Source organism: Chanos chanos, chromosome 5, assembly GCF_902362185.1.
Source record: "Chanos chanos chromosome 5, fChaCha1.1, whole genome shotgun sequence".
Taxonomy (NCBI): Eukaryota; Metazoa; Chordata; class Actinopteri; order Gonorynchiformes; family Chanidae; genus Chanos; species Chanos chanos.
Genome location: NC_044499.1, coordinates 48,990,100 through 49,113,314, shown reverse-complemented (window position 1 = coordinate 49,113,314; position 123,215 = coordinate 48,990,100). Strand labels below are relative to the sequence as shown.

General features: G+C 42.2%; 10 protein-coding genes across 12 annotated transcripts in view; 1 reads left to right on the top strand and 9 right to left on the bottom strand.

Annotated features, from left to right (window-relative positions):
- The window catches only part of skap1 (src kinase associated phosphoprotein 1), a 30,229-nt gene extending 15,853 nt beyond the window's left edge, over positions 1 to 14,376 (bottom strand). Inside the window, 3 exon segments of the mRNA XM_030775861.1 lie at positions 11,078 to 11,188; positions 13,183 to 13,320; positions 14,337 to 14,376. Coding sequence (XP_030631721.1) covers positions 11,078 to 11,188; positions 13,183 to 13,320; positions 14,337 to 14,376 — 289 coding nt within the window.
- Positions 14,377 to 22,069: 7,693 nt separating this feature from the next.
- Positions 22,070 to 23,161, bottom strand: hoxb1b (homeobox B1b). The gene is made up of 2 exons (XM_030775146.1): positions 22,561 to 23,161; positions 22,070 to 22,401 (listed from the first exon to the last, which is right to left on the bottom strand). The coding sequence occupies exons 1-2, from the start codon at positions 23,159 to 23,161 to the stop codon at positions 22,070 to 22,072; spliced, it is 933 nt and encodes a 310-aa protein (XP_030631006.1).
- A 13,541-nt stretch (positions 23,162 to 36,702) lies between these two features.
- On the bottom strand, positions 36,703 to 38,038 carry hoxb5b (homeobox B5b). Its single transcript, XM_030773822.1, has 2 exons — positions 37,447 to 38,038; positions 36,703 to 36,950 (listed from the first exon to the last, which is right to left on the bottom strand). Exons 1-2 carry the CDS (start codon positions 38,036 to 38,038, stop codon positions 36,703 to 36,705), a joined length of 840 nt encoding a protein of 279 aa, XP_030629682.1.
- A 1,503-nt stretch (positions 38,039 to 39,541) lies between these two features.
- On the bottom strand, positions 39,542 to 40,897 carry hoxb6b (homeobox B6b). The gene is made up of 2 exons (XM_030773775.1): positions 40,474 to 40,897; positions 39,542 to 39,795 (listed from the first exon to the last, which is right to left on the bottom strand). The coding sequence occupies exons 1-2, from the start codon at positions 40,895 to 40,897 to the stop codon at positions 39,542 to 39,544; spliced, it is 678 nt and encodes a 225-aa protein (XP_030629635.1).
- An 8,736-nt stretch (positions 40,898 to 49,633) lies between these two features.
- hoxb8b (homeobox B8b) lies at positions 49,634 to 50,735 on the bottom strand. Its single transcript, XM_030775144.1, has 2 exons — positions 50,309 to 50,735; positions 49,634 to 49,941 (listed from the first exon to the last, which is right to left on the bottom strand). The coding sequence occupies exons 1-2, from the start codon at positions 50,733 to 50,735 to the stop codon at positions 49,634 to 49,636; spliced, it is 735 nt and encodes a 244-aa protein (XP_030631004.1).
- A 3,005-nt stretch (positions 50,736 to 53,740) lies between these two features.
- Positions 53,741 to 62,188, bottom strand: ttll6 (tubulin tyrosine ligase-like family, member 6). Its single transcript, XM_030775143.1, has 13 exons — positions 62,094 to 62,188; positions 60,885 to 60,984; positions 60,392 to 60,522; positions 60,063 to 60,219; positions 59,736 to 59,879; positions 59,354 to 59,439; positions 58,675 to 58,900; positions 58,146 to 58,324; positions 57,373 to 57,561; positions 56,955 to 57,123; positions 56,183 to 56,425; positions 54,576 to 54,852; positions 53,741 to 53,991 (listed from the first exon to the last, which is right to left on the bottom strand). Exons 2-13 carry the CDS (start codon positions 60,903 to 60,905, stop codon positions 53,741 to 53,743), a joined length of 2,073 nt encoding a protein of 690 aa, XP_030631003.1. The 5' UTR covers positions 60,906 to 60,984; positions 62,094 to 62,188.
- A 6,112-nt stretch (positions 62,189 to 68,300) lies between these two features.
- On the bottom strand, positions 68,301 to 90,724 carry srcap (Snf2-related CREBBP activator protein). Its single transcript, XM_030775142.1, has 32 exons — positions 90,485 to 90,724; positions 89,369 to 89,626; positions 88,458 to 88,643; positions 88,103 to 88,243; positions 87,382 to 87,580; positions 86,778 to 86,947; positions 85,531 to 85,618; positions 85,225 to 85,314; positions 84,734 to 84,910; positions 84,215 to 84,477; positions 83,875 to 84,052; positions 82,841 to 82,977; positions 82,318 to 82,487; positions 81,574 to 81,766; positions 81,177 to 81,313; positions 80,754 to 80,940; positions 79,472 to 79,641; positions 79,097 to 79,254; positions 78,612 to 78,842; positions 78,302 to 78,466; positions 77,879 to 78,052; positions 76,659 to 76,973; positions 76,262 to 76,419; positions 75,702 to 76,012; positions 75,031 to 75,233; positions 74,475 to 74,644; positions 73,985 to 74,181; positions 73,522 to 73,636; positions 73,318 to 73,437; positions 72,924 to 73,112; positions 72,745 to 72,828; positions 68,301 to 72,588 (listed from the first exon to the last, which is right to left on the bottom strand). Exons 1-32 carry the CDS (start codon positions 90,680 to 90,682, stop codon positions 68,314 to 68,316), a joined length of 9,807 nt encoding a protein of 3,268 aa, XP_030631002.1. The 5' UTR covers positions 90,683 to 90,724; the 3' UTR covers positions 68,301 to 68,313.
- Positions 90,725 to 97,638: 6,914 nt separating this feature from the next.
- fbrs (fibrosin) lies at positions 97,639 to 107,647 on the bottom strand. Of its 2 annotated transcripts, none has more exons than XM_030774391.1 (18): positions 107,135 to 107,647; positions 106,574 to 106,735; positions 105,813 to 105,845; positions 105,485 to 105,514; positions 105,316 to 105,364; positions 104,356 to 104,710; positions 103,964 to 104,178; positions 103,468 to 103,748; positions 103,261 to 103,305; positions 102,839 to 102,934; positions 102,487 to 102,570; positions 102,281 to 102,319; positions 101,953 to 102,024; positions 101,620 to 101,782; positions 101,066 to 101,146; positions 100,663 to 100,746; positions 100,161 to 100,374; positions 97,639 to 99,937 (listed from the first exon to the last, which is right to left on the bottom strand). In XM_030774391.1, the coding sequence occupies exons 1-18, from the start codon at positions 107,435 to 107,437 to the stop codon at positions 98,401 to 98,403; spliced, it is 3,843 nt and encodes a 1,280-aa protein (XP_030630251.1). In that variant the 5' UTR covers positions 107,438 to 107,647; the 3' UTR covers positions 97,639 to 98,400. The 2 variants fall into 2 exon arrangements, with proteins under 2 accessions (XP_030630251.1, XP_030630252.1); XM_030774392.1 differs by having other exon boundaries at positions 103,964 to 104,172.
- A 3,131-nt stretch (positions 107,648 to 110,778) lies between these two features.
- chmp2a (charged multivesicular body protein 2A) lies at positions 110,779 to 113,071 on the top strand. The gene is made up of 6 exons (XM_030775309.1): positions 110,779 to 110,864; positions 111,720 to 111,887; positions 111,987 to 112,166; positions 112,317 to 112,447; positions 112,582 to 112,643; positions 112,840 to 113,071. Exons 2-6 carry the CDS (start codon positions 111,720 to 111,722, stop codon positions 112,959 to 112,961), a joined length of 663 nt encoding a protein of 220 aa, XP_030631169.1. The 5' UTR covers positions 110,779 to 110,864; the 3' UTR covers positions 112,962 to 113,071.
- A 1,800-nt stretch (positions 113,072 to 114,871) lies between these two features.
- On the bottom strand, positions 114,872 to 118,957 carry msl1b (MSL complex subunit 1b). 2 transcript variants are annotated; one of them, XM_030774063.1, is made up of 8 exons: positions 118,208 to 118,957; positions 117,775 to 117,971; positions 117,322 to 117,674; positions 117,112 to 117,176; positions 116,911 to 116,978; positions 116,565 to 116,692; positions 116,272 to 116,344; positions 114,872 to 116,083 (listed from the first exon to the last, which is right to left on the bottom strand). In XM_030774063.1, the coding sequence occupies exons 1-8, from the start codon at positions 118,880 to 118,882 to the stop codon at positions 115,993 to 115,995; spliced, it is 1,650 nt and encodes a 549-aa protein (XP_030629923.1). In that variant the 5' UTR covers positions 118,883 to 118,957; the 3' UTR covers positions 114,872 to 115,992. The 2 variants fall into 2 exon arrangements, with proteins under 2 accessions (XP_030629923.1, XP_030629924.1); XM_030774064.1 differs by having other exon boundaries at positions 117,373 to 117,674.
- Positions 118,958 to 123,215: the final 4,258 nt, after the last annotated feature.

The following is a 123,215-nucleotide window of genomic DNA, read 5'->3' as shown; positions in this document are numbered from 1 at the left end:
GCAGACTATGATTGGTGGGCGGAGGGCATCGAGTGTGCCACGCAAGGGGATGTTTATCAGTGCCACGGCGGCCAAGAGGCGGGGAGAAATACCACAGGAGGGGGTCTGCTGGGCACCAGAGCGGTGTGCGATGCCAGTCCAATCAGCACGCCGCACGAAGGCCGTGAGCCAAGGCGCAGGAATCGTATAGTATCAGTTCGCTTTGACCGGCCACGGCGAAAAAAAAAAGGATTACTCTTTACTGACAACTTTTGAATGTTTCAGTTGGACGAAACTTTTGACCAAACTGTTAAATTGTGGTCTCAAATACAGTGATATTAATGAGAAACAAGCAGATTTATAGAATATCCTTTGGCACCGTAACCGAACCGATACACGGCCAACGGTTCTGATTAAATGTGAAGCTAGTTTGCAGAGGCTCCGAGTTGCTACAGCTGTGCGCATCTGAGCCGTAAATTTGACGATTTTCTCTCCCCCTACTTATTATCACCCTCACAGCGTGGCGTTATGTGCTCAGCAGTTGATCCAGCAGTAAAAAGGTGATTGATTTCACTGTGGCCTGAGGGAGTTAATGTAGTCTCCCATTAAATTCCACTTTAGTTTGGATAAAAGTCCATCTGTAGGCTGGCATACAAGTGAATGAAAATGAAGGGAGGTACTGGGTGAGGAAGTGGTTCTATATCTGACTAATGCTTTACGTGGTAAATATGTTGCGGCATTGCTGAGGTCCCATGAAAACACTATTTTCTGCATGGGCTGTACAATCTTTGGAATCATAAGGTAAGGGACTAAGTCATCTTTAAATGCTGGCAATGTAAGGTACACCAGATGACACATTTGTACAGAGGATGTACGGTGAAAAAAAAAACCAAACAAACAACAAAAACAAGCATTTCGGTCTCCAAACACCTGGGCTGACAGTCAATTATGAAAACATTTGGTGAGTGTGGGTGTTTTTTTTGTTTGTTTTTTTTTTCTTTTGCCACAATTGTGTTGGTTGTAATATTAGTCCATTTATAGAAAGCATGAGCAGGTGCCAAACAGAAGCTTTCATGTGGAGAAAGGAATATGACAGTATACCGCATTGTGCCCTGACTGATTAGATTCATAACTGCCAACTAAAACACCAACGTACCCTTCAGTCTGTGTCATAGCGGAACATTTGCCTTCTATGTATTTCATTTGACTTAGAACAGACCGTACAAATAGACAACCTTAGACCACCGACATACAGTTGTGTCTAAAAATAAAACAGGTAGATGATATTATTGCTATCCATCAGCGCGCTGTCTTTTTTTCCCTTCCATTACAAACTGCTATTCATTATCCACCAGGAATTAATGGTAGATGACTTTCAAAGACAAATCCTGAAAGGCTTAAAAGATCAGTGGTAACTCTATCAGGACTGTGGCCTTTCCCCGTGTCTTTCAGCAGAGAAACTGCTGCATCTGATGGAGACATGGGTTCTGTGGCTGACCCCACAGTGAACCCTAGTGATGAGGTGAAGCAGAAGGCATGGGGGTCCCTGTGTGGAGGGGGGGGGGGGGGTGAGGGGGGAGGGCTGAGACAGGGGAGGAATGCTGATCAGAGGGAGATGGAGAGAGCAGGGGCTGCTATACTCTACTGCTCTGTACTTGATTAGGATAAAAGATCCACTCAAAGTGTCCTCTCTACCACACACCCCCCCCCCCATCCACCCACCCCTCCCACCCAAGCTTTGCACAAATACACTCACCCACATAGCCACACCAATACTCGATACTAAATTGATACATTTTTCCTTATTAAAGAAGGAGACGGTGGTCTCTGTGCACTCTTCCGTCATGGGAGATGTTTGGAAGGTTAAGAAGAGTGAAGGAATGAGAATGAGAGACCGGGGGGTGGGGGGGTGGGGGACAGGGGACAGGGAGAGAGATACGTAAATGAGAGGGTTGATGGAAAATTCAATTGTGAGAGAAATTTGATTTTAAGGAGGAAAAAGAAGAAGAAAAGCAAGAAGAAGAAGAAAGAGGAAAAAGAAGAAGAGGAGGAAGAGGAAAAAGAAGAAGAAGAAGAAGAAGAAGAGAATAAAAATACTGCCATGCCAAAATTATTTCTATATTGCTCCGTTCACCAACAGGTGATTATGCTGTTTGATGCAAACATAGGAATATCACGTCATATAAATGTATTATTACAGCCTCTAAATGCTGGGAAAGATGCATTAAAATGTTCTAAAATACGCTGTTGGTCAATACAGAAATCAAAACTGGCACCATGTCCGTATGTCTCTCGTTTAAGAACAGTCATGTAGACTCGGTCATTGTGTTTCTCTGTGTGGGAAACTGTTTGGTTTGCCATACCATAGGGCTCTCATGCAACACCAGCCTTAAAAACCACATTAGGAAGCCAGTTTATAGCGGGGATACTGAGTAGAGCCACAGAAAAGGATTCCCTCATAAAAAAAAAAAACACAAAACAGAGGCTGGAGACCAATAAATTTTGTCTCATGGAGATTATGAGACCTGTTCAAAGTTTAACGGCAAATACAATAATTCTGTAATACCACGGGAGACGTTGGCAGAGCACTGGCCCTCGAGTGTAAATATGACAAAAACAAGGATCGCGGCTGAAAAATAGATTGATTTGGGAGCAAAAATGTACCCTAAACATAAAAGATTGAATAAGGAGAAAATAGCGATGACAAAAATAATAATAATAAACCAGGTTACAGAGGCTTTTATGTTCTAAAACAGACTGTTATATATTTATGGGCCTATTTGTAGTCCATCGGAAATAAGGACAAAATTGTGTGTTGTACCATAACTGTGTAAATTTAGAGAAACCGTGAAAATAAACACAAAAGTAAAAACCACAAAAAAAAAAAGAAGTTTAAAAGTTTGAATTGAAACACTAATTCAAACTGCACAATCATACCTTACAGTGAAAAACATCTCTGAATTTATTTTGTCATGCCAAGTAAATTATATGACAACCACACACAGCATAAAATCTTAGTACAATGACTTGCTACACACAGTTGTGGGCTCTGAGAACTCAGCCATTCAGAATAACCACTCTGTGTGAATCCATGCAAAGGGGTTCTCTTTATAAACTCTAATAAAATCTTCCAATTAAGCAAAGTGTGGACAAGGAGAAGTCTCTGAATGAAGGAGATTTATAAACTAGTGTGGAGGACCGCAAAACCATAAGCACCCCTCTGTTCAGGCCTGTGAATATTCTAAGCTGTGTTCTACCGCGGCCATTTCGATCCATACCATGGAAACCGAATGACAACGTATAAACTGCCAGGCAAAAACGACCAAAACACGGGTGATCATGAGAGACAGATAATAAAATATAACATATTTTTAGACTCCTTAGACAGTGACGAGGATGATGATATGATATGATATGATATGATGTGATATATGATATGATAAGACAATAAGTCTGTTTACAAATCGGTAACGTGTCAATCTAATCATCTTGGTACAAACATAATGTAGTGTGGCTGAGCTCAGAAGAAACGCAACCGAAAAAAACGCTGTGCTTTCAAACGACAAACGCCCAGATAATTCTACAGAAATTACTACGTATTGAGAGTTAAAACAACCTATTTCTGAGGGTTGCTTAATCTATTTCTTAGGGCTTCCACCACATTTTCTTCCGATATTTTGCTACAGACGTCTCAAGCACGTCACTGTGGAGAGGAAAACGTTAGGCCGCTGAGATGACAGGTGTTGACATTAGCAATGTCTAGAGTAGCCTATATAACATGAGCTCGTAATAGACACTTTCTTCACCAAGCCCTCTTAATTTATGTTTTTGGTTACCTGTGAAACACATACACGTGTATGTTGTCGGAAGACAGTAAATCAAGACTCGCTTGATAAGCTCCGTACGTCAGACAAGTAGTGCGACCTAAGGCTGCAAAGTTTGACTTAAAGCCTATTAATTAACATTCCACATTTTTGACTGTCAAAAAAGGGATTTATGACCGCGTAGTGAACACTAGAAAAATGTTGGTTTGGGGCGGGTATAATTATGGGCTATAGCCCAGAGGTCTTAAATTACTGCAGTCCCCACCGTCTGTAGATGGTACACTGTCCCAAACACGTCAGCCACTAATGGTAATTTCTAACAGTGGTTTTGAAAAGAGACGCCATAGATTTTATACACAGGCAGAAGCCCACAAGGAGGCGTTGTGTTCTTATAGAAGTTGAAACCAACATGAATTCTAAATATGGACATAAATACAATACATATATACATACATATTGCTTTCGCAAAGAAACACATAAAGTATTTAAGTAATTAAAATTACGATTAGAATTCCATTTATCATAATTTCGTCTGCAAGTTAATACTTTTAGATCAACGATTTAACAAAACAGAAACATAATAATAATAATAATAATAATAAATGCTGCATATTATTATTGTTATTATTGTTATTATTATTATATGTAAATCGATCGGGGTTTTATTTTTCATATTTGACTGTCCTAGATCTCGTAATAAAGGGCAAACAATTATCACAAAAACACACAAACAATAAGTAAAACTCGGGCATCTTAAGTAAGACACGAGCATGCTTATAAACAGGCAACTTCCGAACCAACTCTGAAAACCTGACAAGAACAATAAAATAATCGGTTACGGTTAGAATGAGAAACTTCCGTTGAATTACAAAAAGGTTAAAGTCTTTTTAATTTGTACGGCGATAACTCTGCTGAGGATGTTTGGCTGACTGGGGGAGAGGAGTGTTCAAATAAAATATGTGAGCTATATAAGCTCCTGTAATGTATTTAGTGAAAGTCTTTCTTGCTACTTCTTGATGCCATCGAGACAGCCTTGAAAAGTTTCCTAGTATACTGAACTGTGAGTACCTGTGGAATCCCATCACTTTTTCTCTCATGGTTCATAGAATGGCAGCTGTTAGGATTGATCGTTATCATATTCCGCAATTCACTTTTTTTATCGTCCCGAGTAACTATATTTCCCATGTTAAGCACAAGTGAGATGTGTTTAATATTTATGGCTGTTTCTGAAACTTATATAAGGAATAGTGTTTACCTGAGATGGACAGAAAAACAAAATCAGTATCATTAACTAGCATAATCAACTCAAAGCTTGTTAGACTCTTAAATACAAAACTTCATGATTTTGTTATCTGTCGTGCTCTGTTTTACAGAGGTAGCTAATTCCGTTATCACTCGATGACTTGGCCTCACAAAAAACAAATCAATATGAGGCAACAAGTTACTTCCTGAATGTAAGTAGACGTCGAATATTTTGTGAAAGCGTAACAGCAGCCTACTTGTACAACATAATCTAAATCCAGTTATTTGGTCTCTATTCGTCAACTTACTAATTGTGTAGACTATCATTTTAACAAACAAAGCGACAACAGACAAACTTTTTTTGAGTTCTTTTCATGTGCCGCGCTGTTCCTCTTGTCTCTAGCCACATTCATCATAAACGGTCTTTGGCTTAATGCATATGTGGGTAATGTATATGTGCTTTGCAAAGGACTCTTAAATACCTCAGAGACTGTACTTTCACCTGTTACCATTTCTTAGTATTAAATTTGTTTAAGACGGACCCGAGTACAGACTGCACTAAAACAGGAACAACTAAATTTTTCTATGCAGTTTTGAAGCACTTTTAAAAAGTACTTTTTAAAAAAAAAAAAAAAAAAAAAAACTGTACTTAGTAATAGCTCCTGAATTAGACAATGTTTCTCACAGGAGACACAACTTTTAAAAGCTTAAATTTCACAGGCAAGAGCTTAAAAACAGACTGTGAGTGAACAAGCAAATACCTCAACTACAACACTGTGATGACCTGACCTGAACAAAGACAAACGAATTTCACAAACTACACCTGTTAAAAAAAGGTCTGGATACTTCCATTAAGTTGCATCCTACGATGACTGTCTTTTCACAGTTCATTACCAGCGGTACACTTTACTTCTTCTAATTAGTAAGCCACACGTCTGCTTCCTTCCCTGCTAACCAATAAAAAGCCCAAATTCCATCAGGCAGAGAATGCTGAACGCTACAGTTTAATGTGTACAGTATTCCTAACAAATCCAGTACAGCACGTCTGTACTAAACAAGAGCTAATCTGCATACAGTTAAAACTTAAAACCGAAATGCCTCCTGCATTTCCTTTGAGACCACAGACTGATACACCTACAGAGTGCTCATTCATTTCACTGTGAAAGCGCTGGGCCACCTGGACCACGCACTGAAACTTCATCAATCTCCAGAAATGGAATCCAGTGGAGAGAAAAATCAAATTCTCATTTGCAAGACGGCAAAGGGGGAGCGAGAAGTGGAGGTACCTGGGAAGGCTAACCTCCACATGAACCCATGGCATTGAACAGTTTTGTCATTTGTCTATAATATAGACGGTTCGAGAAAAAAAAAATGTAGTCATATTAAATGCGTATTTCCTATGCTTATTACTATATATTTTTTGAACATTACAAAAAGACTCTAAATATGGTAAATGAAAAAGTATAACATATGATATGCTTATTATACTAAAGTACAATAATACAATGAGAGGAGAGATGACTTCAAAGACTGAGCCCAGCATTGCTGTAAAAAGGTTTTAGATCATAGCACAGCACAGGATGGGGTTGAAAGAAAATTGTGTAGCATTGTACTTAAAATCTTAACACACTTAAAACCTGACACACCCACCACACTCTGCAGCAGGCAGTGTATGAGCGACTGAGAGAGAAAGAGTCTTTGAGATTAATGATGAAATTACAGGAAAAAGAGGAGGGAGTCCGTGAGAGAGAGAGGGAGAGAGAGAGAGGGAGAGAGACAGAGGTGCGGGGCTGGGGTGGAGGTGGGAGGTGGGGGGGGGGGGTCATCATCTGCTGCAGCACAGTAGCCTTCTGGGAGTTGTGTGAACTTTTGAACCCGGATGGCAGTGGCAGAAATGTGGAGAGGATACTTGAATCTAATAAACGTGTCCTTTTCAATTCATTAATGTGTGGTGGGAAAATAAAGGGAGGGAAAAAAGAGGAGGAGTGCAAAAAGACTATAGGAAAAAGATGGAGACACTTTAGCAGAGTCATCTAACGTGCCCGACGCATCCGACTGGTGACTGGCACCCCGGCCCTATTAAATGTACCCAAATATTCTCGAGGAAAATGAGTTGATGAATAAAGATGCAGCTATATACCGAGAACCAAGGACGGATAGGATATGAGATAAACACAACAAATACAACAAAATATCACAGCAATCGCAATCACGAACTTTTTTTTTCGTTAGGCTATTCCTGCCCTTAGAAACTTAATCTGAACCCAGCTGTTGCTATGGTGATAGAGGTCAATAATGCAGACGTAGTTACTCTAGACAGAGTTCAGATAGGTCACGGAATGACCAGCTCAGGACCCGAGGGTCAAAAGTTTATTAGAAGGAAGAAGCGACGTAGCCCTCTAAATAGCGGTAGCCTACTGGAGGAAGAAGGGCTAGGCCATCCGTTTGTTTTAGAAATTGATGTAAGGGCCTAATTTGGATTAGCAGTTACTTAACTGATCAAAAGTCCCAGTGCTTTGTAGATTGTAAGTATTAATGTATTCATATTTTTACAGGCAATTCTAATTGTGTAAGAGCATAGCTATGAGAATAACAATATAATAAAAGCAGTCAAAATGCACTGTATGGATCTCAGACATACAGAGAATATTACTGTTTTCGTAATATTGACTCGCCACAATATTTGGAAACCCCGAAGGAAAAAGAATACGAGTGAAGTCAGTGACAAAGACGTTTGCAACATCGAGTTGTTCCCTTTTATCCCACAGGAAGACTCTTAATTGGCAAACAAAAAAATTGCTTATTCATTGTGAAACCTCCTTTTGAACTCTCCAGAGATCAATTATATCAATCCATTTACCAACTACGATACCCCATTAATTTAGCGCCCACAAGCTCCCCGGTAAAAAAAATCTCATTTGCATCTCGATGACGTCATTTGTGAGCGAAGTACGGCTGAACTGACGCGACGTTCCTAAGAGCTAATTGGTTGCTTCTTTATTGTCTGTTGGCACTCGGTAGGGTCAGATAACAGAGATGTGAAAGCTGCTTTTGTTTCGAGACATTGATCAGCGAACGGACACAAAGAGGTCTAACCATGTGCGTGCTCCGATACTGCACAGCTACCATCGTACACATACTACTCTCGCCTTGTTACACTACACGGACACTCACCTACCCAAACGATACACTCTTCAAAAAAAGGAGGACTATTCTTTTTTGTTATCTGTAAAATAATTTCTCAGTTTGGTAAGATAACCTATTTTAAGGAAGAGAAAAAGAGGAATTCTCATTACGGTTCATTAAGACACCACAGAGTCCCTACTGTCACGTTATAATTTTTCCTCCACGTTTCCTAAACTTGACCTGACTAACTGCGAACTGACATAATCAGGAGCTCCGCCTACCCTCTGTTTACCAGGACTTCCTATCTGGGAGAAGCAGAGCTGGTACTGGGAGCTTGTCAACCAGACGAGGCCGCTGAGGGGCTGCAGGCACGCTCGGGCCAAACCCGCGGTCTGCAGGTGAAACTCCGTTCACATTACCATACAGACAGGCCCACTGACAATGGTGCGTCCATCTGTTCCTGTCAGCTAGAACAAATCTGGTGTCAAGCCAGTCTCTGGGGCTGGAAGGGGGGAGGAGGGGGTGGCCCTGTAAATGAAATAACACTAACTCCTCCCACCAGAGAGTTGACTGTCCTCCCTCTCCACCTCCTGGTTTGGATACAGCACAGATAGACATGTAGAGTCCGTTTCCACCCTCCCTCTCAACTAAGCAGTCTGTGATATCAGCAAGAGGTTGAAAGAAAAGGAATTGAACTAGATTTACCCTCAACTAAAATACGCCTGCTCGGAATGTAAGAACCACAGGAACCTATCAGCCTACTTATGCAGTAGTAATGTGTATGATTCTCTCTCTCTCTCTCTCTCTCTCTCTCTCTCTCTGCGCGCGTGTGTGTGTGTCCACATGAGTGTGTGCATGCCAGTTGAGCTTAAAAAAATAATCTATCAGGAATCAAAAAACAACGGTCACGCGCGCGCACATACACGCACACACACACACACAAACACACACACACACACATTTATTTCCCAGTGTGGGTTCTCAGTGTGGGGTAATTTTTTGGGGGAGGGGGGAGGGGAGGGAGAGTTGTATGTATCATTATTGCATTTGGGGGAAAATGAGAAAATAAACACTAAATCCATGTCTTGAATGACTGAACAGCAGCCACACATAAGGCATTTCAGAATCCATTTTCATAAATATATATATTTATATACAGATATATATACATATTCGTTTCTTATTGGTCACATTACACAAGCCACAGAAAAGTCTCCTGGAAGGGTTGGTAAAAGAGTTGATATGAGGTTCCAAAGTGGTGAACTCCGTATGAACCCTGAACTGCACTTGCCCTCTCTGGTCATTAGCTTTATCGAGAGAGAGAGAGCAACACATTTTCATTCAACTGAATCCTCACACGAGTCCTTCCCCATTGACACCAGCGAGGCTTTCTCCATAGACACATACATCAAAAAAAAAAGAAAAAAAAAAAAGAAAGAAAGAAAAAGAAAAAAAAAGTCCTCAGGAATGGTGATGAATCCATGCCACAAATGGACTAGATAAACACCCGGGGAGAGAGAGGGGGAACCTACCAGGACGCCAACGCTACGCTGTACAGTTTGGTCGTTAGAGAGAAAGAGAGAGCAAAGTGTGTTAAGAACTTCAAATTCAATTAAACCCCACTTCCCACTGCCAAGCAGCTGCGTTCATTAGAGACACGCCATCATCCTGTCCCCTCTTCCTCATTCTCCTGTTTTTAACCAGAAAACTGCTCGAGGGTTGTTTTTCTTCTGGAATGCGAGAGAAAGAAAGAAAACCAAGCAACAGAGAACTATGTATATATGTACATACTGTATGTATGTATGTATGTATGTATGTATGTATGTATGTATGTATGTATCTATCTATCTATCTATCTATCTATCTATCTATCTATCTATCTATCTATCTATCTATCTATCTATCTATCTGTTTAAATCTATGTCTATAGATGATTCTGTTTAGGTGTGTGTTTGTGCTCTCCTCATGTCTGCTGTGTTAAATGAGCGATTGTGAGAGAAAGGAGAGCAGATACTGGCCCTCAGTTACAGGCTAGAGTTTCAGGCCCAGCTGGTAGCAGAGGAATTGACCATAATCAGTCATTGTTGTTGCCTGAAGCAACAGATACATCATGGGCTCTGTGTACACCAGCTTCTCAAATACAGACCAGTCGATCCATTGAACTGGAGAGCGGATAAAACCGACACATATGGTCAGGTCATCTCTCTCTCACTCTCACTCACTCTCTCTCTCTCTCTCTCTCTCTCTCTCTCTCTCTCTCTCTCTCTCTCTCTCTCTCTCTTATAGTCTACACATGTTTAAACATACACACAAATTCTCTCTGATGCAGCAGAGAAAAGCACAGAGGGGCAATTATATATCCATGCTTTAATAGAAGTGATCTTAGTGCTGATTTCTGTAATGTGTTAAGTGGGGTTAGATGAGAATGGTGAAGGTGAAGGTTTTTTTGCGTGAAACTCGGGCAAGTTAATCACTCTAATAACACTGTGAGGAACAACACAGGCAAACACACCGTGACTCAACCTGTTTGTCGCACCACTAGAGAGAGCTCTTCCTGTAATCTGTGCTGACATCCAGACATGGATGACACCCACTAACCCACCAACCCTCACACCTTCTCTAATTCACACCCTCCTCTCCTCCTGTCGTAATACAATGCGGCACCAAACTCTGCTGTGGGAATCCACCAGGGGGCGATCTGTTACCAAACACCTCCAAAAACGCTGTGTCTACTTATTGTTTTTCCCAAACAATAATAACAACAGTCCAATGCACCTTCAAATGACCGAACCACAATGTGCTATTGCCCGTGTAAATCATACAATTACGTGCAAATGCCTTGAACATTCATAACAAATCATAATCACGCCAACACGATCACACACAAGAGAGGTGATTTTACTCACACTCCTGGGCGACATCCTCCTGGTAGTCGGACGCCACCGACATGTCGTCAGAGGGAGCAGAGCGGCCCAGGCTGGAGCTGTGGTTGTCGTCCGAACTGTCCTCATGTTGCGCTGAGTGGAGGAGATAAGGGAAAAGAATCAGACGCACGGTAAATTCATACGTCTGAGGGGGGATTAAACAATGACGCGCAAACCAAGAGGAAAAAAAATGTGAGTGGGAGTAACTGATTAGCAACAACTGACTGAACTACTTCTCTCTCCTATTAGAAAGAATTGATTTCAAAGAAACCATGCAGGCAAAAAAGCAGTGTAACAGCAGTCTAACAATAACTGATTCTACCTCATTATTTTAAATAGAAGTAAATAAACTAAGTAGGCTGGGAGAGTTGAAGAGTAAAAAAAAAAAGTGTACGGCCTACTCATCACATTATTATTCAAAAACGATTCATTTCCTCGTTTCCTTTCTGCTGTGAGCACAAACAGAAGATGTCTAAACACAACAAAAAAAAAAAAAACTGAGGGTGGTTTTTTTTTCCACCTTGCCTTGTCTGTGGGCAACACGATTTCCTGCTACTCTACAGTCAGATATTTCTATGTAATTTTCAGCGCGTGGGATGGAGTAGCGAGAAATGCATGGGAAAGACGGGCGGCCAACTGTGGACCGGGTAAACAAGTGTACTCCGAGTTTACACAACCTGCCGTTTAAAAAGGGGACTGTTTGACTTTCAGCACATATCAGTAATTTTAATTGTCGTTAAACAGTTAAGGATGGGGGGTTTTTTTTCACTTCTTAATAAAGTACCTGTAGATAAGGAAACACTTGACATTTGCCTTTATAAACAAATTTGACCTGCTACCTAGATAGGTAATATGGCCAATCTGTCAAAGGGACAGGGGAAGCAGATGATTTCCCTAAACACACTCTATGTCTCAATAGCCTCTTTCAAAGCCTGCAATGCCAACAGGGCTGCACGCCAAAGAGTCCCACTCCAAAAGAGTACAGGGAGAGATGAGGGGGTTGTTGCAGTGTATGAAATCAAATTACTCCACCTCACAGTGAATGTCTCACTTCAAAAAAAAAAGTCATGCTAATGGTACCAGAAGAAAAAAAGAGGTTATGCAACAAATGCCAACTTACATCTGTAAGGGAACACATGTGGATTTCTGCAAAAGAAGACAAAAAGTTCAATGGAATCAAATGGCTTAATGAAAGCACAGCAGATAAATTACCTTATAACAGTGCTTGAACAACACAATAACTAAAAAATAAATAAATAAATAAGCAAACATTCAATGGAAGTGTTTGTTTCTTTATCAAATGTTTCTGAAAGGTTTCCCTCTCGCTACGTTTGGTGTTAATGTCTCTTACCATCAGAAAATGAACCAAATCAGTGATGTTGAAACACTATGTGATTTACATAATGGTGAAAACTGTCATACTGTCATGGTATATATATATATATGTGTGTGTGTGTGTGTGTGTGCGTTTATTTTAATAGCCTGGTTAAGAAGGATTGCAGATTTCTACAGTGGAACTACGTTAGAACAATAGGAGCACGTTGCATCCATTGTGTAAGACAGCGTTTGAGATTCTCCATCACAGATCAGAAAACCACAACAGGAGGCAAAAGGGTGCAGCGCATGCATGCACCCGCATTTTGCACTTAAAGAAAGAAACCAAAGACAATGGCTCTAAAAAAAAAAAACACACAACTTCCTGTCTGTTAGGTTTCTTCAGTTTTCTTCTCTGGTGATGCTGCTGTGAATCACTTCTTCGAAGTAGTGCAATGGCCTCTATACTCTTTCCTTTTGATAGTGTTATTTGTTTTAATGGCTTTATGGGTTTCTTTTTTTTCCTCCGTGATAAAGTGAAAAGGTGAGCCACACGAGAAGTGGGTCCGATGAGAAATACTTTCAAGATTTTGTTGCCTTTAAAAAAAATATCAGGCACGTGCTTAACATTTCCAATTCTAAAACCTATGAAATTTTCTTTGAGTCTCAGCAAATGCGATGGCATGTTAGCAACCCCTGTGAGAACTGTGCTGTTTAAAAGAAAATGCCTTATCCAATAAGCACATTAATGGTGTGACTGAACTGTGTGACACAGTGAAGGGAGTGAGGCGCTGACAGACTTTACCTGTTGTGGACGACACGAAAGTTCCTCAGCAAGATATCCCTCGTTTCCTTAGCGTGTTCACCGAGGTCTTCATCCTGAAGGATACTCGACACGTACAGCTCACAGTCTGTGTGAAAATGAATGTCACTCAAGACAGACAGTAATGGCACATTACACTGGTAATCCAGCGTCACTCAACCTTCATTGACAGGACAGACAATAAAAGCCATAGAGTATTGCAAAATGAAAACTGAAAGCTTGATTTCACTGTAATGATTATTATCTCTAAACACAAATGCAAAAATGCTAAAAGTAATTTCTTGAGAGAGAAAAAAAAAAAAAGATTTTTGTGAACACCTTTATAATGGTCTATATGAATGTGAGCAGAGCATCAGTTAAAACTATACACACCAAAAGAAACACGTTCTGATCTGTTAACCAGAGGGAAATGTGACCCTCTTATCTGATTTTGTGTGCTTGCTCCCTGATTTTAATACTACATAATGTCTAGATGCATGCAAATACTTGTCAAAGGGCCTCTTGGTAGGGTCCTGCATATGCAAAAGGAGTAGACTTCATGGAACATGTTTGATGTTTCCTTTGTATCTAACCCAATCATACATTAATGAAACAACGGAATTCTTCATATGTGAACAATGGTTTTTTTTGTTGTTTTTTTAAGTACGTTGTTTGTTAGGACCATGACGGTAAAGCTAGCCTTACGACCGGTAAGGATGATTGTTCGCGATGTTCTGGGTACCCAGGAGGTCAAAACGACAGGTTCTCGATATATATCACAACGTTTAAAAGTCGATGAAAAAGAAGTTTAGGCGTAACGTAAGAGTCAGATTTCATCATCATCAGACATTTTGTATGTAAAACGCGATTAGGGTCAGCAGTTTTACTAGCAACAGCAGTTTTGCTTCAGTAACAAATCACACATTTCCTCACTACCTGGTGTTGACAGAACAACTTTTACTCAGACTAAACATTTTTATGTGAACAGTTGGTTTGAGTTTATCAGAGAGAAAAACAAACTACTTTTTTTTCTAAATCAAAATGTCTTAATGTTGAAAGTAGCAAATGACAGAACAACACAGACAGTGTGTGTTTGAAACTGCACTTGAAATAAAGTGGAAATACCTTCTAAAAGTCTGATTATGTCAGCAGGAATGGATCCCATAGCTCATAGAGTGTGAAAAGTGAGAGTCCTTTGGACAGTTTGGTTCCGTCTTTGAAAATTCAATTAGGAGAACTGAAGTTAAAACAATAAAACAATACTTTGCCTCCTCGAACCTTTCCTTTCTCTCACACAAGGCAAGAGCTCGCTGTTTCAGTCAACTGTGCTGAGCTAGCTACCCACGCACACACACAACACACATGACACACACACACACACACGGTGTCAGAGAGAGAGAGAGTGAGAGAGTGAGAGCAAAGCACCGTACCAGTGCAGTGAAACGGAAACTAGTTTGATTAAACAAATTTAAAGAGACATTTTCAGAAAGTGAATGGAGCTGAACCACAGACATCATAAAAAAAGGCATCAGAATTGGAATTGTTCTTTTATTTGTCTTCTTTAATATCCAAGTCTGGGTTTTTTTTCCTCTTCTAGAGACTATTCATCCTCATTCAGTCATATTCATCTGTAGTCTAACTATCCCCTTTAAACACAGACACGCACACACACACGCACACACACACATGTGTACACACATGCACGTACACACACACACACACACACATGCACGTACACACACACACAAACACGCGCACACACACACACGCATACACACACATACACACGCACACACACACACACATGCACATGCACACACACACACACACACACACATGCACACACACACACACACACACACACACACAGATAATGCCCTTTACCAAAAGTTCTTGCTTATGATTGATGGAGTGTTTTAAAAACACTAAGCTTGGGCTCCACGCTGCTTACTTGTCATCCTCTTATGGCGTAACATTTACAGCCAGCCCAGTTTAATGGGCTCATCAAAAAGAAAAAGCAACACAAACAACTTTGTCTTCCAGTTAGGCAAATGGCCTCATCAGGTTCAGAGCACCATCAATTAGCACATGTAAAAGGCAAAAGCTAACGGCTTCAGTGGCTGCTCCAGCACAGATTAAAGTCAGACCCTATCAAACAAGTTAGACCATTACGGGAACATCCAGTCTGACTGGGTCTTTAAATGGAAGGTAAAAATACATACATAAACACACACACACACATGCACGCACACGCGCACAAACACACACACACACACACACACACATATTGTACATATGTCAAGCTGATCACAGGATGTACAACATCTGCTTTGTTGAGGTGTGAATAAGGTTATAGAATTTTGGTTAAGATGTGTCACTCTTGGGGTGTGAATAGTGACCATGTCATCTTTTTTTTTTTTTTTTTTTTGATCCTGTTAATGAGATCATTCAGACACCTACCAGCAGAATTCTGAGCCCAAAAAATTGTGTACTTACAAAAAAAAAAAAAATGTCAGACCTATAAGAAAGTTTCCTTACATTTCAAAGCTGACCAAACTTTTTGTTATGCATTACCCAACAGCAAACCATGGTTAAATAATCATGCATAACATTTTGTTATATGTGTTTGTTTTCCATGTATTTTCTGTCAATGACCCCTTTTCATGGAATATATATATTTTCTCACTTAACTCTGGATTAATTTTTGGGTATGTCTCCACAAAGCAGATTTTTCAAAATCCAGATTTATCACCATCTTTGGCCAATTATTTGAAAGCATACCTAAGAAAAGAGCCTTTTTTTTTTTTCTTTTTTTTTTTACTGTACTGTAAAGCAAGACGTATCATTTAACGACCAGGCCTAAAACAGATCTGACTTCTCCTGACTTTTATTAAACTACACCTGAGACTCTTTATTTTTTTTTTCTCACCACGGTCAGTAGCAGAGAGTACAATGTTACTTTAAGAAAGCAGATGAAGGGTAAAAATTCCAGGGCAGGGCATGACCGTTTGACCCTTGCTTCACTGTCCCTCCAGCTACGGCCCCCGGTAAAGGTTAAAAAAAAAGGGGGGGGGGGGGATGAAACAGGCCTCCCTTCTCACTATGGGCACTGCCTCCTGCCTGCTGGGCACAGCCACATGAAAGTCCTGGCCATTGTAATCCACCCAGGATTACACCGCCCAACAATACAGGGCCGAAAGGACGACAAAGGCCCAGTATCAAACACAGGCCTGGGCTGATGAGGAAGAACCGGCTATGATCTCCTACTACCATCAGCACCTCTCATCTCCCCAAGAGATCTTTTACCATTCGCTCACACCATTCTTCCCCCCCTCTCCCTTATCTGGAGAGGCAGGCTTTTTTATCTCTGCATTCCTTTTCATTTGTGATTCACTTAGGGGAGGAGGGAAGGTTCTCTGATCTGATAGGGAGAAGAGGCCTCCTCCCCCCCCTCCTACCCCCCCCCCCCCCCTCCTCCTCCTCCTCCAACTCCCCTTCTTCAGAGCCACACACAAGCACACACTTACATCCCTGTCAACCCGAGGTCAGAGAGAAGTCACTTGGACCAAGTCAGGGCTGCAGAATGAAGGATTGCATAATCAGTTTTGGGTGATAATAATTTGCTCAAAAACTATCAGATATCAGTAACGTGTTCTGTTTATCTCATTAGTGATCTAATATTTAATCTAGAAACATTTGGGGTATTTTTTGTTTTTGTTTTTTAAACATGGGATTACACATTCAGAAGACCCTGATACTTTGAGCCTTAAGCTCCTATGTCTTCCCAATTCACCTCATTTCACACACCTTACAGACAACGTTCAGTGTTTGTTTGATTTGGTGCTAAGGAAGCTCGGAGTTAAACATTTCCCAAAGAAGAAGAAGCAGTTTGTTTTAGTTTGTTTGATTTACTAAGAGGTCAACACCGCCCAAACCTCAAACAGACAAGGAGAGGGAGATGGGAGAGAGCGTATAGGGTTGGGAGACAAAAAACCCACCTACACAATCAGTATTGAAATCAGTTCTGATTTTTCTTATCGATAAATCACACAATCAAAGTAACTGATTCAGCAGTCCAGACACCGCACTACCGGCTAAAAGCTGAACATGTAGTACGTTTTTCTTTTTTCCAGGGCACCAGGACTTCTGTCATGTTGTAAGTTTTATTAGCAGATCAGGTGGGTCAGTCAACACTTGATTGAGTGGTGTGCTGAGAGGAGATGAGAGCATGGAAGGAAAACTAAGGTCAATTGTAGCATTCTGACATTTCCTTGAACTGTGCGAAAGCCACAGTGACATATCTGCATTTACAAATGCACAGTCACGTCATCTATCCGTTCTGTTTAGCAGCTCGCCAGCGTAAGAATCATTCTCTGACACGAGAAACGTTACAACTGACCTGCGTTCATTTCTTTTCTTTTTTTTTTCTTTTTTTTTTTTTTTCTCTTTTAACCGCCCCGCCATGTCGGAACATTAAATGTCATCGAGAGAACAGGAGGTTGTTGATGTTTTAAAGTTGTCTGTAATTTTACATATCCTGGGACGCCCCTGATCCGCTCGCTCCAAATCTGAAGCACATGGTGGTTAAGGAAAAGAGGAGGCTTGGTTTTCATCTGCCTGGGCTTCAGTGAGACTTGGTGAGGTATTCGCCGTGTCATAAATTAGTCTGTGGAAGCAGAGAGTGAGGCAGACGCCCTCTCACTGTTAAAATGATCTATATCACGCCACATCTGCGACCATTTCCAATCCGAAGACAGTCTACATACTGTCTGTCTCTAAAATCCCTCTGAACAATTCAGCACACAAAATGCATTCTTGTCTAAAATATTCATCTTATCTGACATATGTCTTTTTTTTTCTTTTTTTGGAGAGGGGTAACGCACTGATCCAAGCCTCCAGAGCAGCCGCTGCCTCCGCTCTCTCTGGATTGGGGGGAAAAACCCATTTCTCTGCAACTGTGCTTCGTTCACTCAGATACCTGTGCAGCAGTCTTAACAGTTTCTCTCATCGTTTTCGTTTTTGTTTTCTTTTTTTATTTTCTTTTTACGCGCTCGTGCCAAAGCTAACCATCTATCTTCTATTAAGTGGCCTGCTGTCTAAGCTTAATACACTTCAAGGTCATGGAAGAAAGCCAGCCGATCTTATTAGGATGTTAACTATGGCCCCTCTTACCTTTTCCTCTCACACGCTAGTTACCTTACTAATAAGACGGCAAATTAATGGTTCTCTGGGAGGACGCGGGCGTGACTAGATCTTCCAGGCAGGTGGACGGTCCTATGGATCCGTGGCCAAAGGTTGACTGTGGTGACTGCATGAGGTTTGGCTTCCTGTTATTCCTATTTTCACTGAGAGGAAGCAGGGCCATCTCCATGTGGCCTCTCTGTCTTTACTGATGGCAGTGTGTCTGCGAAAGTCAAAAAGGACAGACCAAGTGCCCTGGGAAAACCCCTCTCTTTCAAGCCTTTGAACAGTGTATTCAATGCCCCTTTTGGTCCCTTTGAGAGCAGGTTCCCCTGCCGAGGGACAAGCCTCAGAGGGGACTTGAACAAGACCCAGGAAGTCAAGGCAGTCATTTGATTTGTAAAAGACCTTGTCAAAATCGCACCCAGCATGGGAGAGTGTGCGAACATACAACAACGTGTCTCAGATCTGCTGCAACATCTGTTAAAAAAAAAAAACAAAAAAGAAAAAGAAAAGAAAAAACAGGGAGGGATATTCATACTTGGAAATTTACAATCCTGCTTGTGTATTATTTACAAAGTATGGTTATACAGAGTAACTATGATATAACCTTCTTTTGTTGCCTCTCGTGTATGACAGAACTCGTATGACCTTTCCTGTCTCTCAGGGCCGCTGTGCTGGAATGTGCTATTCGTAATGACGGATGGGTTACCATGGAAGCTTCGCTTTGTTATTCACCTGGTAAAGGTTCACCATTATTCATTTATATACCTGGAAATCTGAGAGTCCATTTAAAATTACAGTTATACATTAATACAGTCCAAAGCTGTAGTATTCAAGAGATAAGAGATGATGATTTTGGTTTTTTTTCTGAAATATGGATTAATCTTCAAGAGACAAGGTGGTATGGTACCACAACTGAAGAAAAGTAAAACAGATTGTCTCCAGGGTATTAGCTCACTGACCTACGTGCTAAATAGCAGAGATGCCTTGTTTCACTCACTTACTTAAATATTCTTATGGTTAAAAGACATCTCTCATAAAACCCTGCGCTTGAAGAGACTCTTGATCAGGATTTTAGGAAGAAATCCCTGATCACCAGTTCTCAAATCATTCCCCTTACTGGAGTTATGTCTGCTCCTCTCTGCCTGTCTACCTCCCGCTGACCCTCCTCTGGCCCTCCAACATGCTCCAGTGTGAAGTTTTGCTACAGTTGACGGGTTGGTGAAAAATGTTCACCTTCAGGCTGGTAGATCATTAGTGTCTCTGTATGGCAGGTCCTGTGTCTGACTGCAGATGAGGAGCCGAGAGGAATGCGATCCGAACGGGGAGAGAAACACTCTGGAGACAAAATGACCAGTTGTGCTTTCCCCATCTCCACTATAACCACTACAGACACTGAAGAATACAGCCGACGAGGCTGAACAAAGAAGGCCGAACAAATCAGATGGCACCTATTCGTTCATTCATTCATTCGTTCGTTCGTTCATTCGTTCATTCGTGTTGCAGAACACTGTGTACTTTTTCAGGTTGGGAAGTGATCATTCGTTCTGATGACCAAAGAACGGAACTAACCTTAAAATCAGGCGTGCACTGCAACACCACGTTATGAACACTCAGGCAAATATTTTTTAACCTCTGGCCAGGGAAAATGGAAATATTGAATTGCTAAATATTGGTTCCCCAAATTTAGTTCATTCTGAAGGTACCTGTACACACAGGCTGCAGCCAAAAATGGAATATTCTTCTCATTTTTTTTTTTTTTTACATCAGAAATAGTTCATGAACTGAACATTACCTTAATGGTCTTCTGTACTTGGTGAAATAAGTAAATATATAAATGAAAATATTTGCTGGATTCTTGCACACATATCCATTCATCCATGAGTAGACAAGGAAAAGAAGATCACTTTTTTATTTTTTTGCACTGACCAGAAAAAAAAAACAAAAAAACCCCAATGAACACTAATATGTTTTCATTTCAGAAATCATCCATTTTCTGAAAAAAAAAAAAAAAAAAACCAACAAAAAAAAAGGGCTGCGCTGTATGGCAGACCCTTGGCAAGAGCGAGAGCCTTCTCACAGCCTGTCGGCCTGACCCGTGGCTCCAGAGAATTAATTTTAGGCTGAACTCTAGATGAACCAGGCCAAGTGAAGAGGGTGCTGACAGTGCAAGGCGGTCAGGGCAAGAACTGTGCAAACCCAACACCCTGTGTAAATATTGGAAGAGTCCATCAGATGATCAGGGAAATGAAATAGGGTTGTCAAGTTTCTGCAAACTTTTAAGAAGATGTGAGGCCTCCGGAGAGGTCTGAGATATTTGACTGAGATCTCCTCTCCTTCAGCGTGAATACATAATTGACCACAAATAAAAAAAAAAAAAGAAAAGACATCCTTCTCTCTGAATGAACATCTGTTCATACACACTATCACAGACACATCCCAGCAAAAAAACAGTGCTTCCAGTCAACATTACACAGAGGAATTTATTCTTACTGCTTCCCAATTGAAATAAATGGGTAAAAATAATGTCAAAATTGCTTTCTGCTCTTGGTTCAGCACCTGGTTCAACAGCACTATACTCCCCAGAGTAAAAAAAAAAAAAGAAAAAAGAAAAAAAAATTGGACAAGTATCCAAATGAATATGAATGATCTGGTTGGATTAAAATTTGCCTCAGACTAATGTGCAAGTTGAGAAAAAAAAAACATAGTGCTCTCGTGCCAAGTAGTGGTCGTAGTAAAGCCACAAATCTCATCTTGGAGTGTGAGTGTGAGTGGGGAGAGTGTTTACATGTTTAGAAAGCCTAGGGGCTCTGGGAGGTGAAAAGGTCAAAGGAAGCCACCCGGTGTGTACTGCAACATTCCTCATGTCAAACTATACAGGCTGCAGGAACACTGATTTAAATTAGCCTCATTGTATTGAACTGTTCCATTACAAAGGCCTTTATCTCTCCAACAACAATGTGTAGTAGGTTTTTTTTTCTCTCATTTAATGGAAATCAATAAATCGACACTTTCTATAATCTTTTTATATATTTTTTTGGGCAAAAAAAAAAAATCACTTGATTCAAAGCATACTTCCATTTCAGAAAAATAAACATTTTTATTCACGGAATACGTCACCACATAAACAAAACAGGCCATATTCTGATTCGCTGCTAACAGTACATGCACCCACAAAAGCCAATATCTAGGTCAGGTTAAAGATACCTCTGTAGTGCAAACAGTCTAACTCAAAATTGTGTAACGACTGTCAGTCTTGGAACTAGAATCAAAAATGCCCTGAAGCACATAATCAGTAGTGATAAAAAAAAAAGAAAAAAACAAGCAACTGCTTTCTGCTTTCCAGTACGACAACGGTCTCGAGCCAGGGTAACAGAGTTCCAGCGCAACAAAAATAGAATGTTTCTGCATTGTGCAACAAGTCATTTTAGCATGTATGCCCATTATTTTCGTTCCCTAAAGCAGCAAAGTGCATCCTCTTTGAATGTAACACAGGAAAAATGTTGTGTGTCTAATATTGTAGCATATAGAAAAGAAGAGAAATCGCACGCTTCACATTTGACGGGTAGGCTAATAATTTAGTAATCAAATAAGACTTCCTCTATGAAATAAGATGTCCTGCGTACAAGTTCACATTTCGCGAAAGCATTAAATACAGAATACGTTTTATGTCATCAGATGGACAGCAAAGCGCCCTTCGCAGGGGATGTACCAGGCGATGAGGAATTAGAGTTGTCTGTGTTTTGTTCAGTTTCTCTGTTAGGAACTCGTTCGATGATCTTTGCAGTTCCTTCCTTCTCACGTTTTTTCTGTTTCATACGACGATTCTGGAACCAAATTTTCACCTGTGTCTCATTCAGCTCGAGAGTAGCAGCTACCTCCACTCGTCGCGCCCTGGTGAGGTACTTATTGAAATGGAACTCCTTTTCAAGTTCGGTGAGCTGTTTTGTGGTAAAATTGGTGCGGATTATGCTTTGGCCATGAACTCCATACTCAGAGACTTTAACTGGAAAAAATGAGAATAAAGAAGACATTAGTTATCAGGATGTCAGCATCCGCAGTATTTGAGGAAAACACAAACGTTATTGTTTCGGCTACAGTATCCTATTTTAAAGAGTGTGAAATAGAAAACATTTAAATATACCGCATTCAGTTCTGAACCAACCTGTTTTAGGGGGGTTTCTTTTCACTTTCATCCAGTCGAAAGTTTTCCCTAATGGAGCTTGTTGGGGATTGCTCTTCGCATTACTGTCACTGTCGACTGAGGTGGCGTATTTGCTGTAAACGCTGTACCCTTGTTCTTGTTCATGCTCTCCATGCGGATGAGACTGATACTGGCCAACAGAAACTGGCCCTGACCTGCAGTTAGACTCGCTGTACGAGCCAAAGTTTGTTCCGACGTTTACAACCGTGGGGCCCGAAGGCTGCAGAAACATGGGGTCCTGTCTCTGGCTGAAAGCCTGTTGCTGTCCAAACTCAGGGCTTATTCGTGGTTGAGCGGCAAAGACCGGATTCCCATTAGTCACGAGATCCAGTTCAATGTGTGTTTGAAGATACGAATAGTTAGTAGCTTGACTGTATTGTAGCACAGCACCGGGGTTGTTCCCAACAGTCGCCCGTCCATCGGGACTGGAAGTATCACTTGAGGAAAAAGCACTGGGAGACACTGAAGAAATGTATTCTTGGTCCAAAGGAAGACATCTGCCCCCGGATCCGTACGTGTTCGTTCCGCAGTTATAAATTGTGTAATCTAGGTAGGAGTTCATTGTTGTAGCCTATTGTCCAAGCGCTACTGATGAAGGAGGATCAACCTAATTAAAAGAGTGGTGTCAATGCCCTACAACCTCTAGGTAGTTTGTCAAACTCAAAAACTCCTATCCGAGCTCATATCTCCTAAGTGATACACCATGTGACTCATTACGCACCAATAGTAAGCTACCTACAGCAGCACTCTGGGCGTTGCAAGTGTCAATCAAACGCTTGACATTTACATGACAAGCACATTAGTCGAACCCGTTTAGGCTCGGGTTGACGTCCAGTCACGATGATAACAACAGAGAACACATACGCACGGGTGTCCTTAACCTGGTAACACAGAACGAGCAATAGCACTATATAAGCAGGCCATTGCTCAAATTTTAATCTCCACTTTCAGTGTAATTAAATAAATCAGATGGGATATAGGCCTAAATTAACTTTGGGAAAGCACTGCCCAGCGGCAGTGAGGTTCTTAATGGCGTTACTTCGTTATGTCTTCATTACAATACGACCTACAAATTTAGTAATCTTAGACGAGTGTAATGGCAAATAGTGGCCTTCAATTCTTCCCATCTCTCTGATCTCCAGTGACATCAAAGAAAGGCTACGCTGGATCTACACGGTTCTACGTAAATTAACAGAGAAGGATTTTATTTAATAACAATCGATTCAACTAATATATCTTGAATAAGGCTTTTTAACAAAGGGTTATTATTTGAAATTGGAGAGATGGTCCTAGCTGAAAGGTCACTTTTGAATATATTTTGGCTATAATTAATTTTATATTTAAATTTTAAAATAGCTGAAATAAAAGTGAATAATCAACAGAAAACAGATGACACCAGTCCAAAAAAAAATGAGCAAAAAATATAAAACGATAAAAGATTTATAACAAACTACAAGCATTGCGATGTCATGAAAAAAAATAATTACGGGCATAAAATATGCTGAATCCCACATAAATAACTCAAAAGGTTTTTAAATACTATTACAGAAAAAGTTAATTTGCTACATTCCTGGATAAAGAAGTTCAGACTGTATAGCCTATGCTAGAATTTACTGTAGCCCATCATATTCCAACTGCATTTCAGAAATATTTAATATGTGTGTATTCATATGAAGTTGCTTATTAATGGAATGGAATATTGGATATGATTAGGAAAAAAATAGCTATTTATCACTTAATCCCTACAGACTGTGAGATTCGCGCCCCTAAAACTTTTTTAGAAATAAGATCAATTCTGAGCCAGGAAGTTTTCTTGAGCAGGGCGTTGTACTGCGAGTGTTTGTTCCGTTTTGAAACCACATGGTCTCGTATGCACACCCACTGTTGACTCCACATGGCTATTCGCGTCGCAAGACTCTTCAAGTGAGAAATGATTCTGCAGGCACACATGCGCCACGGAGGAAGGCATGCGATCCTCGCCACCGCCATCAGCAGAATCACAGCTTCGCTGAAGACCGCCGGCGGTAATATAATCGTCATCATTTTGATAGTGATAAACGTAAGATGATGCGTTGGCATATCTATGCGGATACCGTGAAGAATTAGAACAGTTTCTGTAAATAAGAGACATACTACCGAAGTCATTGTGAGGGCTGTTGATAGACTGAGATGGGTTACTGTGAATCTCGGCTATTGCCATACCCGTATTTACTGAATTTATAGAATTTGACGGTGGGGAGAAGGGTGGACTTCCAGCAAAACAACGCCCACGTGACGCCTCTTGAAACTTTTTGTGCTTTTTATATTTCATCCTTCGATTCTGAAACCAGATCTTGATTTGTCTCTCGCTGAGACGGAGCAGACTGGCCATCTCGACGCGGCGTGGCCTGCATAAGTACCGGTTAAAGTGGAACTCCTTTTCCAACTCGACCAGCTGTGCACGTGTGTACGCCTTACGTGCCCTTTTGGACACAGCCGAATTTGCAGCTCTTTTTCTGCTCATGTCACTCTCGCCTAGAGAAAGAAAACAGATCAATCTGTCACTTATTTAAACACGCACACGCGCACGCGCGCTCACACACACACACACACACACACACACACACACACACAAACATATAAATATACGCATAATGAATGTGACTTTATTGATCACCTTATGCTAAAATTACAAGGGAAAGTAGTCTATAGATTGTAAACTAACGGCTAGTACCACCCCTCATGTACTGAACTGGTCAATAACGTTGGCAATGTCAGACTAATTAGTGTTAGTGTAAGTAACTTCCTACAACTGCCTGTACATATAACTTGCCTTAATTAAAAGTAGCTTTGTTCATTTTGTCCAGGTTTTCTTATAAAGGAAGGAAATAAGATGCCTATAATAATGTTGGTAAATTGTAAGCTTCTTACCATTGGTTGAATTAAAACTGGGGCTGGTGCTTTTCTGTTTAGAATTTTTCTTCGACTCTGCCATCCAGGGGAAGATTATTTTGCTGACATTAATTCGAGGTGTAGAGATTGTACAAGCAACGCTACTGCTTGACGGGAAATCGATATATTTCTTGATCGAATACTGGGGGTGTTTGACGAGAAGACTTTGGCGTGGTTCACTTAGTGAACCGGTATGTTTATAGTCCCCCTTGGGCAAGCTCGTTTTCTTAGCCTGCGACTGGTTGCAGTTGCCATGGGGTTGCAGTGAACCGACGGGACTCTGATAACACTTTCCTGTGTCCTCTGGGAGCTGTGTATATAGCGCCGTGTCATTGTGTCCAGATCTACTTTCCCCTTGAAACGAATAAACCTGTGATGTTTTCTGCATTTTCCAGTCGGGTTTCATCGGCAAGGGAATCCTGATCGGGTCGGTCTGATGCTACGGAGGCATTGCGAATCACGTGACTGCCTTGTACCACAGGCTCCTCGCGGGTTTAGCTGAAAGGCCAGAGGAACACAGAGGGAGTGATGCGACGTAAATCCATCTTCGCAAATGAAAAGGCTCATGACATGAATGGTGTCTTTCTTGCAACCTAGCTACACACTTCAGTTAAAACTGGGCCACCGTCCAATAGACTTCATCCTTAAAGAAAATCTAGCCTAACACAACAGTAATAACGGCCCAACGGTAACTTTTCCACAAATAACTCGTGTGAAAAAAAATGTTGATCCCAAACTACCATCTTTCTCATTCAGTCCAAGTTATTCTCAGTATCACAAAGCTTTATTTACACTACACCTACTGACTTACTCACTTACTTTAAGATGTAGCCTATGCTTAAATTCAAAAACAGACGTTTGAAACGGGGCGGAATGGTATTTTCTCTCATTAATTTTCTGTTCTCCCTAGAATGAATAGGCTCTTTTGTTTCAAGAGACAAGCAGCTCAATAGATTGTGCAAGATATTTAAAAGGAAAGCAACATAGACAGAACGCCCTGTGACTCTTTCCCCAGAAGTCAAACTTAACTGGCCACGGAGGCGACAACAATATCGTGGTCATTTGGTTACTAACATTCAAAATATCTTTTTAAACACAGTTTATCATGTTACAAATGTTACAAACTAAATATGTTACTTTTTATATTTTAAAACGAATTGTGTGAGTTCAAATTCTAAATTTAAGGTGTTCCTTGAATAAAATGAGAATTGTTGTTATCGAGTTAAATTTATCGAGTTAAACTTGTGGCCATCAGCGGCGATGTCTAATGTCTTACTGCCATGCTTGGCTTTGCCACATCAGGGAAAATAATTTCTTCTGAAACACGACGAACCCAAATATCCTACCTGTTTTCAAAAACGCAAAGTATGACAATGCGTCATGAAATTACGTGTAAATGTACAGCTGTATAACTCTGGTCAATCTGGTTTACTTGCTTTATTTAAAAAAAACGACGAATAAAAACAAAAAGTAGCATTAAAACAGGAGAGTAACAGCTATGAATTACCCAAGCGCATTATCATTAGTTTGTTTTAGCTTAACTAAAAAAAGAACCCGTTCTACTGTAGAATTTCAATAATAAATTCACGGCTTAAAGACAACCAATGGAGAGAAACTGGGCGCAGTGGCTTCGTAAAAAGCCCGGAGCTTTGTGAACTCATCTTGAACTTTAACTTAATTCACAGTGATAAATCACGGAGACATCCTCCTCTCAGAAGCAAAGGGTCTGCTTCGCTGCAGCTTCGACATTCAAAAAATATATATACATATACACATAAGCCTATATATCTATAACAATCTATGAAGATAGGTAGATAGATAGATAGATAGATAGATAGATAGATAGATAGATAGATAGATAGATAGATAGATAGATAGACAGATAGACAGATAGATAGATAGATAGATAGATAGATAGATAGAAACTTACCATAAATAAGTCGCTGAGCTTGAAGCTTACTTGTAGATGACGTACCACAGAAGGTAATTGTCTAAAAAATGTAAAGAAAAAGAAAATCGAGTTAGATGTTAAATAACCAAACACTGATGGGCTTGTCCACATGATGTAATGGTCCTGCGTGCTCATTTTAATATGGGAAATGTTCGGTTTTTTTGTTGAGATTCTCCTCTTGCAATTGCTTACGAGAAAACTCTAACTATGTATGGTATTTTTCTACAAATACTACATGCAACAACGACTATCATAATCACCACGTTAAGTCGTTCAATTACAACCAACAGACCTTTCTTATACAATCTATGGATGCCTGCGTGCTACTGGTCTGCAACACGAATCTGAGTAGAAACAAGTTGGAAGCGAGGTCAGTGTAATATAGGTGTAATCCATACAAAATAACCTATTAGAAAGCAGACAAAAGATCCGAGGGAAAAGCTAATTTAACTGAGATGTCACAAGTGACTGAGTGAGCAGTCTAAAGTAATTGAGCTCTGAATCAGACACAATTTTTCGTGTTGTAAGAGTAAGGCGAATGCGGAATCGATATGGTTGAGCCAATAACGAAAACAATGCACATTCTACTCGACCTACGCACTCCTGAATGAGGAAATATCAAATAAGCTATTAAAGCCTTCAGTGTTTGGGATCCCATCGACACATAGGCTGAACGTTTATGGTCTTCTCAAAACCTCTGTAATGATGATTGCACTTAACATGCCCCAATGACCGCGAAGTTCCTAATTACATGCATATTATGATATTATTAAGGTAATATAAGACATTAAGACGGGGCGCTAACGGATTATTGAAATATTTAATTACGATTATGATAAGGCTAAGGGACTTTAGCTGGGTCAACAGAGAGGACCAGCTTTTCAAAACCTCATTTGACCTTAATGCGCAAAACGTCAAGGCCGACCACAGCTGCTACGTTCGAGATATTCAGTGCTCTGTAGTCCATATGGAAAATGATAAATGATTGGGTACGACAAATATAGTGTGTAACAAAAAAAAAACGGAGGCAGAACGAAATGTGTTTTTTCTTACGGTCTTTTTTGTAGTACTTCACTCCAGTTTTAATATTAAATGCCAAAAACTCACACAAATTCAAAGGAAAGAACTGAGTTTATGTTCATTTGAACAACGTAAATCACCTCTCATCAGATGTATAGGTACAACTCATTGTCCTTCCACTACAAGTTCTCTCTCTTTTTTCCTAATTAATCGGTTATGTGAACGTGAGACCATCTGTTATTGGGCTTGCCGTGCAATATCTTGTAATTATTGCAGCTGAGGATGAGAGAGAGCCGCTCTCTCGTGTTGCACTCCGATCAATCTCGCCTTGTTCTTAAGGCCTTTGATCTCTCAAGTTGATCTCTCAATACGTAGTCAAGTCCTTCGGCCATGCGCTCTTTGGGGAGGACAGTTAATTTTTAATTAGGGCAACCAGGGATGGTCATCTTCACACCAATTTCTGAGGAGTGTTTAAGATTCTTTGAGGTTACAGGACGCACATATATATATATATATAGAATTTATCATATAATCTCAGAGAATTCATTACATTAGATATTAATCTTCTGCTCCTGCTACTCATCTAAATAATGAGTAGCCAAATGCGACAGCTACTAATAATAGCAATGATATTATCAACTTCATTCAACTAACATGGAAAATTAAATGCTGACAAATAAGTCAGATTTTTCTTTAAATTATTTGGGCGACGCCCCACCTGGACTTGACCGGTCAACGCTAATTTGTGAATAAAACAAAAAAAAAATACATACTGAGTCATGCATAAGTAGCAGGCTATTTCGTGCATTCGTATGAAGGCAGAGTGTATTCTTTAGCAGCTTGCGCGTGCTGTAAATCAAAACGACAGTCCTGTATTTCTGCGACATGGAAAACCCCCACTTCTCTATGAAACTATGATAAACATATAGCGATGTTAATAATGGGGGATGATTCATTTAGTCGCAAATAGTGGTCAGTAACCTACTTACAAAACGCCGAGATGCATGCGAAACTATAGTAAAAGGCTCCTCTTTCCCTCGCTCGTGGGCTACAATTAAGTCAGCTCTCTCTCTCTGTCTCTCTCTCTCTCTCTCTCTCCCAGAGCCAGAACCGCAGATTTTCCAATCAGGCTCGAGCAAGCAGAGTCAATGGACATCACGACTGATGTACACGCATAGACCACTGCACAGACCTCACGTGGCGTGAAAGAAAGGCGACAAGTCTGCTCATCATGCTTTGGCCTTCGTCTTTACATGAATCTGTCGGTAGCTCGTTAGCAAACACAAACGTTTTGATGCGGAGAAAGGACAATAGACGCAGAACGCACAACAAAAGGTTCCCTTAACTGTGAGGAAAGTGACGGTGTTTACTCGCTAATTCGACGGTGTGTAAGCCTCTAAGTCTGCATTTTTGAGGAATGCAAAGGAAGGCGCTAAAATAATGTAGATCTTGGTCAAATTAGTACAGCGTTCAACAAGACGGTTGTCGCGATTTTTTTTCTTAGACTGATTCCATAATAAATACAACGCTAGCTGTATATACAAAGCGCTGAAAACGTGACCTTTGTTTGAACTCTGTGCTGCTGTGCGATCTATCTGTCACTGCAATCTGACTCCTTCTATTTGCTCTCATTGTGAATCTACAAGCAAAGCAAAATAAGAAAAAAACGGAATTCAATTAATTTTCCCAATCAAAGCTATTATTGAAATGTATAGGCTATCTTACACGAGAGTGTGAAATTAGAGTACAGTTTAAAACATGCACACGTGTCAATATTTACTATACTGGTGGAGGAAGAATAGAATAACATATGTCATGACCTTTCCCCAGTATAACTCACAACTTCAGCATTTATAAACATAACAAAATATTACCTTTCTGATCCCGTCACGTGTCTGATGACGGAATCCTTCTCGGGAATGTAGCATGACTTGAAGGCAGAGGAGAAATAAAAAAGAGAATCTTGTCTTCTTTTTTTTCTTCCGGGTCCCCCCAAATCAGTGTCCCTCTGAGGCACACTTGCTGCTGTACAACAGTAGATGAGAAAGTACTGATCAGGTACAAACCCCTAATAAAGACAGAATTTTTTTCTTAAGAACAGTGGTTCCTGATGGCTTTCGTTACTCATGCCCAACAGCGACCTTTGGCAAAAACAAAATAACCAGAGTACAGCATTACGCAAAGATATAAACCCGGCAGTGAATCTTGCAGAAAACAGAAATATAATAATTCTGTAAAACCAACCCATTAGACCATAGCGGAGTTATTAGATTCTCTCTAAGTATTGTGAGATAGGGACTCTGACAGTACCAGTGGCTGTAGGACGTAAAGGTAAACGTCACAGGTTTTTGTTATGAATAACTAACAGATTCCGGCGTCTCCTCCTGCGGCCTGAGCAAACTTTGTCTGAACAATTCATCCATTTGTCTCACGCCTTAGCACGTATGTTTGGTAATTACACAGAAATCATGAAAATGTTTACCAGGATAAATCCCCGAGTACATACTGCAGTCTCTACCACCAACGCGACAATCTGGTCGCCCGTTGCGCGGCTGAGAGAAACTTCTTTGCCATGTGTTTAATCTAAGAGAACCTCAAGGTCATCATTAGCTGATGGTCTGAATCGTGTTCAGATAAAGGACTCTTGGATGGGACTAGGAGCAAAACAATGGAGATCATTTGGATTCAGTCCATGATCCACATTCACTGGAGACGACGGCTAGTTCAACTTTAATAGCTAACGGGTAAATAAATATGTAAACAAAATAAGTATAAAATAGTATTTTTACTTATTTTAAGAATAGAGTTTGCGAGGAATACGCAAAGACTTTTAGTTGATCTCGGGGTACTTTTGACTGGCTGACAGCTCAATGTCAGAAAGCAGGCCACGCGGTCCACAGGAACATAACACTACATGACAGATTTGACTCCATTATTATATTCTATTACATTATCAACACTGTATCCTTCCTATATCATACATCCTTTGAGACATGTTGGCTAGAAAACAAACATGAAAACAACCCAAATAACTGCAAAACTACTCTGGTGCTTTCCCTAACTTAACTTTTTCTCTTTTTTTTTTTTTTTTTTTTTGTTTTGAGTTTCGTTTTGAGTCATATAAAATGATCTAAAGGAAAATCTGACAGCATGCTGTCCACAACGATCTAACAAGTTGTGCTACCGCTGTTAGTTATGTCTGAAACATAAGTGTACACACACGTACACCCACACACACACACACACACACACACAAAGATAGAGAGAGGGAGAGAGAGAGAGAGACACTCGCGCAAGAAAGGATTTGTTTGTATGTCTCTGAATATAAACCACTCCAAACGATAAGGCTATATTATAAAATTGCAAATGATACAATTCCAAAGCCCCTGTAGGACCAATATATCAATTATTAATTGTCACACAAGCCAAAATGTAACGTGCCTGAAATAAAACCCAAAATCATAAGCAATGCATACCACAACTGACATCTTCAGTCTCCATGTGTAGCGACGCGTTTACATCAACTACATATTCCCCAAGAAGCGAATTTGCGACTAAAAATTCATCCACACAAATTCGGATCTACAGGGTACATATAGAAGACAGATGGCATCTTCACTTGAGTTGAATTTGTTACTACGTCAGTCTACTTTGATTTTAACCAAAAATTGCACTGTGTTACCCTGGTGTTACTCGTACATTAGGAACTAGGTCATCACTATGTGACCGCAGTTTCACAGATTTTAACTAAAGCCTGTCTCCGGAGACTATATTATCATTCAGATAAACTAGCAATACATGTCATGTGCTTTTTTCTTTTCTTCTATTATTCCCCAAATCTTTTTATGATTTAAAGCCCACATCTGTGGACTCTTAGAAATCATCGTAGGTAGCTTTAAACTTTCCCCAGACTACATGGAGGAAATTACATAAGCAATGTTATGACATCATCTTTCTTTATCAACGACTTTGAAACCAAACTTTCTTTTATTTTCTTCTATTCACTTTGATCCACTATTTTAACACTCGAATTAGCTCCAAGACAATTCAGTTTCTTACATCATCATTACATCATCTTATCCAAAATTTGAAAGCTGTCAACGTCATCGACTACGCAAAGCAGTTTCTGCATGCTATAGCTTCATACTGCTTTCATTCGCTTGAACTTACATAGCTCATAAGGTTCTACCATAAAACCCTACAGCCCACCGGGTCCTCCATGTCCGTGGACCCTCAGTAGAACTCGGGGCTCGCTCGGTAGTGGATCGACTTCCTGTCTGTATACGTTTTTATTTCATCCTAAGTATTCGTGTAAGAGGTCTCATTTAAATGGAGAGTTTACCTCAGTATTGTGTTGGTGTTAAGATAGCTCGCGACTGCCACGAACAGACAGGAGTTTATGTAAAAATTCAACAATAAATACATTAATTAAATGGTGCTCATCGGAAACTATGATTCAACGTTGAATAAATTAGGTCACATTATTATAATACTGTCCATATCACAAATGCGTGAAAGCAGAAAATGCTTGTAAATGTGGAGTAGGTCATTTTACGTTTTTTTTTGCATTCAATTAACTATCCAGCTAACGAGGTTTTCTCGCCCAGTGCAGACTTGTTCCATTACGAATTGCCAAGCAACGGCCGACATAACAAGCCACCTCGTTCGATGACCTTAGGATGAACTCGAGCCCCCTCTGCAGAACGTGACCCATCGTCGTTTTGTTCTCAGAAGAATAGTCAAATTTATTCGCCCAGGCCTTGCACAAAGAAATGTAAGGTGTTGCCTAGACCTATATGCATGTGTGTCTTTGCCTACCAGAATTCTCAGGCAGAGCTCATAAAGCTAAGGTTATTAGCTTATACCAGTCCTTATTTAAAAGGAGCACATGGACATCGTAGCCCCGGCAGCAGGGTCCGGGCAGAGAAACCTACACCTGGAAACGCCCCAAAATGTACTATTTTCTTGTCAGTGAACTTGTAGCAGGAGTTTTCCATTACATGACAAAAACAAGTTATTTGAAAGGTTTCTCTTTATTGTTGAAGAAATACCGAACTGGGAGTGAATACCTCGAGCAGGCCTACACATCGAATGGCAACTCGGTGTAAAGCGAGCCCTGCTGGCGATGCAGTAGTGTTGCATCATTCAGTATTACGAACCATCAGAAGTTCACCTGCATATGCACTAAACCCCCCCCGATATCAATGTGGATGAGTTCCTGAAGATCACAGTGAAAAATATACACGCATATTATTTCTGAAAGTGGCAATCCCCAGAAAATTTCAGATGCGCCACACTGGAAATACGAGCATATTTTGACTATCCGTATGCGGTAAGAGCACAAGAGATATTACAATAGGCAGATCCTGATGTTTGAGACTATGTGAGAGAGACTGCACAATTAAGAATTCATGTATTCAAATCAAAATGTAGGACGTTATCATTTTTGCATTGTAATATCTCGAAAGCGATTACCACAGATGCTGTTTACTGGGATTTTCAACAGCTTGAATAATTTTGTTCAGTCCAAACTATGATAATTGTTAATCAGAGCTCATGAAAAATTCGTTAAGGCTGGCGACGGAATTAGATATAGCATTAATTTGTTTGGAAATTTGAATGTTTCTGGTAGACATGAAAATTGTGTCTCTAAAGTTTTATGCCATCGAATAAAAAACAACGTTCTGTGAACATATTCGGCTTAATTGCACGGGTCGCAACTCTGTGGCGCGCTGCCTTGGCTGCATGCGCTCTGGAGGCGTGCTCGCCACACTCGTCTCCTGACCTCGCGGTGATCTCTTCCCTATGAATAATTGATGAGAAATGTGCACAGATTACCCCTATCAATATGCAAAACGCATTACGCTGGTTACAAAAGCACTTCAATAGTTATGAATTGTGGGACTGATTCTACCGTGTGCAAGGACTGCCTAACTTGATTTTGCTGTGGGACCACGCGAGTTAATATTTTTTTCGTCAGGAAACAAACCCGCCACAAAAACACTGTGCACCCAGCTCGGCAAGTGAATAAACAGAATGAATTTGGAAGAGCATAGTTTACGCCCAAGCTACTTCCTTTCAAATAATTACTGGGTTTATATGCAACATATTTCAATAAGCCCAGCTGTTATATAGCTGTTTTATGAGAATATGCTTTCCTCTTCGTATTTGATATGCTGACTTAAACACTCGCAAGCACACCCAACCACGCGCTCAGATACACACGCGCGCGCGCACGCACACACACACACAGAGCTAATATTTATATATGTTCTTGGTGAGCACAAGAGAAGTACTTGCATTTTTTTCACTACTGTTGTTTTTGTTGTCACTTGCCCTTAAATATGAAACTTAGTTACGTAAACAGATAAAATGAAGCGAACAGTTTACGTTCTTTATGGTAAAACGTGACTGTCGCTGTGGTTTGCATTCAGGGCGATCAGCTGAACTCCACCTGCATGCCTGCAATAATCTCGGAGAAATCACTATCTAATTTAAGACACTGGACAAGGCCCAACATTTGTTAGCTCGGTAAATTCAGCTGCGTAGGCTACTGCGCTGCAATATTTCATTAGCTTGCATCGCTGAACCACGTGTAGGCCTACCTATAAGAATTTGGGGGGAAATTAAACAAACTTACTTGCAGATGCTGTCTCTTCACAGTTGCAAATCCGCCTTAAATTTTAAGAAAATATTTGAGGCCAGGATCCAAGAGCTCGTATATTGACTGTGCTGGGCAGGGTGCAGAAATGGACCACACGCTTTAAGTACAACCTTTAGAATCTCGCTGAAGCAGTTAAACCGTCAGTTACATACAAGAATGTGAATTATGTTGCACATTGTCAACTCCCCAAAACCATAAAACTAACTTTATGGACCCCACGTGACTTTTTAGACCATCTGAGTGGTATATGTCTATGTTATAGACTGGACCTCGAGAAGGAAAAACTCACCCTGCGTTCATGATATAGATATGTCGGACATATTTAAATGTATGTCCATAAGCTATACTCAAAGATCTGTAATTCAGCCGATTTTTAAAATGACCGCTACAAGGTAAGTTTTCATATTCGTCGTTTACTTCTAACAAAAACGCTTGGTTAATTCCCGCTGGAGAAACGATCCTTCATGAATTTTGCTTCATATTTAATTTCTCGCCAAGTACCACGACTGTCTTCATAAGACTCGCATGCTCTCCGCAGCTTCTCGTTGGGCGAAATGTTTGAGATCTATTTGAAAGTCAGCAAAATTACATAAGTATCCAGTGTATTTTGGTAATATGTACACTTACGATGACAGATTTGCTTGAAAATTGCTTATTATAAGTTGAAGTTAGTTCTATTCACAAAAGAATGTCCACGTTTCACAAGTTTTAGTTGCTTCTTAAGAACGTTGCTGCTTCAAGTTTTTGATACACAGCCTTCTAAGGCGGACTTCGAAAAAGGAAAAAGTTCAGATATTACAGGACTGATGCTTTATTTATTTATTTATTTTTTATTTTTTTCAAATTACTTTACCCTTTTCAGGTGAATACACAAATACAAAAACCTAGCAAAAATGACTCACAGCATAGCAATATTAATTTGTTCTCCATCTTAAACACAGACAGTTCACCATTCACGTTGGGTACTAACAAAATTCATATCGATCACATTGAGCATTTTTACATTCTTTATGGAACATTTTGCTGGCCAAAATCTATTTTTGTATTGCAACATAATCAAACAAATATAAGTGCAGCGAGAGAGGGTGTATTTTTTGTTAGCTTACAGCAAATCTTCTACACGAACTGAACAAGCCCGGCACAGAAGCATAAATATGGCAATAAAATGTAGAATGAAATACACACCAACGTTGCTGACAAAGCTAAGCAGAGAAGAATTTTGTTTCTGACGGTTAACTAGGTGGAGAAAGTACTTAATTTTCTCCCTGTAAAATATAGTTGAATACGTTTCATACCATATAGATCTCACACAGAACATGCTTACTTCCACGAATGTATAAATCTGACACATGACATCTACACTCAATTTATGGCAATAACAAATGCCACTTACGCATAATTGCCGAGAATACTCAGTGGATGACACCGCACGTGTAGCATCAGTACCACATATGAACTGAATTGCTGTCTACTGTTTTTTTTTTTTTTTACCAAGCCGAAAAACGGTGCAGCACCGTAACAGTAGTCTCAATAAGGGTCAGTTCTGAAAAGCACTCCCTGCTGTAGCGAGACTCATACTTTTGAGTTTATTGTCCTTCTTCCATTTCATCCTCCGATTCTGAAACCAGATCTTAATTTGCCTCTCCGAGAGGCAAAGCGCGTGGGCTATCTCTATTCTCCTCCTCCGGGTTAGATACCTATTGAAATGGAATTCTTTCTCCAGCTCTAGCGTCTGATAGCGGGTGTAGGCAGTTCGGGCCCGTTTACCGTCAGGTCCAGTCATATCTACACAGTATGAACAAAGTAAAGAGATGACAATTAACATATCGGAACAAGTAAATAAATACTATCAGGTCCAAGCGGACATCACACGCTTACTGTCTCTAAAACCAATTTCAGCTTTCCATTGTTATTACATTCCCGTCGTTAAATACTGTGAGCAACATAATATCGTTCGTGAATCACAAAATTTCGAATTAGACTCAACACAAAAGTCTTTTATCAACCGTGCTGGTTGTTTTTAAGAAATAGGTTAGCCTACGTTTCTTTCTCTCCGTCAAAAATAGGCTAATAGAGTTAAGACCAACTTAAGTGTTTTTATAACATCACTGTCCGCCTCTTAAGAAATGTATCCATTTCACTAACACATTCTCTTATCCAGTCTGTGAGTAAGCTACGCTTGAGTAATTTATGTCTATTTCGATTAATCGAATCGCTACAAAAACAATTCAAAACAATAAAAAGAACAATATATAAAACACAATAACGGGGACATTTATACCATGGCTAATGTGCAGTTTCCTCATCCATGGAAATATTTGTGGTGTTTGACCGTCGCTTGGTGTTGTAGTTGAGGTCGCAATAGATTCCTGTTTCTGCGCCCGTGGAGTAGGATTGTTGGTGTTGTGTGCGCCTTCTTCGGTCTCTGAAGAGACGTTAGTGTCGTCTGTTTCTGCAAAGTGTGTGCTATTGCTGCTGGTAAGGTTGTTGCTGTTTGCGAGTCTGTTGCTGCCCGCGTTTGTGCTCTGGTCAGATGGGGTAGAGGAGCCTTTCAGCTCCAGAGTTTCGTTGTTGGCACAAGACAGAGGATCTGAAGACGAGAGCGAACAGCTCGACTGCCTATACCGGGTGTCCGGGCCCGCGGTTTGGAAACCGCGGGAATTGTCTCCAACTGAACCGAAATGGGCATTGGTGTTTGAACGATTTACAGTCAGGTCCATTCCATTGTAGTTGTAGCCGAAAGAGCCAGAATGCATGCTGGCAGAGTCTCTGTAAGAACCGTTCATAGCGCCGTTAGTCCCATAATTTAGTAACTGATAGTCGGACCCATTTGGATAGCGCCCTGAGAACGAGTTTAGAAAATAAGAGCTCATTTGCCTATTTTTAAGGTCTCGATCTGTAGATCTTGGTTGCTATAATCCTGCGCCGGACAATTTATGATGTAATAATGAATTATATCAATGTACTGTACTTCGTTTTTGCCGTGTATGCGGCCAAATATGGGAGTGCGTTAGGGCATCACGTGCCTTTGTTGACCAGTCGTAAATTCTCTCTGATGACTTCAAGAGGTAATTTATGCTCTATGGTTACAAATGATGACGAAATGATGATTGTTAAGCCCAACTCAATGGTGCCTCCCCATCGCGCTCTGTACGCCGTGTTAGCTGAGGGCGTCACCTACTGGGAGCATTGATAAGTGCTCGTGAAAACGCCATATCTTATTCTATTTCTACAGTAGTTTTCCTGAAACCCAACTTATCAGCTCCGTACAAATAAAGAAAAGATTCTCTAAATAATATTCACGCAAACAATGCATCAATGATAGGCTATTCATTTTTATGATAATGGTTTTTCGTTAAAGCTATTTAATGACACAACCACAGCCAAGAAAAAAAGCTGCTTTTTTTTCTTTCTTTTTCTTTCTCTTTTTTTTTTTTTTTGGAGGAACGGGGTTAAAATCATGATGGACTGACCCCTTTATCCTTAAATCAGCTGCTGTATCGTAATATAACAGGATCCCACAGATTGTGGTGATACAACGTGCAATCTGTGTAATATTTACATCGTTCAGCAGGTCCAGTGCTTCTTCATTGTTTCCCATGTAGCTTAGAGTTGGACTCATGCCGCTCAACAGATACAAACAGGCCTACAGTTGCTATGGAGCCAATAACACTCTAATACCATATAATACAGAAACATATACACAGACTCTCTCTCTCTCTCTCTCTCGCTTTCTTTCTCTCTCTCTCTCTCTCACACACACACACACACGCACACACACACACAAAGGTATACAAAAAAACCTTACAACAGTTGTTAAGCATTCTCTTTTATTGACAAAATGTATTGACAAATACTATTGGATAGCTCACTGACATGTGCACATACACAAATGAGACAATCAGAATAAATTATCAGAAGACATTTTAATTCAAACACAGTGTTTCAAAATAAAGTCTCAACGCAGGATCCTCCTGACCGGGCAATAACCTGTGCCGTCAATTGGCCATGGCTACCCCTAAGTAGTTCCAGTTATAATATAATCATAATAAAGTTATAATCTGACCAAATGGATCTTAATTCGACTATTTATCTATTGACAGAACAACAAATACAATACCAAAAATACACAGTGGTAATTCAAACGACGTGTTCTTTTTAGACGTCTACCACTCTCTTGTCTTAGGCTGCATGGTTTTTTAAACCATAACAACACACGTTTTTCGTGTCTAACAAGTCTCTCCGAGGCTGATCATAAATTAGGCAGTATCCGTTGAGTCATTTCCCTCCCTTTCAAAATTAGTGTACAGCATGCATGCATATAAAAATGCAGGAAATCATTTGTTTGATTATTCTGGATGGTACGTCTTAAGTATTTAACCGATTTTTCCACTGTCTTCCTCTTCGCCGGCCTTTGTTGAGTTCATCATTTTGTTCTCCTTTTTCCACTTCATTCTTCGGTTCTGGAACCAAATTTTTATCTGTCGCTCTGTTAGACACAACGCGTGGGAAATCTCAATTCTGCGTCGTCTGGTCAGATAACGATTAAAATGGAACTCCTTTTCCAACTCGAGAGTCTGGAAACGAGTGTATGTTTGACGACCCCTGCGGCCAGTGGTCCCAGATACTCCTGTGAAACACGAGTAAAGAGACAAAAACGTTGGCATGCGACCAATAAAAAAACAAAACAATAATCATTTGCAAAGTACGTTAGGCCAATGTAACATTAAATTATTGTTTATCTTGTCAAAATCAATGTCTGTGATATTCCAGTTTAGAAATAGTAGCAGCAACAGAGTTACCGCTACTGACCACAGTAAGTAAATTTAGTTAAGCCCTGCATTGCTCGATGTAATGACTGAGATGCTTGACAGATTTTACGCTTTACAACGCCTTACTTGCGTTTATTTATTTGCACCGTTTTCTTGTGTTTCATAGGGAAACGATGCAGTGTACCCTCTATGTAATGTACAATAAGTACTCTGGTTCTATTTAACTGAGCAAAGGTAAACCAAACATCAAACCATGTGTTACATGACATTTGTGGAGGGAAGACATCTCCTGTCATTATTCATATATATATATATATATGTATATACATATTCAGTGTGTACTTTATAACTGCATAACTGTGGTTGGTCTGATGAGTTTGATATCAACTGACAGCCAGAGAAACGCTATCTCGGAGAAAAAGTCTCTTGACTGTAACAACGCACTGTTGATCGCAGTATCTGTCACAGTACACTGTGTAAAATCAGAACCCCCTAAGTGCGGTGTGTAAACATGCAGAATGTGTTGCTCAACTTACCGTTGCAGGAGTTCATCCTTTGCATCCACGGGTAAACTGGAGTGCACGATTTATTCTCTCTGTAAGAATATCCATCTGTATTCTGCTCGGTACAGTCCGTCTTGCACTGGTCTTGAGTTAAAACCAGCGGGTGATCCTCGAGCCCTCCAAGCGCACACGAGCGGTCAGCGTCTCTGTAAATATTGGTTGTGGTATAGTCGCAAGCAGCCGTGGTACCAGGACGGCCAAAGACACCACTGGTTTGCTGGTAATATGAGGGAGTATAAACCTTGTCCTGAACATTGGTACCTCCGTACGTAGCACTAGGATAGTGTCTTAATGGGTCTGTATATCCGGAAGAATATAACGGCAACTGACCCAAGAAAGACTCTTGTCCCCCGGCTAGAGACACGGGAAAAGTTGAGTTGACGAAATACGAACTCATTGGGTGGCCACTGTTATTGTCCGAGTGTTATGATTTGTCGTCTTTTATAGTCCAAGTCGTTTTGCCATTAGTTTATGTGAGATTTGGTTTTAGCCGGGAGGGAAAGGGGGGGGTGGCGAGGTGCCAATGTGAGGCCGAGGGGAGCTGCACCAGCTGATCAAAGACTGAACCAATCGCGAGCCTCTGTGGCAGCAGAACAACACGGAGGGGAGGGGGGGGGGGGTGATCCAAGGCAAGTCGAAGCGCCAGCACTTTGTCTCCGTTTTCCACCTTTCCACTGACAATTCAGATCATATGCACTTATACAGTAGTACTAAACGGCGCACTCAGCTTGTTCAAGTAACAGGCTACGCTAATGTTGGCAATTATGTGACACGAGACGGAAAAAAACGCATCAAGTAACAAATTTGATTTTAAAAGGTCTGAACAAATAGTTTCGTTATTCATTTTTTTAAACAATATCACCACTCATTGCATAAATACGAAATCCGAGTATATTTAAGCTCATCAGAAGAGATCTAGGCTATCTGAGATATATTACACGACTATAGGCTAACCTTCTCTTCGTCCTTGCGTTTTAAGTGTATACCTCGCACTCTCTCTTCTACGCTCAAAACGGTTCTGAAAGGTGATGGTGATTTTATAATTTAGCACTGCTAGGTTCATGACAAGCAGTATGCAGTTTTCGAGGCTAGGGGAAAACTTCACCTTTACAAGAAAATCACCTCTTTCGTGCGCACTTGCTAAAACCCAAACGCGCCTTCACACTCGGTCTCTTCCTCATCCAGCCCCGTGCTGACCCCAGTATGTACTCATACTGTTTGTACAGAAACTGTAGTTATGTCAAATGAACAAAAGAGTGAGCGCTTTCTCCTTTCACTATTCTCTCGTGTCCCTAGATATCCTACGATGTAGCCTAAGTGCTTGTCTAGTTTTCATGCGGAGCCCTTGAAAGAAAGGGATGTATGCAAATGCATGTGCGTTAAACGACCACTGTATTTATAGCAACTGCATTTTAATTTTTATTGTAATTCTATCGTTCAGTCAAACATTACTGACAAGTACTAACTTCTCTGGCTTTCTGTTTTGACGGAATTCTGGGTAGGCTTAAGGTGAATTCTGCATAAAATATTTATTTCTAAAGAAGGATATGAAGGATAGTTTTTGGCATTTGTCTATGTTTGTGTAGACTAGGTGGTAGTGGTAGTGATATTGTGAGTGAGTGTGGCTGGGGGGTGGGGTGGGGGCAGTGGTTAATTGCACAGTTCTTCTCCCCACGTAAGTGTATACAAAACTCTTTCACTGTGTCACTGCAAGGAAAAACACAGACTGTTCGCCGTATATTGAACACTACTCTGTAACGGTTGAAACGTACGGCTATAAAAGTGGGTTATAAAAAAATTATGGATTGTTTGTTTAAATGTTAGAATGAAAAAAAATTGCAGCATATGACGTAAACGAATATTCTGCAGAAATAAAGTGTTAGAGATGGAGGCCTTGAATATTGAGACAGTTGTTATGAAAGTTGTGGTATTAAAAGAATTAACACAGTCTGGTGTGCAATCTGACATTGCTTCATTTTACTTCGTTTTGTCAAAGGCTGTTTAGAAACCACGCTCTGAGATATCGCAAAACATCATTCACTGACCCCAAATACATGAAAGATAGACTGCGTAAATCCATTTCATTTTACCAGAATTTTTTTGTTATACACAGTGAAGTCGCCTTGGTGTTTAAGCCAAAATATGAATAATATCAAATTGATATAGAATAATCTACATCGAATTTCAGCAAAATGCCACCGCTGGTGGCAATTCGTCAGCACTCATTGATATTCCATTACCTCTGTCAGCAAGCAAAAAACAACAGCGCCATGTCCTTCAATTTAAACGCTGGAAAAAAATGCAAAAAAAAAAAAAAAAAAATCAATTACTTCCTGTTCACTGTATGTAACTGATATATATGCATGTATAATTATTTAAATGGTTTGATCATGTGTTCTGATCGTTTCAATACTCTGCCGTGTGGCCAAATATTTCGATGTATACCGTCAGTATTTATGTATGTTTGAATGTATGTGTGTATAAGTGTATATGTTTATTTATATTAATTATTTATTCATTCATTCATTCACTCTGAAGGACAAATTTACCTTCCATGTCACTGAACACCGGGTTTGCAAATTTGCCCTTCGCAGGATCATAAGAACACCGCATCGCAGCCTCCCTCCACCACCCCCCACCCCAATCCCTCTAAGAATGACGAGTTAGCGAAACACTATGACACCAAAGCGTTAGTCAAAGCAAGCAGAACAACAGAAATCCCATTGCAATGGTTTAGTTCATACATCAAGCAGTATCATGGGCTCGAACAACAAGCGTTTTATCCTCAGTATCCCCTTTCCAGCCACCCTGAATTCACCGCAGTGTCACAGAGATCATGTTCTTTTTAAATGGAAGTAGTTTACTGCGCTAAACGTTAAAGTTTCAGAAAACACATAGCCTACATATTAAACTACGCTCCTCTCCATTTAAAACATGGAAAAATGTAGCACAAGATTCTATTCCGTGTCACTAGATGGCTCTACTGAGCAAGTAATAGGAGTTACTTGAGGATGTGAAAATCGAGGTTTTAGATTGCTGCTCTAAACAATTCCAAATTGTTAATCTGGCCACCAGAACAACACAATCGTTTTACTTCACCGTATTGAAGTGAGTCATACCTGATTAAGACGGGAGCGCAATAAAGGGCTCTAGGAGCGTTATACACATTTTATTAAAGGCTATGATCCCTATATGTCTTAAATAAGCAAAAACCATACACCTAATTAGGGAACGCCTTCTCAGGCGAGAATAAAATGCCGTCGTCAACTTGACATGTAAAGGACATACGACGAGACAATGTATATACCTTAACCACCTTCACATCAATAAGGCTACAGGCCTCTTCCACGCAGCCACCTCGCATCACAAGAATTCGTCCGATCCAAGATGTATTGAAAAAAAAAATTAGGACGACCTGAGAAATACCCGAAATACTATTAACCCTTCCGAACATCATCTGAATAGTGCGGCCATTTTGTGACTGATAGCATACAGTAAAATCGACAGCTTTAATGTAAGCACTAAAGCGCCCACAGAATGAAGGAAGAGGGGGGCGGCAAACACATGTAAAGCTTGAAAATAGTTTTGCTCCCAGTTGATCCGAACAATGATTAGCTTTGGAAGCTCAAATCTTCATTGAGATTCGCGTTTTACATGCTTGAATTAAGAGTGGTAGGCTGAGTAAACACACAGGAGTAGGATGGTGAATATGACGGTCCTACCGTTCTTGATGATATCCGCCTGGCTGTGCTGTGCATTCCAAATGAATCAGTGGCTAGCTGGGCTGCCAGGTTTTCGTGTTCGTTGAAAAAAAAATAATTCGGCCAGTTCGTGACTTTTCCCCAAAATAACTTGATCTTCCTGTCAAATTTTGACTCATTCACTCCATACGGAGACGGAAACACCAGTTTGTCCATATTAGCATGCCCGGGGTGGTGCGCTTCATCCATCTTTTAAGAGCAGCGGATCCGGGAAAAAGACTGCAAATTGCTAATATTCACAAAAAAGAAAAAGTAGGCCTATATATATGAAGAAAGAGGTCTTACTGATTGCACCATGACCAAAAGAATGCCGCATTATAACCACTTGGGAAATCATAAAAAGTTCATGTTCACAGCGACGTGTTCACATGACTGCGCTCAGCCAATCAAAAAGCCGAGACACTCATAAAGTTCTATCACAAAGTTGTAAATTTTCATAAACAACCGGGAGTTTATTGCTTTGCTTCATGGGTGCTTTTGCAGCAGATAAGCTGTCGTCGCCATCTTTTTCGGAAAACCTGAAAGTCTTTTTCCAATATATTTGTTACCTGCCGCCGTTGAGAGTATAAAGTAAGAGAGATAGGAATTTTGAGCAGGTTAGGCCTATAATATCCCGGTAATTTGGTGAATGTAATTTGTACATTCAAAGACACCTAATAAGCAGCCTAAGCTATCCAGACAAAAGACCAAAAATTCGTTAGCTCTCCTTATTTTGGACAGCAGTTCATTGGCAACTTTCAGGCAGCCAGGAAAAGCAAACCCTCGATCTATAACAGCATTGTCGTTTTTGTCGTTTATTTAGTCTTTTCCAGTTATAATTACGCCTAAACATTTACAGTTTAATTCATGCCACGGAGCAGCACTCATCCAAAAAGCAAAACTTTGTGTTGAGAATGTGGAGGGTATTTATTGAATGACCGGATTCGCAAGGACTTAACATGAAAAAAAGGTCAAAAGGAAAGTGTCAGATTTTAAACAATTTGCCCGAGCAGTCCTGAGCAAAACCACGACAAAGACGAAACATTTCCGACGTTTATTGGGGCAATAAAGCAATATAACCCCACGCATCCGTGTTGCTATTCGGATCCACGGTTCCGTCATTGTGCACAACATCTGTGGACTGTGAGACTCACAGCTTAATCGTAATCTGTTCCTATTTTAGTTTAAAATGTAGAATGTAATAATATTGTACTGTTAATAAATAATTTTACTGTACAAGTTCTTGTTTCTCTATAGACTGTACTTCAATTCAGTGATGGGACTTCGTTGCGCCAACTGACAGGCATTCGATATCTGCGCTAAATGAAAATGTTTGTAAGTGAAATCACTTTAATTTGACTATTCATGAACATATGTACCAGTTCAAAAAGTTTTTTGTTTTGTTTAGTTTTGTCTTTTTGTGTGCGCAAAAAAAAACAGGGAGCCTTTTAAAAACTAGGTAATCCGGATAGGCTAAATAATCTGCTTAAATGTGTATGAGGTCTTTATTAAGGATGATAATGATACTTTCAAGCACAAGATGTTCCCTCATCTTACTTGAGCTTTTCTAGTCAAATTTTTAAGGAAATCCACAAGACCTGTAATGCACCGGAGTGTTTTTTTCGATACAGATTTCTTGTTATATCCGAACGATAATTGGTAATTGCATTAAGAGATGTTGTAACTGATTGGTGAGGGTATGTAATTTATGTTGAACGAAGAGAATTTAGTGTAAATTCAACGAAAATTTCACATGATCTCGGCTTACTGTGAGGCCCAGCCTGAATATTTTCTCCCAGACCTGTGCATCTTTACGTGGGGACACTGATTTGAGAGTTCACGTAGATTGGAGCTATGAGTCTCAGCTTCATACTGGTCTGTTAAATTATTTCGGTCTTTTACAGTGGTGTTAATACATATCAATATATTATACCTTTCTGCATATTTTAAAATCCGAAGATATTATTTAAAAAGCTAAATATATTATAGCTTTAGATAAGATATGCTTCGGCCAAATAACACTGACTTCAAAAAGCGATGTGCACACACAAAGCAACAGCAAGAAAAAAAGAAAAGGAAAAAAAGTAAAATGATATGATAAAAAAGGAAACGAACTTAACGAAGGAAAAGTTATATCTAACGTCATACAATGCATAGTGACCGTCTGTACCTGTCCGTTAGGTCTGTTCGATATTCTGACAGGGGTTCTGTCGCGAATCAGGTTGAGAAATCAATATTACAGGAAGATGTTTTCTTTATTAAAAAAAAATTAATTAAGCCTTCATCAAAAATAAAATGAAACAAAATAAATGAACAAGTATGAACACGTACATGAGGGAAATGCATAACCATGGAGTTTGAAGAGAAAATGGGGACTTGATACAATTTGTGAATAGAGACCACTGTCTTCCTTTGCATTGTGTCTGGCTGTATGTCTTTCTTTCCGTTCGTCTAGATACATTTCTATGACATGACTAAGTAATCGATTTTTGTTGCTGTTGTTTTTGTTCTTAGTTTAGTTTTCATATCGAACAAATTACAAAGTTGCATATTCTAACGTGCAAGTACCAGGCTGTCAGTGCCCCTTGCTCTTCTCTATCTAAATGCGCGTAAATGCTCTCCGTTGGCCGCCATGCAAAATAATCAAAATCAAAGAAAAACCAGATCAGCTAAATAAAATATCCCATGAAAACTGAATTCTTGTTTTACGTCTTAACATTGGAAACAGCCTGCATGCAGCTCCAACAGTCTAACAAATATTGAACAAATGCAAACTCCACAAGAACCATATTGCGTTTGGTTCAAACTGCGGTCTTACAAGTGCCTCATTCTAAATCTAATACACTGAGAAACTTAAACAAACGGAAGACCGGACGACAGTACATCGAATTCAGAAAATAAGTGAACACTATTTCATCTCGACATTAGGCTGCTAACAGTTTCAACTAAATTAGAAATGCTATATTAATACACTGGATCTGAATCTTCCCTTTTTGGATTTGTTTAGTCCTATTTTTCATGTAATTACATCAGTGCAAATAACGTCGTTGGGGGAAATCGAAGAAAGTCTAAATGGGGCCGGGTTACGTCAGTAGGGTTGAACTGGATGCTCGAGCGCGTTTGTTCTCACCTAAACACACAGGATGTGTAAGTTAGGAGGTGTAATGTGTGGCGCCGACTTTCACACTCCATGTTTTTAAAACCTGACAAATATTGAATCCACTGGCTTATGATTCATAATTCTTTATTGATTATTTGAGTTGAGCGGTTGACCTGTCTTCGGTTACACATGATATACCTCACAGAATGTGCCATTTTAAAAGACAGCTTCACTTATAATTGGAATTGTTCAAAACTGTGATTTGAAGACGGGTGCGTATTAATGTTGGAACAGTCAGTGATCATTACAATGGTAAAGTGGAAGACATCCTACTGAGTCAAGGGAAATCACTTGAGTGTAAGAAGGAATTCAGATCAATAAACAATTTACAAATTAGGCCAAAGTCATTCGCGTAGTCCAATTTGCAGCATGCGAGTTCAGCAAAAATAAATAAATAAATTCCAAAACTCCAAATCGTTTTCTTATTTCTTCGGCTGTAAACTTCTGCACCGCGGCTGTTATCATAACCTATTTAATATAGTATGTGACAACGCAAAATATGATATAGCCTAATGTGTGTTAGCACAGACCGATCTTAATCGGTTTTACAGTGAACGTCTTTAGTTCATTTGGTTTAAGAACGGTTGCCAGTTTTTGGGCCGACCCAGGCTTTAAAAACACTCAGTAATCAAATTTGGAAAACATTGTTTTGCCACGAAAATAGGTTAGAATCGTCACAAATGAAGAGAGGGCGGGAAAGGAACAAAAATAATCCATTTAACGACCAAAGTGAGCTACGTGTAGTGGAACTCCCATAATGAATCAGTGGTCATAATGAATCAGTGTGTTTTTTTCGGTAGATCCCAATTCTGGATTAAAACCTGGCCTAAAGCATTCCTAAAATCCTGGAATAAGATACACAATGTGAAATTCAGTTTGATTCAAAGGGCTAAAATGTTATGTTTCAAAGCTTCGTTCTTCGGCCCAAATGAACAATAACTGATTAAAGGAGTCACGTGCTTTCCTCAGCAGAGAGGACTCGAAAATGAAATCGTTGGAATAGGCTGAAAGACGTAACCATATTGGTTTGTTCGTCTCTTTGTAAATACGCTTGTCTGAACTCTGGTCCATGCTTGGTAGTTAAAATATTTAAATCTACAAGTTCAACGTTTTTTAAAGTCCCTTTCAGTGGAGCCAAAGGTAACATGGCTATTTCTCGCATACGCGTAAAGCGTTTAGTAAAACAGGACTGTTTTTGTCTGTTTTTACTGATGATTATTATTGTTGCTGTTTATGTTGGAAAATGAAGAATGAGAATCCGGGAAACGCCCACACACAAACGCCCTGGTCTTTATTTCCATACTAGTTTTTAAACCTCTGTCTTGCGTTCAAAATTACAGGCTAATTCATAAGCTAATTTTAGTCTGGCCTATATGCTCATATAGAGAGTTTTCCTCAGGTGCCGTTTATATAGGCGGTCAGCGGTCTGAGGACAATGTCTCAGAACTTACTTACACCGTATTAAAAGGGGATGCAGTTAAAAGACAACAAACAAAGACAAAGGATTCTCCTCTACAACTTTTATTGTACCTCACATCCTCTGCCACTTTCAGTTAAAGAAAGCAGAAACAATGCTTAGACAACGATCAAGTGCTTCTATTGTTTGAACAACACGTTTGAAAATGCATAGGATTAACAATTTAACACCAAATTTGTGCGTAAATGCATGCTCTCTTAGTAAAGCATTGCAAAAATTCATAATAGACACAATCACCCATAAAATAGGTAGTTTGGTTGTCAAGTTTTATGCCTAAACAAGTACTTTACCAGGTAGCCAAATGACAATATAAAGGTTTAAAAAAAAGTGCTTCTGTTTAGCTATAAACAGTAATACTCACTTCCGTCAGTTCTCTCCTAGGGTCAAATTAAACAGTTTATATAGGCTACATGGGGTTTAGACAGTGCTGAAAATGATTTACATTATTATAACTAACACAACACTATGCTTTGTATCTAAGAAATTAAATGAAGTGCCTTGTTCAAGTGTATGTTTATTTGAACAAACAAAGGAGCCAACCAACTTCACTGGAAAGTTGCTATTTACTTTTGATAGCTGTTCAAAAAGGATAAGGTTCCCCAACTCTGATATTATTGAATCTTTTCATTTTCTTTTTTTACAGACAGTAACTTCATATTGTTCCACGACATCAAATGCCTATTTTCGCTGTCTGTCTCTCTCTCTCTCTCTCTCTCTCTCTCTCTCTCTCTCTCTCTCTCTCTCTCTCTCAACAGTTTATTTTTTCTCAGAATCCTCTTCTTTTGACAGGTGCGTCTCTGTTCCCTGGACGCTTTCTCTTCTTTGTTTTTCGATCTCCTCTTGTTCCGCTTTGCTGCTAGGAAACTTGTCTTTATTATTCTCTTTCTTCCATTTCATACGCCTGTTCTGGAACCAAATCTTCACCTGTCTCTCAGTCAGATGGAGAGCGTGCGATATCTCGATTCGCCGCTTGCGGGTCAGGTAAGGGTTGAACAAGAACTCCTTCTCCAGCTCTAACGTCTGATAGCGGCTGTATGTCTGCCTGCCCCGCCTTCGCCCGGCAACTGTGAAACAAGATGCACAGCTTCAGAACAACACTCATGAAATGCCAGATATCCCATTAAAAGTTTTTTTGTCAGTTTCATCAGCGGAAGAGACCTTCTCTGAAACATGAAAAGCACTTCTATAACACATTGCGCCTGCAGGTTCACATTCTGCAGTCTGTCACACACAATTCCTTGAAGACGTTGTATACATGTTTATCCTTTTATGTGGATTACATGTCTGGGCAACTTAACTGCAAAAGTGGCCTACTTACTCATCTCATACATATTAAATAAAAGTGTCTATTGCGTTAGTGGGGTCATTTTGGTTATATTCGGTGTTTATGTATACTTATAAAAGATTTGTGTTTGGCAAGTTCATTCTCACCTTGAGGTCGCATCCAAGGGAAGAGTTGTGGCTGACATTGTTCCGTGCTCTCTGGGTCCTCGCTGATGATACAGTTTGCCTTTAAACCGTAGTCACCGAACTGTGCTAAATCCTGATCTTGGCTTCCGAAAATGGTTTGCCTCTGTAACGCTTCCTGTCCATAGAGGTTGCCCGCAGCCTCTCCGTGATATGTCACAGCGCACGGGTTTTGTTGGTAGGATGCGTGGGAGAGCGCTGAAGAGCCATTATGATAAAACTCGGATAGCTGAGTAGCGTGTTGGAAGGAAGATCCACTGTTATGACCATACAACACAGCTGGTCTGGTCCCAAAGTCCTGCGCATACCCAGCACATTCATAATAGCCAGGGCGCAAAGAGTCACTTCCTTTGAATTTACTAAAGAAAGAATTTATGAAATAGGAACTCATTTTCAGGTTTAAATATAGACTTCCCTTAAATATCTGTACCTTCAGGCGTTTACATGAACTGAATGTATTTTGCGTTGAGTCATGTATCTGTTATAAAAAATGTATGAGATTAGATGAGTTTGGCTGATCCGAAATTACGCACAAATTCCACAGACAGTTATTCCTGGAGGATTCTGTTGATGGTCTCCATGACTTTCCCGGCATAGTGGTTTTGGTGAGAGTCAAGGGATATACGTAGTTTTCCTCTTATCCTCTCCGGCATTTATTTTAGGTCCTGTTCAGAGTTAGGCGTCTATCGTTGATTCCATTTACCACTCGTTTCGGCATCTCCAAACTGACAAACCGCGGGCTTCTGGTAGGAGGCGTGTGAGAGAATGCTATGAAAAGAAAAGAGAGTGAGCGAGAGAGAGAGAGAGAGAGAGAGAGAGAGAGGGAGGGAGGGAGGGGTGAGACAGCGTCTAATCCAGCCGGGTATTGTGAATGAGAACAGCAATATAAGAACATGAACGTTCCATCCTTCTCTCCCCCCTCACTGTTTCTTAAAAGCTATTCGGTTAAAAGTCGGTTGAAGATCGCACGCCTTTCCCCGACACGTTCCATACCAAGAACAAAATACAGCACTCAGTACCTTCCTTCGGTTTTTAGATATGTGCCGTCAGCGCAAATTTAAAAACAAAGCAAACGTTTACTGAAATTTGGATTTATTGACACTTTGTACTTTGGACACCTTTTGAATCAGAATGCAAGTAGATTTATTGATGTGTACTCCTAAAGTTCAACGTGTCTTTGTAACGTATTTGTACCAATTGCGCATAGACAAACAGATGTAGCCAAGGCCCCCTGATTTTTTTTTAATATAAACACGTCTATATTTTTGTAACGAATTCAAAATACAAATGGACTGTTTAATTAGGTTAACTTACTTGCTGTCTAGCTACGGGTGCGTAATACAATTTTTCACATTAATAATCTTGAATCCGAACATTCTCAACAGAGGATTCGTTTTTATTTTAAATCTGGTCATAGTGCATCCCATTTAGGCTAATGAGCGGTCGGAACATTGGGCTTTTGTTTTGTGTGTCGAATTTCGCCGTTGTTCTTCGATATCTCAGCTGATTTTCACGAGAACACTGTCGTTCAAATATATCATTTAAAATACGGCTGGGAAATCCTCTCTCAATGTATGTGTGTGTATGTACAAAAAAACCCAGAACACAAATCTCTAAAGCAACGTTGCCACCTTGTGGTAACATTGGGTAAGAACATATGTGTTCGCCGAAAGGACACAATTACGCCATTCCAAAACCCGTTTCAAAAAAGGGTTGCGCTCAATTCAAATACTTATGACAGCAAAATGTTTAAATTTCCATATTATAATTAACGCAAAATAATTATGTAAGAATAATAATTACCACAATAATAAAATAAGTAGGCTACAACATTTTTTTTTCATTTGTGTACAAACTGGAGGAAAAAAATGAAAATAAGGTGTTAAAAAAACTGTCATTGTCCAGGATTCAATACTTATTCCATGAATAATAAAAAACAAAACAAGGTTGTTTTAGCAGGAAGATTTCTTTATAACACAAATAAGGAGTCTCCTGTTTCCACCCCCGCCTTTTCTTTATCGCTCTTCACGCTGAGAAATCTAATTAAAGTTTATTGCCGTCATATTATTTTATTGCATCACCCGAAAAAAAGTCTTCGCTTTCAGTACTTCTCCCATTTGGTCCACACGAAAAGTCTGGATTTTAGCTAATGGTTTTCATTAGGCAATTATTGCCGATAAAATGACGATAAAATGTAAAGGTGGAATTTTCTTTTTCATTTAGATGTCTGGTTTACACATATTCGAAACCGAAAGTAGGCTATATGCAATATCCAGCAATCCTTATACAACGAAATATGCGACTCTTTCCCGCGAAACCCCCACGTTGTTTTTCTTAATATTGTTACGGCATTTAAATGTATAACAATTCGCGTGTTTACCAAAAAAAAATGACTACACTTAGAATAATTCACAGCCCTGAAATCAAGGTGACGCAGGCGTTATATCGTGCAAAAAGATTAAGAAGTAAAACATGAAACTTGAAAACTGGCTCTATTTTTTTTTAACTCTTTTAACTCGAAAAAATAGTCGTAGGACAGTAAAATTGATCGGCCAGTATGTAATATATATATATATACACATACCCAAAATGTATTATAAAATTAAATTAAATAATCCAAGTAATTTTATGCTTTGTTTAATATCAAATGGCACACAATATGCATTTATACATGTATTCAAAATAAATCTTTAAAATTAAAAGTGGTTAGATTCTTCAGTTTTTCAGGAAACCCCCCGCCCCCCCCCCCCCCCCCCCCACAAAGTTTTACAAAAAGTCTTTGCTACTGCTGTGACTATTTTCAGAATCCTGAACAAAGACGGATGTCCAACATCAAACCTTTCACAGAACACAAGAACTGCAGAGACTTACAGAAATATTCTTTTGCATGGGTACCAAATCAGTGCATGTATAATAATAATAATAATAATAATAATAATAATAATAATAATAATAATAATACTTTTAAAATGTGCATACTTTTGAGAGAAAATTAATGGCTAAGATATTGATTCCTTGAGGCAACATGTGAAATTTCACATTGATCAAACCCCCCTTAAAACACCCAGAGCATTAAAAGAAAGAAAGAGAAAAGAAAAAAAAAAAGGAACAAGGATGCTTACCATTGCCAAAACCTCATGTAATTTCCCACATAGCAAAATAAAAAAACACTCAAATCACTGCCCAGCGAAAGGCAAAAATCAAACACTTTACAACAGCACTGTAAAAAAAACGTTTTCATTTATGCCAAAAGCAAAAGAAGCAAGAGGGAAATGTAATTTGGAGGACGGATAGAGTAATCACATTGAGGAGGATGGCGTGCATTTCTCTGTTGGCTGTGAACAGTTTTTTTTTTAAGGGCCAGCGCCCTGGTCCGCGTTCGCGTCGTTGTCGTCGTCAGCGGCTCGGCTTGTGTGCGGGGATTTTACGGGAGGGCCTGCGGAGGCCGGGGGGGACGTCCGGCCGGGGGACCAGGGGGGCAGGGGTGGAGATGATGAACAGGCTCTGCAGGGTTTGGAGGTCAGATGACACAGGAGCACACTTCAGTTTTCCAGGGATGGGCTGCGGTACGCCAGGCGCGGCCCGAGCCCTCAACTCGGCTACAGAGGAGCTCACGCAGCTCGGACGCCCGGCAAGACAAGGACTGACTGGAACGGAGATAAAGAGAGAGAGACATAGAGAGACAGAGAAACAGAGAGAGAGAGACAGAGAGAGAGAGAAAGAGAGAGGGGGAGAGACAGAGAGAGAGAGAGAAAGAGAGAGGGGGAGAGACAGAGAGAGAGAGAGAAAGAGAGAGGGGGAGAGAGGGAAGGAGAGAGAAAGAGAGGGGGGGCGGGAGAAGAGAGAGAGAGAGAGAAGGGAAAGGAGGAGAAGTCATTATATCTTGATAGGATTAAAGTAGAACAGAACAGGAGGGATTCTGGGGTGACTTTGTTGCTGTGGAGACATGCTTGTTATTCTCTGATTTGCCCCAGTGACACTAGTCTTGAAAAATAAAACTGAAGCTGAATTAGTTATGCAACGTAAAATCTTTCAGAGACAACTGACATCAAACGCTCCTTCAAACTACTGTTAAAAATTAAGTGGAGGGAAAAACCGTTTTACACTCATCAAAATAAAGAATAAAAAAAAAGTTCAGACTATTCGATCATGTGACAGGAAAAGAGGATCTGTAGAAGAGAGATGTCTGAGCTACTCATAGTAAAAGTTCTGTCGGTTCTGGAACGCTCACATGTCCACGGGTTTCGCTGGGCGCTGGCCGTCCTCCTGAAGCTCATCCCGCTCTGGGCTTCGCCGTCTGCGGCCGTCTCCTGGTACGCGGCGTGCTGGAGGACGGAGGGTTCGCTGAGGATGAGCCGAGGCTGACCCTGGTCCAGAGAGGGCCAGAGCGTCCGCTGATGGAGGACCTGGGCCCTCTGCAGACAGGCTTTGGCCCCGGCGTGAACCGGTCGCTCGGCCAGAGTGCAGAGGGCTTTCTGCCTTCGAGACATCTCTGCAAATGACTCCAGCTGCACAGAGAGAAAAGAGGCGCCGTGAAACAACCTTTTAAGACCGCTCCCGACCCGAAAAGAAATCACACCCAATAAAAGAACAAACAAAAAATAGAATCATTGCACAGATCTGGCTGTGCACTCTGCAAACACTGCACTGTACACTTATTCAACCTTGAAACCGATCTTTTGAATGTGAAAATGTCACAGGCTTGCAATGATTACATGATCTCCAGCTGGGAGTGTATGGTTAGAAATATGTCACAGATTCCTTGCAGTTGTGTCTCATCACGTGTTCTTTTTTTTTTTCATTAAAACTGTGTTTTCATTTTAAAAAAAAATAAACAAATCCTCATATTTTTGGCAGAACATTGGTGGAGCCATCAGAGTTGGTGACAGCCCCATCCTAAAGGTTTATCATTTGAATTCAAGGGTGGACACCAACGTGTGACGGTCTGTCAGAGCCACGGGACCAGAGGTGGCAAACGCTCCACCAGCAAAACCACATCGTTTACCACACGAGACGGTCCGACCCCACCAGGTCAGATTCATAGTATCACGGCCTAGTTCTCTCTCTCCCCTACCGCTGGTCATTTTTGTGTTACTGCCTGGTTTCCTCTGCTTCCACATCTTACCATATCATTAGTTGCACCTTGTCGAATCAATCTAGTCCTGCTCTGTTTTGCATAGATGCCCCTAGTTTTCCCTGGTTTAGTTGTGTGGCATTGTATTGTCAATGTGCTGTGAAGCCTGTAAGTTCCAGGAACTGGTTGTTTTGTTCATATAAACTGAACTAACCTACGAATGTATCCAGAATCTCCTTCGGCCCGTGACAAATAGCCAGTCAGCTGCTACAGCTGTTCTATCATACCTCTATTTCTTACCCTGTTTTGTTGTATTTAGGTATTAGTGTGTGAGCTACTAGACACCGGAATTTCCCCAAGGGGATGAATAAAGTATCTATCTATCTATCTATCTATCTATCTATCTATCTATCTATCTGTCTGTCTATCTATCTATCTATCTATCTATCTATCTATCTATCTATCTATCTATCTATCTATCTATCTATCTATCTATCTATCTATCTATCTATCTATCTATCTATCTATCTTTCTACACCTCTTGGGTATTCTCATAACTAATCAAATTGGGTTTGTGGGGATTTAATTTTCCAAAAAGAATGAAAACGGTGGGGGAAATAGATTGCAGGGCATGATTTTGTTTTTTTTACATAAATTTGTACAGTTATAATGTTATGTCATTGATCACAACTGCTTTTTTTTTTTTTTTCCTTGTGATTACCGGGACCCTCGACACAGACAGCCTGGTTATTTAGCTCCTGTACCTTGTTGTTGGGCTGATCGGGGCGGTTGTGCGGAAGCCTGCTGGTCTGCTCACACGAGGGGTTGGCCGGGTGGGTGGGAGGATGGGTGTTCTGTAGGAGCCTGTACACCTGGTCTATCACTCCCAGTTCCCTCAGCAGGCTCTCTCGCTGGATCAGCCCACTTACCCTCTCATCCTCCTCTTCCTCTGACAGCTCCAGCACGGGCGTGCCGCTTCTGGTAGTTGAGGAAATGGGAGGAACCGTCTGCAGCTAGAAAAGGAGTTCGCCATTGGAAAGCGGACCATGTGCACCAGTTACATTAACACTGCCAGCAGGATTAGACTAGCGTGGGTAATTATTCATTTGGAGGGACAGTCTCCCGCAGGACTTAATTTGAGTCCTAATTCAGCGCACGTGAGTTTAATATTCAGAAGCTCCTCGGGATCCTGATTAGCTGAGTTAGATATTTCTTCATGAGGGAGACTGAAATAAAATGCTTCCATAAACCCTGCTGAGCCTCCAGGGGAGAACTGCCCACAACTTATTTATGTAATTACAACCAGAAGATCTGGCTCCCTCTGGTGGCATACTGAAATCATTACACTGTGCATCTTGTATTGGATCAAATTTATCTGTGAAATTTTCTATGACAGTTCTATCGTTCCATTAATCCTAATCACCACAAAAAAGGCAAGTGATTTTTCTTATGCTAATTAAAAACATTAAAAATGCTTATTTAAGAAAACAGATATGGACACAGATAGACGCTGAGGTTTAAATTCTAGTGACTCACAGTGAGAGAGTGTGAGCTGGAATTGGGCTGCGGGTGAATGACTGGTATTCTGCGTGGTTTAGCTCTCTCTCTCTCTCCTGCAGATTCGCCCTGCAGATCCCGCCTACGGCTCCCCTTCTTCTCTCTGTCCTTCTGCTCCTGCTTCAAACGCAGCTCCTGTAACTGCTGCCTACACATACACACCCACACACACACACACATGTACACATACACAAACACAAACACGGACACACACACACACATACAAACACACATACAGACATAGACACACACACAAACGCACAAGAAAGAAAATACAAACTCAAGTGAGGATGAATTTTTAATATATGAAAAGCATGAGCCTTATGCCGCCTCACACTTGTGCACAGTACACGTGTATGTGGGAGGTTTGGTGTGACTGAATTAGCTGAGCGCTTACCTGGCACATTCCTCTCGGGCTTTGGAGGCAGCTGTCTCCTGGAACAGAGAGCTGCTGTGTTTGAAGTATTTCTCGTACACCTCGCCACCTTCCCGAGGGAAGATCCGTCGGAAACCTCCCAGGTGCTTGTCTTCGTATTTCTGCATCTGCTCCATGCTGGCGGCCTGGCACTGCCGCAACTCCTCGCTCCTGACGCCAGGCAAAAGGTCACGATCAGACCCCAGAACTCACACCGCAGCGGCATTAATGCATTTATACATGCTTATTCATACTATTTAATCCTTCTCCACGTTTGTTCCTTTATGACGACATGACAGAGGTACTTGGATCATTTAAACTAAATTATGAATTTGACTTAAGTAAAGACATATTAGAGTTCATATAATCCACATTCACAAGAGTGAATACAGTTATAGGTGTTTGCAAAAATGTGGGTGATAATGGATATAAACAAATATGAAATGAATTTAGGGAAAGTTTTTACTCTAGGATAACACTCACAATTCAGCTGTGTATACCGTTATATCAGTTTTTTAAAGGAAAAAAAGCAGCTTTCGACTAGCTTTAAATAAATTCACCCTCTGTCACCAACGTTGGTCCTAAATTACTATGTTTCAAAGATGGTTTACTTCACAGCACAAAATGTGAAAACAAACAAATAAACAAACAAACAAATAAACAAACAAAAAACACCAACAGAAGTTTCAGCACCTCTCGAAGCACATACTCTGGAGCAGACAGTCTAGTCTGTCCTCGTCTGTCCTCTACTCTACCTGGCCTCCCTGGAGCGATTCTGCTGGAGCCTCTCTTTGACTCTGCGCTTCTCTTCCTCCGTGATCTTGCGTCGGTCGCAGGCGCCCAGATTAATTAACACCAGGGAGTCGTACAGCAGCCCGTCCTTCACCTCTCTGTCCAGGTGTGAGTCGGTGGTGAAGCTGGGCGAGTGGTTGACCTGGTCACACACATAGAGACGAGGCTTAAGTCTCCTGGCAAGCTCCTGCTCATTTAACTAATCACTGTTTTTAAACAGAGATAAAATATCACAACAAACAATATTGTCATCATGCACAAGGCTGGGCCTCTGTATGGGTGCAGTTAATACGGTCTGTGGGTCTAAGATGGCAAGGTTTCTGTTGGGAGAATCGCTGTTCTTCTTTTCCCTTAATCACAAACACTTGAAGTCACAGTAGGTGTAACCTATGTCTTCCCTATGGACGCGGCTGATTTGGTCTATGAGGTTAGTGGTACAGTGTAAAGTGTTTGAATAAATGAAAACCGAGCCCTGACAGAGCAGGTCCTGACCTCCAGAAGCCAGGGTTTGAGCCTGTGGTCAAGCAGCACGTCGAAGCCGAGGATCTCGAAGCAGGCGCTCCCTGAGGCGTGGTTGGGGAAGCAGGTGTGGTAGTTGTGTTTAAGGATGGGATGGGCGGAGATCAAGGTCTTAATAATTACATCTTCAATATCTGCCCACATCTTGTCTGTGTCATAGCACATAGACTCCAGGTGCTTGCTAAAGGTGGACAATTTCCTGTGAAAGAATGAATGAATGAATGAATGAATGAAGAGAGAGAGAGAGAGAGAGAAAGATAGATAGATAGATAGATAGATAGATAGATAGATAGATAGATAGATAGATAGATAGATAGATAGATAGAAAGAAAGAAAGAAAGAAAGAGAAAGAAAGAAAGAGAAAGATAAAATAAATATAACATACACTCAAAACTGCCCAATATATTTAAACTTATATGATGTTGTCATGTTAGATGGAAGTACTGCAAGTTTTCAAGCAGCATCCTGTCATTGTGACAGATCATTTAAATACTACTTTGTCACAGTTTTGCACTTTCAATTGAAGAGAAACAACAGGGAGTTGCAAAAAAAAAAGTTCTAGAGCTGCATGTAGAGCTCAGTTCGGATAAACCAATGAAAAGCCAGCTCCGCTCCATCAAGCCACTGGGACAGACTAACGCTGAGAGAGTACCTTTTGCTGCCTGTGTCATCATCGCGTACAAAATTCTCGCTGTGCTTGTTGATGGCGTAGTTGGTAAGATGCATGCACACGTTGTCCTTTACAGGACAAAACAAGGAGAGAAAAAAGAGGAACAGTGTCAGTGCATGCAGAAGCCAAGAAAATATTACACCTCTAATTCAGCGCAGAGGCAATATGTTATATTATAGACTTTATATTATTTTACTGGAACGCTTCCCACTGCGTTAGGCGCACGGGAACTGTTTGAGTTATCAAGTTACGCTCAGTGCCGACATACAGCACTGAACACATCAGACCGTAGGACAACTCAAAAGCATTCAGATATTTCGTGTTCAGTCCTATGGCTGTGTGTGCGATTGGAGACTGGACTCACCAGATTGCTGTTTGTGGGCTCACAGTACTGTGTGGTGCAGAACCGAGCCAGCCCCTCTTCGTACATGAAGATGCGGAACGGGTCGCAGCTGGTCACCAGCACATAGATACGCAGGTCAAACTTGAACCCATCAATTATGAACGGCTATGGGAACAAAAAAAAAAATTCTGACGTTCGGTCATTTTTTTTGAACAGGCAATTCTTCTAAATATTTAGATTAGTCTATACAGTCTATAGTCTATAGTCTTTCATTTACGATTAAGTTATTATCTGTTTTCTCTTAAAGTAGATATAGTTCAAGAGAGCATCCATTGATAGTGGTCTCACCTTGGATACATACACCTGGCAAATCATGTGTTCCCCTGGATGAATGTCCTTATTGGACTTGGTGAGAAAAATACCACGGCCTTGGCAACCTGAATCTGGCTTGCAGATGAAAGTCTTGTGCTTTTTGGCTCTGGTATAAGCCTGAAAGTCACTGTAACTGCACAACAATATTTCAACAGTGAAGGTCTACTGCTGCTGCTGAAGGGTCACATGACTATGCGACTATCGCTTCTGCTACTCTTCTAGTTCTACTATAAGTGCTACAACATTAATTCTACTGTCACTACGTCCATAACCCTTGCCTCAGTGAAATGTGCTGCAGAACTCACTCGGCTGGCAGGCACCACGTGCGGGGGAAGATGTTGTAGTCTTTGGGGAAGAGCTTTGACATGCGATTCAGGTTACGAGCAAGCAGATCTTTCCTGCAGATCTCACTCATGCCTGGAAAATGGTTGATTTTCTGCGTTTAGGGACAAAAACACATTGAGGTGCATGTCCTCGAGAACGTGCAGTCAGAGAACATAAACAACAACAACAACAACAACAATGATAAGGATGATGAAGATAATAATAATAATAATAATGATAATAATAATAATAATAATAATAATGAGTAATGATAAGAGTAGTAATAATAATAATAATAATAATAATAATAATAATAATAATAATAATAATAATAATAATAATGAGTAATGATAAGAGCAATGATAAGAGTAATAATAGTAGTAGTAGTAATAATAATAATAATAATAATTATAATGAAACACCCAGAGACTGCGGGTCAAAAGGAGAAGCGACAGGACACTGAAAGATACGGACCTGATAACGTTTCATGTCCATGACTCTATCCAGAGACACAGAGTAATCGGTCCAGTACAAAGTCCACTCCTCTCCCTCTGCAGCCTCTCTGAGGCCGTATCTGTGGGCCGCACGCCGCACTTACAACAGGGAGAGGAAACCATTATAACAGCAGAAACCGCTGCTTAATTAATCCCTGAACATTAAAACCTATTAAAAGCTTCATCACCGCGCCACTTGTCCTCTGAGAAGTCGGCTAAACAGTGAATGTGATGTGTGTGTGTGTGTGTGTGTGTGTGTACAGTGTTTTACATTTAGAGAGAAAGATACTCACCACTCTCATATTTACAGTTGGTGAGATTGATCCACAGTCATCTGGAAGAGAAGGAGACAGACATATGGACAGACATGTGCCTCGCTCTCAACTCCCAACTTAGCTTATCTTAGCTTATCTTCTCCAGTTTCCTCATTTCCAATATATGTTTACGAGAGCACAAAGAAGAAAACCACTCCGGATCTACAGAGATGACAGCCTACTATTCATTTCACTGGTTGTCTGTTTAAAATATGATTGACAGTTTTACATGGTTTCAGTTCAGTTCATGCCCCTTGTGTCAGCTGCCCTCAGAGCTTCATAGACTAGAGTGAAATCAGTTCAGTGCACTGCCTTGTCCCTCTGGGCCTACATTACTCTCCTCACTGCACTGTTATTTCCTGTGGTTCAACACTCATTATCACAGTCCTACAGAAAAAAAAAATCAACGATATCATGCCAAAATACCCAGTGACGAGTTTTAAAAGTTAATAAATGTTACACAATAGGTGCTCAAATTGAGTCTTTAACAGTTGTCAGCATCAGTTAGCACTAGGTTGACATCTTACGGCTTCCTTTGTCAACCAACCACATTCCGTTTTCGACTGGTTACAGAACGCACATATCTATTTCCCAGTTTAAAAACTGGCCTCTCATTAAGATCAAAGGCAGCAGGATTTCAGCCTTTCAGGACTGGACTGGACAACACCCCTTGTTTACACTTTACACCGTCATAAACTTTTCAACTCTAATTATAAACGTCACTGAAACAATCTAAAAGATGAATATGAGTATAAATTAGAGGGGGTATGTGGTCAGACACCGCGTTCGAGTACATAAAGATAAAATCCAAACCTAAAAAAAATTCAAAAATCAAACACGGTGATTATAGTCTGAAATTATCTTAAACAATTTACCTCTTCTTCTTTTTCTTTTTCCTCTTGTTCTCCGTTAACGGGGGAGTCGGACTGGAGACCTCAGGCTGGCTGTCACTCCCCCAACCTTCACCCTCTTCCCCTGCCTCGTGCTCAAATTTAATCTCTTCATCCTCACAATCTGCCAGCAACTCCATTCTGACGGAGAGATCAATACAACTGCCGTCAACAGCAGTAGATAAATACACATGCATGGCAAGCAATTATTGAGCTGGTACGGTGATATAACAAACAGAATACTGAGGGATGTTATAGCGTAGCTATGATTGTTCCATGTCACAATCCCCACAATGAAACTCAATCAACTATATCGTAAACACAGGTTGTAAGTCTGCAAAGAGGGGCTTAGCATCACGTTTCTGTCTCCATTTCCCTTGTTGAGTGAGTACTCTATCTGTCACCATGTCACTCCACAGAGGGCACCCATGCATAGCCATGTGAATACAGGCTACAGAACTTAGGTGGACTGCTTTTCACAAGAGCATTTGGAGACATCTGCAAGTTTCATTTTTTTTTATATTTATATATATTTCAACAGTCTAAGGCTTCAGACATTCATTTTGGTCCTAAGGGTACGAGATACAGTGACTGCTAACAATAAAAGAAGCACTTAAGAAAATGAGGGATTCAAAGAACATTGAAATGTGATTCCTGAACTATTTAACAGAGGGGTGATTAAATGGAGCATGGTTTTGAGGAGCTTAAAGGATGAAAATAGTTCAGCAATTTCCGGATGTTTCATGGGGAGCACTCCGAAGGCCTTGTGGTCAAAAGTACACACGCTTCAACCATGTTGTTTTTTTTTACATTGCTTCAAGGAGCAAAGCAAAACAGATGAGCAACTCTGAACCAAGTGATTGCAACACATCAAACTAACACAGGCGATGTCATCAAGAACAGCCAGTCAAAAACCTCCGAGAAAGGAACGCTAAGGTTGTGTTTTAGAGCAAATGCCCCTTACTTTACCCTAGACTGCTCTTTTATTGGTGAGGGGGTAAAAATAGAAAAACTCACAGGATCAGATGAGTGATCCTCAACCCTGCACTCTGCAGACAAGCACATGCAGACAAGAGAATGCATGGTATAGGCCAAGCGTAAGCACCAGGCCTGAGCGTTTGTTTACTGTAGTGAAGTGAAGGGGTTCTAACATACCTCAGGTCCATTCAACCCTGCAAAGGGGCAAGGTAAACGTAAAGGCACAGAGCACAAAACAGATAAACACGAAGCCATTCTGAGCGATCCACTCTGGCCTGTCAGTGCCCACACTGAACTTCAGCATTCATTGAATGGTTTGATGGGAGATTCTGGAAAGACGCATGAAAGTTTTTTTTTTGTTTTTTTTTAACAACCAAACTCAAATTAATGGAACTTCTTGAGCAATAACTGGCGTCAAAGCCCTAAAACGGTTTCAGATACTTGCAGAATCTATGCGGTCAAGGCACAACGAAAGTGGACGAGAAACCGACCCGGCACCCTATTAAGGCACATGTTGGCGTTTCTTTTATTTTGGCAATTACATATTCCAGTTACAGAGCCTAACCATTACATGAGCCGTCAATGCCTGGGTCAGGCCGAGGTCGTCTCCATAGCGAGTGTCTAGGGCTGAGTGCCGGTTAAGCAAAAGAGAGAAGGGAGATCCCTTCAGGCCGCAGGAGGCGACGGTGCCAGGTAACAGTATTCTGATCCAATGATCTGGATAATCCTGACCGTGAACTCTCGCCACCGAGCTGAGCTCAAACGGCCCACTGACCTAACCTGGGTGTAATGTTACCACGTAATATTCTAGAATCTGCTTCATACAGGCCTCTGCAGTCCTTGTACCACAGCTCTGATCCTTGGATTAAGTCTAGTTCGTGTAAATGTTGCATTTGTTAGTTACTAATTTGTATCACTATTGCATTTATATTTGCATTTATTTATTATATAGAAAATAAACATACATTGAAAAATAGAAGAAAAAAAATACAAACATAAACTTGCAAAAGATAAATAATGTAGAAAAAAAAATAATATGCTTTTACTTAGAGAGTCAGTCTTACAACACTGCACCAAAAGCATCACGGACAAGCACAGATTCCACGTGGTATATTTTATGCATTCTGATTATATACAAATAGCCTATACCAAAAGGCACACTCTACTTACCAGCAAAACAAAAAAACTAGACACTCCTCTGTGGTACGTTTCTGTGGTATGTTTCATTTCAGTGGCTTTTTTTTGTTTTTGAAACCTTTGAATGTGGGGGCAAAGGGGACTTATGAAACATAACTGATTTCTGTGGGAGCACTGACCTGTTAAGAACAGCAGTAATCTGGCAACGCTCGGAAAGGACTCCTCTGATGTCTCTAAGACTCCAAAGATGATCCTGCACTCCCTCGTCAGTCTTGTCTGTTTAGGCGAACATCGGCCTGTCCAGCTGAGTCCACCACTCTGCGCCTCATGTCCGTCTCAGTGATGACCTGTAATCCCTGACAAAAAGGAACAAATTCGTTTCCTCTGTGTTGGGCTGATCCATCTCAGATAGGCTTACATCTTGACACACTGCACCGAATAGGTCGAATGACAAGTTACAAGTCCCAGAGACATAAACTTGATACGTGTAAAGACACGGAAAGAATAATGAACAGGAGTCAAGCCAAAATCCAGAGAGAGGGATAATCCCTCATACGTGTTAAAGGCAATCAGAGAAGTGGTTTGGCATCCCTAATGGTCGAAGTCTGTGCGGGGATATCACATATGAAAATGACCTGGCTCGCATCAGAACGGAGTTTGATATATTAGTGAGAAAAAAATAACAATGTCTCACTGAATGAGAGTAAATAGGATTAATTGTGAACGAGGTATGAGGTATCTAGATGTGTATTAGAAATGTACTTGATTCATTTTGAGACGCCATACAAAACACTCGCTATGCACGCTTGCACAATCAACGGGCAAAACCCAACAAAAAATAAATAAAAATAACGGGAGAAAAGCTGTAGATAATTTTGTTCAATGGGTGGAGAAATTCCAGCAAAAGAAAAAAAACAGGTACATTAGCCAAAGGAGGAGGAAATTAATCAGTAAACTACAAAGTCTCTGTTGTAGTCTAACCTAAAGACAGAAAAGTAGGCATTATATCAGCAAAACGAACAACTGAAAAGTGTCACATTGTCTTGTCATCACGTTTAAGAGACTTCCACCATCAGCGACAGCGTACTACAGTGTGTTCTATGAACTATAGTCAACAGTGGTTTTAAACGTTCTTCGAGACAGCACTGAACTTTAATGTTTTAATATCAGAAGTTGATGTAACAAAATATTTCCCACAGTGACTTGCAATCAACGACTTGGGAACGCTGTGACGACGTTTTGCAAATAAAAGGTTTAGAGCATTTCCAATAACTGCCTTTACACCACAGTGCAACGTACAAATAAAACCATGACAATGTGATTTAGATTTGCCGAAGTTTGCTTCTAACCAGCGAAACTTTCAAGAAAGTTTGCCTCAAATCAAGACGCCTGTCACTGACACTTTGACGAAGCATCAACTTTTACAGCAAAATACGCTATCACGTAAATAATCGTCAAGCAAGATAAAATGTCACTTAAATATTGATTACTAAAATAATGTATTCGTAAACAAGCATTTCATGTCGCTTCAACGACAGAAACTGTAGCGTGCATAGCCCTAACGAGACTCAGTTGCTATGGCAACTCAACGCTAAAAATGATAAACAGATTAGCAACCTCTTTGGTAAGCTTAACTGTTAGCTGTCAGTACCCGAGATATTTCTATAGAAATACGACACAAACACTTAACAGAAAATACCCACCTCTTGCAATGAAATAAAAACAGCACGAACTATATCGCTAGTGCAATAGGGATTTGTAAAGGCAGCCAGCCTTCCAACCTCTTCCCAGTTAGCTTTTGTTACTCTGTGTTGCAGGTCAAGCGAACGCTTTGGCATCCAATCACTTCACGGTATGGGTTCTTTTATTTTGATTGGCTCCTGGCTTGAGGACTCACTAAAAGTCACCTAAGTGTTCTCCACTTATACCCAAATTTACAAGAGATATTAACCTGTGATATTTTCCTGATATCGTAAGGCTAACAAAATCTTCCGTGCATGACAAATGATGTAGCGAAGTCAGCTGATCAGTGTGAAGCGTGCTGCTGCATCGGGTTGAACAGAACGTGACTAATTGGCTTGAGAGCCTTTAATTGATGTCACCTAACACCACGACAGAAAACCAACGCGACATCTCCGTCCGCTCCGCATTGTTCTTGCTGTAGTTTTGTGCCTAGTTGTACAAATCGTTACCTTGTCCTCAGAAAAAAAAAACAAGTCCTTGTTAACAATAACAAAAAGAGACAAAATTTTTGGTCTTTTTATTCAACTGACTTTTTGTTTTAATCTTTCAAGTAAAACAATGTGGAATTACAAGGGAACAAAAAAAGGAATGTAACAAATTAAAGACAAAATCAAAAAAAAAAAAAAAAAAAGGAAAAAAACAAAATAAAACAAAACAAAAACATAAGACCGTCACCATAGTTTTACCCATTCCCTCAAACATCACTCTCCCCAACAAGCAAGGATAAAGACAAGCAACATTACAGATGAACTGAGTGCCAGTTTTTTTTGTTTTTTTTTGGCAAAGCTATTTTTTCCCCAAAAAAAGTTCTGTCAGGTGCTTTTTTTTTGTTTGTTTTTAAGGTGAGTCCTTTAATTTAAAAAGGAACAAATGAGAGAAAGATGGTGACAACTGCAAAATTACATTGACAATGCACTTTAAATTTGGTTGCATTTATACATAAATTCACCTCTTGATTTTTTTTTTTTTCCTCCTCCGCCAACGTTTAGCACTAGAAATGTCCGCCACTCAAACTCAATTTCCTTAACCAAAGCGAACGGGGATTCCCACCCACCCACGTGAACAGGCACTCTCTCATTCTCTCGTTTTATCACACCGATTCAAGATTCTGTCAAGATAAAAATTTAATGACAAAAAAGTAGACCATAATGACCGAAGAAAAGCTGATGAGGTTTTTTTTTTTTTTTTCCTCTTCTCCCGTTTCTGTACTGCCAGAGAGTAAATGAAATAGCAAATTGCAAAAGATTCATCACAAGCCCAAGAGACACACACACATACTTCGAGCTTAGGAAATGCATTGTGTGAGGTACCAGTGAAGAAGTAATTGATTGAAATTGATGTTTAAAAAAAAAACAAAACAAAAAAAAAACTACACCACATTTCACTCCAATGCATGGGACATTATATCAGATGTGCAAATGAGGAAGAATGCAGGCTGGATTTAAAAAGTAATGGACAGAAAAACGACACAAGACAAGGAGGTCTGGAAAAATGACAAACTCCAGCATAGTGCAGCAAAAAAAAAAAAAAAAGTCACATTTACAGACCTGCCCTCTTCTTCTATACCCTGGAGGATACCACATAATATTCTCACCTTGTCAACTGACTCAAAACAAACATTTTTAAGGACAGCTGACAAAACATGTTCCAAAACGCCAACTTTCTAAAATCTTCCAACATATGATACAACCTCCATTCAATCTTATGAATGTAGCAGAATGTTGTTTTTTTTGTGTGTGTATGTGTGTGTGTGTTGTCCATCAATAACTTCTGTAGCACAAGTAAACTCTTTATAAAGGGTACAATCTAAACGACCCATCTTTTAACACATACTTCTTAGTATTCCAGTCTTTAAATGATTACAGTACATAGTGTGAACTAAAAATAAACGCCCCCATTGCCTCATCTTCTCTGAAGTCCCAAAAAGTCCTCTAGGTATAGTGAGACACTGTCCGTGGTGAACTCTTACCGACAGGACTTGCAATGCCACAAATGTTTTTTTTTTTTAAGTTTGGTGCTCTCACAGCCTCCAGCCTCCACAGTTCATCGCCTTCTCTTTCGTTGTCTGAGCTTTGTCTTTATTCTCTATCTATACTGAATATGGCTGAACTGGACAGGGTTCAGAAAGCTCTCGCTCTTCCTCAGCTTTTTTCCCCCCATCCCATGTTACGGAACAGAATGGCAACTTTTTGAGAACTGAGATAGTTCAACTCTTTCTGCCCTCTCACAACAATGCAGTCATCATCCCCTTGTTTCCATTTGTTCATACAAATACTATACATACATACATATATATATATATATATATATATATATATATAGACACATACTCTCTTTGCCCTGCCAATCATGTCTTGCTGTGCCTTTGCTGGGTGGAGGAAGAGCGAGTGTTACTGGCAGGGGTTCGAGCCTGTGCTGCCGCCAGAGCAGCCACACTGCGTAGCACCCTGTCAGGGGTTCCTTCGCTGGACCCAGCGCTCAGTTCCGGTCTGTCTTTCTTCTGCGACCTCCTCTCTCTCCTGCTCTCCCGCCCACGGCCTTCTCCCCGTTTCCTCTTGCCTCTTTCCGTCTCGCTGCCGGAGGAAGGGGCTCGAGAGCGGGAACGCGGGGGGCCCGTGCTCTGGGAGCTCAGGCTGTGAGTACGCTGGCTGCTGTTACTGCTGCTTCTGCTCCTGCTGCTCCCCGCGCCCCTGTCGCTGCTCACGCTGCTGCAGGCGCTGTGGCCTCTCGGCGACCTGGCGGCCTCCCTGTTCTCGTCCTCGCCTTCCTCCCTCTGTTCCGAAGTCTTTCTCTTGTCCTCTCTCTTGGCCCTTTTGTTGTCGGTTTTGAGCGGGGGCAACAAGCTCCCGGGCCGCTGCCTGGTGGAACGGGCGGCCGTGTGGCTGGAGTCAGAGGTTTGGTGGGGGGGTTGGGTGGGTGTCTGTCTGCCGCTGCTCCCTCCCTTACTGTTGCAAGAATTTGTCAGCGGGGAATCCTGCGAACCTCGGCTTTTGGGTCTGGCGTTCTTTTCAGACGACAAAGGAGACCCAGCGTGTTGCACGCCGGCGCTGGCCTTCCCTCTGGGGCCTGGGCTGGGGGTATCAGGTCCCCTTCCTCTCATCGCTAAGAGCTTGGCAGCAGCATTGAGAGCGGAGCAGCGTTTGCCTAGGACTTCAGGTTCCGGGGAGAGGGCAGGTGTTACAGGAGTTGAGGTGCTGGACTGTGAGACAGACTGAGGACCTGAGGATTTGCGGGTGACCCTCACAGACGTTTCAGTGCTGGATTTCTTTCCAGAGCTTCTCCTCTGTTTAATTACATTATCCCCTTTGACATTTTTTGCCTCCTTTTCCAATATCCTTTGTGCTGAGCGCGTAAGCCGTTTCTCGTTCCTTTCCTCCGAGTCTCCCGAAGAAGAGGAGGAAGAGGAAGAGCGAGACCGCCCTCTTTGGGAACGTGCCGCAGGCTCGTCTCCAGCATCACCTGTTGCGTCTCCTTCTGTGGTACCCTCCACTGCGTCTCCTTCTGTGGTACCCTCCACTGCGTCTCCTTCTGTGGTATCCTCCACGCGTTTCCTCTTGGCAGGCATTCTGCTCTTCCCAGTCTTCTTTGACAGGGAAGAACGAGTTCCCGACGACGACACAGAAGAAGGAGAGGAGGAACGGGCAGACTCTTGACTGCTCTGCCTGCTGATGGGTCTTTTCTTGGCGGAAGTTCTGTTCTCGCTTTCGTCTCTTTCCCTGGCCCCGTCTCCGGCCGACACGGTTCCGCCGTCGCCCCCGGAGGACACGCGGGCGTCGGTCTCCGTGACCGGCACATTCTCCACTTTCCTTCTTTTGGGCCGAGATTCGCTTCCGTCTCCCTCCCCTTCTTCGACCGTCCGCCCATCCTTTTCCGATTCCTCGACCTCCATTTTTTCCTGTGTCGTCTCAACCTCGATTTTCACTTCCGAGTTGGTCTGACCCTCTGGGTTCTTTGCCTGAGTGACTGCGTCATCAAGAGCGGGTGAGGATTGTCGGGGCACACTTGTCGCAGGGCTGGATGCAGGCGGGTGTTTGGAGGTAAAGACCGTAGTTTTGTTATGTGTTGGCAGGGACTGTAGGGATACTGTAGCCTTTGAAGACTGTGGGGACGCTATGGTTGTTGGACTGGGTGTAACAGAGGGTTCGGTAGACTTTTGGATGGGGGTAGGTGAGGCCTCCGCAGAGCCAGTAGTTGGTACTGAAGGTTGTGTAGATGTCTGGCTTGGTGATGGTAGCTTTGAAGCTGTAGTTGTTGTGCTGGGATTTAATGACGGTTGTGTAGACTCTGGGTTTTGTGTCAGTTCGGTTGAGGATTGTGGAATTTGTGGATTCAAACTCGTTTGGTCACATGTGGGCGTGATCTGAGGGGAAGCTGTCGTTGCTGTACTGCTTATGGTTACAACTTGTGAGAAAGATGAAGTCGCTGGGTTGGTTTGTGAGACAGCAGGTGGTGATCTCAGTGTTGGCGTTGAAGCAGGCATAGGGTTCACGTTTGTAATGTGCTCACTGAGGTTGGCGGGCAGTTGTAGTGCAAGTGTGGAGGTTACATTGGTCTGAATGGCATTTGGCGTAGAGGTGGTCTGTGGTGCTGCTGTAATGGTGGCGTTGATCTGAGGGTCAGTGGGAGAAGCCAATTGTGAGGGAAGTGTAGGGTTTAGGTTACTCTGAACATCACTGGACAATGGTTGTGTGACAGTCAAAAGAGTTGATTGGACCTCAGAATGACTGGGTTTGGGGCAAGATGGCGCTGACGGTGTAGTGGTTAGGTTGGTCTGAGAGTCTGCAACAGGTAGTTGGGTGGAGTCAGCAGCTTTGACAGGTGCAGCCGTCGGGGTTTGGATCGGGTCTGTTGCCGTAAGCCTCTCTGAGCGGGGCTCGGGGACAAGAGACCGGGTCTCAGGCCCTGCGCTGGAGCTAGGAGGGTTGGACCTGGGAGAGGTAGGACCAGCCTGTTGCAGACTGGACAAGGATGAGGTTGTACTTTGTTTCGGTTGTTGTCCGTCTCTAACAGTTCCCGCAGGGGTCGTAGCAGATTCTTTGCGGGGACGACCTCGTCTTCGTTTGGGCGAGAGGGGTGGGCTCTGCTCTTCGCTCGCAGACGTCCGTGGGGGAGAGGCTTGCTGTTGTACAGGAGGCTCCGGTGCCCTTGGCGGAGTCTTAGGGGGTCTACCTCTCTTGCGTTTGACCGGCGCAGTGGTCACGTTGACATCAGCAGGAGCCGGAGGGGAAAGGCTGCTGCCATCCTTGGCTGCACCGGGATCTTGTTTGTTAGGGAAGTTCGGAGACAGGCTCCTTCGCCGGTCCACCCCTCTACCTCTACCCAGGTACTGCTCACCTAACTGCGCCGCCATGCGAGACTCGGTTTCCAGTCGTCTGCGTACCGGTAGGTTCCGAAGGACGGGCATATCTGGTGAATGAGTGGGAGAACAAGGGTGGTATCCCCTCCCAGGACTTGAAGGCAACGTCGGTGAGGCTTGGTCCTGCACCTGTTGTGTCTGAGGGACATTTGAGGATGGCGGGCTTGATTTAGATGAGACTCCTTTCTCTTTTGAAGTCTGACTTCTGTCTGGAGAGACAGGTGCTACGTCAGGAGCACAGTCCGGATGTTCGGTCTCCTCAGAGGACCCTTCGGTGTGCACTCCTCCACTTCCGCTGCCTCCTCTCCTCCTCCGCCTTGGCTCCTTCTCTTCCACCACTGTGACCAGGCGGCCGGGAAGCTTACGGAGGACTTTGGCGGAGGGGGAATCTTCCGGAAGGCCCCGGAGAACCTCTCCGTCGGCAGATTGGCGCTTACGCGGCGAGCGAGAGAGAGCAGATGACAGGGTCGGAGAGAGAGGTTGAGAATGCTGAAGGTCCTGTTCTTGCTCCCTGCCATCATGGTCTGGCTGATGTTCAGGGGAGCATATGGAGTCCGAAGACATGGACCCTCTCCTCTCTCTCCTGACTTGCTGAGGAGTATCTGATTTTGCCTCTTTCTTTAGCTCCTCACCACTGTCTCTGTGAGCAATGACTGAAGTTGCGGGAGAGGCAGCATGTCCACCGTGTGCTCTTTCTGCTGCACGAGACGTAGCAGCCGAAAGCTCAGAGCCGGAGGGAGAGTTAGGCTGGTGGGATTTCCCACCAAAGTCCTTGGGAGGGGACGAAGGTCTCGACGAATCGGAGACACGGGGTGACGTCTGGTTCTGTTCCGTTCGGGACGGGGCGGCGGACGCCGTGGGTTCTTTGGTTGTCCCTTTCCCGCGTAGACCACTCCGTAGCCTGTCGGGCGTTTCTCGAGGAGGGGGCGACTTCAGTGTGGAACTAGCTGCTGGAGTCGCGCGGCTTGCGTTGGGTTCGGAATTCTGCGACCCCAACCTTCTTCCTCTCTCCTGCTCAGGCGATGGACGAACAGGAGAGGTGTCGTCGTCCGTCCTCGCTGGGGTCCCTCTGAGCCTCCCGCTGACCCTCGTGGATGGTGCGCCCTTCTCTTTGTGTTTACGTGTGCGACGAGCAGGCGTGGGTTGAGTAGGTTCTTCAGCAGTGAGATGCAATAAGTCGTCCTCGTCGCTGTCTGACGACTGATGCAATTTTAAGCCCTCCTCCTTTGCCTGATCCAGGCCCTTCCTGGCAGCTTCTACCTGCTCCTACAATAAGCAAACAAACTGGTTAGCCCTCAATGCTTAACAACAACAACAACAACAACAACAACAACAAAAAGGTCATGTGACTAGCAACAAAACTCAAAGTATTTTCTTCAACGATATTAAGAACGTTTTAAACGCTTGCACACAAATGCTTACCTCTGCTTGTTTCAGCTCCTCTTTACAAATGTCTTCGAGAGATGCCTCCAAGAAATTCATGGCATATCGCTCAATTGGGGTAAGCTGTTGAGAGAAGAATCATCAGAGATCAGACAAGGAGAAATGTAATGCCCACTGTGCACTGTTTGATCAGAGTACACATAACCATCATATGTCACCTGTTCTACAAGAGCAGCAATTTCCTGCTCGGCCTTGGAAAGTTCTTCTTCTTCCTGATCTCGGCCAATCCCCTCCCCACCATCGTCCAATGGGATGCTTTCGTTGAACTCTGCAAGTTCAGCCACTTGTTCAGCCTTGGCTTGGGAGGCAGCCACTATGTCTTCTTCATCCTCTGCACGACACAAGGCCTGACAAAAAGAACAACCAATGAGAGGAGACTTAGACCTATGGTGAATAATTTTATGGTGGTCTAGATGCTTCAAATGACTCCACTTCACAGCTGGTTTAAAATTTGCCATCTACTAAGCTCCATTCTGCAATCAACTGTTCTTGACTGTGGCTGATCTGAGTTCTCTTCTGAAAAGAGAACTCAGATTTTAGTCTTAATTTTACCTGTTCTAGTATGGTGGTTTTTTGTTTGTTAATAGCCTCTTCTTCCTCTGACGAAGGCATGTTCACCTCGGCCTCCTTCTTCTCTCCCTCAGAGACATCAAACAGCTCACGGATTGTTTGCTGCAAAGACACAACACCATATTGGAACACTGACCATCCTTCAACCAAAACCAAAAAGAAAAAAACAAAAGAGAGAAACCGTACCTGTTTAAAGAAGGCGGTGGTGAAGTTTCCTCCTTCGATAGCCATATCTCCCAGCATCCTCTTCTGGTTCGCTTTCTTCAGGATGTTTTCCTCTACTGTGCGTTCGCTGATCAGCCTGAAAGGGAACACATCATTCCGACAACAAAGACACAAGTTACTTTTTAGACTTAAAGCATACACAACAAAAATAATTCAATACAAATTTAAAACTCAGTCGGAACTTGACAGAGGTAACACATTATTTGCGTGGTGGTACAAGAATGCGATCCAGTAATCAACTGTGGGTTTGAAATTCCAAGTACCAACGTTCACTGTCAGTGCACCCTTGAGCAAAGCATTTAATCCTCGACCCTGACAGTGGCAACTTTAAGTTGCTCTGTATAAGAGCATCAGCTAAACGCATAAATGGAAACGGAAATGATTAAATACAGGCAGGAGGAGTATTTGTAACACTGTGCGGCACCTGTAGATGTGGACATCTCTGGTCTGACCAATACGGTGGCAGCGATCCTGAGCCTGCGCATCCATGGTTGGGTTCCAGTCACTGTCGTAGAAAACGACCGTGTCTGCCCCGGTCAAGTTAACCCCCACGCCGCCGCTACGGGTCGACAGGATGAAACAGAAGATGCGGCGGTCTGCGTTGAAACGCTCCATCAGGGCCTGAGCGAGAGGGAGACGTGAAACAGATTCAAAACTGCTTCCTTACGTGGGAATAAGGCTGAGGATCAGAATCTCAAAACTCAGTTTCAGTTCGAGGTCGTTTTTCACCTGCCAACATCTCACACATCTTTATTACGGACAAATCGTATTTCAAAAAGCGGTGGCCCGTCAGGGACAGAGGCTCAGAGGGCCGCCGAGAAATAAGACACGTTAACTCATCAAAAACAACGATGAACGCTGACGGTCTGCCGTGGGCCGCCGAAGTCTACAGGCTGCTCCGAAGGCCCGCTCACCTGTCTCTGCTCCACGCGCGTGCTGCCGTCCAGCCGTAGGTAGATGTGTCCGTGGTAGTTGAGGAACTGCTCCAGTATATCCAGCATGCGCGTCATCTGAGTGAAGATGAGCACTCTGTGACCTTCTGCCCTGAGCCTCCTCAGCAGGATATGAAGAGTCTGTAGTTTACCTACAAACAAAGGAAAACCCATCACAGTTACCGTACGCAACTGCGCTTGCTTGTGGTCTCTCTCTCTCTCTCGTTCTCTCTAAAAAGGTTTCAGTGAAACTAAGATAACACAGAAAAAGCTACTGTGTAACTATCGTCCTCTACTACCTTCAGTAGAGCAAATCTGAGAGAACAAATAAACTATAACTTTGCAGAAACAACAATGAGCGTTAAACTTGTACAATAACTTCTACAATAATCATCATGCAGGTTGGGCGAGTCTTACATCACATTCCAAGAACGCCCAAAATCAAACAACGCAGCGGCTCAGGTCCGGTAAAGACAAGGTAACACACACACACACACACACACACATAATCAGAGAAACTGTGAATGGGGTGACTCACCGCAGTCGTACTGAATAAGCCTGAGGTCTGGGAACTGCGTCCTCGTGTTACACTGGATACGGTGGAGACAGTGAGTCAGAGGCGTGACTTTGGAGGACAGCATGGAAGAGAATACTGCCTGCTGGTGGCTGAGAGAGGGAGGAGGGTGGCAGCTGTGGATGGTGATAGGTTTAGCCTCCACGGGAGGGATGACGAATGTGAACCTAGAGAGAGTGGAAGCAAGAAACAGGGGAAGTTTAGTCCAAAATGAATATTAAATAATAATAAGTTTATTTAGAACCCAACATCACTATTTATAGTCTCAAAGGGCTTTACATGTCTATAACAAAGTCAAATCAAAATTATATTATGCATAAGTTCGAGAAAATAGATAAATCTTTAGTCTCGTTTTAAAGGTATGGAGAGAGTCTGCCTCCCTAACTTCTGTAGGTAAACCATTCCAGAGGAAGGGTTAAAAAAACAAACAAAAAAAAAAACAACACCACAGTGTGCCATCACTGGAAATGTCACCTTACTACACAAGACACTTTAACGACACGTCAGCGAAATTATGTCAGCGCTTTAGTAAAATTCTCATCTCGTCTTAACGCCAACTTAATCATTGATCTAAACGCGGTTAATGCGACCTGATCTAAACGCGGTTAACGCGACCGTACGACCGTCAGCGTTACCTGTCTATAATTTCTGACAGCAGCTGCAGTCTCTCCTCTGAGGAGTGAATCGCTGCCTTAAGAGCTTCGCTCTGGTTCCAGTAGTCGTCCTTGTTCCGTGACTGGGCTGTGAGGCAGGAAGCGTATCCGGAGTGGCCCCAGTCGCCCAGGACGGGGCGGGCCGGGGCCGGGCGGGAGCCGGGGAGGAAGGTGAGAAAGTCCAGGACTTCGCAGCCGTAAACAGGCCTGGTGTTGCAGTGCTGCTCGTTCACTCGGATGATGTGAGAGAGCCGGTCGTCGCGCTGGGCTTTCTGGCTCTCCGCTAACGAGGCCTGTCAAAACGGTAGAGAGACACGGGAATCAGAGGGAGCCTTTTTCGTACAGCCACCTACGGGTCCGTGAACAAAACTAGACCAGTATTTGATAAACCTCTAGGGTCCCGCAAGGTGAAAATACAAGTCATTTAGCCAAAGTGGAAAACAATACAGAGAATGTCGGTAGAAAACAAAGCAAAACAAAAAGCAGACTCAAACAGAACTCAAACCGTGTATAAAACAGAAACACAGTTTCTGGAGGGGTACCATGTAAAAGGGGGATCTCGGAGGAGGGGGAGGTTGAAACCGGGGACGCTGAAAGGCGAATCCGCCGCCCTGTGACGCCGACGCTGCCTTAGGAGTGCTCATGCGGACCGCGATGACGTCACTGCTGTCCTCGCGCCCTGACGGAGCATTCACCCGTGCTGCGGGTCAAACAAACAACGTCAACAAAACAGGCATTAAAAGGGACATTGAAGCACTCTTATTTTTTGCTGTTTCTCCTGCTGTGCACAATATAAACAGTAATATGAGGGAAAAAAATTATACATGCATCAACATCACACACACAGACACACAGACACACACACATATATATATACACATATACAGACATATATTTTCCACACACAAACACACATTAACTTCAGCCACTCTGACTGACCTTGCTCTGTATTTGCTGCTGGTCCTTGCACCACCCTGAGCACAGGGCGCGGAGGCTGGGGCTGGACCGAGGCTGAGGTAGGGATTCGAGGTGGAGCGGCGTACACGGGGGGGCGATGTGGAGGCTGCTGAGGGGGGGCTGGCAGTCTGAGGACAGGACCCGGCGTGCCGTGGGGGTGTAGAGAGACAGCCTGCGGAGGAGCAGCACGAGGGGAGGGGGGCACAGCCAAGGTAGGAACGACCCCTCCCTCTTTTCCAGCTGACTGTCGCACGACTATCTTAACAATCCCCGGACTGTTCACCACGGTGGAGGACACTGCACGAGAGAATGGGGGGAAAAAAAAGAATGTTTTCTTTCCTCCATTATTAAATGAAGATTTTTTTCTTTTTTACATAAAAATGAGAAATTCTGTTTGGCCAGATGCCATACTATGTAGTACATTAGCAGAACTAGGTCTGTAACATTTCCAAAAAACTGTCCTGAAAATTGGTAGGTACTGACTTATTAATGAACTTTTCCACAAAACAAACAAACAAACAAACAAATCAGAAAACAAGAGAAAGCAAGAACGCAAGAAAGCAAAGAAGAAAGAAAGAAAGCTTTTAACGTAACGTGACTAACACTAGATTTAAGAGAATGCCAAACTCTACAGAGTGTGCAGAAAGTTAAAGTAATTGTGCCATATTTACACAGACCACATGCAAATCCTAAAGAAGGCTCTATCAACTGCGCACTGCCCAAAAATTCTTTGGGAGAAGTGTTGAATCAGTTGGAAACCTTGATTTCAAAACAGAACTGAAAAGAAACAAACAATAATGCCAACGAAAAAAAAAAAAAAAAAGAAAAAGAAAGAAAGCAAAACCTATATCTTCAGGTCTCTACCGAGTAGCATCTAAATGAGTACAATAGCAAAGTCACAGCCTGTAACTTTTTTTTTTTAAACTTCATTCCTAAAACCTTTCCAATGTTCTACTCACGGAGGACTTTACAATTAAAACAGTTGGGTTAGGTCCTTCCATGACTTCGCCTAATTCTCTTACAGTTTATGCAGTCAGCCAACCACTGATCAAAGACCGTCATTCATTTACGCACTAACCACGTTACTCTGCTCTGCCTGAGCGATATGTGATTTGGTACCAGACTAACATGCCATCACACATAACGTAAGCGTTCAGATCATTTCCGTATGGGTGACCCAGACACGTGGCAGCGGGCAGTACCTTGAGCGGTGCAGAGTGGCACTGCCAGTCCAGACGGGCCTGGGGCTGAGCTGACTGGGTGAGTATTTATTGAGCCTGTGCCTGACTGACTGACTGCCTGGAAGAGCGCCACCTGTGCTGGCTGACTAATAAGGTGATGCTGCCCACTACTGGATACCAGATGCATAACATTTCCTGTAGGGCACACAACCACAGGAGAGAGCGTTAGGGCCAAACACTACACCAAAACGTTTCTTTTGTTGTTGTTGTTGTTTTAAAAGGTTAAAACACAGATGAAGTCTGTCTTTTTTTTTGTTTTTTGCTGAGAATGCCATGCAGTGGGCGATGACCATGCAGTGGATTGATCTTCGTGTGGAGTGGGACTGAACGCACGAGCAGACTTCATGTGGAACGAAAGCGGCGACGAACACAGGGCATGCTGACCTTGGATGGGCCGTGGCTGTTGGACAGGGACCTGGTGCAGCTGGGTCCCTGACAGTGTGAGCTTGTTGCCCTGCAGCTGGAAGGTGACTGGTTTGCTACCCTGACAAGATGACACCGGCCGTCCGGCCAGTGAGGCCAACTGGGCGATGCTCACCACCTCTCCGGCTGAGAGAGAGAGAGAGAGAGCAAGAGAGAGAGAGAGAGCGAGAGAATAAAACATTCAGCTACTGTCTACGTAACTGGTAACATCCGGACACAACACAACAGCTGGATAATGAAAGAGAACACATCATTGGTTAAGGTGCCTCACATGGTAGCCTGGCCTGCATGTCTGGGCTCAGCAAGACTCTCTGTGTCGTCACGTTACTGGTGGGCGGAGGAGCAGCGGACACCGTCGGCGTGCCAGCGGCAGTCGGGGGCCGCACCGTCATGACTGGGTGAGCGACGCCCGGCCTGACTGCCACCCCCGTCCCGACAGCCACAGCAGGGGGGTTTGGACACACGGGAGCCCGTGGAGCGGCGGTAGGACCAACGGTGCACACTGACGACACAGAAGAGAAAAAAAAGAAAAAAAAAAAAAAAAGAAGAGAGGTTAAGAGAAAGCACTTACTCCCAACGAGTGACGATAAAATTCTCGCGTGCAAAACGACACACTGGTTCGCAAGGTCAACCCTGTGTTCATGAAACGAAAACCCATCTGGAGGCGATTCAAACCTAGCATGTGTTCATGTGTGATTGAGTGCGGCTTCTGCAGAGCGCCGTTTGGCGTTTGGCTCTCTCTCTGTCTGTGCTGACCTTGTGGCGCTGGCAGTGCTGAAGACGGGGCAGGATTGATCTCCGTTATGAGGGGAAGTCGTGGGGGTTGAGCAGCAGGGGGAACTGGGCACGTGGGCCGAGGGTTGTTCACTACCACCACCGTACGACCGTCAGCCTTGGGCAACGGCTGAAGCATCCTGGGGAACGCGCACGCACACGCACACACACACAAACATGTAAACAGCCTGACCCACATGCCAGCAACATACCTCTGAGATGAAGTCAGTTCTCCCAAGTTTTAACATTTTAAAGTCCACCAATTACCATAAATGATCTACTAAAAAGAGCAGAATTAACTTTTTTAGTTTTAGTTTGTTTGTTTGTTTGTAAAGTCAATACATTTTTAAAACGTACCTGTTGACTTTCATGCGAACGGGTTTGGGCCTGGGGGGAGGTTGAGGGGAGTCCATAATCTCCTGAATCAGCTGATGAGTGACTTTCCTGCGGGGGACAAACACATCTGCCTGGTATCTGGACACCCTCCCCTCCAGACCAATCAGATCAAACATGGACAGATCACAACACTGAGGGGAGGGAGAGAAACGGAGATTAGAATTCACCTTCACACACGCGCACACACACACGGACACGGACACGGACACATCGACCAAATCCACGTTCCTCACAGCAGGTTTTATCATTATTAATGCGATAACTTTATGGAATAACTTGGAAAAAGTCCAGCTTCTCAGCTCCTCAAAGCAAGTTCGAAGCCTTGCTATCTCTGTAACCATAGCAACACATAACTTAGTGCTGACCTGCACCAACGCAGCCCTACACAAACTTAGCTGGATCTCTTGCATGCTTTTCTTGCCAAAAAATCTGACACACACACACTCACTCTGAATATTTTTGTAAGTTCCATCTTGCACTACGTTTAACAGTCAAGGTTTAGTCGATTTGATCAAAGTAGTGATAATCAGCAGCTCTTCCTTGTTTAGTAGTGCTTTTAAATTTGAGCTTTACCTCCAAGGGGCTACTGCCCTGACTGTAAATAGTTCTGTGTTAAACATCTGCGTAGGTTTCAAAGGCAAATAATCAGATGAACAGAAAGCCGTTCAAGAAAAAGGGTAAAAAAAGGATAGAGAAGAGAGAAGGAAAAGGAAGGGCAGAAACACAGAAACAGGCGAAATTACTGCTGTGTTTTTTTTTTAAAAATCACCAGGCAGCGCACTTTTCTCATACAGAAGTTTTGTAATTAGAAATCAACTTTTGAAAAAGATGTCCTTGATCAAGCACATGAAGAAATCTTGTAAAAGCTTCTACAGGCCAAACAGAACAAGCCAGCACTCCCATGTGACCCTCGTGTTTTTAGTGCTCAGATGACTCTGATTCCTCTGCTCTTCTCCTTCTCTGAGCTTCAGCGTGCCTCGCACTACAGCCTATTACAGACAGAACATTTTATCTGGACCTCAGCTTCAAGGACCCAAAAACCCCAAACTCCGTCGTCTCAGTAACTGAAACAGGCCGACATCTAAGCAGAACCACACGCACGAGGAACATGCGACCACAGCAGGACCCCTACTAACACGTGCGCACAGACGGGTTCACGCAACCTCAGAAATAATATATTCACGCATCATTTCGCCGACAAGGTTATAAAAGTACTCTAGACCTTCCCGACGCCGGCGCCCACCTTGAAGGGTGACGTCTCCAAGGCCTGCTGAACGAGGGAGGCCGTGGAGTAGACGATGGGCTCGGTGATGAAGGGCGACTGGATGGGCCGCGGGTCGAACAGGTTGGGGTGATTACACACTTTACGCAGCTGCATCAGGATGTTGATCACTGACATGAAGTGGCCGCTGGCTAGCGTCTCCCGCGTCCTGAGGGGGGGGCAGGGTGGTCGGGAAAGAGAAAAGAGGGAAAGGAAAAAACAAAACACAACAATAGGAGTCAAAATGTGGAAGAGCTCAACACAAACAAGACCAATCTCCAGACCAATCAGATAAAAAAAAAACGGTGCTCAATTTCTCAACTGTATATACAGAGAGAGAAAATCTTGACCAGTTATTTCGATTTTTTACCCAAAGCCATGTTCCCTCCCCTATGGGATACTCACGAAGCCTGTGCCATGAAGTCGTCGTACAGGAAGCGCTGTCTCTTGGACAAGCGACAGCGGATGACATGCTCGTACTTCTTGGGCATCTGTTTCTCGACGTCTGCTTTGATGCGTCTCAGCAGGAAGGGCCTCAGGACCTGGAGGAGGACATTCATATGATTCAACACACACACAAAAAAAAACCTGATTCAAATATAAACGCACAAGGACAAAGACCCCATTTTTGGTTTTAACATATGCAAACGACGTTGAGACGAGCCAATGAAATTAGTAAACGTACATTTAAGTAACACGCCAGTAAAATGTACCTAAACAGTCAAAGTACATTTACACAAAGTAGGCATCACAAAGTACACTGCGTTCTTTGCATCCAGAGCGTTTCCAGCCATCCCGTTACCTTGTGCAGCCTCTTGACCAGGCCTTCATTGTATTCTTGGCTGCCCTCGATCATGCCGGTGAGGGGGTTGGAGAACCACTCCTTAAACTCACGGTGTGACTGGAAGACGTGAGGCATGAGGAAATGCATGAGAGACCAGAGCTCCATCAGGCTGTTCTGGAGAGGGGTGCCGGTGAGGAGCAAACGCCTCTGACTGCAAAGCACAGAGAGACGGGTGAGGAGAGAGTGCGACACGTTTTACCGCGCGGTCGGGTTCCCCGCCTCAGTAGTATTTTATTACATTTGGATGTTCATTCGCTAAACGTCTTTCTTCAATTTGTGTTAACTCTTTGCAGCAGGATCCCCCCAAAATCAGGATCTCCCCAAAATCAGGATGCCCCTAAAATCAGGATCCCCCCAAAATCAGGATCCACCCAAAATCGTGACCAAAAAGGCTGAAGTTCTGCTACTTGTTTTGACCTCACCTCATAACTCGAGGTTGACTTTACCCAGGAAAGGTCCGTGCACTTTGCAGCCAACAAGAGACTAATGTGTTTGGTACAAAAACGAAAATCAGCAGAACCTCAGCCTTTCGAGATGTTTTTTTTTTTAAGGGTGGGGTTGGGGGCTTCAACTTGTTTAATTAAACTTTCAGTAAGTCTGTAATTACATAAAGCACACTAGAAATGTCTGTCTCCGAAGGTGAGATAGCAAAAGAAATAATTAAGTAAAAAACATAAAAATCGTTCAAGCGTCTTCACAAACCTGTTGAAGTTGAGAAGGCTCTGCCACCGTTGGGATTTGAAGTTTTTGATGTTCTGAGCCTCGTCCAGAATGAGATACCTCCAGGACTTACGTCTAAAGGCCTGATGGTCCTGAAGCACCAGCTTGTATGAAGTGATGCATACATGGAAGGCATTGGGTTTAGTCCAGCCCTGGCGAGAAAGGAGGAAAAAAAAAAAAAGTTGGGTCTTTATCAGTGAGTTTAGAATGAGCAAGCTACATTGAGTAAAAAAAGAAAAAAAGAAAAAGAAAAAGAAAAAAAAGGGAAAAAAAAAAAAAGCAATTCAGTGGACTAACATGAAACACTGAAGACCTGATAAAATCCTTCAGTACATGTTAAATATTGTAGTTGAAAAATCAGAAACGCATCTGTGTTAAGCTTTTCTTGCTAATGATTTCGCACAGACAACTAGAAGGTGCTTAGATCATTGGTCAAAGTGCACCCGTAGGCTTTGAAACAAGGATGCCAGGTAAGTCGGAAGATGATTTCGGTTGATTTCGATACCTGTCTCTTGAGCTTTCGTTCCTTCTGGCTGCCGTAATAGGTGAGTATTTTAAAGCCAGGACACCACCGTTTCAACTCCATCTCCCAGTTCAGCATCACACTGGTGGGTACGATGATCAAATGGGGCCCCCAGTTTCCTGTAAGAGACAGAGTCACCGCAAATGAGATGAGGAAGAAATAACAACTGCAGACGTGTATCACATGGATCAGTGTCTTTAAAATCGTTCACACAGTACAACTGTTTTCAGTGTAAAAGCCTAATATCATAATTAAACAATGCACACCATTACTCTCAACATCCTTCAGATACCACACAATGCACCCTGGGTTCAGTATAAAGACGCAAGGCATAATTAGTCATTAATAAATTAACATACATAATTTATGCACTATTCTCAATGAACCCTGTGTATGTGTGTGTGTGTGCGTGTGTGTGTGTGTGTGTGTGTGTGTGTGTGAGAGAGAGAGAGAGAGAGAGAGAGCGAGAGAGCAAGGCAAGCACTGATCAGCACTGCGGGAGCCGATTATGTGTAAAAGCAGCTGTGGGCATGAATACATCGGAAAATTCTTTGTTTGTAAACAAGCATTCTCATTCTCAAGCTGTAGCTAACTTATAAAAAAAAACACAGCAGTAGGCCTATTTCAGCTGAATTGCCACTAATTGTCCTGTCTGCTGGTATTGCTGTACCTTATTCTAGACTACTTTGAAAATTCAACAAACCAATACCACTCTCTGATTTATAACACTGACTCTGCAATATAAAGGAACTAGAAAACAAGGTTTCAAGTGCGTAACACACGCACACACACAAGCATATTCAGGCAGAGTGTGTGGACTTGTGCCGTATGTAGCATTACTCTTTCCAGTTGCACAGAGGCACAAAACAATTTTGGGCCCATTTTAAGAGTAAAAATAAATCACAGAGTCAGAGTGTGCCTGAAATTGAGGTCGAACAGGTGTGTGTGTCTGTGCGTGTGTGCGCGCGCGCGTGTCTGTGTGTGTGTGTGTGTGTGTGTGCGCGTGTGGAGCTTACCTTTTTCACAGGCAAGATGAGCCAGCAGGGCGATGGTCTGGATGGTTTTGCCGAGGCCCATCTCATCGGCCAGGATGCCGTTCAGTTTCTTCTCGTACATTGTGACCAACCAGTCGAGTCCAATGTGCTGATACTCACGCAAGGTTCCATGAAGTAAGAACGGGATGGGCGTCTTCACCTGGGATCACATAATAAAAAATCATCATCATCATCATCATTATCATCATCATCGTCTAATTAGCAGACCAACAGACTGTATCTGTCACTGTAATCATAAGCTCACGCACTGTGTTGCATCTCTTCTGACCTTTGGTCACTTTCATTCAGACCGGACTGTTACCTTGGTGGTGGCTAAGGTGTATCCTTTGGGCTGCAGGCTCTCGGCAGTGGCGGCGATGTGGCTGATCTCTTTCTTCGGCCGAGGGGAGGTGGCGAGAGGAGGGCTGTGGTCTCCCTCCCTCAGGAGAATCTCCATCCCCTCTCCTCCATCATCATCCTCCTCCTCCTCATCATCATCATCATCCTCTTTATCATCACTGTTTCCTTCTTCTTCATCTTCGTCCTCCTCAACCTCGTCATCACTGTCCTCACCTGCAGCCGAATCTGAAGTTTTGCAAGAGGAAAAAAAAAAAAAAAAGTGAGTCAAGAACAGGACGCTGTGAGAAGAGCCGTCTCACAAAACACTGTTGCAATGATGCGAATCATACTTAGAAAGCTCAGAGCAGGGTTGAGTCCGCACACAGAATCTACTTCCCGCATTCATTAGCTTAAGTATCACACATCTTTTCCCCGTGTAATTACGACTGTAATTTGACATTTGCCAGCTGCATTGAGAAAACAGGTACGCAAACTCAGGTACCTGAAGAGGTGCCGCTGTCATCCTCGCTATCGTCACCCTCCGTCTCCTCCTCTTCCTCTTCTTCGGTGCCCTCGGACTCCTCAGAGCTGGCGGACGAAGCTGACGCCGACGGCTCCTCGAAGTCTGAGGCGTACGCCCCTTTGTATTTCTCCAAGAGCTCCGCCATACTCATCTCACCTGAGAGACAGGTGCAGAGACAGGATGTCAAAGACAAATAAGAGACAAGAGTTCACAGTCACTTCGTCGCCTTTTTCCCCAACACAACACGAGTTCATCCAGTTTGAGAGAACCATCTGTGGGCCACTTGCTGAAAAGCGCTTTCCGGGGGGAAAAAAACAAAAAAACAAAAACTGCGCCTTACTGTGAGATATAGCGTGCTACGGGAACTATTGAGCAAAGGGCCCTCAGTACTCCAACGCAGTTTAGAAACCTTTGGCTTGTGTTGTTTTTGAAAAATAAACAGCGGAACACGTAGACAGTTCCGTCGTTACCTTCTTTGGCTAGGTCATCCAGTTCTTCTGCATGATCCCCATCTCCTTCAATCATCTCTTGGGCTTCGATGGTTTCCTCTTCATCCTCCGCTAAGAAGGAGGAAAAAAAAAAAGAGAGAGAGAGAGAACGAGCGCATTGAACACCAACTCAACTGCTTCAGGATATTTTCCAAGTCTACCTGATTCATCTCAAGTGGCATGAGTCCAGAGACAGAATTTCCAGTAAACTTCACATTTCTTGTTTCAGGGAACTCTACACGAGAAAAAAAAAAAAAAGAACCAAAGTATAAATTTAACTTCACTCACCATCATCTTCATTAGCTGTGAACTCTTCATCCTCGTCCTCGACCACGGAGGAAGACTCATCCGACAGCTCTTCCTCTGAAGCCGACTCCTGTAAGGAACATTTCACAGCGTGTGAGTACTCAGCTCCAGACGATGTTAAAGGACACGTGTGAGAATGAACATACGCGCGTGACAAGTAACGGGTCGTTTTAATGGTGACGTTGTCTCTCTGTCCATCTTTAGCTACTTTACCTGTCTTTAGATACTGTACATCTGCCAGTGTTTCCACTTTGCTGCAGCAACAGAAATAGAAACTATCTGACAGATTTTATGTTCTAGCTAAGTCAGGTGACCCAGTGTATGTGCAGTGATGTATGCAATGCAGTGGGGGAAAAAAAACACTGCTATTAATTACAATGAACATTACCAATTGAAGGACCGTAACCAGACATCCCTTAGAGAGAGAAAGAGAGAAAGAAAGAAAGAGAGAGAGAGAGAGAGTGAGAGAGAGAGAGAGAGAGAGAGAGAGAGAGAGAGAGAGAGAGCGAGAGCGAGTGAGAGAGAGAGAGAGAGAGAGAGAGAGAGAGACAGAGAGTGAGTGAGAGAGAGAGAGAGAGAGAGAGAGAGAGTGAGAGAGAGAGAGGGGCTAATGTCACTGCGTGGTACCTGAAGCCCATTGAGGGTGCAGAGTTGTTGGCCCAGAGGGAGTGAGTCCCTCCTATTTCAGTAATTCAATCTCCCTTCACTGAGTCTCTTACATCTTATTATATCTTACCTTATTGTATTTTGTGACTCACAGTTAGGACTATGCATGTCCTCTGGGTATAACGGTGTATAATCAAATCACGATTTTACCAGAACCCAGTCACTGTAGCCCATTGCCTAATAGTGTTCCCGCACCACAAGTCAATATTGACAGTACTGAAAACTCCTGTTATTACATTAAAGGTTCTGTGGACATTTCTGAAACGCTTTAGTGTTAAACTTTCAACCTCCCAAAATCTTTGATGCAGTTGCCTCCTCTTTGTTAAAAAAAAAAAAAAAAAAGTTCCTGATCCAAGAGCTATAAATGTCAGCTGATATCAAGCAGTAGACAGATTTAAAGACTTAAATCTGACATCCCCTGAGAGAGAGAGAGAGAGGGAGACGGAGAGGGAGAGAAAGGGGGGGGGGCATAGAGCGAGAGATGGGGGGGGGGGGAGAGATAGAGACAGAGACAGAGACAGAGACGGAAAGCGTATTAAATAGCATATATAAGTAAATGTTACCTGAGGGAGAGCGAGGGTGCTAAGTAGCTGGTCCAAAGGGAGCATGCCCTCCTGTCTCAGTAATTCAATTTCCCTCCGCTGAGTCTCCGCATCGTTGCCTTCCTGCTGTTCCTCAACTTCAATCGTCTCTTCATCATCCTCCTCATCACACTGAGGCACGAAATCTCTGTCTGTAGAGGATTGTGTGTTAATGAACAGCCAAGCCCCTGATCTGATTACGATTCATATATTCGCTCCTAAAATTTCCTTTTAAAAGCTAACAGACAATTACAGAGGCTATCCAATCATTCACAGTCAATTAAAATGAACCAAGTTAAACCTACTGCCTATTTCAAATTAAAGCTACAAAGAAGCAAGTTTTTAATATAACAGAAATAATAGACACAGGGAACCAATACCAAACCAAATTCAGCCGGTACTTTATGAGAGTACAGACCAGCCAGTTAAACCACATCATTTAACATTTTATCATCATTTATCACCAACTTAAATATCTTATCGACTTAAAAACAGCCTCATGGTCCTGACACTCAAATATGCACGGTGTAATGACCATAAACATGCATGCCTACCACGTCAATTACAATACAGGCGGTAGACTCACCATCCTCGTCAACGACGTTGAGCTGAGAGTGTTTGGGAGGAGGGGTGGGGGCCTCAGTGTTTGTCACGGGAGCGGCTTGTAGGGACTGACTGAGCAGGTCTGAGTAACGCTCCGTCTGACCGACGATGAAATCTAGCTGCAGGTCCAAAGCCTTCTTACGCTTTTCCTCTAATCGAGACTGTTGTTTATACTGGACCACCTGTGAGGAACGGCGTCAAAGAGCACAAATCCAATTAGGCTGGAGAAGAAAAAAAAAAATCGCAGACGCAACAAACTTCCTGAATAACGAATCACTTGTCGAAGGTGAAACACTTTTTTTTTTTTTTTTCTCTCTACAAACAAAGTTTCACAATCCTTCTCCCGAGGCCCAACTGCACCAGATATTTTAGACCACTCTGTGCTTGAAGAGACCTGTCTGAAGACCTTGGGTAATTACGAAAGCCTTTGAGGAGGACTGTTAGAGCATGGAGGGACCTGCAATGTAGGGAGCTGTGACCCTCCAGTCACAGTACTGGGAAATGTTGCACAGAACGCTTCTCACACACATGGCTTGATCAGTCAATCACATTTATGATTTTGGCCAAATCAATTGATCTAGTGTTGCAGTTCCACGATTTCATTTTATTTATTTATTGATTGGTTTGATTTAAGGAAAATAACCTGATGGCCATACGCAAACAAGCAGTGACTCTGGACATGTCACAAGCGAGGTCTACGTCACCTTTTCCACGTTGCTCCAGAAGGCACGGACTTCCTTGGCGATGGAGGAGGCCACTCTCCTGAGTTTGGCCTGCTCCTCCCTCTTAGCTCTCTCCTCCTTCTGCCTCAGCTCCTCATGGTATCGCATCACCATACGTACCACCTACAAAAATAAACATATGTGAGTGTATGTGAGTATGACACACACACACACACGCACACACACATAGCTTTGCACTTCTATAAATAACTAACTGCTCCAATACCACCACACTGACACACAAATACATAGATGGCAACTGAAAAAAACATGAACTGAGACATATATATGAACTGTAGGTATGGGCGTGGCTACGTCCTGCAGACGCGTCTCTCACTTTTCTGGCCACACCCCGCTTCCAGCGCCTCTCCTGGGCGAAGTCGGCCGACAGCCACTGCATCTCCTCACACAGGTAGTCCCAGTGAACTTTGGGCCGGACCGGTTCCGTCACACGAGACAGGCGTTTCAGAGACCAGAACCCCTCCCGTTTCAGCGCAAGCGTTCGATGCTCAATCTCTGCCTCCTGACATCGGAATCAAAAAGACAAAAGGGAAACACAGATAGTCAGTGTAATGAACGCTATGTAAATGTATGAAGCAGGCAGGTTTCCTGATTCATTCTTCAACGCATGGGCTTAAACTAGATTGTTGACAGCATGGACTTCCTACAGATCTTTTTGACACACCCATAATCTCAGACATACAGAGGCAAAGAGAGGTAACAGCGCAAAAAAAAAATGAAACTGAGAGAATTACTCTGAAGATGTGTTGACGGGTAAACACATAACTGTTTTCTCTGAAACAGCGCATTGCTGAATCTAGACATTTTGTCAGAAGATTAAAATAGATACTAGAAAAGGCAATTACTCAGGTCATAACTCAGCTTGGCTAAAATGTGAAATACAGCAACAGTTTAATTTAAGACTCAGACCACGTAAAATGAAAAACAGAAAAAAATTACTCCATTTGTGTTTGAGACTAGGCATACAATTCTTGCTTTTATTGCAAGTCTCAAGTTTTAGCTAAAAAGAAGAGATTCGGTGTAATTTTCAAGTCCACTGGAGGAAAAACCGAAGCCGAAAATATTTGAAACTCAACACTCACGCTGCAACGCAACAATGTATCAGTTACTTTGTCAGAAGCAACAGTTAAAGATTACATGACACAGAGTGAGAGAAATTAACAGACAAAGCCAACCCCTGTGGAAGAAGAAAAAGAAAGGAAAAAAAAAAAAAAAAAAGTCACTCACGTGCTTGGCTAATTCTGCCATGTCTGTGTGTTTTTCTGAGCGAGATCGCTGCGTGGGTGTTTGCTCAGACTGGCCGCCGGAGCCACCCTGAGACGAGGGGGGCATGTTTTTGCCGTGCGGGCCGCAGACAGGTGAGGCTCTGTCTGTCTGGGACTGCGCCCAGTCACCTGACGACAACGGGGCGGGAGACGGAGAAGGCGCGGGAGACGTTGATGGAGAAGAGCTTGCCGTGGTTCTGCCTGCTATCCACTGGCGTACCTAGGGGACAAACACATGAAAACAGGTACTCAGAAAGTCAGAACGCACGCGCGCGTGTGTGTGTGTGTGTGTGCAAAGGAATTAAAGAATTTATTTAGTTATTCTTTAATTGTGTGGTTAATTCTTTAATTATTTGGGCCAGACAAAAAAGCGAGGATAAAAGCAGTGGTTTCCAAACCGTTTTTTTTTTTAACAAGCCTCTTTGTGCTGTGCAATGCCTTTTTCCATATTTGACCACTCTGATGTAAAGAACATTCAAAACATTCTGAGCCTCAAAACAGATAAAACATGCCAGCATCATAGAAATGTTAAATTCTGTGTTAAATCCTGTCACCGGACTATGAGAAAACACCAACTGATAAATGGTTAAGACTTGTGAGTCTGAGTGTTAGAGATGCCAGGTGGAGTTCACGACATCTCTTACCTTTGACAAAAAGGCCTGTCTGTCTGTCCTGCTCTGTCCATGCTGGAAAAACACACATCTCTCAGCCCTGACACTACTAATTCACCAAAAACTGATTCACAGCATTCCCACTGCCAGGAATAGCATTGCGCCGCAATTTTAACAACTGGATATGGAAAAACAGCACATCTTACACAGCCCTAAGGAGTCAGACTGTGTTCCCTCATGACTCCTGAAAACTAAGTTAACTTTGTAACTTCTTTTATTGTTCTCTCTCTCTGCTCATTCACATACATCTCTAACCCACATATACCACATCTAAAAACATGAGTTGATCCTGAGGAAACACAGAAGCCATGTGGGTACCATTCATTTTGTTAAATGACTTAAAGCTGAACACAGTTGCAAAAAAGAAAGTTTGCTCAGATCACACTCTAACCACAAACCGATTCTACCTTATTTTGCGTAGGGTTTGGGGTGACTATGCTGTTGTCATTTTGCGCCTCCATAGACATGTCGGCTTCTCCATCACTGCTCTCGGCTCCGGGGGCTTCGTGTCGCTCTTCCGCGCCGTGCTGAGCCCCTTTAGCCGCTGAGATCCGATGGACCGGGGACAGCTGTTGATCCAGCTCTGACTGACCACCCAAAGTCATGGCGTCATGCCACGGCTGGGCGCCAGGAGCTTGTTTAGACAGGTTCCCGTCACTTATCGCCCCGCATACGTCACTCCACACGCCCTCTGGCGCCGGAGCCAAAACGGAAGAGCTAGGAGTCGGAGCCGGACCTGAGGCCGCGGCGTCCGACGGGCGCCCAGTCGGGGATGACTTCTGGTCCTCGGATGCTTGCGAAGATTTCGTCTCGGTTAAGGCATTTCTTTCTGACTTGTCTGGGGAGGACGCAAGAGAAAAGGGAGGAAGCAGGGAGGTCTGTGCGTTCGGAGTATTCTGGACAGCTGAGCTCGGGGACCCCGAAGCTCCCGTTAGGGCACAGCTCTCTGCGCATTCGACCACAGAGCCCGTAGTTGAGTAGATTTCGGAAAGGCACTCTACAGAGACCGTGTCTGAACCTAAACTATCGGGAGCAGACACCTGTGCAGGCGGGCTCTGCCTTACGAAGACCCCGCCTATCAGAGAAGAAGGTTGTTTGAGGAGGGGGGTGTCACCCCTCTTTAAGATCAGTAACTTTGGATCAATAGTGCCGGATGTGCGAGACGCAGAGGGAGCATCTTTACTGTCTGCCAACAGTTCATTTGCCTGCGCTTCTACAGAGGAGCAAGGTTCTACGGTTGTTGTGAGATCAGCGTTTTGCATACACGTGTCTAAGGTCTCTCTCTGAGGGGAAGGTACGTAATTCAACCTTTGTGAAAGATTGGAGCTGTTTTGGGGAGACGAGACATCCAGGCCGGTCGAATCACTCTGGTCACGAGGAGACTGAGTATCCGTCTCCCGTGCCAAGTTTCCGTCCAGAGGATGAGGAGCGCTTGCAGATCCCTCTTCGACTCGATCAGGCAAGAGAAGCTTAATGTCACTACGAACGGCCTCCGGAATGCTGGGCACCGCGCACTCTAAGAGAGCAATAGTCGACTGAGGTTCCGGACAATGTATTACAGCCTCCGAACTGACATCCATCAGCTCCACCCCGTCAGCGACTTCGCACTGCCCGTCCGTCAAAGCGGTCGAGTCGCTGATTTCAAACCAGGTGTGCTCCATCTCTGGCTCCATCAGAATGTCGACGTCCACCAGGTCCTGCATCTCGACTATGTTGATTTCAGAGAGAGCCTCCACGTTCTCGCTCGGCCCCCCGCCCGCTTTCAAGCTACCCATGGCGGCGGTAGAGAAATTTTCATTCATGCATGTCACTGTGTCTGAGAGATTATCATCTGTCGGAATGGGTGTTTGCTTTTGTCGGGTCAAAGAGTCACTGCTGGTTTGAGAGAGGCTCGGCCAAGGGGGGCCAAATCCCTCCGAGGGTGTAATTTTCTCTGCGCTCTCACCCTGCCCGTGGCCCGGGGACATAGTTAATTGTACGCTATTGGCACAGTCATTCTGTTCGACAATCACATTCGAGGAGCTACAAACTACCACGAGGGCCCCTTCAGTCACACAGGGGGCCTGCACGTTCTCTGTGCACGCCCTGTCCCTCTGCACCTTTGGTTCTCCAACAGAAACGTCACAAACTACTTCTTTAATAACAATCGTATCGACGCCACATTTAGCTCCGCCCGAGGGGAGGGGTCCGGGAGTTTCACTTAAGTCCACATTCTCAGAGTTCAACCGGTCGTTTTGATAGTCAGAGTTCGTCTCAGTGACTGCCGTCTCCGTGACCCGTTTCGCCTCGGAGTGGGCTGAGGCTTGGGGGAGTCTGAGAGCGAGGTTGGCGAGTGGCTGGGTCCCCCTTTGTACTGTGGAGCTGTTGGAGGCACGTGTCTCTGAGTACCCAGACGCCGAAGTCACCTCCTCAGCCTCGCAACGGTCCATCTGGGATGGGTCACGGGGATTTTTAGGGAGGTGTCCGCCACCCCTGCTTGTGTCGTTCGGGGTGGCATTGCCTTGATTTGGAGCTCTGTGGGGTTCCTTTGATGGCACTGAAAGAGAACTTTCCGTAGCTGAACTTCCGGGTGTACCGGGAATAACGGCCGGGATGGTGAGATTTCCCTCTGTCTCAGACTGTGCTGTCGTCTCAGACTTAGCGGCATCCCCTTCCTTTGCGGTTTCAAGTTTCTCTCTCTCGTTTTGATCCGAAAACTCTTTTGAGCCTTTAGGCCAGGCAGCAGCAGCATCAGTTTGTTTTGTTTCTCTCTCGTCTGTGATGGCTGGTGTTGGGAGACGGACCCCGACACTGAAACGAGAGCCCATTTCTTCCTGGGCATCAGACACGGGTCGGTGGCTGGTCTGATTTGTCTGAGCAATGGGAGCTTCTTGTGATTGCTCTGCGCTAGTGAGCACAGAACATACTGTTGAACTGGGCTGAGGTTGAGGGATAGAGGGACTCTCTCCAGTTGCATACTTTCCTGGCAATTCCTCTTGTGTAATCTCTGGTTTGTATTCCGACTCTGTTTTTTCCAGAGGAGAAGGTCCCTTTTCAGTCTCAATGACCACCGAGATTTCCCCTGCAATTCCAGTGCATGGGCTCTTATTTTGGCAGTAGCCAGCACCAGTTTCCTCAGCCATGTCCCCGTCCCTGCACAAGCTTGTTTTGTCAGTTTTACACCCGTATAGCAAATCCTGTTCTGTCCTAGTGCTGTTCGCCCGACTCTCTGGAGGTCTGTCCAAAGGAGTCTGATTCTCCACGGAATCTGTAAGGCGCTGTGAGCTGTCGACAGCTGCTGGCACTTGTCCACACTGAGCAGTTTCTGTATCGGAATCCAAAGTTGATCCTTCCTCTGCGCTCTTAGTGTTGCTGCAGTTTTGCGTAGCCTCTGTGCATATTTGTCTTTCATGCACAGCAAGAGGGTCTCTCTCCTGCTGCTGTGACATCGCAGGGTTGCCAACCAACGATGGTAAGGGGGCAGCTGTGACCGGCTGCAGGGCATGTGGGGGTGGCCCGGCCACATTCTGCGCAGCCGCGGGGGTGCCACCCAACACAGCCACAGCCGGAGGGGTGCGCTGCTGCACCTCCTCCTCCCCAAAACTTCCTCCCTCTGAACCGCTCCTGCTACACACTGCACCTGAGGGAGAGAGAACGAAAACAGGAACCGTGTCAGGTTGTAATTACTTCACATGCATCAATAAGGGTATGCTGATGTAGACACACTCAACGCACATTACACAACAACACACAGTATGCACTCATGAGCTGTGTAATGATATGGATCCAGCTTCAAGTAACTAGAAGATGTGACATCACCTGTATGAGGAGTAGGACTAGTCTCTTCTGTGCTTTCCACTTCCAGGATGCTGAGATCAAGGATGCCTCTGCATCTGAAATGCCAAACACACATTTCTTTTTAGGTGACCACAATCTGGCAAAAACTTAAAAGAATACAACTGGTTTGGGAACAACTCCTCAAACATAATTAAAATAGCGAAGGTTGTGAATGAGGTAATGTGTATAAAACGTTGTACTACTACAAAAAGCCGTTTGGTTGCACACAGCCAATCACTCAGTCCTGACAGGAGTAACACCCACATTCATCCATTTAAGAGCCAAAAACATTATATGCGAAGGTACATGAAAACTATCTAAATGTGCACGAAGTTTCGGCGAAGATTTAAGACTAATTTAAAAAAGCTGAGCGGAGAAACGGTGAAATTCCATTGCGATTACAGTTTATCTAATTAACTTATCTAATAGTTCATGTAATTTAGTCACAGCAGAAAAGAAACAACAACAAAAACAAAAAAATCGCTATCCATCACAAACTACATTTCGTTAATATATAAAATCAAAAATACTAACACATTGTTAGCAAACAAAATCACTGAAATAGGTGGAAGAAGGGAAACATGACGACCATCTTTAAATGTACATAAATAATAGATTACTTCCTGTATGGTATTATCAGAAACGCTGTATCTAACTGTGGCAAAACGGCGGTTAACGTCGCGTACAAATTTCTGTTTGTGTTCATTATCGTAAGCTTATCAGACTGTCTATTTTCTTGAAGTAGTTCATCAATACTAATAAAATGTCGCAGATTAAATGCTAAACCTGACCAAAATAGAAACAAAAGCCAGAAGCACGCTACCGGTGTACAGTGTCGTAAACGACTACAGAGGACGCGTGGGCCTTCGTGTGTCTGCTCAGAAACGTTAACGTTACTTTGCTTGCAACTAGCCACAACCTGGCATTAGCTTGCTAACGTTACTTCAATGCACTGCGGTCGCATCAAGAGCCAATCTGGCAGCCACAATATGGTTCTCACATTAAAATAATTCTCGCTGTAGGGGAATTTTGAGCAGTCTAAAAGGCATAAGTTCTCAATTAAGTCGTGCCGTTTCAGCGTATTAAAAACTGTTGATTTATTTTGTTAACTCCAGGTATATCTTGCTCACAGTCATAAGCTTCCCTTACTAAACTCAGCCTACTTGCAGAAAGAAGCGCGCATGCACGCACCCCTCCCCTCTCAAGTTATGTAATGGACTAGGCTGATCTGTATATGAAATCATTTTAATGGTTAAAATATGATTTAACACCATCACTAGGATGAAGAAGTTATAAACCCCGCGTCGACACAGCTCTTAATAGGGGGAAGCAGACATGTGACGTCATTACGCGAGGTCATGGATTGCCTTAAAAACTACAAAAGGACAATCAGTTTTATTTTTGACACCTTCATTTTTCAAGGCTATATACTACGAGTAAAGTAAAATGTGTAGTATTTTTTTTTTACTTATACCTTGTAAAACAATTTTGCCATGACCATAGGGGGGTCACAAGGGGTTGTGGGGACTCTTCCAATCTCCTCCCCTTAGCATGGACAGCATCAATAACGTGGCTAAACAAAGTTATTTCACTGCTAGCTAAGAAACTGTCAATGACATTGCATGTGGTTACAGGTGCTATGTCATAACGTTGTATATTCAACTGATATATCTAGCTGACATCAGGTAGCCAACTTATTACCTACCATCGACACACGCGCACACAATACGCAAGTTACTTTGGTTAGCTAGAAGTGAAAAGTATTTCTCTATTATTTCGAATAGAAGCTAATTTTGGAACTGCCAAATTAGAAAACTGCATAATTACATATGAGGAACCCCTTCTGGTACAATTTAATGTTGTGGTGTGCTTGACAGGAAAAATTGTTTGCTGAATGATAAGAAGAATGAACTTGTCCCGCCATGTCAAAGCCCCCTTAGTAACCCTCCCCCCTCACACTTCCTCCATCGCCCCCCCTCTCTCGCTGCCGCCATCTTAAGTTCCCACCTACCTCAAATTTCCGAGCAGTTTTCTTTTACTAAATTCTCGTTGAAGGAGTCGCCATCCGCCTTAAATCGCACTCAATCCGTGATGTGACTCTTCTAAACTGTCTCTCGGTACCCAACGAGGTACTAGCAGGTTCGTAAGATCAAGTTAAAGAACGGACCGAGAGAGACTAGGTTCGGATCGCTGAATCAAGCGGTTGTGGGGAGGAGACTTTCGACGCAGCGAAATGGAGGAACGAGCCACTGCTGACAAAGTGCAGAGGAAAGCTACATCTCGCGAGAAGAGTTTTAGCGCGCCATAGTGTGATTTTGAGTTACAAGTTGGAGCTGAGTGTTACACTTCATTTAACCACATTGTTTTATGGCATGACTGACTCCAAAGGATCTGATTGTCGTTCCAGGCACAACGAATTTTGACTATTTGAAAGGAAAACGCGTTAATAAGACATATGGCGTGAAGACTGACCAGTACGTTCTCTGTTCATACTGCCAGTGTATGTGAGCAGTGTTATAGTCAGTAATAACCCCTTACCTGTACAGCAACACGTTCGCTATTGAGTTCTTGGTCCCACGTATTTGTTCGAAGGACCGAGCTTGTAATATAGTAATTATATGTTGTCTAGGCTTGTTTGTTCATTATTATTACGGCAGTGATAATTTGGCTTTTTTTTTTTTTTACATCAGGTCTTTCTCCAGCTTAACATTCGTTTGGAACAGTTAACACACATCCTCACACAAGTCCTCAAGACACTGGAGCAAAATTTAGATGAATGGTACTCCTCTTAACCCAAGCAAACTTCTGCCAAGTCTTACTGAGGTGAGAAGTTACTCCTAAGTGAAATGTATCTCGTATGCAAGAGAAAAGGCTCAAACAAGGATATGTTTAACCAGTTCTTTAACAGTCTAAATCTCTTGAACAAAAGTCACATAAATGCACCTATAATATAATTTACACTAGGGGCGACAGACAAACACCAGACACAAAGGTAAATAACCAACAATTCATTTAATAATTAATCTTCGTGGTTTTCTTTTCAAGGGGAACATATCTAAAAGGTATAAAATTGGGTCGCCCCCCCCCCCCCCCCCAAACTCAGAGCGTCCTGTCCACCATTCAGTGAGTCCCTCCAAATCCATGTGTTTGCAGGTACAAAGCCAGCATTCCTATTCTCAGCTGTCCAGTGGATGCCCCAATATCTCACTACAGTGTCTCTCTGTAGAATGAGTCACGTCTGTTTTGCTGGGGAATTTCCGCTGTCCCCACTGAAAAGAAACATAAAAAAAACACACACACACAAAATCTCTCCCAATGTATAAATATATTCAAAGTTCTCAGCAATACAGAGGCCTTTTTGCAGATTTTGTGATGGCCACATCTTCAGTTCATACCCATTTGATATCACCGATTTGTTCAAGCAAGTTTTACTGTAGTGCTTTGCCTTTGCTGGATAAGAGTCATCAGAAACTCATTTCTTACTGGGGAGTGCATTTGGTAATACCTGAAACATTGACAATATAACAAACAGTGATTATATTTATTATAGAAGGTCATTAATGTTAACAATAATAATTACAAAAGCAATATCACTATACTACAATATTCTGGTCCAGCTCACATATCGAGTCAGAGTGGAGGAGATAGGTATTTTTAAGTTTTAAAATATTTCCCACCAACATGTACAGTTTATGATACCCTTCTCTAAAGAATAATCTAAAATAAAATCAGTGGATTTTCATTTACCACATACGTGATACCATATCATCATAGGCCGCTTTGGAGCAGAGAGCTAAAGACAAGGAGACTAAGGGTGTTTAAGGTATCAACAATTTTTTTTCTTTTCTTTTTTTTTTCTTTTTTCTGCGACAGTGCAGTTACCTTGAGACAGAACACAAATGACAGAAAATTAGAGTAACACTTGAATCTCGTTCCCATTCCTTAACTTTTTTGCCCTCCGAAAATGCAGAGCACAAACATTTTCTACAGCAGGCTTCTCTGTACCCAAAAGTTCATTGAAAGGGATGAATAGTACATTAATGTGTACAAAAGTGTAATGTATTTCTGAATACAAACAAGAGTCTATAGAATTCTGATCCACCCTTTACAAATGCTCATATGTTTGTTTGTTTGTTTTTCCCTCCGTTCATATTATTTGGGGTAATGTGTTATTTCTGAACATCCACAGGGTTTCTTATCATCTCATTACAAATCGGGAACACAGAAAAAAAAAAAAAGTACCTTAGAATTGCACTAATAGAACCACAGTGGATAAATGTACTTGAGTAGCCTTGGCAAGTTAGTCCTCCCTCTCCTCAGGATATCCTAACATATCTCACATATGGTCTGGTTAGCTTCAGTGGGTTGAATTTGTTTTTTGTTGTTGTTGTTGTTGTTGTTGTCGTTGTTGTTTTGTTTTTCCTGCAGAACTTTCCCTTATCAGGGAGAGAAGTTAAATCAGCACAGTTATCCTCACATTTCCCTTGATTTCCCAATTAGCCCTGTACTATCTAGACTCTCCATCTTTATGAGTGTTGAACAACGCCAAGTCTGCAGGTCCACCAAGTCTGGAGCTTCGAGGCGGAGTGGATGCCCTGCTAGTCACAGATGGAATGAGGGGAGGAGGGGCACCCACTGACAGAGCTCCAACCAACCCAGCTGGGGTCTTTGACAGAATGCCATTCGGGACGTGGGGATGTGGGTGTAAGGGACCCAGACGAGAGTAAAGACCATGATGGTGCGGCGAGGGCGTAGAAGCCCCAGATGGATGGAGGTGAGGGTGAGAAAGCAGCCCCGCGTGAAGCTGTTCTAGGTGGGCTGCGTGAGAAGGGCTAGGCAGGTGAGGGGCAGAGAGGTGTGGGTGAGGATGTATCCCAAAATAGCGGGCTCTCTCAAAGTCTTCTCGCAGTATCTGAGCGCGCTGCTCTTCGTCCAGCAGTCCACCGCCGGGAGCGCCGACCTGAGGGGGACGATCGAAGTGATGGGCCATCAATCCAAACTCCGGCCGAGACGCCACGGCAGAGGAGGAAGAGGTAGGTGCTGGTGGATGGTGCGGGCCGGCGGCCACAGCCGCAGCCACCGCTGCTCTCTCTGCCTCCAGAAAGCGCTGGGCGTGCTGCTGCTGGAGCAACCGCGACAGGTGAGCGTCAGGTCGCAGAGCCAGGACGTCTCTGCGCGGCGGCTGTTCCCTCCAGGGATCCCAAGGGAAGCCGTGAGGTGCTTGGGAGTGACCCTGAGGTGGGCCGTGAGGATGGGCTGAAAATCGGTCTCCCGGTGGCCCCACGGCCAGCCCTGCTGCCCCTCCCGGTCCACTGAGATAAGCCTCGATCGCAGCTCGCGAGCGATCCAAAAGGGAGAGGTGATGGTGGTGGGGAGGATGCGGGGTGGGAGGTGGAATGGGGACACTGGGTGTTGGGGTCAAGGAGAGAGTTGAAGACGGGGTTGACGGATGCGGGTGACGGCTGCTAGGCCTCTCGAAGCCGTGTGGGGGCATGGGAGGATGTGGGAGGGTAATGGGCACTGGATCAGGCTCCTCTTTTCGCTCCTCCTTCACCTTAACGGAGGGGAGCAGAAGAGAGGAGGCGGGGCCGGGCGGCGGTTTGGATACCGGAGTCGTGGTCCGATCCGGCTTTTTGATTGGGAGAGAAGACACAGAGGAGGAGGAAGAGGCTGGACCGCTGCTTTCTCTGTGGGACGGGTGGGATGGTTCTGAGTTGAGAGTGTGTGGTTGCGGCTGTCGCGAAAACAAATCGAGAGGAGACGGTGCCAAGGGAACAGAGGGGGGAGGGGTGGTGTGTACGGAGGACGTGGAGGAGCGAGGCCGCTCTGGCGCCGACGAGGCGGCTGTCACGAGAGGCCTGGGGGCCGACGTCGAGTGCTGCCTCTTGTCCGATTCTCTGTCCCTCTCTCTCTCTCTGTCCCGTTCCCTGCTTTGTCCGTCGGACTGGCCCCCGCCTCCACTCAGCGACCCCAGGCCGTTTATGTGAGAACTGGGGGTACTGCTGCGATGCTTAAGGGGTGGTCGGCCATACAACATGTTGTCCCTGTAGTGGATGAGAGCCGAAACCAGTAAGAGATAGCTGAGGAAAGTGGCAAGAAACCACTAACTGGTACATTGGAGAAAAGGAAACACACATACACCTAGCACAAAACTAATCTTATCAGCTGTGTCAAAAGCGAACAGCAGGAATTTGTGACAGACAAAGCATAACTGTAAGTGTTACATGGGACAGGAAAACAGAAAATGAGAGTTCAGTCTTGTCGTACCTGTCCTTTTCGTCTTTGATGTGGGTTATTTCTCTCCTTTCCAAGTCCTTCTCCCTGTCTCTTTCTTCCCTCTTGTCTGCCCCTTTGGCCCAGGGGCCGGTGGGGAAAGAGGGTGGGGCGATATGCAGTCGATTCCAGGCTTCATGGGGGTTACTTAACCCTCCCACTGCACTAGCAGAAGGTTCTGCCTTATGGCCAAAGACAGAGCTGGCAGCTATGAGAGAACAGACAAAAAAATTTGTTTGGTGACAGGAAATGTGAATAACTTTAGATTGTGGCATTCACAACACTATGTGGTGCCATAAGCCATTCTTAAATATATACAGTTTTTTTTTTTTCTTTAAATGACATCAGGTTTTACTAAAATTTTGAGTTCTGCATTTCTAAGTCCAGCTGCAATACTCTCTACAATCAATTTTAAAAATTTACTCAACAAAACAAAGTGTTTGTTCGTTTTTTTTGGTCAGGGTCAAAAGGCGAGGGTCAAAACAGTTTCTCTTACCCAGAGTGGGGCTGCCCAGTCCCCCAAAGGCACCAGAACCCAGGGCTCCCAGTGGGGTGAAGGGGGGAGAGCGACCATATGGATCTGTAACACAGAGGTAGATATTGGCACACATACACACACACACACACACACACACACACACGGCACTAGCGTTTAAGATTCATCAGTTTAACGTCCCCAATGTAACAACACAACTTGGAAAAAAAAATTCCATCGTCAAAGTGACTGGGCCTCACAGGCCAGAGAGGCACTAGCGCACTACTGCTGAGATTAATGATTTATCTGGAGCATCTGATGGGGATACGTCACATAAACCGCCCGTGACCATCAGTGAAACACTGACTGATGTGTCACGACCTCTAGGCAATGCTACGCAGGTATTAACAGCATGGTCTCTTACCCAGGTGAGCTGCTGGGCTTAGGAAAGACGAGTGGGGCGTTGATGGGGGGATGAAAGGTGAGGAGTTTGGATTGACTCCACCTGAGGAGACAGGCGTCAGCCCAGATGAATAGTCATTAAATGCTCCGTAACTATCACTCCTCAACAAAAAACAACATATGAACATCTTCTCTGCTAATATTAACTGGCGTCACAATACGCCGAAATCTTTTTTTTTTTTGTCCACCGCCACTGAGGTTTAAATTTCTAATGTCCAAAACACCCCAGCAGAGAACTAGAATTACATCACATTTAAAATTCAACGCAATCAAATGTAATTCCACCAAGAGACAATCAGCTATACTGCTGTGCTCATACGCAATATGCATTGTAACAGATACTCGTTAAAAATCATTTCAGAATATACATATAGACATTTCTACCAAATACCTTTTTTTTTTTTTTTGCTTAAAGAAAGGTTGAATGATTCCCCAGTCAATTAATCAGTCAATGCTCTTTCTGTTATGTAGGTATTTAGCTTGCAAGAAATACAAGATGAGGATGGTACCACTTACCACCTGGTGTGAAGAGGCAGCCTGGTCTAGTGAGGTCATGGGTTGGGGGCAGAGGCCCTCCAAGGGGTCCCAGGCCTCCCAGTGCTCCAATACCACCAGAGCCAGGAAGACGCGGCAGCAAGTCATTACGAAAGTCCAGCTTGTGAGGATCCGTCTGCATCATCTGAATGATATTCAAAATAAATCAAAACAATGCCTACAGGTTCCAGCGCCTTATTATTACTCTCGCAGCTAAGCACAGATTTAGACGGCTTTTCAAACAGATGTGCCTGAAATGCTTTTACTGTCGTGATTTTTAGGCAGGAGAATGGTAAACAAATCGTTTGAACGGACCTTAACTTTCTCCTGATGTCTCAAAATCATCCAGGCTACACGCACATGCATCGCACACCATTTGCCAGGTTTCTGTATGACAGATGGAAACACATAAACAAGGGAACGATAAGTGTCAAACTCTCAGCAGTACAACCAATACTTTAAAAAAATAAAACATTAACAATTAGACAAATTAAACAGTATAAATGAAACAATACAAATGCATCTTTCAGAGAACCAAACAGGAGAACCTCAATGTCCTTAAGAACTGGTTAGAAGTGGTAAAGGCTGATGTAAGACACAGGAAAAGGAAAAAAGAAAAAAAAGAAAAAAGAGCCATGCTTACACTACTGACTTTCAGTGAAGCTGCAAACGGGTCTGTTAACTGCAGGGGAGAGAAGAGAGAGACATGAAAAACGTTTATGTTTCCACAGACTGTGCTCTGATACAGTTGACTAAAATGAGAAACACACACACACACACACACATATATATATAATACAACAGTCTTTCATAAGCCTGAAACTGCACCTCTTGTGGGGAACTCCTTACCCTGGGGTCTTTGGGCTGAAGGTGAGGAGGCACGACACCCAAACGAGCAGTCATCTCTGGAGCAGTTCCCTGGAGGGCAACAAGCTGTCAATCACAGCACAGTATTGTAACTCCACAGAATAACAGAACCTTTGAGTGTGTGTGTAACACTCTGAACATCAGATGGGTTCTGAACTACTGAAAATGACAGAGTGACATTTATAATGGAAACAACAGTCAAAAAAAAAAAAACCCCACTGTGACAGTTGAGAGTGCTCTTCTCGCTGGTTGTGCTCCATATGAAATCCCTGACTTTATAGACTTATGACTAAAAACGACAGGTAATTAGACTGAAGCGAGAGACACCGCTCACCTTAGGCTGAAAGGCTCCTTGGAGAGAACTGAAGGGTCCAGTGGGGGGGAGTACAGGCTGGATCCCAGGCACAGGTGGTGGATACTGAGGAAAAAACTGTGTGGGGAAGGAAAAAATAAAACGACATCAGTCCCGCCACGGGGCATATCCTTTTCAGAATTTTTCCTTTAACTGTGTTGCACTCATTAACAACCCTCTAAGAGCAGCATTCAATAAAAAATAAATAAATAGATAAATAAATAAAACAGGGTCAGGTAAGCCTTGCTCTGCGGTATCAAAATAGCCTGTCACAATGTTTACCTTTTTGATATTTTAGTGTTCTTTTTTTTTTTTCATACTGTTATTCTTTGAACTGATATTCATAGAAATCAGAGCAGCGCATTTAACTAATGGAGAATCGAGGTTAAGGATGCAGAACTCACAGAGTTACGAAACAGACCATCAATCTTGCCTGGATACTTGTCAAACTAAAGGAAAAGTAAAGAGAAATGAGGATTACGACACGTCAACTGACAAGAGTTTCTCAAAGAGAAACAACGTGAATCATCACACATGGGCTTATTATAAACCTTCACTTTCGTTTGTTCGTATTGAAATGGCTCGTGCGTAAACAGGTACGAGGCCCTCACCAGTGGCGGCGCGGTGGCAGGTGGATGCACAAAGTGTTGGTGGGTGTGGGTGTGCTGGTGTTGGTGGTTGTGTTGGTGGAACAGGAGTGCCATGGTAGGGATGGAGGTCTGAGCCTGGGAGGGCCTGCTGGAGGTCCCGGAGCTGGTGCTCGACGTCGACGTTCCCCCAGATCCAGAGCTCCCACTGACCCCCGAGCCAGCGCCCGCCGTTCCGTTTTCACGCTCGGAATTCTGGGAGCCGAGGAAGTGAGCGTTAGGCTCCTGCCGAAGGACGTCCTGATCTGTGGAGGGTGGCAAACTTGATTAGAGCCGAGCGAATTCGTAAAAATAACAATTAACTAACAAAATTTTATAAAATTTTAACAATCTGATTGTTGAAAAACCATCCTGAAAGAACTTATTTTGCTCCACAACGTCTCCTGATAATGAGTGCTCAGTACAGAGCAGTACTCGATCTTGCAGCATGTGCTAAAGCAGACTGGGGAGTTGAACGTACCTGCTGTGGAGTGCGGGGACACCTGCAAGAGAGGAGGCGGCGGAGGAAGACCAGGGGAAGGGGTGAAGAGGGCACCGGGGCTGGGCCGGGAGGAGGGCCGTAGTGCCCCGCCCACTCCTGGACCTCGACCGTGAGACATACTCGTGGAAGGTGTAGGCGGCCGAATCGATGAAGAGGCAGATGAGGAAGATGGAGGCTTGACTGAGGTACTGCTCCTGTTAAAAAGACCGAAAAAAAAAAAACTGAGATGGGCTCACAAAAGACGCAGACAATGAATAAAAAGAATCAAACAGAAAAAAGCCTCCGAGAACAATCATTAACGGCAACCGCGGCCGCAGCGGTCAAATTCCAATCAAGGCAACAGACACTACCGACACCGTGTGAGCACCGACCTGCTGTTGACGCCCATGCTGTGAATGGACTGTGAGCGTCCGGGGAAAGAGAGAAAGTTTTTGGGTTTGTGGCAGGGGGGGCTGGGGTCGTGGCGGCGCTGGTGGCCGGCCGCGCCGACGAGCTCGTCGGGGAGGGTTTTGGAGGCGGAGGCCGGGGACCGTGAGGACAGGCATATGACGGAGGACGAGGTAGAGGTGAGCTCAGGATAAGGCAGGTCCATACTCCTCTCCTGACTCCGCTCCAGTCCGGACACGCGAGGTGTCACCGACAGACGCGGTAACCGAATGTTTGATGGGATCAGAGGACAGCTGTTGCTCACAGTGGTGGCCATGGTAACTGGGTTTGAGTCAGTCACTAAAGTAGACAGAGAATGATGCTGTTAATGTCGGATAACCATTCGTCTGCACATGGCCAGAATTATGTCAGATGGACTTATTATCTAAATATAGGCACATTTGCAAACTGGTTTTTTTTTTTAGTATGACTATGAAAATCAGTTTGCCAACTGCTCTTATGATGTCAGTGGATTGGACTGACTGGCTGGGTTAAGGTATAATCAAAAATTATACTTGATAATTTGGCACTGATCCCTTAAAAGCTCATTTACATTTATTTAATTAAATAAAATAAAAACGGCCCTCACGCATATAAAGACAAAATCATGCAGTTTTCATGGAAACCATTCCCTAGGCTCAGAATAGGCTTCACAGTCATTTCTGTCCACCATCTCACAATAGCACTGTCATTCGGCTAAAATATAACAGCATTAATCAAATAGGGGAAACAAAATGGGACCCGTGCGAAATGACAAAATTAACATAACTCCAAATGATGCCAAACAACATTACGGTAAAGACCAACTGTCACCTTGTACCACCAGGGAGAGGATGCTCTCTCATTGCCAGAAAATAATATCAAAAACAAACAAACCAAAAAAAAAAAAAAAAAATCACATGTACCTTTCCTAGTGCTGACGATGAATGTTGGCTCCATATCATTATCAGAGGCCTATCAGAGTGAAAAACAAAACAACATTACTCATGATCACTGAAATTCATACAGTGAAAAAAAAACAGCACTGACAGAAGCCAAGAGACAGTGTTGTACAGAACATCGAAGATCACGTACCTTGTCACCCGAATCACTCTCTGTGTCACACTGAGGAGAGAGAGGAACAAAGACATTCAGAGACCGTCACTAATTATGCAAGTCATCAAAAAAAGCTCTTAGGTTAATTAATTCAAATGAACTTGTTAAATGTGTTGTCGGGCCTGTTACAAGTCTGTGTGCACTGGTGTAACCTATTTTGTAGGTACTGTAAAATCTAATTTACCAAACAAGGCTTTGCGTGTCTATTTAGACATTCAGTATTATTTCCATGTCAGACAGACAAAAAAAAAAAAAAAAAAGAGTCATTCTAGATGGGGGGGGGGGGGGGGGGGGGGGCAGTACTTACAATGTATCCTGTTTCCATCAAATTAACCGAACTCTGAAACACAAAGTCGCCATTAAAACAGAACAAGTTAACAATAAATAAATAAAACAACAAAAAAGACTGAATCATTGACACAAAATAGAAATTAATGACAACACACATGTGCTGCTCTCTGGAACAATGCATGACAAACTGATACACCGAGCTACCAACAATCAACAATATATGCTATGTTATACGGCTTTCATTGAGCACAGCTGAAAATGTCGGTCCCATCTGACCAAATTGTTTAGTGTGCAAACAAGGTTTTTTTTTTAAGTGTTCTTAAATATTAAATGAGGCAGAGGTCACACATTTAGTGGAACTTCAAGAGAATAATTTGCAATTTTAAAACAGACAGTATGATTCAACAACAGAGAACGTGGAAAGTTTAGTTGGTCTACGTTACCATCAAATTAAACACTAGTTATCATATGTGGAACATTTAGATACCAAAGATACTGCTGTACAGTTTTACACATTGTCACGACATCCATTCATTTGTCTTTGTGCTGGCACTTCTAGCCACGCTTACTACACATTAAAAGACTGTATACAGGGTGTACACGCAAAGGTGGTTGGTCATGATTTGGCCCATCCACAAGTATGTACATCAGGTCCTATACTTTGACATTTTTAACATGCTTTAAAGAAGGCATTGCCAAGGGCATAGCTCTGTGTAACAGAGGGCAATGAATGCAGCTTTGACACTAAAAACACTGGTATACATCATTCACTCTCACCTTCAATTCTCTCCTTCTCTTCGGATATCTGCTAATGAAAGGAGCTGGAGCTCCTTCCTCAGGCTCCGAAAAAGGTCCCCCATTTTCCTCAGGGGCCCTCTTCCTCTTGTTTACACGGTCCACCATCCCAGCTCGATCTGAAGGCTTTAGAGAACAGTCCATCTACGGAAACAAAAAAAAAAAATACAATATTAACGCTTATTTAAACATTACATACTAACCAGCTAATACGTACACAAAATGCAATTCAACCGTTAACACTCGCTGCTAACTCTATCAAACTGTTGCAAACTGAATATAACTAGCCACTAAATAACAAAATGAAGACCATTGACAAAATGGATACAAAATAAAATTCGTGAAATTTTCCCACAAATTATTAAGGTTTTTGTTGTAATATAATGCAACAAAAATGACTATAAACATAACTAAAAACCACTTCAGTGCATTATGCGTTAAGTGTTCACGTACAAGTGTTCAATTCATAGCCTATGAGAATAATGTTTCAGTTAATGATTTTAAAACGACCCTGACTGAAGAAATAAAACTTTGCAGGCTTACCTCCAAGGCCTCCAGACTTACGAAGCTGGCTATAGCGAAACCATCAATAATATCCTCTTCACAAGACACCGATTCTCGTTTTCTCCGACGGGGAGGTCGATGTCTTGCACCGGGCAAGCGACAGTCTCCACCGGTAGCACCAAGTAAACCGTCTCCCCTACAAAGCTCTTGATCCGAGGCCGAGGACGGAGACGAGGCCCGGTGTTCGGCGAGATCTGCTCTCCTTCTCCGCCGTTCTCTGTCGCGTTGAGAACGGGAGCGACGGCTCTGCCTGAACCCGACGCTTCGACTTGGACCATCCATGTCAAAACGCACTGTACCAGTTTGAGTATAACCGAAGGCACTTTAGTTCCTAGGCCAGTCAAAGGCACTTCCTTCTGCCTAAGAAATGCAGGAATCCCCTGTTTAAAATGGCGTTAATAGTCCTGTCTATAATTTAGCAAGCGAAGATTGTATGGCATCACAGGACTGCAGTCTGGGAGGAATCATATCTGTGCACTGGAGGGCCTGGTTTCCTTTCCGCACAAAAGCGATTTGGTGTGTACAGCGAAAGATTTAAATTCGCGTTACTCTCCTCTTGTCAAGACATGGTCGATCTCATCTGGAAAAAATAAAATCTATTCAGACACAGATGGCAAGCAAGTTAACTTTACTTTTGTTCACAAAAATGTGGTAAGACAATCTGACTCCAGCTAATGAGCTGGCCTGGCTAGATTACAAATAAACTAAACCCACTTCCGAGATATACTGACATATAGACGATAATAACTACGTAATGTAATTGCATACTCTTAGAAAGCTTTCAGTTATGTGACAAAGGTGTCCTCAAACTCGTTTGCTGGCAAACTTAGTTGAGACTTCAAGTAGGAATTTGTCGCTGCCGCAAAACAGGCGACTGATAGCAGAGCTAACTGGATAAAAATACTACAGTCGATAGTGTCGCTGCAAGGTTTAGCCCTGTCAGTTATATGAATTCAAGTAAAGCCAAAGAAAAACGTTTTACTAGTAATATAACGAGTAAAATATTATTTAAGGGCCTTGAGTTGTCGCTGTCGATTTGATTGCTGTCTCTGAAGTTATTATTAGCTAAGAAGCTAACTAAATCGGTTTGAAATGACGCCATGCTAATGAGCATAGCTTTATGCTATCATAGATTGTGATGATTAAAATGTTATTTTTTTAAGCATTAAGCCAGGAACGTCTGCTCTGTCAAGAGAAGATAGGGGGTACCGGTAACTAACTTTATATCGGCTGAACGCCTCAAGATTGGGTCCTGTAAGCACATTCAGTATGGCATTACTGTTTAGAAAGCGTAACGTTAATGGATTTCGAAACGACAGGCTAGCATGCCAAGAGCCATACTTGCTATGGACTCGCTAAGTTAACTAACATTCTAACTACGCCACAGTTCTAAGTGACAAATTCACCATGTACTGTGAGTGATTTATTCTACAGTATAATTTGGTTCTTAAATTAATAATTGTTCATCTACATACCACCTATTGAATAAGTATAAACATTCTGATACGAAGCTTAATGTCAATTGTAGGTTAGCTAAAAGGCTACACTTGTATGTCTGTCATAAATCTCTTTATATCGTAAATTCACTTAAAAGTTAACTAACAGGATTCTAAGCATTTTGCCAAATATCTTGTCAGACTGGTTTTCTTGCAAAAGAGAGGACATATGTTCAATGATGATGAAATAACTATCCGCGAACTTAACCTAGCTCTCCTACCGGTTAGCCGTCTTATCTACACAGCTATGCTAGCAAAATTAGCCACAAAACAAAACCTTAACCCTTTTAATAATGCCCAGTTTACCCCGACTTTGTCCCAGAACTTTACCAGTTGTTTCTGATTTTATTCCTTTTGCTTCTGCTTTCGTTCAGACTCCATTTAAATCGTCAGTATTATAGGCCTTGAAGCCGGGAGCTGGATTTACATGGTCAATAATGTCGACCAAGCCCCCATACTATCAGGCCAGGCACCTCCTTCCGTGGCCCACTGTAATCCACTGAGTGCGTTAACGTCGGATTATTTGTCAGTGTTTCCGATCGAAACAGATACTCTCTACAGAATACTCTTGAACAGACAGCTAAAACAACGATTCTTCGTCAATCTTCAAACACATAATTTTTTTTTTTTAAACAATTTGGTGAGCCTGACATAGCGTACTGCCAGTATGAACAACCCACTCAGGCGAACTGCATTGTGTGCTTCTGCTTCAGTGGGTTTTCTTCCTCTATTGCCTGATTGACAGCAGGATGAACACAATTTTTAGTGCATTACTGCCATCTATAGGACCATGTGTTACTACATTGTTCATTGAGACGAAACGGTGCTCCCAACAGTCCTCCTCAGCGTTCCCTTTCCCAACTGATCGTGAAAAGACAATCTTCCTGGTAACTGAGCCCCTCAAGCCCTCATATTTCTCACAGTTTACATACACAAACACACACATACATAGACACACACACATATATACCCTGTATATGTTACTTATAGTGTGAAATGTTCCCCTGAGCACTGAGAGTAAGTCATCACTTACTGTTCTCACTTTGACTTTCAGTGACTTGAATGATAATGTGAAGTATTTCAGTGGCAACACACACACACACAGATATGCAGTTATGTGGGGCATTTGGCTAAAAGTGAAACCACACACTTTACTGTTGTATCCCATATTTAAGATACAAGAGACTTTATCTTAGCCATACCCATGGGATCATCTTATTTATCCAAAAAAAACCACTTTAATTTATTTACATTTTTTTATTGACAACAATGTCAGACAGGCACAACAGAAGTTACATACCTATAATATACAGAAAATATCTACTCTGAGCAGCATAGTCACGTTACCTTAACGACAAAGAAATATATTATGCAAGAGATTCTAAGTAAAATCAATTTTTGACAGGGCATGATATAGTTCTTAGGCCTTTTTTTACTTTTATAAAATTTAATACTTTTTACAAACAGGGCAAGCTCATTCATAAATATAATGAACAGTGGTGGGGTTTTTAAAATTCTACATTTATGTATGAAAAAAAATAGCCAACATCGATGTGTTATTGCATATGAATTCCAATTTTCTGTCCTCCATCACAAGTCCAAACATTATATTGTTTACATCAAGGTTTGTTACCAAGCAAGTGTATTTAACCAAGCAACTGTTATTCTACTCCAAAATGTTCTTGAATGTACACAACAGAAAAAAGATGTTATATAGTTTCAATATCTGTGTTACAGAATGTACACTGATTACAATCCACATTAAGTCTTTTGTTTAAGAAATCATAGCATGGATATATTTGATTAAATATTCTAAAGTGTACTTCTTTCACTTCAGGTGGCAAAGAAAAAGCAAGAGATTTAGTTCTTATACGTACAGTATCGTTGTTCGTATACTGTTTTAGGATATTTATTCCTATTAAAGTAGTAGGAAAACATTCTGTAGTCAAAATATTTTTGAAAAAATTACCATTGCATATTTTGTCTCGTGTTTATCTAAAAGGTCAAACGGTAACTATAAAGCACGAAAGTGCAGTTAAGAATGCAGTTAAGAAAACGTCATGCCATGTTACGTCACATCCCCTTCACGTGAGATTTCAAAAGGAAGCGTTGTCACACACGGAAGTAGGGTAAGGAAAACAAACGGGCTAAGAGTAACCATCTATTGTGAGGAGAAGAAAATCTAAGAAGGACAGAAAACTTCTTCTCTCAAGGTAACACTGAAAATAACTTTTTAGAACCGAAGTCTTAGTTAACTGGCGTTGCCTTAACCAAGTTTGAGTCTTTTTTCAGTCAAGCAACAAAATCAGCTCGCTAGGTAAGTAGCTAGCTAGGGTAAAGAGTCGCTAGTGTAAGAGCTAATTTTAAGCAGGTTGTCTTAGCGAATTAGATAAACACAGCAGAATCTTTTTTTAGAAGCCTTACAGTAAATATAGCACTTACTTATTAATTATTCATTTTTTACGATGATTTGAATAACCGTACTGCAGTGGTAGCTAACCAGTTTCTTAAGTCGCTTTCTAGATTGTAACAAGATATACTTTGCACTATTTCATGACAGATATTTACACCAGGCCTCTAGAGCACTTCACAGACACCTGTGAAAGTAACCTTTAAGTGACACAACATTCAATGCACTGTATTTTAAATAAGTTCGCGTGACATATTTTAGGACTTTGGTCGAATATTAATTTTCACTTGTGAAGTTCTCGAAGTCTTGAAACGGTGGTCTACATAGTTGTAGGGTGTGTCACCGTGACGTTCTTTTTCCATCCAACATGATGTCACCGTACTGATATTATCGAGGTTATGGCTTTGATCAGGTGCTTTACCGTGATGCTATTTTCAGCCCACGATGAGGTCACACCTAAACCTAATTAATTTGTTTGACTTACTAATACTTACTGATGAAATCGTACGCACATATTTGGAATTCAAACAAAAGTTTGATATCAGACGAAGTAGAAAACATTATGGCTGGTGAAGGAGGTTTCTAATAAATTTTACCTGTGTTTTGCCTTGCATAGTTATATACAAACAATTTTATAATAAAGATGGTTCATCCAAAGATGGAGTTTCTGTTTGGGAAGAGGAAGACCCCGGAGGAGATGCTAAGACAGAACCAGAGGGCATTAAATCGGGCTATGCGAGATTTAGACAGAGAGCGACAGAAACTGGAGCAACAGGAGAAGAAAATTATCGCTGACATAAAAAAGATGGCCAAACAAGGACAGATGGTAAGACAAACTTTTTTTTTTTCTGTTTTCTTAAAATAATAATGACAACCTCTTTTAAGGTACATAATTGGCAGCTCTGAATATGTTCCTTTATTTCAGGATGCTGTTAAGATCATGGCCAAAGACTTGGTTCGCACAAGGCGTTATGTTAAGAAATTCATCATGATGAGAGCCAATATCCAAGCCGTCAGTCTAAAAATCCAAACACTCAAATCAAACAACAGCATGGCACAGGCCATGAAAGGAGTTACCAAAGCCATGGCCACCATGAACAGACAGGTACAGTATCTGAGACCATTATCTCAACATACTAAACCCTAGTTTTTGTTTTTTTTTCTTTTGCTACAAATCAATCTATAGGTTGTTGGGGGGTTTTTTGTAACGTGTCAGATTTTTTTTTTTTTTTTTCCTGTGCTATTTTCCACGTAGTTGAAGTTGCCTCAGATTCAGAAGATTATGATGGAGTTCGAACGTCAGAGTGAAATCATGGACATGAAGGAAGAGATGATGAACGATGCAATCGATGATGCCATGGGTGATGAAGATGATGAGGAGGAGAGGTATGTGGTGTGAATTATGTCCTAAAGATTACACTTACTACTGAATTAGTTCTACGCACTGAAACATGTAGTTGACATACCTGTATTTTTTCAATTTATTTATTTACTTTTTATTTATTTGTTTTGTTCTTTAGTGATGCTGTGGTCTCCCAAGTGCTCGATGAGCTGGGCCTTACTCTCTCAGACGAACTTTCAAGTAAGGATGCTACATTACATTTGTTTATGACAGTATCAAATACATTTCATCATACTTTAGGAGATGCTAATTTTGTAGGTTCCCCCCCCCCCCCCCCCCCCCCCCCCCCCCCCCCCCTCCTTCCACTATTTTGTGATGTCTAATTGCTTATATGTATTTAACTCATATCAAACTTATTTGAATTCATCCAAAACAGCCTTGCCGGCTCCTGGAGGAAGTCTCTCAGTGGCTGGAGGAAAGAAGGCAGAGCCGCAGGCTGCTCTAGCAGATGCAGATGCTGACCTAGAGGAAAGACTCAATAACTTGAGGAGAGACTGAGAAATAAAAGATGCACTTTTGGTGAAGGCTTTAAATACGTATACAAATGTGTAACGTTTTGACTTTCTGAACTGAAACATAGACGACAAGAGTTTCGGGAAAACAAAAAAAAAAAAAAAGAGGGAGGAACATCTTTTATTGAACATCTTCTTTTTTTTTTTTTTTTTTTTAATCCTAGATTATGGCGCCTTTTTTGTTTGCTACTGTATGTTATATAGTAAAGTGTTCTTTTACCAATCAAATACTTAAAAACAAAATATTTTTATCCCTCGAAATGTTTGTAAGACGTTTGCCATGTAGATAAATCTGTTCTGAGTTGAAAATTTATCCGTAACATTGATATTACAGATATAATATTGAACGTTATGTACGGGCCCCTGAAAGAGATAAACACTAATAATTACAGATTAAATGATTAACTTAAAGATTGAGCTGCCATGGCCAAATGTCGAGTAAATGTTGATTGTACTAGGACTGGCTTTTTGTATGAGTAGTTTACCAAACATCAACGTGATTTTTTTTTTTTTTTTCACTGCTCTTCGTTATAGGGTGCTGACTTATGTTCTTGTCAGGTGCTCTTAGTCATTTTGATTACATCATGTTTGCATATGACAGAATCTTTCCAAACAGTAAAGATTTTGGTGTTGGTCGTTGCTTGTGATCTTTCAATATTGTTTATTAACTGTGCTCGTTTGTACACTCCTACAGCAGAAAGTTCCAAGTGTCTTGGAGACTTGGATTCAGTTTCTGACCACGTCATGTGGTTTTCGTTAACTTCCTATAAGACAGTGCGGTTATAGTTAGCATACTGGATTATGCATATCTGGAATAAGTGTTTTATTCAACACAAACAATGTACATAATAGAGCTGTCAATGAAACAGTGTGGTGATTGTTGCTTGGCAACTCTGACTATCCATTACAATGTGTTCAGAAAGAGAGACATTTAAAAGTCTCTGTTTCATAACATATTTGGAAAAGGGGGGTTCTATTATTAGATTCTTTTTCTCTTATTTGCCTTTCTTTATTCAATAAACATTTTTCACATTTGCCACAAGTTATATGTGAGATGTGATTCTTTTTTGGATAATCTCAAACCCTTAAAATGAAATAAATTAAATTTAAGAGTGCTTGAGTGCAGTTCAATGTTTTGTTGTTGTTTTGCTAAGCTTCAAGTCAAATCCCATACAAGATAAGAAACTTCTGTAAATTCACCAACGAAACTACTATATATAAAACAAAGTTAATGAGAAAAAGACCAGCTTTTTGTCCAGACGCCAAGTTCGGTACTGTGGGCAAATGCTTTAGTAATTGTAGAAAACTAAAAGATTAACAATTGTGGTAAAGTAATGTCCAATTAGCCTGGCATCTGGAACCAGGACTCATCCCAAAATGAATGAGTTTATGTTGAACTTCCCAAACGTAAACTGATGAGCTACCTCAGGGACAGAGCAGCTGACAAAAGTCTGATCCTGGGATAGCCCGCATTCGGAACATGACATGAACAAGACACAAGACACGAAGTATGAACAGAAAAGTTTTAATGTTTTTTTTTTTGTTTGTTTGGTTTGTTTTTCTTACAAAATAATTTCTTCAGTTATGTCAACGATCTATCAATGAAATAGGATTTCAAGGCTGAACAAAGAGCAGTGCGACATTAAATTAAAAAAAAAAAAAAAAAGGTTTATGTACAATCAGTAAGCAAGTCTCGAAAGCTATGTACAGAGGTCAAATTTTACATTTGGAAAAAAAAAAAAAAATTGTGATATTTGCCGTGTCAATATGGCAGTCTTCCCTAGGCCAAACATAAAAAAAAACTGCTATGACAACAATGGTTACAACAAAGAATAGCCATTGCTGAATCAAAATACAACTACATCAAAGAATCTGGGGTGGGGGGTGGGGGTGGGGTGAACAAATTGTGAGGCACGCTGTGCAGCTCACATTTCTTTGGCGTGAGACCACATTTCACCATCTGCATTTTAAGGTAAACATATACCAGAGTCAGTATCGGTTACAAGGTTACTTGTGCAAGATTTTCAGAGATTTGCTGTCTGGGAGTGTAAAGCTCAGACAATTCAGAGCCTGTTCAGACATAAATGACAATGAGAAGTACATCTCAAACACACCAAAGTTGAAATCACTGGGCTGCTTTAACGCAGGAAAATGACAAGGTGTTACAGTGCCAACAACCGACAGTAATTTGTTGTTACAAGAGCTGCTAATTTCATGCACACTTACACCGAGAAAATGCAAATAAATCAAGCAAGCATTTGTATTTTGACTCCAATACATCTGATATTTCTCTACGATTTTCCCACCGCAAGGTTATGGAAAGCAAAAGTACACAATGTCAGATGTTTGCTACTCACCTGTTGAACTGAACACAGACTGTGAAATGTGCGAATCAAGGTGCTACATGCTAAGTCATCAGACATGCCACTAAAACAACTGAGTCCACGTTAATAAAAAACAAAACAAAAACAAAAACTCTGCAGTAAGCAATGCCAGTACAACAAATATAACAAGAGAAAAAACACTCAAGACAGGACCGTACATACTTTACACAAATGTCTTTCATGGAGGAAAAAAGAAAAAAAAAGAAACTACACTGAATGCAAGTTAAAAGGCATTACAGACATCAGGCATTCAGAGTATGCTCTACTCCTTGTATTGTGTAATGCAAACCATGTACGAGCCACTGCCATTCCATACTTCTACCGCCAAGGCTATGATGCAGTTCTTCACAGCCACGGAGGTCTAAACCCCATTCCTCAAGAGTCAACAATCATATCTTTCTCTCTCCCTGTCCGCAGCCTGTCGCCGGATTGGCCGGTGGGGCGCCGACGAGATCCCGCCTCCTCCTCCCTCTGACAGAGTGATTGACATACACGCTGACCAGTGCTCGCCCACAGCTCCTTCCAAAACTCCTTCACGGCTAACACAGCGGCCATACGGCCAGCGTTCACATCTTACGTTTGCTAAGAACTGGATTTAAAAAAAAAAACCAAAAAACAAAAAAAAAAACCGCCTCATTTCCGACAGGTTCTGTGAGGAGTTTGTTTTTTCTGATTTTCTATCCGGCAGCGACTCCTTTCATCAAGCCACGGCAACTCAAAGTTTCTGACAGACAGGAAGAGAAAACCGATCATTTATCAATTCTACGTGGAATTGTAAATGCAGTTTGTGGTTGTGAACCTCACAGTGAGAAGCCATTCAACCCTAAATACATTTCTAATTATCACAAGCAAATACCGACAATGCAAATACAAATACAAATGCAAATACAGAGGGAGTAATACAAGACTTACTGCTGAGTTAGATTCGGCAAAGGTCGGCCAAACGCCACCACCGGCAGAAATGGCGTGATTACTATAGACCCCACTGAAGGGTGGGGGGGGGGGGGGGGAGAGAGATACAAATTCATATGAGGCTTTTCAGGTCAAATCATATTAAACAGGAGGGCTGAGGCTTTGCTCTGTCCAACATCCATCTAACTGCAGTGAGTCTAAATGAGAGAAAACGTTGTAGTGCTGAGCTGTTTAGAACAGAATGGATATTTAAGCTTAGAGACCTAAACATGAGCCTTCGGGACAAATCATACCATCTTCGACGTCAGGGTAGAAGGAGGAAAACTCAGGCTCTCTCTCCTGAATGCCGCTCTTTTTCTTCTCCATGCGCTGTTGTAGCCTCTGCAGCATCCGCTGCTCCCGTATCCTCTGAATGTCCCACCTGGTGAGAGAGGGAGGAGTGAAAGGAAATACAGACAAATGAAAGAAAGAAAGAAAGAAAGAAAGAAAGAAAGAAAGAAAGAAAGAAGAGAACTGTTGCTACATCTGAGAAACCCTGGGCAGATATCACACACAAACACAAATTAAAAAAAATGAGCTTTTATTTTGAAGGATAAAAACAAAACACATTTGACTAATCTTGTGTACGCCAGTGCTCACCTCTTCCTTCGCTTCTCATCCAACTCCAGCTTAGAGTGACGTTTCAAAAAGACACCGTCGTCCAGGCTCTGAAAGATAAGGGACGAATGCAGCAGGCTGTGTTTTTATTTGAAAAAGAACAGACTGTACATTCAATCATTAAACTGTGCTAAAGCCATTAAACTTATCTTAATTATTATTATTCTTGAACAGAGCCTCTACCTCTGGGATGTCGAACATTTCATCTTCCCTCAGGGGCTCTACGCTGTTCTCTCTCCATGATGGGACTGCACAAATTGAGACATGTTTTGATTTTAGCATTTGTGAATTCACAGACAAAAACAGTTCACTCTCAGTTTAACAACTAAAGACATTCTCAAGGATGTTTCGAAATGTCTAGTTTTTGAGGTTATCAGCTTGTCTTCTGAATACAAGCAGAAGAACCATAAGCACGTTGCTCTTGGATAGGGGGGACAAACTCACTAGCGACATCCTCCTCTTTTCTGGGAGACGTCTCATGAAGCGGAGAGAGTGGAGGCTGATGCCAGCAGCATAAGTACATTTCTGTAGTTGTCATGTAAGGCAGATCTGCAGTGTCCTCCTGAGGATCCTCTGTATCGGCTTGGTCCACCGGATGCCCAGACACCACGTTATTCTCTGGCGTTTCTTTATTCCGTAGGTCCCTCTGACACGGAGAGGTTGAACCCGTCTCTGACTTCTGTGGCGAAAGTTTGGAAGATTTCCCACGCGTCCTCTGTGCCTTAGAGTCCAAAAAGCTGAACTTCCTAAAATGAAATGAAAAGTAGCAGGTCAGCACCATGACCAGTCGTGACGGAGAACTTCGACGACATGAGAGGACAGATTCCAGACGGGTCTAGACTTTACCTCTTTTGGACTTTGCTACCCCGACTGAGCGCCTGAGCTTTCGGAGCTGACTCTTTCGACTTGTCGTCCAAATCCAAATCCCAGAAATCATCCGTGTCGGGGATCCACCTCTCCAACGGCTGAAAGAGACGTTTGTCACGCGGCTCTTTACTGAGAAGCTGCAACCGACGTTCCATCCTCTCGATCCGCGCCAGCAGCTGAGAAGAGACAAAAATTGCATAAAAGACCACTTTCAAGACACTGCAAAATCCTAATCTTTGACAGCTTCATGCGTGTTCTTAAAAAAAATCAGTGAGACAACAAGGTTATTCGAAAAGCAACGCTAACTTGTCAATGTACGTAAACGTAACAACTGTGGAACCAGCTCTCCTAAAAGACAAGAGAGCACGCGTTTCAGGAAATCGCCACATTCCCAAACTCTTAACGCACGTACCGTGTCTCTGTCGGCTTTCAGCTCATCTATCTCCTTGTCCTTGGTCTGCAGCTGCTCTTGTTGCTGCTCTATAAGGTCCAGCTGAAGGAAGAGTAGTTGTCGAAGACAGGTGGCTTGAGAGTGAGGATGGTTTGGGCTCTTCCTGATGTTCTTTCTTTTACCCTCAGCGTTGAGCTCAAGCGGCGTCGCGTTGTGGGCCGTTACGGCATCCATCCCTCTGCTGTTAGGCTCCGTCCCCGAGTCCATCAAGTTAGTGTGTGAATTCATGGCGACAAATTCCGTCTTATGATCTATAGTGTTGGTCTGTCCGAGAGGAGCTTTGTTTTTTACAGGGGTTCCTTCGCCCCCCATTTGTTTCGTTACAGATTGCAATGTCTCTGCGCTCTCTGAACTGTCCCCCAAAGCCTCAGTTACTCCTGCTTTGCTTTGTTCAGTCGTCAATGAATGCCAGGTTCCTTTCAACGCGTGACTGTTGTACAGTTTCCGTGAATTACCGAGTAACTGGCCACCGCTGCTAAGTAGGTCGCCAAGAACTTCATGTATATCTGTGACTAAGGAACTAGGGTTTTTCAAGGTGGAATGTTTTGCTGTCGCTGACTGCGGTTTGAACACGTCGAGTTTCTCCTTGTCCAGCTTCAATTTTACATTTGTTAAGAAAGCCGGCCGCAGGTGCATGACGAACAAAACGACGAAAATTTAAAACATGCTTCGTAAAGGAACGATAGCACGCCATAGCGCCATGATGACGGCTTTCCAGTTATGGTTCCTGACGGGTACCAAGTTGAGATAAACCTTGACTGTCCACCCTATAATTAAAGACAATGACATTAACGTTGGTAAAGAATGGCGCTCAGACAGCCACAAGCCTTTGAATGACTATGTCACAGTCATCGCCTCCCACACAGAATAGTAATAAAGATGTGAATTTAAGCACCTGTCACAAACACAATCGTTAAACTAAAACAACAACTACACATTGGTTGAAGTTATCTTGGTGCTTCGGATATGACACAATTAATTAATTCACCATTTAGACTAATGTTAGCTGCAAGATCCAGCTCAACAGCAGTCAGTTAACGTCATTCACCCTCTATTTACACTCTCTGTGATCACTAAACTGACTGTAAATTATTACGCCAGGTGGCCGATTAGCTAGCAAACCACGTAACAAGAGACTATTTAATTCGGCTTAGATTTGCTGAGACTGATTCGGCTAGTTATCTGGCGAAATTAGCACTGGTATCAGCTTCAATCAGTTTGCAGCATTTCCTGGTTGCTTCTCCGTTTGCATTGGCTCTTTTATCAAAAGCCTTTGCTAGCAACTATAAAACACATAAGATGCAGATAGGTAATTTTCATCAGTATTCAGCTATCTAGCTATCATATTCCGAGCATCAAACTGGAGTTTGTGGTAGTCTTGATAAAATGGCGTTGGAGGGTCTTCAGTGTCTAGCATTAGTCGCACATGAGTCATAATTGAGTATTTCTTTAATTAACATCACTAACTTCATTTTATATCTGCACCTGACTAGCCTAGCGAGCTATAAGTACATGAACGGGCTGCGGGGAGACAGTTTTATGGTTCATATGTTTCATGGAGCTGTTAGCTGTTAGCACACAGAATTAGCACTACAACATTCTCCATTTTGACCGGACTGGCTAACGTCACGAGGAGAGGGAAAACAACAACAATATTCTTACATCTCATGAAATAAACCCTCGTGCACTACGTACGTTCAATTATTACTCGTGTATTTTTTGATGACCGGGTTTAATCCAGCTTTTCGGTATGAGTAGTTTAGTATCGAATTGGTACTTTACTTTCAGACGCAGTTGTCCCCCATTTTCTTGCCAGGGCTTACCTAGCCACCACCACAGTGTTGCACTCCCAACTCCCAAACACACGTAAAACGCGCGACCACGCATGCGTAATACCGCAGACATGTTTACTAAAGTTTAAACTTGGGCGATTACAACCTAAAACGGCAAAGAGGCATTGACCGATGGGAGTTGGATGTTAGCTCTATTTCACTTCTTCAAATTTGATTTGCCGTGCGAAATAGCACGCGTCCTTAGCATGTGGATGTCTTTGTAACGAAACTCAAATGAGTACGATGAATTCCCGTGCAATTCCACATCCAACAACGGTGATTTGAGATTTAACTGTTGAGCATAAACTGCATCTTAAATAACTGGTCACCAAGTACATTTATTTTGCTCATTTTGTGGGAGACTATCTTGAGCAGGGTTTTATAAGTCCTTTCCATTTAACACAGCCTTGTATAAAACAGTCTGTGTACGACGACTGTCATGACCTAAAGTAAAAGAATTCTTGAGAAGTCGGTATCCGTTTTATATTTTTTGAAGTTGTTCTCTGGAAATTGTGTTCAGATTTATTTGCTGAGAACTTTTTTTACATACTTTCCACTCAGACATTAAAAATAACCAAAACAGCTATATTTGTACTGACATACAGCTCCCCACAAAGTGGAATTACTTTAATTAGAGTGAGTTCAGGCTCCTGAAATTCCAATTAATATCCAATTCTTTGTCCTCATTAGTTTCTCCAATATTAATGAAATTCTAGCTTTTATCTTGAACTTTAACTTGAGATTTTTCTTGCATCGAACCTATAACAAATATGTTATAACCTCTATATGTTATATAATCTTGCCCAATAAAATATGATGAGAAATACAGTACACTGTAAACAAATTATAAATTAATCAAAAACTGAAAAACTACTATACGGACTGCACTGACTTAAGCATAATTTGAAAAGAAAAAAAATCCGAAAACAGGAAAATGAGAATATGTCACTTCTGACGTGTTTGCGGATGATGGAAATATTGTTTCCATCTATGGCTCAGACTTTGTGAAAAACCTGATAACATAAAAGTAACTAATGTGTATGTTTTGCAAGGTCTTTTTCTGAAATGACAGAACTACTATAGTTCTAATTTTTAATCATTAACCAAATAACCTCTCCAATGTGTCAGCAATATACATTAGCTTCGCAGAACTCATGCAGTGAGAGAGTTAATCATTTCACACTGACCAATACCGGGTCTAATTGATATCATGTGTTCAAAAACAGTTTCTGTAATAAAACCTGTTCACAGACCAATGTAATATTCCATGATTGTGACTGATAAAAGGGTAAACATAAATTAAGCTTCCGATTTTATGCAAAAAGCAAGCTTATCAGTATTAATGCCTGCATTTGAACCACATAATTAGTGATTTAATGGTGTGGAAACAAGCTGTTTTTCCAAATGTTCTTCCAGTCACAATTCATACAGACCCTATATATAAGAAGACCACTGCATCTAATGCTGAAACAAGCTCTCTCCATTGCAATATTTACACCTCTGTACAGAGACCTCAGCCAAACAGGTAAACTCCATTCTAATTTATTTACTCTCTTTTTTCATCGCAATGAGATGTTAAAATATGTGGATGTTAAAACAAACGATTTTGTAATATTTATGAGTTCTTACATGATATCACAAAATGAAAAATACTAACAGAGATTATAAATTGGGACGAGAGTTTGCAGTTAGAGATTAGAGATTTAGTACAGTATTGTACAGATTTGTTATATTTTTTTAGTTTTAATGTGCTGAATAAAGTAATGCTGATCCTTGTTTTATATTCTCTCTCTGACTTCAGGATGAAGGTAATGTTTTTTGCTCTGGTTTTCCTTTGCCTGGGTTGCATGCAGTTTGTTGGTGCGAGAACCCAGCCTGTGGAAAGCAGGTGAGAGTTTTTGAAAAGAACGATGTATTTGTCAATCTGCTGTCATTTCCATGTTTTATATTTCCTATGCATAAATTTATTTCTGTGAAATTTATCTATAAACTCATTTGAACCATAAAAAAAACGAGGTGCTTTTATTTTTGACAGTTTAAAATAGTATTTATTATATAGGTTTATTTAATAAATAAAGGTTTATTTAATAAATACTATTTATCATTTGTTATTTACTGTTTAGGTTTAATAGAATGATTCAAATATGGACATGATGATCTAAAGATAAAAGTTAAGCAGTCGAGTCTGACACCTTAAATAAACTTACTCACCGTTGCCGTGGTAACGTTCATCGAAATAGGTATTGCTGTGCTCCACTGCATGTTTTCATACACAGATATGTTTTAACAGCCCGGCAGATGCTGACCAAGTTTTGGTTCGTCGCTATGCTGAGTCAACCATAGCAAGCGACATCAGTAAAATCATGGATTCCATGGTGCAGAAGAATTTTGTGAACTTTCTGCTGAACCAAAGAGAGAAGAAGAGCACGTGAGTACAGGAAGTAATCGGGGCCTTCTTTACGTTCTTCATGAGATAATGGAACTTAAAAAAAAGAACAAAATAAGAATGTAGATCATTTTATATGATATTTCACAGGCCAGCCATGACACAGGATGACGCATACGCTCATGATCTCAGTGACCTGCTGAAAAAAGAGTTTATCATGTGGATTCACAGTAAAGGAGATAAGCAGTGAGAGAGTAAGCGCTGTGTTTCCTTTGTCTCTTGTGCTTATGTCAATAAATTGAACAACAACAACAACAGCAAAAAAAAAAATCATTTGTTTTCTGTGCCTTGCAGGAATCAGTCTGACGAGAGGAAAGTGCAAAATCAAAAGGAGTGGAGACTTCGCCTGGAAAAATGCTTGGATAATTAGTCAGAATCACTTGCAGTCGTAAAACTTTAGGTGTGAATGTTTTGTTGTGTCTTCGTGCTGAAAACAAAATTAATAAAGTCATTATCAAAATAACTTTTTTTTTGTCATTGCGGCTATTCTTGTTGATGATGTTGTTTTGTTGTTGATGTTGTTGTCAGTATTGTGAACTAATACTTTTCTTGGTGAACTAATACTTTTCTTCTAAACACATTTAAGACTGTTCATAAAACTATACACATTATTCAACAAGGCAGCATCTTAGCGTTACCAAACACGTCATGATGACGGTATCAGAAAAGGTGTTTTCCAGTCGTGTTTGAC

Excerpts from the sequence above, each read along its gene's own strand:
- hoxb1b (XM_030775146.1), bottom strand. The coding sequence starts at position 23,161 with ATGAACTCCTACCTAGATTACACAATTTATAACTGCGGAACGAACACG. Across the intron at positions 22,402-22,560 it reads AAGAAACCCCCCTAAAACAG|TTAAAGTCTCTGAGTATGGA; the intron begins GTTGGTTCAGAA and ends CATTTTTTCCAG.
- hoxb5b (XM_030773822.1), bottom strand. The coding sequence starts at position 38,038 with ATGAGCTCTTATTTTCTAAACTCGTTCTCAGGGCGCTATCCAAATGGG. Across the intron at positions 36,951-37,446 it reads GAAACTGCACATTAGCCATG|ATATGACTGGACCTGACGGT; the intron begins GTATAAATGTCC and ends CATACTGTGTAG.
- hoxb6b (XM_030773775.1), bottom strand. The coding sequence starts at position 40,897 with ATGAGTTCGTATTTCGTCAACTCAACTTTTCCCGTGTCTCTAGCCGGG. Across the intron at positions 39,796-40,473 it reads AAGGATGAACTCCTGCAACG|GAGTATCTGGGACCACTGGC; the intron begins GTAAGTTGAGCA and ends CGTGTTTCACAG.
- hoxb8b (XM_030775144.1), bottom strand. The coding sequence starts at position 50,735 with ATGAGTTCCTATTTCATAAATTCTTTCTTTAGTAAATTCAAAGGAAGT. Across the intron at positions 49,942-50,308 it reads CCCTTGGATGCGACCTCAAG|TTGCCGGGCGAAGGCGGGGC; the intron begins GTGAGAATGAAC and ends CTTGTTTCACAG.
- ttll6 (XM_030775143.1), bottom strand. The coding sequence starts at position 60,905 with ATGGACATGAAACGTTATCAG. Across the intron at positions 59,440-59,735 it reads AGCCCACAAACAGCAATCTG|GACAACGTGTGCATGCATCT; the intron begins GTGAGTCCAGTC and ends TGTCCTGTAAAG. Across the intron at positions 54,853-56,182 it reads CCGATCAGCCCAACAACAAG|CTGGAGTCATTTGCAGAGAT; the intron begins GTACAGGAGCTA and ends CTCTCTGTGCAG.
- srcap (XM_030775142.1), bottom strand. The coding sequence starts at position 90,682 with ATGACTTTGGGTGGTCAGTCAGAGCTGGATCAACAGCTGTCCCCGGTC. Across the intron at positions 88,644-89,368 it reads TGGCAGAATTAGCCAAGCAC|GAGGCAGAGATTGAGCATCG; the intron begins GTGAGTGACTTT and ends TTCCGATGTCAG. Across the intron at positions 73,637-73,984 it reads AGAGATGTCCACATCTACAG|GCTGATCAGCGAACGCACAG; the intron begins GTGCCGCACAGT and ends GTTCCCTTTCAG.
- fbrs (XM_030774391.1), bottom strand. The coding sequence starts at position 107,437 with ATGGATGGTCCAAGTCGAAGCGTCGGGTTCAGGCAGAGCCGTCGCTCC. Across the intron at positions 106,736-107,134 it reads TAAGTCTGGAGGCCTTGGAG|ATGGACTGTTCTCTAAAGCC; the intron begins GTAAGCCTGCAA and ends TTGTTTCCGTAG. Across the intron at positions 102,935-103,260 it reads ATGGTCTGTTTCGTAACTCT|TTTTTTCCTCAGTATCCACC; the intron begins GTGAGTTCTGCA and ends TTCCCCACACAG.
- chmp2a (XM_030775309.1), top strand. The coding sequence starts at position 111,720 with ATGGAGTTTCTGTTTGGGAAGAGGAAGACCCCGGAGGAGATGCTAAGA. Across the intron at positions 112,448-112,581 it reads GAAGATGATGAGGAGGAGAG|TGATGCTGTGGTCTCCCAAG; the intron begins GTATGTGGTGTG and ends TTTGTTCTTTAG. Across the intron at positions 112,644-112,839 it reads TCTCTCAGACGAACTTTCAA|CCTTGCCGGCTCCTGGAGGA; the intron begins GTAAGGATGCTA and ends CATCCAAAACAG.
- msl1b (XM_030774063.1), bottom strand. The coding sequence starts at position 118,882 with ATGCACCTGCGGCCGGCTTTCTTAACAAATGTAAAATTGAAGCTGGAC. Across the intron at positions 116,979-117,111 it reads AAATGTTCGACATCCCAGAG|AGCCTGGACGACGGTGTCTT; the intron begins GTAGAGGCTCTG and ends CTTATCTTTCAG. Across the intron at positions 116,084-116,271 it reads TTGCCGAATCTAACTCAGCA|AAACTTTGAGTTGCCGTGGC; the intron begins GTAAGTCTTGTA and ends CCTGTCTGTCAG.